The following is a 132,375-nucleotide window of genomic DNA, read 5'->3' as shown; positions in this document are numbered from 1 at the left end:
TTTATCCTATTTTCAAAAAAAAAAAGAATATTCTCTTTCCATATATAACAAGTATAGTAATGTTAAGAGAACAAAGAAACCCTTTGATTGGAAAACAGAATACAGGTTCATACAAAACTCTAGCTAACGTAACTATGAGAAAACCTGGAGATGACAACAAGTGTAAATTGGAATATTTCGTGCATAAAATATATTTTCTCGTGGCCATCGTTTGCTACCCTGCGAAGGTCTGAAGCATCCTTGCTTGCATTCATTGATGGTTACATAATGAAAAGCTGCGGTTCTTACTTTTTCTATAATCACATATTTATTTAGAGAAATCATTCAACATCTTTTTTAATTGCATAATTAATTAACATGTTTTATAGCGTATTCGCCAAGTAGTAGTAAATGCCTCTTAATTACTATTAACATTAATTCTGCTTTTGCCTCATTATACTATCACAATCATTAAAGTCTATTAAATATGTTTGTAAACATTTCGGTATTTCTAATTGTTCAATCATTTGTTGTAAACTTGACTTCATTATTGTTGCGCGATAAGGATTTGAGAATTGAACGGTGGTGCTGGAGATGCTATGAAATTTATCCATTAATTTGTTGCGTATACAGTTTCGTGTTAACATTTGTAGCGATAAAGGTCGAGTGCATAGAAAACGTAATTCTCGCTCCAATTCGCATCTGGTATTGGTCCAATCGGGTGGTGGATTAAAGGTTTTATAAAATGGACACTGAAAGCCCATACAAACTAACAGAACAAATTGAAATGTTTAGAGTTCGCTTAGACGATAAGGAAAATAATTTGAAAACTTACTTGTCAATTTTAAAAATTCTTTACAACCCGCGGGCAAAGTAGTTCTCAGGTAATTTACTGCACTATGGCAGATTTGTTTCAGATTCGCTCCCTCCTTTAATAAAAATTCGGCTATGTCCAGTTTATTAAGCGTAATAGCTTTAGTTAAAACACTGTTACAATTCGGTTCGCAGCATACGACAAAAAGAGAGTGCTTTGTTTTTGGAGGCTTTAAGATAGTGCCATCGCTGTAGGCTAGTAAGACACGTGCTACGTTCTTGAAATCCTTCACAGTTTCTATGAATTGTATGGCCAATAGGAAATTATCCGTTAAACGTAACAAATCTAAAACAGGAGGTCCGCTTATCCAAGCTAAGTTAAGCATATGTTGTAACATTTCATATTTGTGTGTTACCACAGCTAATGAAACAGGCTCAAAACCATCTTGATTACGAACAAATAAACCATTCAAATGTGAGTCACGATCTAACAAAAGCTGTAACATTTCTGGCATATTGTTTGCTATGCAATAGTGCAGTAAATAATGAGGATTAATGCGACGCGCACCTTGCTCAAGTAAAGAAGAAGCTAAAGATATGTTATTTTGCACAACTGCGTAATATAAAGCGGTATAGCCTTCGTTATCTTGTAAATTAAGCCGTGCTCCACGCTGTATAAGCTCCTTTGCTATATCATGTTGTTCGTGAGCTATCGCAGACATTAGATATGTTTGGGCATTGTCGTTCGTTTCGTTGATGTGTACCCGTTCAGTTTGAAGCATTATTTTGGCGACTTTTGGACAACGATTTCTTAAAGCTAAGTGCAATGGAGCATCACCCGTATTGAACGTTTTACTGTTCACATTGGCTCCGAATTTTAATAACAGCCTGGTCACTTCACTATATTCACATCCGACATGCAATGGAGTATATCCTTTGGAATCTGTTGTATTCACTGCGGCGCCATGTTCTAACAAGAGGCGGACACATTCCAAATGACCGCAAGCAGCTGCATAATGCAAAGGTGTCATTGACATTGCGTCCATCGTATGTGGATCTTGCTTTTTACCAGAAGTCCGTCCACCGCAGTAGTTTTCCATCCGACCAACTATAGAGCCAGTACTTTCGAACGTTTTAGCGTAATAATAATATAATGAAGTGAACTCTTCCATATGCTCATCGTTGCCGTTCAACGATTCATTATCAGAGTCTGCAATGAATTCATCTTCCCACTCTAAGCAATCCATGCCGTCCGGGGTTATGTCAAGTTCAATTTCACTTGAACTGGAACGATCTTGAAAATAAAAGGAACCATTGTCAAATGATTAACTTTTTTAAATAAATGCTTTTATAAAGCGTCTAGAAATTTCAAGTTTTCTTATTGATTTTCCCTTTTTTTTTTTTGTCAAAGCTTACTTGCTTTGAATATGTCCAAATCCGGTTCTTCGCATGATTGTATTAATAATTCCAATATTTCAACATCGCCCACTAAAGCCGCTGTGCCCACCGCTGTACGACCACAAGTTAATGATATATTAGAAGCTTCGGCACCCTGCATTAGACAAGACAATGTATCATCATAATTGCCACTATGAATAGCAGTTAATAAACGTTCGTTTAGATCGTAAGCACTTATATATGAATGCATTTCGTTTATGTGTTATTTAATAAAAAGCTTAAAAAATATTATTTTATGCAAAATTAAAAGAAAAAACTCAATTTTAATCTTTGTCGCACGCAGTAATTGAGATGCTCTATTTCGGCATAATCACGTATTCCTCATTGCGCATACGTTCTTAAGTACGTACGAAAACAATCAACATCAACAATTTGTATATATACTTTAACGAAGTGGGCTAACGGTTGCAAGAAATGCAACTCTACAATCGCTTACATCTTTGCAAGTTCAGCTTTGCATATGTATTATTTTTTTGAGAAATATTAAGTTTCTTTGAAATAAGCCCTTGAAAAACATGGCTTATATTGGTAATTTGTATAACTTCAATGCTTATATGAGATAAGATATAAAACCGGGGCAGTATTGCCCACATTCCTTTATAGGTATTTCGTACATCTTCTTGACAAGTGAAACTAAGTGAAAAACAAACTTCTATTTTTTTTTTGTACGATCCATCACTCAGGGGATGTAATGCGATGACGGTAGGAAAGAAGTAAGGAAAGAGAAAGAGCTAGGAGTGGCTGAGTGCGCATTCGGTAAATATTACGCGTTACCGGCTGAGCATTCAATATAACTACAACCAAGGTATACTTACCGCATGAAGATTTTAACATGCAAACACAGATCTGGTAGTCGCAATTATTACTCGGTAGAAACGATTTAAAATAAGTCTCCGAAATATTTTGCGCCCATCAGTTACTCAACTAAAAACGAAAATGAAATTTATATAGACAAACAAACCCATGATTTTTATTTATAAACCTAATATAAGACCGTTAAAGATGAATAGTGCGTAATCAAACCTGCTTTTGAGAAGATGGAGTTTTACTAAGTAGCACTAGCATTAACTTCATAACTAAATAATTTTTGAAAGTCTCAAGATAATAAAAGTTCCAATAAGCTTACTTTTTTAGAGCTTTTTCCTCTCGGGGGGGGGGGGGCCCCCCTTCCCTTCCCCGACTAATACTAAATCAGCCTCTGCAGCCTATGTTTTGTCATTTAACTCTTCCTAAATCTCTTCAAAAGACCAAGTCACCTGGTAAAAAAAAATTACAACAATTATACGTAATTACATAAAACTCAAGAAATAAACAAGAAAAAATAAAAGAGTACAAATATTGGCAGTATGTCCATTCTGTCGTATTATAAAGGAAGCCCAACATCTTAAGATAGAGCCCGTACCTTATATATCGCTTCGATTCAATTTCATTTCAATGTCGACTCAATACCAATTCCTAAAAGAGAAATTTTACATATATTGTGTATTTGCAAAAATTTTGATCAGCAACTTTTTCAGGTAAAGAAGATAAAAAAACATGAAATACCAGCGCAAGTAACAATGATTTTTTGCGGAGAATTGTGCGAGAAAAATTGCTCTACTAGTGGGGTGCGATTTCAACTTGAGTTATTATCGAAATATAAAATTTCTAAAAATAATTATAGCCAAGAGCATTTGACGAAAAAAATGGGAGAATTAATTAATTGAAATGGAAATAAAACAAAATCCACATTCAGAAAATAAGCGGACTAGGAAGAAGATAAGTGAAGAATTCAAAAATTTAATAAAAACAACTAGCCTAGGATATAAAAGTGAAAAATTAAAAGTAGTAAGGTCCCGCTTTTAAATTTATTATCATTCTTATCATTATCATTCTATCGATAAATCCTTCGCCTATCCACGCACCGCAGTCAATCTTACCATGGTATCCAAAAGCATTCAGTAGCTTCATAGCACACTCAAAAGAAAAACAGCTCATTCCACGTCGAAATCAAAAAGACGGAAGAAGTATTGGCTCTCAATGGACAATACTTTCATTGACTTATAAATTTTTACTAAATAAGCATGAAAGATAAGTCAAACTAGTCACTTTAAATACTGTCTTCCTTGAGAACCCTTTTCTGTGAACATTACTCCAGAGTAATGTTCACCAGGTACAAACGCCATACCCGATGAAAATAATGCTAGATATTTTCACGTGATTGTTACGGGACCCGCTGATTCACCCTTCGAGGGCGGCGTTTTCAAACTGGAACTGGATTATTGGATTGTTCAATTTCAGGGCCGAAAGCACTTTTCATTACCAAAATCTATCATCCTAACATATGTTTGGATGTACTTAAGAAGAAATGGAGTCCAGATTTGCAAATATGTACCGTTTTATTATCGATTCAAGCTTTATTAAGTGGTTCGCCGCTAACTTACATAAATTATGATCAATACATATTTACTGTTTTTTTTAATTTTAATAATAATGGCGCTATTATTGTTAACCCAAATTGAAATACGCCGTTAATGACTCAAATGAAGTGAAGTGAGTTATTAGTACCATGATTAAAAATATTTAGATAAATCGAGAAGGAAATAGAGAGAGAGAGAGAGCGAAAGAGGAAATAAGAGAGATTGGTAAAGAATATTTTTTAAAAGAGATGGCTGATTTTACATACAATGTAATGAATAATGATTAGTGTTACTGAAATATACGAGAGAAGAGAGAGTGCCACATTGCAATTTCGTTGGTATTGGAGGTTGATGTAATTGTATTCTCGTGCGAATGTAATAACAAAAAATAGAAAGAATGGAGGAAATTATTTAACCAAAATCATCTACTTCCAAAGCTCTAGTCATTTGAATATCAATGAAAACGACGCGAAATGTACATATCCACAACAACAACATGTCGTAATGCAAACCTCTTGTAGTTTCCTTTCTTTAGCTCTACGCAATTATATATATTGCACTCAAGTATCAGCTGATTGTCGTTCAGACTCGTTGTATTGCTTGATTTCTTTATCATTTAGCCTCATTTTGTTAATTTTTTTCCTTATCATTCTTAACAATTGAAAGTGGTTAAACCAAGATGGCAAACAGTTCTAAAAAGGAAGAAGTGGATAATACTATTAATCATGTGCAGTTTGATGGTTTAGTAAGTAGTAAACAAAAAGCAACCTTAATTATGCAAGTAATATAAAAGAAAGAAATTTGCTGATTTAATCAAAGCCATGTATGCACATTTAAATATTTAGCTGATCGCAAATTATAATTATCATGGTCTCGCTCAACTTTCAATTTCGTACGATTTCAAAGGTTGCATAAGGTCATCAAAGGAAGACGTATAATAAATTTATCTTTCGTTTGCAAAATCTAAATATCCGTCCACTTTTGTATCTGTTGCTCAAAAGCCCACAGAGAAGTCTATATAATATATGTAGAAGTTAATATAATATATATGTGTCCTCAGTTAATCACTGTAAAATAAACTACAGACTAAACACTGATCATGCCTGCAGTAGAAATCATAACTAGTACTTATTAATGTCCACCAAAATTTCCCCACATAGCCGTCGCAAAATATTTTGCGATTTCTATACATTTTCTTGGGATGGTGGATGCGCGAAATACTACTCGAGCGGAACGTAAGACTCATATATTTAAATTTATGCCATAGGCGGTTATGAAAATCATTAAGCACTGTCATGAGGAGAGTACCACCATGAACGTGGCCCAAGGCGCTTTACTGGGTTTAGTGGTGGATAAATGCCTGGAGATCACTAATTGTTTTCCTTTCCCAAAGAGCGATGATGAAACTATGGATGAAGAGATGTATCAGTTAACTATGATGCGTCGCTTGCGAAGAGTAAATGTAGATCACTTCCACGTGGGTTGGTATCAAAGCTCACATGTTGGAGACTTTCTGTCGATGGCTTTGCTTGAATCGCAATATCATTACCAAACGAGCATTGAAGAATCGGTTGTAGTTATCTACGATACGCAGAAGTCGGCCCGTGGTTTCTTGTGTTTGAAAGCTTATCGTCTGTCCCCTCAAGCCATACAAATGTATAAAGACGATGATTTTACTCCGGAGGCTTTACGCAAGTTAAAGGTGGGTTACGAGAAATTGTTTGTGGAAATACCCATAACCATTAAAAATTCACTATTAACCAATATTATGATGAGTGAATTATGTGAATTATCGAGAGAAGAGCAGGGACATAATTTTCTAGACTTGGCTACGGCCACCGTATTGGAAAATCATATGCGTGGTCTAATTGAACGTGTCGATGAATTATATCAAGACGCGGTACGTTATAATAAGTATCAACAGGTCGTTTTTAAACAAGAAACCGTAAGTTATAATTCCTGTATATCTTTCTGATATTTCGCAGATATTTACCTTATTATTTTGGCTAATTAATTTTAGGAAAAGCATCGCACTTTGGCTAAACAAGCTGCTGAAAATGCTGCGCGTCTTGCCAAAGACGAAAGTCCTATACCGGAAGAAGAAGTGCTAAAACAATTTCGATCTATACCAGCGCCGGCTCGACTTACCGCTACTATAACATCTGGACAAATAAATACCTATTCTCAGCACATGTCACAGTACTGCTCGCAAGCGCTGGCGAAATTGCTTGTTAGCCAAGCTTTGCAACACGCCAAAGAAGTCAAGCAAAACAAATAGTGCAAAGTCCTAAAACAAAACCGTATACACATCGTAACATTAGCTGTTTTAAAAATGTAAAATTGTTGAACTACTAAGCGCATAAAGCGCTACAAATTTATTTTGTGTTTAAACCAAATAAAGTTATATTTAAATAAGCCTAACGAGGCAAGGGCTTCTTGTACATTATATTGTTGTTGTCGCGAAATTATGCACAGAATAATGTTTTTTATAATAAAATTTTTTTATGGGCGCAAATCCTTAAATCATTTTTATATTTATGGCGCATGTTTTAGCCAATAGTCTAATAGCCAAAAACTTATTACAGAATTCTTGATTCTTAAAAAACCTTCTTTACTATTTCACTAATCTCCCGCCGCACATTCACAAACGGAATAACAAATCATTGGCGTCAACTGATGCTGCAACCATAATCAATCATTTGTAGCACAAGAAATCTCTTGCAAGCAAAATAATATTGTATTTCCATGGAATTATTGTTAGTCTCCCACATTATATGACTTCCCTTGGTAAAACATTGAAAATTATTATTTAAATTACGCTATTTGCTTTTATTGCTTACATGCAAATTTAAAAACCTAAGCCATGGATTATTATAAAAGAAAACAGAGAAAAGCAAACTAATGGAAAACAAAAATAATTAGTTAAAATAAATTTATTTCGCCAATTTCTTCTTTTTCTTTAGTAAGGAAATGAGTTTTTTTTTTTTTGCAACGTCTTACTTACTTAACCCGCTTTTGAAGTTAAAGAAACATATTTACTTTATAATTACTTTTATTTATGGTTGCTATCTGCTAATGCCTTGACTTTTCTAATTAGTTCATCGATATCAAACTCTTCGGGTATATTTATGTTTTTCAATTTCTCATTAAGAGTTTTCATATTGCTTTCCACCTGTAATTTTTCGCGTTCCATTGCAGATTCCGAAACCAGTCTCCTATTAGTAGCCTCAATAAATTTTTCTAGTAAAGCACATTCCGACTGATTTTTTTCCAAATCTGATTCTTGCTTTTCAATTTCGTTTTCCAATCTCTTCACGAATGTATCATATTCAATGTGCTCCCTCTTTTTCTCATAATAAAACGACTTTAAATTGGATAAACGTAAATCATATAAATTAGTGCACTGCTGCAGATCCACATATTCATTCAAGAGAATTTGTGTATCATCATCAAGATCGGTCAAATCTAAACCGACAATTTTTAACTGTGATTCGTAATGTTCCCTCAATTTCTTCAATTGGTTGATCTCCCCATCTAATTGTGCAACATCCATTTTATCCGCTCAACACAATGACTACCATGTATGTCAGAGGTCTTCATCTTGCTGCTCATAAATATATTTTATAGGTCTTGTTCTTGCTGCTCATATGTTTGACGAAAGTGAAGTCAAGTTGCAAATATTAATTCTGTAAGAAATTCGTATACTCTTTATTTTACGTTAAAAACGAAACTTAACCTCCACAACTTAAAAACCAGCTCATCACTTCATTTAACAGAACTCTGTTAATAGTTGAACAAAACTCTGTTAAATTTAATTAATTTTTCTAAATTGATATAAAATTTTGTTTTTTTATTGAATTCCTTTGTCCTAATCTTATGCCACGTTTTTACATTTTCGCCCCCTTTTTAACGTACCTTAACAACTCTGTTTTTACGCGTTCCCACTTCTGAACCTCGCGGCATTTTAATGCTAGTTCTGAGTAAGATGTATGCCATTTTTTTCTTCAATTGTTTATCCGAATTCCACACGAAGTGTGACAAATACACTACATTTTTTTTTTTTGCAAGACTAGGCAGCATTTAACAGTTAAGCGTCATACTAGTAACAATTCTTTTTTATGTCCACAAATATAAAACAGTTCAGTCGAATTTATTCTGTGGCTTGGTTTTACGTTTGTTTGCATTAGCAAAAGAATACATATAAGTTTACAAACGCACAATGTCGGATGATGAATTCGCTGTTTGTCCTTACAATAACGCACATCGGGTCTTGAGAATTCGAATGCCTTCTCACATCATAAAGTGCCGGAAAAATTATAAAGGTCCGCAATTGGAGCAGTGCGCCTATAATGCAACCCATTTAGTTCCAGCAGGTACAATGAGACAACATTTAGAAAGTTGCATGGATCGCCATAGTTTTAATAAATCTCAATACATGAAAATTGCTGAGACACACAGAAATAACGGCTTTTAGTTTAGTTTAGTTAACCGTACTAATCGATGAAAGTAACAGACATATTTGTGAACATTTACGTTTAATGCAAAATGATTTACATTTTTATAAAATTGACATCGTTCAGCCATATATACATATGCAATATATATATATATATGCAAGTGATTATTTGCTTTTTTATACTTTATAAATAAATACTTTGGTTATGATTTAATGCTTATGTACATAATGCAAAAATTATTTGAAAAAGAAATGAATTATAAATAAAAACATAGGTATAACTTACATCTTAGTTTATAAAATATCGTTTGGTTATAATATTAAACACTAAACTATGTCCATTTCCAAGTCGCTGTCACCTTCGGATTCTAATAATTTTCTATTATCATATGCAAGTGTCGTTATTAACTCACTTCGTTTTTGCGTGGACCTTAGTTTACCCGTGTTTACTACTGGACTTTGTGAATACAAATAGATGGCAAATGATACTACGGCGATGGCTAAAGCTGTATTTATATAAATCGGTATATTAAATAGAAAATAACACAATATTGCAGTGAATAATAATTCCAAGGCGCTCGCAAATGATTTAAGTATTGAATTCATGTATTTTAAAAAGAAACTAGTTACCAAACCAATTGCGGCATTATTCACTACAATTATCAACACTTTAAAGCGAAATATAGCTTCTAAATTATTTAATGTAAAGGCGGCAAGTAGCTGGCCTTGTAAAAGTAATATGAAAACATTGCAGGCTATCGAATCTACGTACATAAAAACATTCTGTACAAATATGTTCACTTCGACGCCCTTATCCTTAAGTAAATATTCGTTGTAAACGCCAGCCAGGCAAGAAAATATGATTTGACCCAAAATTAACAGAGCACTAAAATTAAGAGAAAAACCGCTTATATTTTTGTTCGCCATCCTTGAATTTACGCTATTGTTTGTAGAGAGTAGCGATTGCGGCTGGGCGGCCAAGATTCCACTATCATCGTTAACATTAGTGAGGAACGAGTTGAAATTCAACTCTTTTAACATACAACCGATTGTAAGAAGTACCAATGACAGCCACTGCCTTCGACTTAAATAGTTTTTAAAAATAATCTGTAAATTGCAAAAGAAACAAAAATGTAGTAAATTATTAAACGAATAAGCTACAACTTTATAGCGACTATAAAATGCCTGCCTTAGAATTAATACTGACCTGAAATAGCAATCCGGTGATTACAACTCTTAGTTGTAATAATAAATAATATGTAGTTGGATCGAACGTCGCTAAATTGACAAAGGACAAATTGTTGTATAAGCAATAGAGGAATGCTGGCACACAGTAGAGCAACATAACATTGGAATCTTTTCGCATATCGGCAAGTAATGAAGTTAAATGATGCCTACATATAAAAATAAAAGCTGAATCATCTAGAGCAAACCTTTATATTAAACTTACTCTTTACAATACAACGTTATAGATATGAATAGCTTCAAAATTTCCGTTAGAAGAACCACTGTGACTGTATTGTAGCTATAAGAGTTATTTTGTTCTTGAGAAGCAGTAACAAAGATGCCTGAAAAATTATATTTTTTTAAAATTTCATTAATAAAGTAACATATGCATCCATTCATATATCAAACTGAGCCCATAATCAGATCAAACCTTTCAGAACAAAATGAACGTATTGAACTTACCTTGTCCTATAAATAAAGACATGTAGAGTATGAATATCATAAGTGTAGTTTTCGTAGGAAATAATTCTCGCCATATTATGCTCATTGCGAATTACTTTCGTGTGATAAATTTTCCGATGAATTGAATTTGTCGTTTAATACTAAAGGGCACGAAGTACGTTTTCAATCACATCACATTCAATATTTCAGGTTCTTGTTGCTATTGATAATAACATTTACTTTTTGTATCACTTAATATTTTCAAATGTTTTCTTTATCGTGTTTTTATTTTTTTTTCTTAGTAGTTATATATATATGAAGCAAGTTTCTCCGGAACTAATGTTTGTGCTTTTCTGTTGGCCATTGTTATCATTGCATATTTTGCAAAATACATAAATAAGCTTTAAAAAAATTTACTGGAAATTAAATTGCTTGAATTTTATATAGTATTCGAGACTTCTCTTAGTGTGGTGTTTTCTTAAGTAACTTATTGATTTATATTTTTTTTCATTATTGTATCCTCTTATGCAAATAAGCAGCTTTTTGATAAACTCGTAGCATTATTTTACAAAAACTTTTTCCATAATTGTGGCTTGAATGACTTCTATTTATCTTTAAAGTCGGTCGTTTATAGGCGTTGAATAAAAATATTTATTGAACCTTTGTATTCAGTATTAGTCTGTTGCGAGAATATTGTTAAGAGCAACCAATCAGCTGATAAGAGAAAACAGTGCCGTCAACTCAAAGCAAAAATTACTCAATTAACGACAAGCTCCTCTTTTTCCAATTTTCAAATTTTATTTATTCAATATCCTGCATATCAGTGTACAAATGTGTTATTTGCTACCTTTATTGTGTAGATATTTGTTTCGAAGGCTTTTAAAAAAATTTGCGTGACTTATATTACAAAAATATTTAATAAAAACTTATACAACTGCTTTTTAAAAAGATGGAAAGTGCCCCTAGTTCAATTTTTTGCAGGTGTTATAAAACAATATTACTTAAGAAAATTTTAGCCAATAGAAAGTTCAGTTTACAAATATTAATCTTTTTGCAAAATTAATTAGCATTGAAAACATTTAGCAGTTGAGTTTATTAATCCGCAACCCAAATACCCGAACAAAGCCGGCTTTAAATAAAAAGCGCATTCTCCAATGGAACTGTTTAGTGGAGGTAAATAGTAAAGGCAATGAAAAATTTTTTTTAATGGATTTGTATGATGCCGGATTCCATAAGTTTCATTATTTTATTAGCGATAGCTGGATTTTGTAAGTGCCTGGAAAACGATGTAAAAATCGAAGAGAATAAATGACCATCTTAAATTGATAATACTGCGTAAAACTTACTCTTTTACAGCATTTGGATCGTTTTGCATTTGTTCCAAAATTAAGCGCATAGCAGGATCCTTAAGTATTTGCTGTACCTCAGGATCATTCATAGCGTTCTTTAATACCTCCTGAGGATTACGGTGGAAATTTAGGGAGCACTGGCGGTAGCCTTCTAAAGCCTCAGCATTGCTGGGATCCAATTCCAACGCTTTTTGATAAGCTGTCATTGCCTGAGAAGTTTTTTGCATGCCTTGCAGTATTTTTCCCTTGCGTATGTAACCCTTAATAAATTTATCATCTAAATTTATGCACATTTCGCAGTCTTTTAAGCCCAAATCGAATGCAGCCAACTTCGTGTAACAGGCCGCTCGGTTACTGTAAAGCTTCGGATCATCAGGGTTACGTTTAATTGCTTCACTGTAATGTTTAATGGCAGTACTGTAATCACCCTTTTTGAACAAATCGTTGCCTCTTTCTTTCTCTTCTTCTGCTTTAACTGGATCTATATAAGCTTTCCTTTCCAATTCTTTAATTTTCGATTCGACCTCGCTCAGTGACGTTTTTACCTCCGGGGTACGATGCTCTGACATAGCTTTCTCATAGTATACTTTTGCCTGTTGATAATCTTCCATTTTACGATAACAATTGCCAATACGAGCAAAAGCTTTACCAATCAATTTGAAATCAGCTCGGTTTTCTCGACCAATCTCGATACCTTTTTCACACATTTTAATACATTCATCGTATTGCTTACGTTCAAAGTAAACTGCCGCAATGTTATTGTAGAACGTTATGTCTGTAGGATCATATTCCATGGCTTTAGTATAATGACCGAGAGCGTTATCGAAATCCTTCTTTTTGTAAGCTGCATTACCAGCTTCTTTTTCTTTTTTAGCCAAATATTTTTGACGCTCTTCCTCCGACATTTCATTGAGGTTGGGCTCGGCCGGCTTGGGTGCCTTTTTTTCTTGGGGTTTTGGAGCAGAAGAGCTTGCAAAACGTTGCGAACGTGGCGGATCTATGTCCATAGGCATCGGTCCACCCTGCTGTTGCATAAACTGTAAAACAGTATTAGTAATTTCTTGACGCCCCTGCAGTAAAATTGCGTTTTTTGGATCACACTTAAGACCTAGAATAAATAGAGATTCGATTTAATAACAGACATTCGACGAAATTTTGCCGACTTCTGCTTTTTCAAGGACCAACAATAACAAATAATTTTGTAATATATCAGAATCAATAAATGTAAGGTTATGTATGAGTGTTGGTAACAATAAGCTTATTTTTACCTTCATTGTAAGCTTCAAAGGCTTTTCTATAATCGTGTAAGCCAGCGGCAGCAGCACCTTTGCGTGAATAACCTTTTGCCCATGTGGGATTGAGAGCAATTGTCTTCTCTGCATCTTCTAATGCTTCGGAAAATTTGCCGGCCTTCGCGTAAGCAGCTGAACGGTTACTGAATAAAACGTGATTCTTATCATCTAATAGAATGGCTTCCGTATACGCTTCTATAGCTTCCTCATACTTTTCAGCATTTAAGGCCTGATTTCCTTTTTCTTTAAGTTCATTTACCTGAAGAAACAGTGATATTTCAATTAATAATTCTTCGATTCCTTTATCTCGGATTATGTTTTTACCCTTTCCATTTTTTATAATGATTTGATATTTTGCCAGTTAGTCAGCACGTTTTCAATAAATCTCAATTCAATTTTTATACTCCTTCTTTTCCACTACAAACTCTTTTGCGTCAATGCGAATATATCATAAAACATGATTGGATTCTAATTTTTTCTAGAAATTCTACGGTGTTATCAATGCAGTGCTTTTAAAAGCGTCAATTTTTTTAAAACGAACTGCAACATGTGTTCTTTTTTTATGCAGGAAAGTTCTTTAAAAACGTGTTTTAAATTTAAGTTGAATATAAAATGAATTTTTCTCAACAAACTGAGATTGTGAACCGGGAGGATGACAGTGGAATAGTGAAGCAATTACATAGTTTATATGTTTGTTAATTAAATAACTGATATTATTTGCGATTGGCATCATTCAACGGAATAAATTGTGAAGAGTGCTGCCATGTTTGATTGAAGCATATATTATCAAAGATAAAGTACGTTCAAGTTTTCTGTACAAAATGTAATCAACAAGCTGTGTGCGGCGGACATTAAAAGAAGAAGAGGGAAACTAAGAAAATTATTTGTAGTCTGCGATTTTATTATTAAGAAATTCAAAAAAACTCCGGAAATTGTCAGTCATTGACGTTTGTTTTCACTTCAATCACTTTTTTTAAATAGGTTATTTTACATTTGTTAATTCATCGCAAGATTAAAATTTTTTTGAAGCTGCGAAAAGTTCGCTTGCAATATGGCTGAATATTTAGCGTCCATTTTTGGCACCGAAAAAGATAAGTATGTATTAGAGAATGCGTGCGGTGTTTTTCTTTTGGGAATTAATACAATCTTTTTTTTAGAGTAAATTGTTCATTTTATTTTAAAATTGGTGCTTGCCGTCATGGTGATCGCTGCTCGCGTATTCACAACAAGCCGACATTTTCCCAAACCGTGTTGCTGCAGAATTTGTATGTTAACCCTCAGAATTCGGCAAAATCAGCTGATGGCTCTCATCTGGTGGCCAATGTTTCCGATGAAGAAATGCAGGAACATTACGATAATTTTTTCGAAGATGTATTCGTAGAATGCGAGGATAAATATGGAGAAATTGAAGAAATGAACGTATGCGATAATTTGGGCGATCATTTAGTAGGTAATGTGTATATCAAGTTTCGCCATGAGGCCGACGCCGAAAAGGCGGCAAACGACTTGAACAACCGCTGGTTTGGAGGACGCCCGGTGTATTCGGAACTGTCGCCAGTTACTGATTTTCGTGAGGCCTGTTGTCGCCAATACGAAATGGGTGAATGCACTCGTTCGGGCTTCTGCAATTTTATGCATTTGAAACCGATATCTCGAGAATTAAGAAGGTAAACTAAGTAAGATAAGATAAGACATCTGAGATATTTATTGTGCGTTTTCAGGTACTTATATTCTCGCAGACGGCGCTCTCGTTCTCGATCCAGATCGCCTAGGCGTCGAAGATCTCGCTCCCGCGAACGTCGTCGTTCACGCAGTCGCGATCGGCAGTCAGACAGTCGTAAGGGACGTTACTAAAATTGCTACAATTAAGATCCCTTTCCAAATGGCCCTTCGAATTCGTTTTAAAAAAATGATTTTTTTATAATTATAATAATGGCAACCGATTTCTGTTCAATTTACTTATCAATTTAGGAATTTAGTATTTTAATTTCGTAAAAATATATTACAGATTTATTACATCAGAAATTATACACTTTCATTTGGATTTTGTTCAGCTTCGCGTTCTGCGCGCTTCAACTGTTTAGTTAGATCGATTTGTTTCTGCAGAGTATATGTATTTTCCAGTTTACGTCTTTGCTGTCTTTCGATGTCGCGCAAAACACCCTCATGTAGATTTTCTCTTTAGTATGAAAGAATTCAATATAAGGAACAATTTCTTAAAGAGTATTAGATTCTCTTACTGATCTGTTGCCTGTTTCAAATGTACATATCCGATTATACATGCGGTTGTTATAATAGAAACTGTCAACGTTAATTTCGAAGTCAAAGACATTGTTTGGAACACTATTTTTACTTAATGTTTTCTCCAAAAAGGGGGATGTTTAACAATAACTGCAATCAGCTGCTTTTGATTTTTTTCGAGGAATCAACGCAATCACTTGCAACTGACGACCGTAAATTAGCTTGATATTGAGGGCTAGCAAACAAGCAATTAAAATTGTGTGACGATTTAAGGAATAATTCTAAAAGAATTCTAAAATAGAATACGGACAATTTCAATTGAAACCATAAAATATTAAATTTTTCCGTTATTTGAAAGGTGTATAATTTTATGGTGAATATTAGTTATTGGCTGCAGCTTAAGTGACCCTCGCAGCGCAGTCAAATTGTGATTGACAGCGTTTTCCTCGCCAATTCCAGGTTATTCAAAAAAACCGGTAAATTAGCTCAAATAGATAGAAGTTGATTCTATTAACCAATTCGTTTGGATCGAATGGATTACGAAAAAGTCTAAAGAAATTTGAAGGCAAATATTATGTCTTTTTTATTGTGATATAAAACATATTTTACATATATAACAGGGAGTTCTTACATGTGAACATAGCATCGCGATTATTAAGTAAATAGACAAAAGCAAGTAAAAATTTTACTGTCCGATAAGATCGACCATTAGGTATTTTTAATTTATTTTCCCTACTCCTTACATGGAAGCCTTTATATCAAAGGGGAATCAAAATAAAATAATATACAATGTTTGCGCGTGTCCTTACAGAAATATTAGAGTAATTAATATTCATCGTCATTATACGTACAACTAGGAAAACTCTTAAAAGTTTTCTTCAAGATTTTCAAAATAATAATAATACCAAAGAGTATCTGAACATTTTTTTTTATAAAAAAGAGATAACAAAAATTTCTTCAAGTCTAATTTAAAGTAAGGGCTTACTGCCTAGCTAACAGGAGGCCCGACGGTCCATAATAATGAGTCCTGAACTCTTCTGTGGCGTACTAAGAAGCCATGTTAATAGGCTGATATTGTACAGGAAAAATCGGATTGCCATTGGAAGGAATATGCACGACAACAATAATTTATAAAATCTACCGGTATGGTACATAAGCTACTGAAACTAAGAAGAAGCGACCTACATTCGGTCTCAGAGTCATAATTGCCTCAAGTACCACCTGAAAAACATTGATATGCTCGATTCATACAGATTCTTCCTGGGAACGAGTGAGACGCTCCGTTCTATTCTAGCGAATGTGAGGCCATCTGCAGAATCACACACCGTGTGTTTGGCGAGCATCAAAGAAGATGGTGGGATTCATACGAATCCTTAAATGGAGGCCTAGAGCCAATACCATATATCTTCTAGGTCGCGATACGGATTGCCCACGCAATTAATAATAACAATTCAAATAAGTTTTTTTTTTTTTTTTTTAAACAAAGAAATGTTTACATCGAGTGGTATGAGAGCGGTGCGTCTGTCTGCGTTTGCTTTGAATTGTTAGCCAAAGTTTGTCCACCTCGACTTTAAAAGGTATGAGCCTTACCGCTCGACGGTCTGTTGATTTTCACACTGTTCACTTGTCCCTTCTAACTTTCACTCTAAAAATCGATTCATAAGAAATATAAGCTTCGGGTTTAAATGCTTTGCAAATTGTTAAGCGGTGTTCTGAAGGTAAGCAAAAGTATTGCAAATATTAAAGATAGCTTTTAACCTATCTTAAGCTATCACAGCACATTTAAAAGCAAACCGAATTGAAGGAAAATGCTAAATGATGAATCGTTGAAACGGTTAATTTCGTATCATACGAATACAAATAGGTAAGTAAATACGAACACATACGAATATAAATAGGTAAGTAAATTAAAAGCATAATAATGTGATAAGATTACATCGCACGCTATATAACGTACGATGATGTGTACCTTAAATGAGTTTTTGCGAAACTTTACCCCTTAAATATCATTTAATACGTTCTACTGATTCCAGATTTGCTTTTGTTCAGATGTATAATTACAAAAAGGTCCTCAAATAAGATTTGTCATTGTTAATAACTTGAAAAAACTTTAGCCCACGTAACCTAAATGTTTGCGTAGTAGTGCAGTGCATCGTATGGATTAAAAATGTTTATGGAATGACGTTAAGAAAAATACTTATTCCGGAATGTGTTGTTGAGTAAATGCGGCCAATTGACATGCGCAGTTGTTTATGGATTTTTCCCATATTCGTTTTTTGAATATATATATATATATATATATATATATATATAGATTTAAACATATAGCCCTTTTAAAGTGAGGAGAGTATACGGTGTGAGGTGGTTTATAAGAAGTCCTAGCATTGGAATATAAATAAAAGTCACAAGCATTTCATCGTAATTCTTGACGCTTACAAACATGTAAACATTAAGCACTACGTTTATTCAAAAGTACGTAGTTATATAGATACGTAGACAGATATAGAGACATGTATATATATATATATATATATATATGTATATGTATATAACATGAGTAATAAGCGTACATGCTGCGAGAGTATCGAAATTTCATTGCCTGTTCGCAACTTACAGTAGTAGTTTAAAGCTAAAATTGTGCGGTTCGTTTATTTATCATTCAGATTTGTTCCGAATCAACACTTAAAGAGAAGAGTAGGGGTGAATACCCATTGACGGGGACATATTAATTACAAAGAAAAAGAATAAAAAAAAACAAAAAAAAACAGCAAAAAAACATCGATATCTTTGATTAAGAAAATTTTTTGTGTAACATCTTACAAACAAAAGCGGTTTTATATATACGTATGTGTAAATAGATTTGTGTTCAAATGTCCTTTTTGCATTCAAACATTTATTCTATGAACAAAATATTCCGATTAGTTTTTGTTTTTATTATAATTCCTCTTCTGTCTAAGCTTCGTCAGAATGTGTAAATTATTTTAGTTTAGGTTACGGTTGAATAATTTCCATACTTACTACCAAGGTAGGTGGTAAGCAAGATTTCTCCAATCGTTGTAGTCGGCTTTTCGCGTTTTCAAAATCATACAAGTTAAAATAAAATATTGCATTATGGCATAAAAATTGTTGATTGACTTGTACGGATAAAGTTTGAATATGTGCATCATGCGCTCAGAAAGCTAATCAAAGAGACGGATATACTGAAAATGTCAATATATTATTGCTCATCCTATACCATTTCTATAAAGGCGCATGAAATTCGTCTTAAAACGCATAAAGCTTTCTTAATTGTATTGTTTATTTATTTATTTATTTTTTTTTTTTTGCATTTTTTGCATTTCTTGATTTTCATTATACAAAATCCAAATTGTCTCAAATTTCAGTCGATTGGAGGAAAAAAAGTCATGAAAAATCGCTTTTACACCCATCACAGAATGGTGAGCGGTGTATTCATTTTGTCAGAGACTGTACAAAGTATATATATTCTTGATTAGTATCAAATTATAAATCGGTGTCCGTGCGTCCGTCTTTTATATATATTTTCTTTGACGTGAAAATGAAATTATGGATTTAAAATTCGGCGACCATTGATATTGAAAATGAACCCAGGGAGTCGAAGGGCACGCCTATAGTACAACGTAAAAACAGGACATGTGTAGTTTTCAAAAGGAATAAAAACTGAATTTTTTGCCCATTATTTATCGAGTACAGTAAGTAAATCTACATTCTGTGTGCGATGTTGTAGCGCCTGCACAAAAATAGGCAAAATTGACCACGTCAGTACAGTCTTATTCAATCTTATCAAAATTCAATTTTTTTTCAATATTCCGGCACAGAAGCAAGCTTGAAAAACCCCACATTAAATTTTATATTAAATTTTATATAAATTTTTAGCTCCAGTTACAGATTTGGAATACACCTAAGTATGTTCGTCTGTTCGTCTGCGCAACTATAAAGAGCCCCGTTCGTAAAAAATAGAAAAAGGATTTGAAAACGAATGAAATTCTTCAAAGGATATGCCTATAACGCTCACAGGCCTAGGCAAGAAAAACAATGAACATCCAAGCGTTCGGTGTCTTTCGTTCGTTTCTCATAACAACTACACGTTAGAAATAGTTTTTCTACAAAAAAAAAAACAGCCATGCCCACCCAATACTACGGAGTATTCAAATTTATATATATTTTTTTCTATCTTTCACAGGATTTATGATGCGTATAAAAGATTCGCGATCAAATATAATTTTCTTACTTGCCTTTTTTGTTTTCGTTTACTTCACATAACAAAGGGAGAATATTTGAATTGCAAAATGTTTACTACGCGTTGAAGTATGCTTTGAAGAATCTAAAAAGAATTCTATGTAGGACAGCATGAACAGTGTAATTCACTTAGCTTTGTCTTGTTGTCTGTCGATTGCATTATTGAGAGCGAAATAAGACCATCTAATATTTGTTTAGAAGAACAAACCTTACTTGAAATTTGTTCTAATCACTTTCATTAGGTTAAGTTCGAAAAGTCATATAATCTGACCGCTCGTTTGTCCACAATTACCTATAGAATATTTCGCAGTATTTGCCTTTCTTAGAAATTATGTATCGAAAATTCCTCACAACTACTGAAAATTCGCTTTTTTTTGTAACCTAATATTTGCTAGAAGCTAATGATGTGCATTACTATATATATGCGACTCGAAACATGTACAATTCTGATCTTGTTCCCTTTAAAGTAGGATGTATTAGCTTTCTTATCCCGGTTGCAATGCTTAGTAGGCAAAAGCTACCCTATAAATAAAGTAATAACGCTAGGATAGAGAGCTCAATGGACTGCGTCTTTCCATTCGTCGTTAGGAATTTCATAGTCGCCCATTAAATAAAACGACGTTAAAAAAAAACATTCCAAACTTTTCGATGCCGAAGAGGGTAACTGGAGCGCCCAAAAATAAGCAAAAAATAGCAATCGCTCAGATGATAGGTGGTACGCGAGGATATATTAAGTTGATGCAGATGTTTGCAAATTCCCATGGACTGACCCGCCTTTGATTCAGGATCACTTTCTAAATCGACCTGAGCCTGGCTGTCTGTGCGTCCGTCGTGCATGCTTGTCTTCAATCTGCAAATGGCAATTTTTAAGATATTGTGACATGTTGTGGCCCAAGGACAAATGCTATTGAAAATAGTTCGAAACGAACCGTTTTCTTGACTATTCCCCATATAAACCCCTATTTTGAAAAGTCGTTAAGTGAGCAGCTGTATTAACCAAAGTGGTGTAGGGTATTTAATGATAGACCATGACCCATTATAGTGCTTTTACTTTTGTCAATTCCTTTCCCTCTTAGCTCATTTTCATGGCTACGCTTCACATTTCAGAATGAAGACAAGGATTCTGAATAATACTCTATTGTTTTTTTACATCCAATAGAAATTTTTAAATAGAATCCTTTTTTATATTTATTGCGTACTCTCGTTTTGTGTGATATCTGTCAGTTCTCTTTTCATGAAATCTTTACTAAATTTTTGATTTGCATTGATGCAAAGGAAGGCGAACAATGATTTTCAACTTTATACCGGATGGTTGTCACAGAATAATCATGCGGTAGGTGATTAATGCAAATTTCCCGGATAGTTCCTGATAACGAATAATAGTAGTTGGCGTAATTATGGTAAATAAAAATGATTGAGGGAATGGGAGCGATTGGCGATTATTATGCTTAAATACATTTTAAAAAAATAATCGTCAAAACGAGCGTAGCAAAGAGTAAGAGACATGAACATTTGCAAATGAAGAGGGCAATGACATCGTCAGTCGGTTATCATTTCTTCTGTTGTCCAAAGCCACTATAACTGCTTTTTCTTCCAATATTGTTTATAAAATATCTATAAAAGTTGGGAAGTGTGCACAATCTTATCAAGAAGTACCAGGTATTATTGGATTCAATGGCCTTTAATTTGAATAAAAAGTAAATTTTTATACCATGCTCTTCGTTTAACATTGCATTGAGACTAGGCTGCAAATGGTGTCTTTAAAAACGCTAAAAGTAGACCTTGGTTAAACTTTTGCCTGTTAAATGTAAAACCAATAAAGTATTTTTATTCAGCACCAAATTCTAAATCGATGTAAGATATCGGTCTGTCTGTCTACTTTTCTGCGAAATGTCCGCGGTAAAGATTTCCCTGGGGACAAAAACGATGCTAGGTGCTTCAATTGGAAGTACTTATGTTTGCAGTTTGGTATTGAAGTTGGGCAAAATCGGCCGAAATATGCACCCATTGTACAACTCAACTTCAGAAAAAATCGGTTTTTTCTTCGTTATCTATAAGCCACAACAGGCCCAACGACAAATACTGGCAATTGCATTCTATGGATGGTGCTGCAGCAAAATAAAAAGAAATCGTCCACGCCTACTCAATATTATAGTATATTAAAAATTCACCCTTTTGCCCGAAAGAAGCTTCAAAAAGCTTACAAATATAGACAGTTTATATATTATTACTACTACTAGACATAATTGTCAGTCCGTCTGTCATCCATCTGTTAATTGCTGTTGTATAAATGTAGTCATAGCCGTAACAATGGGGATATTTGCTTCAGCCCCCCGGCATAAATTTCCACTTTTATTCTAAAGAAATGGAAAAAACCATCCACGCCATACTTTATAAAATATGGATGTTTAGCTTTTTTCTTTTTTAGATTAACTGAGCCGAATATAATTTTCTTATGTGTGTTTTGTAAGAAGTTCAATTTTTTGGTTTTAAGAAATGTTGGTTTGAAAGAAATTTCGCTACTTTTTTCTTCCTCTTTCCCGACATTCCCGATTTAACTCATCACATTCAGCTTTGCGTAATATGTTTACTGTATTCTTCTTCTTTCACGATAATAATGAAAATATTCATAAAAAATTTTAATTTTTATCATTTTGTGAAACCATTCAATCTGTTCAGCTCCCCGCCGTGAATGAAAATATAAATTTCTCTGGCCCGTCGATGATGAAAAAAGTTACCCACCCCTGATTTAAGAAAAGTTTTTCTTCGTAAGTTTTCGTCGACTTGTTTCAATAATTTTTTCAAGAGGAAAGAATTTCATTGAACAAGGATGTCTATAAAATTAGGTCAATAATATATTAAGTAGCAAACTATCGAATTTTTAAACTTACTTCATGCGCTTATATTGTCATAACCCGAAGTATATATATATATATCGTCGGCGAATCTTTATTTAGAAGACAACAAAGTTATAAATTGAGGTTAAGTTTTTAGCATGTCTTCGCTTTTTATAGATTGGTGCTGCTTTTTAATGCATTTAATGAGCACAAATCGTGGAGAAGTAATACGCATGCAAACAAGGTTGCAAGCGTCTCGTATGTGAGCCAGTTGATACTGAAAGTGTTAACCTTATCTATATTTGAATTATATTTTGACAATTCGAAGAGTTTAAGTTCAGGACTTATCATAAGTGGATATTTTCATATAAAATAAACGAGAACGTTTCCCTCACTGACCTTAAAGTGTTGACTTTAATCGCATATAATTATCGATAGACGAATCAGCAAAATGACAAAAGTGGAATTATATAAATCGCGTATATTTGTTACCACTATACATCTGCTGGCTCTTGGACAATTCGTTTATGCCTTGTATTTTCGAAAATGGGATAAACAAAAGAGTTATCGTTTAAAAAACGCAGCTATTCAACATATGGTAGCGGATACCTGGGAAAAGAAATTACATTTTCTAACCTATTGGTGTTTGGTAAGTAAGCCATATAAATATAAATTCTTTATTATTATTATTATTATTATTATTAATTTCAACAGAGAAATAAATTCTAAGATTAAATTCTTAAAAGCAACTAGCATCTAAGGCTATCGGCTTTTATTAAAAACTCTACCGCACTTGAGATTCGAATCCACGACTATTGACTTGCTAGTCGAGATTCCTCGCCTTCGGCTACTCAGGCAGATAAAAAATTCTTTAAATTAACCTTTCGTCTGAGAAATTATTGCATTGCATATACACATATATATATATCTTAAACTATTGAAAAGAAAGATTGACGGCCGTTACCTCAAAGTTATTCACATAACAACTTTTCGAAATAAGGTGCTATAGGGAAATGCACGAAAAGGTATTCGGATCCGAATCATTTTTAATAGCATTCGTCCTTCAGCCAAAATGTGTCAGTGTACCGCATTTCATCAAAATATATTGATAATTGCTGCCTGTAGATGGACGGACAAGCTTAGAATTACTACTTTCTGAAATGCGAGTTTACCTCAAATCCTTTTGGTTATTGCTCACATAATACAGTTTTGTACCACACCACGAATATTCACTTGCACAGGCAATGTCTTGAACAAATCGTCATAATTATGCCCTATATTTTGACAATTATATACAATTTTAAATACAGAAATTGATTCCTAAATAGAGCGGAAATGCTTTAATGTGCGAACATACGTTATTTGGCATTTTGCTATACACACATACACATTGATAACACTTCATATGTAAATAAACTCATGAAAGACATTAAATACAGCTTTCATCCTCATCGAGAATAAATAAAAAACACTCTATACGGTCCTACAGTTATTGTAAATGTTTAGCAAATCCAGTATGCTCTCGATGATAGGTGTAGTAAGAAAGTTACAGTGTGTCGCTATAGAAAGCCTATAATCTAGAGCAAATATGGAGAAATTATAAAACATTTTAATAATTAGAGGGCGTGCCAATGCCGTTTGACACCACCGTCAAGTTACTGAGACATCACGAATGAATCGATCGACATGGTCTCTTGTAATTATGTTCTGCTTCTTTTGCAATTCAGCAAATTAACAGCAACTAAATAAGATTCAATATGAACACGACATTCTTTGTTAGAACTGAAGGATCGGGTATAATTATTTTGTTCAAATGTTTGCAATAAGTAGGAGCGGGCTTTGGCAACCCCTTAAAGTCTATATATTTTTGATCAGGTCAACTTGTTAATTTATTTGAGTATGTAGGTCTGGCCACCTGCTCATCCCAAAAATATCTGCCGTAAACATTCTTCCATTCCTAAAAATACATATATTTAGTTTGGGGAAAAAGAAATCCATTATTTTTTCGGTAGATGGCTGCACTGATAGATTTCTCGTAAAGTATCGATCAAACAATTTCAGATTTATGCTCGTTGGAAAGGTGACATTTCGCAGTAAAAAAATTCTTTTGCTGTTTTTTGTTTGGTGCATTCAGTTGTGAGTTACAGCGTGTTAAAAATGGGAGTGGACAAAGAGAAAATTCGGTACATTTTACAGTTTTTCTTTGACAAAGGCGAAAATGCAAGCCAGGCGGCTAAAATTGTGAATGGTGTTTATGGTTCCGATACTGTAACAGCCAATTATGTGCAATTTTGGTTTCGTACATTCCGTTCAGGAATTTTTGATGTTAAAGATGCACCTCGCACAGGTAGGCCGGTCATCGAAAATGTCGATAAAATCGGAGAAATGATCGAAGTTGACCGGCATGTTAGCAGTCGTAACATCGCCCAGGAGCTAAAAATCGACCATAAAACAGTTTTAAACCATTTACACAAAGCTTGATTCAAAAAGAAGCTCGATGTTTGGGTGCCACACCAATTAACAGAAAAAAACATGATGGATCGAATTTCCATCTGCGAAGCCTTGGCCTTGGAATGAGATAGACCCATTTCTTAAACGGATGGTGACTCGAGATGAGAAATGGATCACATACGATAACCCTGTGCGAAAACGATCGTGGTCAAAGAGCGGTGAAGCACCTCAAACGGTGTCAAACCAGGCCTAACGGCCAGGAAGGTTTTGTTATGCATTTGGTGGGACTGGAAAGGGATTATTTATTATGAGTTGCTTCCATACGGCCAAACGCTAAATTCTGATGTCTACTATCAACAACTGGCACGTTTGAAGATAGCGATTGACCAGAAACGGCCAGAATTGGCCAACAGGGGAGGTGTCGTGTTCCACCAGGACAACGCTAGGCCACACACATCTACAGTGACTCGCCAGAAACTTCGGGAGCTTGGTTGGCAAGTTTTAATGCATCCGCCATACAGTCCGGACTTGGCAACAAGCGATTATCATCTTTTTCTTGCATTGCAAAATTTCTTTAATGATAAAAAATTGGGATCTAGGGAGGATTGTGAAAATCGACTACTAGAGTTTTTTGCAAATAGAGACCAGGACTTCCAACAAATCATACAACAAAACGGTGCATATTTGACCCAAATCGGACAATCCGAAGCATGTTAAATAAAGTCCTGAAGTTCATATAAAAATAATGGATTTCTTTTTCCCCAAACTAATATTTTTTTGAAATTTCGCAGAAATCTTCCTGCACTTAGGTTGGCATTAAGAAATAGATCAAATGGTACGAAGGACATAATTATTCACCTAATATGCACGCAATATAAATTTCTAGGTACATTCTGTAAAAAATAAAACAATGAGTCTCGCCCATACACTTTTATAGAGTATGGATACATATTTGTTAATTCTTTTCTTTTTTTTTTTAGCATTTTTTAAAAGATTCTTAATTGTTGGCATATATATGTATATAATTAACGTGGAATAATGCAAATATTTCGTAGACCTTTTTTCCGCGTGTAATAAAATTGCTGGAAAAATGTGGGTGAAAAATGCTCTTAATTGTCATAAGATGATTAATATTTTGTAAAATTTATATATGTATGATCGCAATGCGAACAATTAGTTACATTGTGATCTTTACAGATACATTTTTGTGATATATTTATTGTTATTTTTTTAATCATATGAAATATTTTTTGTGCAAAATTCTTCTTCTTAATGTTTTCGTTTTGTTTTTATTAACACAAAAATATTTGTATTTATGTTTTGTTCGCACCATTAATGGTCAAAAGGAATGGGGCTACATATGTCAGAATTCGTGCATATGCGTACGCGCGCGAGTAATGAGTTTCTTTTCATGAATACATACATATATTATATGAAATGAAATTCTGAAATATTGAAGAGAAAAATATTCTTTTAATAAAAGATTTCACCTTAATGTGGATTCTTTTATCAAGTCTTTCTTTAATCGTATGTAAACACTTGAAAATATTACATTAACAATAGCTATCTTAATCACTTGATCCAATTATATCTTTGTCCTTGAGATAACCTTTTGAAATATTACCAACAATTTTTGTCTCAATAAGTCTTATACAATAACAAGTTGCAGCTTTTAATTGGGACGTTCTTTGTTCTACTACAACCTTAATATACTTTTACAGCTAACAAGATAATGACACTTTTTGCCCTGTTATGGATTAGGTTGTACGACCGAGATCTAGAAGAAAGTTTTCATATTTACTGGCAAAAACTAAAGCAGTAAAAACTCGTCAATGGAGACAAAGCGTTTAGAATTTATTAAGAGGAAGAGCGACTTCTTGCCAGATAAGGCATATTTTTAATTAGCCGACAAAATATGGGAGTGATTGACTTGGAATATTTGATATGTCCCCCGGAAAGCTCGATCTTTCCCCTTCGGATTATAATTTTTTTTAGTCTCTCCAACCCTTTATTAATGCTATTAAGTCCACTTGAGAAGAGGCTTGTTACCGTCACCCGTTTTACGGTGGTGGAACAATAGTTTTATCAGAAAACAAGTAAGACCCACTTTCATCCTAAAATATTATCCGTTTGGCATATAAGATTTAGTATTTCATCACTATCCTTATAATCGATGATAGTCCAAAAAATAGACCTATCCGATTCAAATTTGATACAGCTAAGTCTTATGTCAAATTGTTGTTACGAATCAAATTTTTAAAAAATACCAAAAATTGAACATTTTTGCCAAATAAATATTTATTTCTTATTAGAACATGGACAGATATGAGATGGACAGATGGATAGACAAGGTATCCTAAAAGACGAGTCTACTTCAATTCCTTCTGTGTTTTGTATATATCCGCACAAGCAGAATAGACCGTGTATCACATAACCCCATGAAAATGACCAGCATTGCATATATGATAATTTACAAAGATAAAGAATAAAACGCCCCAAATAATAATTAATTTATTGATTTCAAATTTAGTTGCAAGGAAAGCTTTGAAGAGTTCACTTCATAATGTTCGACTTAAATATATTCTTCTTCGCCATTATACATATGTCAATAACTTTTTCGACTGGCACTAAGTGGTTAATCGATAATCCCGGATTTTATGATAGTAAAAGTTGGTTAAATGATTATCTTCCTTGTGCCCGAGAAACAGTAGTATTTCCAGAAAAGTATCCAGGTGTATTGCCGTTACCGGAACTTGTTGAAGTTGGCGGTTTTGTATTGCCCGCAGATGGTGCCATACTTTTGAATAGAGAGTCTACCATAGTACTAAAAGGGGAATCAAAGAAAAGACCCTGCGATAGAGGCAAAGCTTATATACGCTCGCCCAATGTACACAAATGGTTTAATCCAACAACTTGGCGCAGCATTGACGAGAAGAAAGGAAATAAGGCGATACCGACTTTAGAAAAGATACCTTGCAATAATGAATCTGTTGTTATACAAAGTAAAGGACCTTTGGCTTTTGATTTGGAAAATGTACCTTATCTAAGAATGGGTCAATTAAGTTTTGCTGGGTCTTTGCTGTCTAAGGATTATGTTAGGCAGTTACTGTATACCAATCTCGGTGAGCTATTGTTTCGTAATCAGGCGGGCGTACGAGTGGAATACTATTATAATGACGTTTGTGGCTGTCATAGAGATTATAATCATTTTTTGGAGCCTGTTTGTCATAACGTCATGAAATCATGTGAGAAACCCCATTGTCAAGTTTCAATTGTGCCATTGGGCAGTTGCTGCAGTATATGCGGCTCCCTGCTAAGTTTCAAGGTGGGTAATTGCGACAGTAAAAGATTGCACACGCTCCAAACTATACTGGAGAGAGCCGCAAAGGAACAAAATCTGCAAAACGATTTAGACTATCACGTGAATTATTACAGTTCAAAAGACTATGGCATCTACTTGCAAGCGATTATAGTCGATCGGAAGAATTATAATGAGAAAAGTGTCAATTTTGTGAAGAGCCTTAACAGTAGCGTTAATTGGATAAAGAAGTTAAATTTACAATCATTGGCCAATTACAAATTACAATATTCGGGACGTCCGTATAATCCAGATATAACATTCGGTTCGGTTATTTTAATTATACTATGCGTGATGTTGTGCGCCATAGTTGCTTTAATAATATTTGCTCATTATGTACCACATCACCGATATTTGTTATATATACCGCAATGGATGTACGATCCAAGGCGATGGGTGGCCTATAATTGGAGAGGTTTATTACATCGATCTAATTTTATGTTTGCACGTTTCGACAATGCTAGAAGTAGTGCACGGGATGTAACGGCGGGCGCCGGTACTCGTATGCCAGTAGTGATGGGTTATGATGCCGAAAATGATAGCATTAGAGAAAGAGCTTTCGATAATCCCATGTTCAGTGAAGAGCCCGCTGTTTTAGCTAAGAAACCAGTAGGGAAGAAAAATGAAGAGCACTTACCCACGGAAAGTGTTGCGAGCCTGAGTGATAAGAATCGGAGTAAGAAAGATGAACAAGAATTAACTGAAATTAAGTTAATATCATCCTCAGAGGGAGAGGATACAGAAGAAGAAACCATGGAATGAAAAACATTACCTTTTCATGGCTGCATGCTGAAATAAGGCAATAATTCGAACGCACACATAGTGCAATAATTATATGAAAAAGTAATAGCAATGAAAAGTAAATATTTTCAGCAATTGTCTAATTTTAAAAATTATTCCAAGATGTAATGCAACATATTTTCTCAGTTTTATTGAATTATTCACCGCATGAATGCATAAATAATGAATTTCCATCGCATACGTACATTGTTTTATTTTGGGAGTAAAATTAAATAAACACAAATCAATTGAGATTGATTTACTATTCAGTGCTCGCTCGCACTTGTATACTTATCAGCACAGTAAAACCAATGCAATTGAAACGTGCACATATTTCTTTTTACGATTTAAGAGTAAATAACATTTTTCATAAAAAAAGTATATATTGATTTTTCTTTACATTATTAGGTTATTAATCCATTAAAAAAAAACATATACTTGATGAGTGTGCGTAGACAAATTCAATACATGCAAGTATTTTGTGTAAACATACATAATACAATCTGAGAATGCGAGAATGCAACTATTCTTTTGGATACTATTATTTAATTTGTTATCCTATCAACATAACAAAGCTTCGATCACCGGCTGTCTTAACTTGAAGCATCGGAATATCAAAATATTCTTTTAAATCTTGACGTTTCAATATGTGGATCGACATAGCTAGAAATATGATTTTTTCCAAGTTGCTCGTTGGACTAGATTTATTTTGAAGTCACGAAAATGCAAGGCTTATCTTGTATTGCCCACGAGTATAGCAACTTTCAATAAAAAGGCGAAAGCAGCAATTTTATCACTTTCTAAAAAAATATTATTATAAACGTATTTCAAGTATTGAGAATGCGTACTTTTGTATGCTAGTGTAGGCAAGTGCATAAAAAATAGCTTTGTCATTGCGTGCGAACGTGACAATTAAACAAGAATAGAAAGGTTTAAATCTATTGTTTGTAACCATTTATAAACGCTCTTTACTAATGCTTTAAAGAACGTACTTTGCCTCAATTAAAAAGTTAATTTAAAGGGAACGAAAAGAGAGAAAACCAGAGGTTAACAAAATGTAAGAGATAAGAATTTGAGAATGCATATAAAATTGCAAGTTCTTATGCATTGCATAGAGGACGTTTTAATTTATATAGATGACACCAATAATTGCATAAGCTAAACATCATATATGAGAAACATATATAATCTTTTAGCATACTTTAAGAATAATCTCCTATTAATGTCAATTTCCCATATGTAAAGAAGTATATGAGCCGAAAGCCATATTTTTTTTAATACTAGCCTCCCAAAATAAGTCTATGCTGATATTAAGAAATTTCCTTCCTTCTGTGTATATCTTATTGCTCATTTTATACAAAAACGGCATGCGATACAATTTAAATGTTAAAAATTTCTCCTATTTCTAAAAATATGGCAACACCGGGCATCATTTATTTTATTATGAAAAGAGCAAACGTTTGCTGATTCTCATTTTATCTGCAGCACTCTCTCGAAATAAAACCCACTTATCAGAAATGATTTGACAACTTAGAGAAAAATTGCACGCTTTCATAACAACAAAACATTCGTGGGCACGCGTTTTCTATGTAAATTTCTGACTGGAGAAAGTGAAATAATTTGCAAATCTTCAATTTAAAAATTGTCTAGTGAGCTTGAAAGATGACGAAATTATCAGCTGAGCCGGTTTATAAGGCCATTCTTGGGTCACTATGTATTTTAATGCATTTCGTGGCAGCAGTGCAATTTTGGTATGCCATTTACTTTGATCACGTCTTCGTTGTTTTCCCAGTCGCATCATCTTTTGGTGGCAAATTTAAATTCCTAACATTTCTGGATGCGGTAGGTAAAAATAATATGACTCAAGCATTTATAATTTAAAAGCACAAGTGGCAATTAACTTAATCTAAAGAAAAACCAAGTAAGGGAATTATGTTCAATCATGAACGAATTCTTTATACCCATCAGCGTTATCCTAAAAAAGGGGAAAGAGGTGGGCGAAAGTTGCTTCTATGCGTTATAGAAGTTTTGGAAAAAAAGGAAATTATTACACTATAAAATTGAGTGGGTGAGTTAAATTTTTTCCGTTTTTGCAGAGGTGCTACAGTATCGTTCGTAGAATATATAGTTCATGTATTACCATAGGGCTTCTTTTTGGCTGATTTGGCTCATTTTCAATACCAACCTGTGTGCAAGAACTACCTGCCAAATTTAAAGTCAACAACTACATTTTTGTCGTCAAGAAAATCTTTACAATGCACGTTACACAGATAGATAAACGGACAGACGGAGACGCTTAAATCGATTCAGAATTTGATGCTGATCAAGAATATATTTAGTTTGTGGGATCTTTAAGGCTCCCCCCCCTCTTAATTGCGGCACACACTACTAAGTTTGCGTGGATGTATAAAACACCCAGAAGGACATGAGATAGTCGCTGTGTGAACCGATTTAACTTTGTCTTGGGTTTAACCTATAGATCGCACCGTTTGAGATATTTTGATGAAATTCGCTGCGATTACATGTTTTGGGCCAAAGGCAAACACTATTGAGAACGGGTCGTGTCGTAAAAGCTTTTCGACTACTTTCGTCTAAATCTATATTAAAAAGTCGTTATACGAAAGCCTGCATTTGCGAAGTGGTATAGGATATTCAATGATAAGCCGTGACCTACTATATACAATTTTTATTTGTTTTATAACAAGTTTAAAAGAAAGAAAAAGTCAAAGACTTTTATGCAATAAAGACTATACTTTAAGAGTAGATGTTACGATAAGGTTTATTTAGCTAGAAAAACAAAAGACAATAAAGCGAGTCAATTCCACAAGATTGGGCTTTCATTTGCTGTGTTAAAAAGGTCAAAGAAGTTATCATAGAAACTGAAAAGACTGAAAGACCCACTAATATCATTAAGTTTGTGACATTTGAAATTGAGGCGTTCATTCTCATTGTAAACTTTACATATATGATTTGATTTAATGGCAACTGAAGCGATTATTTGTTATGCTCCGCAATATCTATTTTCGCATTGAGCAATAACTCGCTAAAAAGCATTACTTACTTGAACTATAGACGTAGAAATTCGTATTTCTTTCTTCAAAAGAGTGAATATTTACCGATTCTCTTCTCATTTTTAGCTTTCGCTCAGGGCTAGACATTATAAATGGCATTTGATAGATAGATTCGACGATTTAAACAATTGTACGCTTTGATCAGTTAATGACAGCAAAATTCACTGGCTCTGCTTATTAGACAAAAAAAAAAAGAAACTTTTTATTATAGAAAGTGAAATAAGTATACTTTAATTTTGAATATTACGAAAATGACAAAATCTTCTACAGATCCGGTTTATAAGAGCGGTTATGGATCATATCGCATTTTAATGCATTCCGTTGCAGCTGCGCAATTTTTTTACGGCATATATTATTTCCAATATTTTGTTACTCTTCCAGACGCGACTTTTGCTGGCAAATTTCAATTTCTAACATTTCTGGATGCGGTAGGTAACATGGCACAAGCATATATAATTTCATAAAAAAGTGGCAATTAACTTAATCTTATCGCATAATTCAAGAAAATTAATTAATTATTAATAACGGACACCAGAAAGAATTTATCAGTACATTTTATAAATTTTAACGTATATATTAGAGAAGATGAAAGATTAAAGAACACTTTTTTCCTCTTGTGAGATGCAGATTGTGTTTGAAAGAGAATGTTAGACTTTAGTCTAAGGTATTGCCAGATTTTATCAAAAATTAATTAAAAATATACTTTTACGCCTTTTCGTAAACAATGCCGGCGTACGACTGTTTGAATTGCATATGAATTGCATAACGGTACACCTAGTTAGAGTTTAAAAAGGCTACGAAAGTTTTTATATTACGAGTTATAAGATATTATAAACTATGAATTATAAGATATTGTCATGTATGAATTTGATACATACCTATGGACATTGTGGTTTTTAATAGCCAGAAGTGCATACAAAATGTTTTTTTAGCTTGTGAATTCGCCAGGCCGATCTTTAATTTGTAAACAATTTCATATGTTTTCTTTTGAATTCCAGTCCTATATTCTTAATATTACAAAAGAAAAGAGTGCGTACTTGCAAGCACTCATTAATTTTAGGATGAACTTTAACGCAAGAAATGATGCTTGACTTGGGCCGGTATCCCCTTTTATTAGGAAAATAATGTTATCTTTTGAGCTTCTGATAGCTTCTACTCTTTTAAAATAATTTTGCTTTAATTAAAGGTTGTAACTGTATTCTTACACCATTATATACGCCTTTGCAAACTAATCTTAAAAGAAAATTTATGCATATATTATATTATCTATTCTATTATCCGGGGATGGAAGGCATATTTCTCATTGATCCAGCCCACTTAATTTCAACATCTAAAAAAGATATTTTTTAAAGAATTAACTTTTTTTATTAGGGCTACCCATTTTTCATTTCAACTAATTATAAAGTTTTTCTTTTGTAGACTCATTATATAGTTCCTCTCACTCAATTGGTAGGCCTCTAGTTTTGTTTCTATTCAGCCAAAGGTTGCTATATTATATATATATATATATTGGAGTATTGGAGTGTTACAATTCTATCATTAATGCAATTTGTTATTGGCTTCAATCAGTAACTATCGTATAATTCTACTTCAAAGTTAATAAAGAAATAGATTTCAAAAACCAGTCCTACTATTCTAAACAAACCAAAAACAAAGAAAAAATCCGCGCAAAAGACGTGGATTTATCCTTGACAAAAATTGATAAATTCGTTGCACTTATTTTATTATTTGATTTTTAGATAATACAAGCCGTGTACTTTACCATTGCCTTAATTAACGATTTTGTGGGCACCAATGAAGTCTCACCTAAACGATTACCACGTATACGAAAGTTAAAGGACTACATGATGGCTGCCTTTGCTTTTCCTCTCGCCTTAAACGTTGGCATTACTTTCTGGTCTATATATGCCATTGATCGGGAGCTGATATTACCGAAAGCCTTGGATGCCGTATTCCCCAGGTATATTTATCTATTAATGTATATGATTACAATTTCGTTGTGCTTATAATTTGCTTTTAAAGCTGGCTGAATCATATCATGCACACTAATATTGCGGTATTTATGATTTTGGAAATGTTCACTTCATTTCGTGCCTACCCAACACGAGGCGATGGTATGGCGGGACTCAGCATATTCCTCTTGGGCTATCTAATATGGCTGCATGTTGTTAAGTATTACTCAGGCCTCTGGGTATACCCTTTTTTGGAGGTGTTATCGCTTCCTCAGCGTCTTTTATTTTTTATTGGCTCATTAGCTATTAATTGGTGTCTCTACGTGCTTGGCGAAACTATGAACAACATGATTTGGTCTAAGGAACTTAAAATGGCTCAACGTAAAACGAATTAAATGTTTTTTTTTGTTCTGTTGACTAACAATTTTTATATCATTGTAATCTTTGGAAGTTTTGTGTAAGAGCGTATAATACACCTCAGAGCAAAAACGAAAGAATTCTTATGATATTGTTAGAAATTATTTAAAAAATATTGCAAAAATTAAAGGAAAACGCCAAAAAAAAGCAAAAAGAATTTTCAAGCATTCTCTTTATGTTCTGAATTTCATAGTAGATTTTTTCTTTACGCGATTTTGTTAAGGACATTTATTGTTGTAATTTTTTAATTTAAATATTTAAGTAAAATAGGAGCTAAATTAAGTACACATTGTCATATCAAATATCAAAGCACTTTAATTAAAGTTTTTCCACCCAAACAATTTTCACAATTGTTAAAAATATTAAAATAAAAAAGAAAAAACTAATTGCGTTTCCTTGATTACAAACATATGTATGGAGTAAGTACACCAGTAATTGCGCGAAGCCATGAGAACAATGAGATAGAGTTTACAAGTCCAGGTTGACAAAAAACTATATATATATAACCTAAGTGCTTACATACGATCAAATTCAAATGTAAAGATTCTCTGGTAACGATTTAAAAACATACTGTTGTGTTGGCCGACATAGGTGTCAAACGAAAATAATGCAATAGTTTAGTAGCTTTTCACTTTTGCTTATTCCAAATTTTAATTAGAAAATCGATTTTAAAAATTACGGTGTCGTATAGCCATCAGAATGTCACAGCAATTGATATTTCATGCATTTGCATTGGTACAAACGGCTTTCACACTTTTCTATGATTTGTGCATTGTAAAATACCCTGTTACCCCTTACAATTGGCATCACCCCTTGGGCGGGAATATGAAATTTTTAACCACTCAAAATATGGTAAGTCGGTTAAGGATATATATTCATTTTCCTTACTTAATTTCCATCCTTTCAGCTCATACAGACACTATATTACATTATAGCGCTCTTGAATGATGTGATTGGCACAAATGCTATGGAGAAGAATTTACCTCAAATTCGTTTAATTCGAGATCATTACTTTGCCAGTTTAGCATTTCCCTTAGCCGTGTATGTTACTTATCAATATTGGAGTTTGTATTACATGGGAGGTGGATGGGTATCTCCGCCCGTCTTTAACTCCGTCGTGCCAAAGTAAGTTTCATTTTTAATTAAAACCTTGAACCGGTTGACATATTATAATAATATTTTTAAATGGCTTAACCTAGCCTATATTATAATGCTATTCTTTCTTATTTTTAGATGGCTGAACCTAGCCGAGCATGCAAATGTCAGCATATTGATTTTTTTCGACATATTCTTCTGTGCACGTAGATATCCTAATCGCTTAACAAGTTTACTCATTCTGTACAGTTATGTGTGGGCCTACGTAGCTTGGCTCTATTACGTAAAAGAAAAGGCTGGGTTCTGGGTTTACCATATTTTAACTGATATGACGAAAAAACAACGACGAAACACTTTTGCTGTTATTCTAGTCAAAATTTTGTTCATCTACATACAAGGTGAACTGATAAACAACACCGTTTGGGGAAGGCAAATATTTTGTTTACAAATCACCAATGACTCTCAATGCGATAAGTGTACACAAGCATGACTAATCAACTGTACTGTCTCCTGTACGGTAGAAAAATACATACCACAAAAATAGTTTCGCGATGCAAAGAAAAAAAAAAAAAAACGATAATCCGTCTAGCATTTTAAGCGGCATCTGATTCTGAAGTGAAAAAGCGAACGCTATATTTTACGCAGATATAAAATTTAAGTGCACATGAGATTGTAAAAATTGAAGCTAACCGGGAAGAAGTCTAGGTACAAAGTAAAAGAGGTGAGTTGACATTTAAAACAGTTCCTACTGAACTGAGAATATTAAGGTGGTGTTCCCTCTTCTTTCAGTTGCAGAATTTGTTCAAAGTAAGAATGAACGTGCACAAAATGGGAGCGACAGAAAGCAAGTACCGAAAATAACAGGTTGTAGTAAATGAAAGAGGACGTCTCAATAAGGACTAAACATGAAGCAATTTTTAAAAAAGAGCAACCTCGCCTTGATTCTAATTTGAAATAAAAATAATAAAATAATAAAAATCGAAAGAAAAATATATCAAAGTTGAAAAGAAAATATTGAACTTCCGGGAATGAAAATCAATCTCATTGATTTACATCTGACGCTTTTGGGACAAATACGTTACCTCTTTCATTAGGCTTTTAAAAAATGAGCATTGTAAAAATTCTAGCTGTTGGTAGTTAATCTTAAGTATTCATTCTTAATAGCTTAATAGCTCCACCAGGAGCGGCGAACAATTTGAGGTTAGAATTTTCATTGACCGCATTTCGTATGGAATGTTCTTCGCTTATTTCAAAATTTCTTGGCAAGAGTGACTAAGTAGTAGTACTAGTAGTAGTATTACACGCATTCTAAATTGGTGTGCAAAAATTTGGAAATGTTGAACTTACTGCATGACTGCTGATTTTGCTTGGAAACGTTATATGATCAAAAGTGCCCTTGCAATAATCAAAACATAAATTTATCGCGTCAAGGTTGTAGGAAGTGTTTAGTTGGGCGTTGGGTAACTCCACCAAGACAAAATCAGCAAAAAAGAGGCAATGCAAAAGAGACTAATGCATAAACTTTTCTACCAAAGGATCTGAATCGTTGGTCTCATGGTTAATAACAATAATAATTATTGAAAGTAGTTCACAGTATGTGAGAATTTGGTCTAGGTTCTCCTTATTAGCTCTGCAATACTTTTAACGCATGTTATGATTTCGTTTTTCATAAATCCTTTACCTCTGAATACATAGTGAAGAAAAAAACAAACAATTGCATATTTAGGTAGAATTCTTAGTTAAGGCACATAGTAATTATTAAGTAAATTAATACATTTAACATAAGTGTGCGTTCTTTGATTTTGGATTTTGATACCAAATTTAACGCGAATAATACAATAATATAAATGCGATTCAAATGTATGTACAATTGTGGACAAAACAGTCTTTTGGTTATAAGTGTACAAGATATCAAAATTGACACATATTGAACATCGAACACGTTAGAACATTAATGGTTACGGTATAAATGTAAAAATGTTTTAAAAAAATATTTAAAAATTACTTTTATATGTATATATATAAATGTATATATGGTTAATTCTATGAGTATTCTTATTTGTGTACTTTGTTATTAAAATCGAATAAAAAAAAATAATAATAATAAAGTAGAAAATTATGGCCTTGTTTAGGTATGTAAACTACAAACGGATCATCTGCTCATTTGGAAGGAAGTAATAACATTTTTAACTTTTCCGATTCACTAAGGATGACAATTGTTTCTTTAGGCTTGTGTTTAAGCAACGTGTGCTTTTCGTTGTTTTTCTCCTTTTCGAATTTTATATGATTTTTCCTTTCTTTATCATAATTCTCCTTATCCTCATCATCATCATTATCTGAAATGTTACCAATTCCATAAGTATTCGTTTGTATTCCCACATCACAGCTTAGTTTGCTAGTTCGGGAGTTAGGTTTATCGGTTGATAAATTCGAGTAGGACGAATTAAGCATAACATCGAGAGGTAAATTTAGTTCCGAATACGATTGACTCATATTAATACTGTCACCATTGGCACCGTAACTGAGATGACGTGGTAAATTCAAATTCAAGTCGGACATTTTCAATAAAGCTTTGTCATCGTTAACTTTCAATAAAGTTTTATATTTACTAACGTGGCGTTGACGTCTGAGGTTGCGTTTCTTAGTGTAGGAACAAGCTGCATTAGATGGAGATTTTCGCGATTGTTTGCTACGCACAGAATTCCGAGAAATTCTCTGATTTGAATGCTCATCAGATTTTTGCAATTCTATTGATTCCCCGACTGTCGTGGGTTTTTTGTGTAGATTATTTGCTTCGGCTTCATAAATTTCCTCAATTTGTAGAGCTTCATTAGATCTATTGGCATCTGTTTCTGTTTCGTGCTTGAGCATAACATCAAAGCAGGAGTCCTGCATTTTAAACGCTGAATGGGAACTTTCGCCATCCGAAGAAGACTCTAAAGTACGTTTTTGCAGAAGGGGTAAGATCCATTGACTATTTTGGGTCAGAAACTCATCAATGTCTGTGGTATCTAAGAATGAAAAGTGTGCGAATAAAGTTCTTCATATTTTTTAACACGCAAATAAACCACTTACTGGTATTTCCAGGCCTGCGTTTACTGTTACCTCTGCCATGCCGTTTGGTGCTGCTTTTGGTAAATACTCCGACTTTCTGACTAGTACTCGGGTAAATAGTTTTTTTTAACGCTATTACCTGTGATTCCACGGAAGTGCTACTTTCGCGACGACCTCGGGTTTTGCGTTCCGAAGTGGCTACAAAATCTTTTCGTTTTTGATTACGTTTGCTAATATTCGATGAACGTTTGCTATGATGGTGGTGACCACTTTGACGTGTGCTTGTACGAGCGGCTACTTTGGTTTTCATTTCAGCTATTTTCACCGATACCTGTGAGTCTACGGAATTTCTTCTTGATTCCACCGAAACATGACGTACACTGAAGCTGATTTCTGAATCTAAGGAACTTTTCCGTGGTCCTTGACTCGAGCTATTGTTAGCCAGCGTTAAAGCCATACGTCTTTTAACGCATTTCGGCAAATAATTAGCCCATGTTGAACTGATTTCCACCGTCTCCGATGACTTAATATCATAAGCGTCGAAGTTTAAACCCACTGGATCAGTATAGGTATTACAGAGAGTTATAGAAAGCCTTCCCTTATCTTCGAGTTCTTTCCGTTTCGCCCAAGTTTGTGCTATAACCTTATGTTTGGGCATTTTAACTTCCCCTTGAACAGTTTTGCCGCACTTTTTACGTATCCAGTGCTTCCAAGTATCCAACGACGATGACCTCCAACACCAGATAGACATGGTTATACCCGAACCGAACAAACATAGTAAATTTAATTGTAAAACCGAAAAGCTAGGCCGCTTTTCAATTTTACACTGAATATGTTCGCTGAAGGGAGAGAAAATGCGGCAGCTAAATGGAATCAATGCATGATTTTTACTTGTTTTTTGGACAATATCACTTTATGCTTACATAATATACTCGTTGAGACTTTCTGACCATTCTTGCGAATAACGAAATTCATAAGCGTGACAAGCTACGGCTACGAAGATGAAAATTAATGTGAATGTGGCGCACAATCCCATTCTTACAATTATATCGTGAATTTTATTACTGGCTAGTGTTGAATTAATACCATTTGCAAATTGTTTTAAAGCAGATAACATAATCATGCCGCGTATTATGAAGTAACTGCCCACCAAAATTACTGCTACTAATGGACCCAAGAGTAGCCCAGCACGTGTGGCGTGATTGTGATAGCCAACAAAACATATGCCTACCGTACTATTTCCGTCTACTTCACTTAAAGCTAGTGTGGTTATTGTTAGGACAAGAGGCAAAGACCATGCAACTAGGTGAAAGCAGGATCCCTTCTTATCTATTCGTTCTTGAAAGTTACCTACCGCTCGCAAATGCCAAGCGTAGGTAAGAAAGACAAACCAAACCATCGCAGCTATAAGCGAGTAATAAATTACTACAAAAATAATCACGCAAGACAGATTTTGTCCGGCAGTAGGTTCCGAATGACGTAAAGTTCCGTCTTTGCGGCAAACAATATCCTCACGTGATCCTGGATAGAATTGAGCCAACCATCTGAAGATTTATGAAGATAAGCAGTGGATGACAAGGATTCATAAATATTTAGCTTACCCACAACAAACAATCATGAAACATAAATTAATATAAAATACTATTTGAGCTGGATATTTACTGGCGTTTCCCCATTCAATGAAAAAAGTTGTAACGACGAAGAGATTGGCCAAGAAGCATAATGTTGCAACCCAACTTATTAATTTGTGTATTTGACGGTGTTCATCCTCAGTATATAAAGGGTCATTGCATCGTACACCACAACCTTCTATTAAGGGATAATAACTAGCGCTCGATTCGGCGGTTACTAGAGGATCTAAACATTCGCCCGTTAAGTTGAATTTTATTTCACGTACATCATTGATGCATTTTGAAGGGAAATGTGTCTCATTGCAGCGCAAAAATTCGGGAAAGTAGGGAGTGTTATACAAGATACGACAAGGTTCCAAAGTTATGCGGCACATTTCCAGGGAAGGTAAGTAAACCATATCTTCACCATTTATTTGTTCACATTTCGGAACAAAAACAGCGCATAGAAAAGGCTGCAAGGACACAAAAACAAATGTAAAATTATTCCTGAAATCGCTTTATCGTTCAAGTGAATACCTGTATAACTGCCCAGCATTTTGGTACGTGTTTTAACGCTTCAAATTTCCTTAAGTGTTCTTCAACATCCTTCTGATCGTCAAATGTGGTCAAATCCAGACTAGTATATTCGTATGGAATCTTAGCACCCAAACATGTAGAAAAACTTAATTTTTCACAACTGCCATGGCGTACACATTTCACATGCTGCATGCCCAGACCACGCCCATCCAACCAGTGTTTATCCTCTTTAGCTTTCTTGCCACCATACAAGCGATAATTGATGCTTCCATTAATGCGTTCAATATGATGAGTTTCCAAATTCGGGGTCAACATGTTCATAACCGAAGAAGTCGCTGCACCATCTAAACGCCGATCTGCGTTAGCTTTGGCAATAAATATAAATATTAAAGCCATCTTAAATGCTTCCAAAGGCGAGTTTATTAGCGAACTCTTGCTGTAAAGGAATGAAATGTTACATTAGATTTATGTGAGAAATATCTTGTAAATATCATAACAAACTTTTCATTGGGCATTTTGCCGCATTAGCTTCTTGCTTAAATTTCCAAATTGTTCTAAATATCTTTATTTATGCTTCTTGTCTGAGGTTGTTAACAGTGTTAAGTAAAACAAATTAAAAATCTTAATAACTACTTTAATTAAAAAAAAAAAAAGAATAGAAATATTTAAAATAAAATTAAACTTTTTATAAATGTTTATAAAACTTTAATAACTTGAAAGAGAGAAGAAAACTAAAGACAGTCAAATAATGTGTATATGCCTCAGCGTCGTAAAATTTCGTAGATCTCGTAGACGCACAATAAGCACAATTTAGTAAAATATGACGAATTAGTACTAACCCAATTAGCAAAACGCACTAGTACTATTGCGAACAGCGAAATTCATATATTTTCCTTGGTATATTCTCGCCTTGCTCGTTAAAATTTAAATTTAGCAGTTTACCTATTCACAATGTAATTATAAATAATAGAATTTGTAGAGAGACAGGTGAAAATGTTGACAATAAAAATTGTAGCGATTTTTTTTTTTAAATTCTTTTATTCAGCAAATCTAAAGACCTAAAGACATTGAGTGTATAAACAGGCTAATTTAATAAAGTTCGAAATTATTATTGTTATTAATTTAGCCCGAGGATGAATTCTGCGACTGAAGTCTTAAAGCAGCAGCTTGATCACGGGGACTTTTGCCGACGGCTTTGCAATTTAGCAGAGAGTGTTAGGTTCGTTCTGCAAATTAGCATGACTATCTATTACGTAAGCATATATATATATTGTTGCCATTTTCAAAAAAGTGTTTGGTAAATTAATGTTAAAGTTGAGTGCCAGAAAACCATTTAACGTAATTTCTTTTGTTTATTTTAATGTAAAATTCGAATGATCGGTTATGGGAATTAATTTCTGCTATCTGCACATTATAAAAATATTTAATCGATCTCTTTCAATGAATGTGGCTTCTTCGTTCATTTATCGATCTATCTTTCGTCTGCTTATTGAATATTATTAAAATGCTGACGGCCGTACAAATTAGACAGAAAGCCAAAATTCGATCAATACAATACAATGAAAGTGAAACTCGATCGTTCGGATATCGAACTGAAATTTAGCACAAACATGTACTAAGATCACATAAAACTTCAGGGTAAAAATTGGTGCAAAAATAAAAAAAATATGAAATTTACAATCCATAACAGACATTATTCTGAAGTTTTCTATAAAAATATTGCGTTCGTCTAATAGGCGAGAGATATGCGTTGCAAATTTATGTATTGTTTTGACGCATCAAAGATATGTCCTATAGCTTTCGTTCTTCCTGTACTCAAAAAGATTTTAACTATTCACAGGATTACACGGTAAAGTAATGTGGATATGCTCAATGAAATGTGCAAAGTGTCAGGTTATCGTTGAAACCGTCAAGACAATAATTGATTTAATTTCAACTTAGCTTTCTAGCTTATATGAAACTTTAGGTACTATAATAACGATTTTCAACGATAACTTTTTTCATACAATTCATTAGGCCCTGTTTCGATGGCTTATGCATTGTGATCGACTTTAGATAGTTGGGTTTTAGGAATAAATCTGCAATGTCTTTGAAACCCAAATTATCATTTTCTTTTTTTCTAAAAGGTAAGTTTCCACATTCGTATAGTATGCTAAAGTATTATTTTTAACGAATTTTGCATCGAGAATGGAGGACTGCAAATTTTTTTTCTTATAACGATTCTTCTTAAATGGTGTGCAATGGTCGGAAAGATAATCCGTTTCAAAAGGACGCTTTCTTGGACTAAAACACGTCAGTTTACCAAATCTCATCAAAATATCGCAAATGTTGCGGCCTTTAAGAGGGTAACCCAGGTTTGATTCGGAAAGTAGTTCTGAATCAATTGGTATAATAAAATAGTTGGTCTATCCGAAGTCCTTCTGGATGTTCTACATTCATAAAAAATGGATGTGATACATTCATAAAAAACTTAATGTGCCCTTGCATCACTGTTGCTGTAAGATATAACCTAAACATATTGAAAGGGGAACGAGATTTATTCAAAGTTCAAAATAAGATCGAAGGTGTCTACAGACATTTTCGTGAAAAACTTGCAATGTAATGCAAATATTAGTCTGCAGTTTGTCACGAATATTTATCAAAGACTATCAAGAGTGTAGGTTAGTAATGGTCCCTGTCGGTCATGAATGAGTGCGGCTGCAAATGTTCCTCCAAATTCATTTTTCCCTTCGATTTTTATAAAATATATTTAACCCTATCGCAAAATTGGTTGTTACTAAGGTAACATGACACATAACAATAAACTTGGTTATTGAGTATGTTGAACGGTGACCTGCTGTACAAAGTCGTCACAGAAAGTTGTTCTTTTGTTAAATATTGTTATTAATGGCGGTGACAATAAGTAGTAGTAGTGATTACATCTTGTTCGAACAATAGAAATAAACGAAACGGAATTCTTGGCAGATAATTTTTACAATAGTTATACATATATATATATATATATATACTCGCTAGCAATCATCGCATTCATCATGAATTTTTATGATGAGGAGATAACAATAAGTGGTGCCGATGTAAAGCCTCCAAGCAATGCGAAAGTAATGTCTCTAAATGTAGGCGCAAGCGGTAATCAACGCATGATGTCTGCCGGCAGGCAAAGAACAATGGTAAGCTAAGTTAAATGAACTATGATTTCGGACGAGAGAGAGAGAGAAAAAGTAGTGAATAACATAAATAATTGTAAAGTTTCATGGAAATTCTACTGACGATGATGGCTTACTGCAAGGTATTATTGACCATGATGACGATGACATTGATGATGATGATGATGACGATGATGATGATGATGATGACGAAGAGGACGATAATGAGTTGGAATTGAATAGACAACCGCAACGTAATTTATTAAAGCAACAATCTGTGGATATACCTAAACGTAGTGCTTTGAAATATTCTCAAGCACGTCCTGCCAGCCGTACTAGGACTAAACTGGTTAAAAATAATATTGAGCTTTCTGATACTGATTCCGAAGGAGCTCAAATTAGCAAAAGGCCGGATTCTAATCAAAAAAACTCAACAAAAACCAATGATCAGTTTAGTATCATGCCAGAGCAATGGGAAAATTTATCCTTACCGCAAGAGTTTAAAGATTTATTTTCTTATATTTTAAAGTACACACCGCAATATATCGATACACCCTATCTACTTCAACCATTCATACCGGAATATGTACCAGCGATTGGCGATGTGGATGCTTTTTTAAAAGTTAACGTACCGTCGCTTTTGAAACCGGAACGCGCCAATGAGTTGCAAGATCATTTGCAAAAATTGGGCTTGAATTTTCTCGATGAGCCCTCAGGTAACCAGAGTGAGCCAAGTTTATTGAGAATGAAGTTAAGATCCGTACTTAGCGGTAGTGGCGTTAATTCACGCAGCGCATCGGCCTCTATAGTGCCGATAGCTAAAGCCAGTAGAGATATCGATCGATGGATAGCCGAAGTGGAGCAAGTACACATGTCACAGTCTATTTATGACGCTCAGCCACGCAAGGATATCGATCATATGATAATGAATTGGCCGCGATCATATGCGAACGCTGGCGATGCTATAAAAGATGCCTATCAACGTTGTTTAGCTGAGCAGATTTCTCTAACCGATTACATAAGCATTTTATGCCATGAACTAGACATTGAAGGTTCACTTGAGTCACAAGCTGATTACTTGCTCAGTGTGCAGACCTTGTTTGCTATTTACTTGGCTGCCAATCAAGCCTGGGAATAATGCGAGTTTTTATAACATGCGATATTTAACGGATAGTTAACCCTTTTTGCAATATATTCATCTAATTGCTATCGTGTGCATGTTTCAATGAAGATCGAGAGTTTTTTAAGGGATTAAGGCTGGTTTTGAGTTAAAAGTTTTCGAAGTGAGTCTGTAATGTAGAAAAACTTACTTACTAATTATGGTTAATAAAATCGAACAATATATTTAATGCATTCATAAAAGAGATTTGAAGTTTGTAGGCTATATGATGATTATCTGTTACTGGTGTTCTGTATTATTTTTCCTTCATATAATGCTTTGTTATAGCAGGCAGGAGGTCCGCAAACAAGTTAATCACATTCTGTAATAAAATTTTTAGTAAACTTGGGAAGCATCATTTAAGAGTTTATTAAAAGAATGGGAAATAAAATCTTTAGAAGAAGAGCAATGAAATTCTTTTGTCTATAGTGCATAAAAGATTTTCATCTGCATAAGCCTTGGGATTACCGAGTAAATAAATTTGACTTGATTAAACTTTCGAGCTCCAAAAAGAAGAATCCTTTATAAAGCATATAATATATCGCGCAGCTAAACATGCAGGTCGTTCTGACGAATATCTGGGCAACAATTTTTCAAAAATATTTTCACAGGATTTAAAGTCATAAACGAAAATATGAAATAGCTCTCGGTCGTCTTCGAAGTTGCGTTCGCTTCTTCTGAATTTTGAGCGGCCACGTACACAGATCATACCCATATTTTAATCTTGGGCCGGGAATCTTTTTGCAAATTTATAGTTTTCTATCTTTATTTTTGCGATTGCCGCGATTCCGCAAAGATTATGGGGTACTTGGATACCTTGGGTAGAAATAGGAATATATCATCACATAGCATCTCAAAGGCTAGACCATGTAGATGAAAACTGGTTACAGGTATTCAATCATACAAAAAAGCACCCACCAAGAAATTTTCGAACTTCATATACGTTTTCTTGAGAGCTCAAAAGTTGAAGATGAATAGAAGTGGCTCCTTGGTAGGACTAGTGTTAAATTCTACTAGTACGCTTGCACAAAAATGACGTTAAGTAGTACCAAAGGTGATAGCACCAGCATTAAACGTAACACGAGGAATTAATTGCAAAGGCAATTATTTATTTACTTATTTATTTATTATTATTTACTATTATATTCATTGTTAGTTTGGGCGGACGTATGTAACATCTAGGACGGCTTAAGATAGGCCCTTTTTTTATTATACCGATCTCAATCGATTCATTTTCTAAATCGATCTAAGACTGTCTGTCTGTCTGTCCATGTAAGTGTTTTATTTGTTAATTTCAAATGCATTGGCAAATCGATTAGAAGAATTTCTAGATCGAAAATCCTGATCCTAATGAATATTTGGTTGAAATCTCTTAGATATATCTCTACTGGATCGTAATTAGGCTTCGTTTCTCTTATCGGATAATGCATCGAAACCACCCACTCTTATCGTATATATTTACATCAAATTTTAGATATTATTGTCAAATATTATTTAAAGTTTTCTTGTCTTTCTAACGTAGCTTCAATGATTTAGATTTTTTGCAAACTTGCAAACTATCTCAATAAAGCGGGTAACGTTTCTTATGCAATATGTAGTGACTTATTAACTTCAATACTACCCACGCAGAGTATTTTTTTTCCATTTTCAAAAAACTCGGACGTATGTATTTGATTTAAAAAATGTTTTTTTTTTTTGACATCTTGATATATATGCAAGTCTTTATAGATGGACAGCCAAAATATGTTGATCGTTTAGAATTTGATGAAATAACAAATGAGTAAAACAAATATGACCAAATAAATAAAGCAATTTGTGTTTTCGCTCTTTCAACTATATAAGTAATGAATAAGAAGCATAAACTTGCACGAAAGAGGACAAGAAGTTTCTCTTTATATACTAAAGTATCTGGATAAAAAATGTAAACAAAAGCAACTACTGAATGCTGGCAGAGATAGGAGAGAGAATATCTGCTCAACGCAACAGTACTGCTAATATGAAAATGTAAACAATTGTTAAAAAAGCGATAATTTTCAATCAAGTAGGGACAGCGGCAACTTCCTAATGTACATGGACGATATAAAACTACATCACCCCCCACCAAAGATAACCCACGCAGAGTAGTAAGAATGATTATATGAATTCAGCGCAGGATCTGGGATGAACTTTGGATGCGAGAAGTGTAAGGCAGTAAACATTAGATGCGGAAAAATCTGCAAAGATAAAGGCTCACTTTGTTTCGACACCGGTAATACAATGGAAAGTTTGAAAAATGAAGCAAGCTACAAATATCTGGCCTTTGTTCATTTGGGTTGTACTGGTGCAAGCAATGAAGGAAAAAATTAGATCGGCATTTGAAAAAACATTAGTCACGATATTTAAAGCCAAGCTCAATCCAAAATGCAAACGTAAAGCTATCAATACTTGGGTTAAACCCCTTCTTTTTCAGAATAGTGAAATGGAGCGGCACGGACGTAGATCAAGCGAACAAGACAATAGGAACCACCATATAAAAGTACAAAGACCGAATTAATCTACCGCGCTAACTACGTGGTCGTAGGCTGGTGTACATACCGAGCTTGCAGGATGTCGGGATGAGAAAACTTCTAGCCGTGGGCTGAGAAATGTTGAACTTCACAATAAGAATAATGAAATGAAAAATTTCTTAAGGAGTGGGTACGATAACGGCTGATAATTTAAAAACCATGCATAAATTCTTAGTCCTGTTTATAAATGCTACTACTTATATACATCAACACTCACAAATATTTTTAGTAAAAGAAATGCAATGACAAGATTAATACTCGCGAAATGAGTTTTAGATCGCAACACGAGAGAAAGGAAAAATTTACAGCATTTTGCTAACTGCGGGCAGGTGAGATTTACTGCCGTTGATTAATAGGAAAAATTTTGAAGCGATTTTGCAATTATTGTTACTTTTATTATTTTGCATTGTAGGATAGGATAAGAAGAGAGAAGATTAATTTCATAAAACGAAACAAAATTAATTGAGAAGACAAATTAAAATAAAGTCAAGTTTAAATTAAATAAGAATATTTAACTGAAGTTAAAGTCTAAAAAGTCTTTTTTTTTTTTAAATAATTATTTGAATGCAATGCTATGCAGTTTATAAGCATAGCATAAAAAGCGCTAAAGTCGCATTACTGCAAAGAGCATTCACGATGTGTTCGTTAGTAGAAAATATTTACTTACTATTTAGTGCTTCGTGGGATTAGGTGTTTTCGCGGACTCTAATTTTAATATTTAAATGCTTGCTATGAAAAACGGTGTTAAAAAAATGCAAAACAAATAACGAAAAATTCGTAATTAATTTAAAAAAAAAAAAATATTAAAAAAAAAAGTTTCAAAAATTTGTTTATAAATAATTAAATCATATTTTATAATGGTTTAAAAAAAACAAAAAAAAAAAAAAATTTGAACTCAAATTTCCGTAAACGGTTGGGGTTGTAAAGCAATCAAAGCAATAAAATATTACTGTGTAAACGACGTACTGCGAATCCAAGATAAACATTTTATAGATCACCTACTTGAGCAATTGTTGTAATGTATTAAAACTTTTTTTTTCTTTATTAAACGCTTTGCACTTAAAACGTTTTAATGAGTTTTTTTCGTTTATAACTTTACAAACATTTTACTTCAACAACTATTTGTCGTTTAGTACGGTAACTGAAGTTTAAATCCGTCAAAGGTAAGTTGGTTTAACACGTTCGATATCAATGCAAAGTGTGAATATGTTTGCGTTTATTATTGTTTTTTAAATTTATTTTTTTAAAAAAGAATTAAAACTTAATAATCAAACGATTATTTAAAGAATCGGTAGGTAAATCAAATCAAATATTTCAGTTGTCTTCTTAAAACTTTTAAGATAAGATATTTTCTAATTTTTAAATATATTTATATCCGCTGAGTTCGTAACGATTTATTTAAATAACAAAATGTATTTTTATATCCCATTACCGTTTAGGGCATAAGGCAATTTGTTTATTCTTATTCAGTTTTATTGCCCTTAAGGTATCTTTAATATTTTACATAAATAGAAATTTTCCGTTTTTTTTTTTTTTTTTCTGGTGAAATGTAAGATTTTATTCTAAATCGTGATTACGCTTGCTTGAGTAGTTTCTGCGATAGCAGAAATATCGTATTTCAAGATTATTTATAAGCGAATGATTTTCCAAGTGATATAAATATCAGTTTCACTGCATATTTATTTATTTATAATAAATAAAGCATTAATTTTATCACATTCCTCAAAAGACCCTGAAGAATCCAATACACTTTACGTAAACGCTGATAAGATTACAGTCCCAGCATAAAACATACAAGTTAATCGAGAGAGTATAGATAGTATTCAATAAGTATTAATGAACCTATTTATAAATAATTCTTTTACCAACTTTTTTCCTATGAAATATATGAAGATAAGTAAAGATAAATAATAAAAAATTTGTATAACGAAGCGCTTAGCATCGAAGTTTAAAATTAAAGTTTAGACACGTGGCATTCTCTCACTTACAGAGATTCGCACTTTATGAGGAGTACGTACAACTGCCAGTCGAGTTATGTGTGTATGACGAATATATATATCCGTTATGATCCGTCGATCCGTCCTTATCGTTATCGTTTATCATTATTAGGGCATGCTTGCCTTGCTAAAGTCATTCCGTCAAGTCGTCTCGTTACAACCTAATTTCATATTACACTTATTCTAGGTCTGACGGAAGTTGACACTATCAACTAATTAAATCCGCCCTGTAATCGCATTCTTCTTATATTTCTTATACTATTGCGTTACAGTCACGGAAACGTTCTTTACCATATGAGTCGAGGTAAATTTGTTAATAGGACGCTCAAATGCTCCATGACGTATATTAGGAAAGAAATCTTGCAAATTCGCGAATTTTGATTAAAAAATATGCAAAATAGTGCATTTTCACAAGATGTATTGCACAAGGAAGTGTTTGTATTTGTTGCCTCATAGTAGGTAAACCTTCTTTATCAATCGTGGGCGTGCTGGCTGCAGTGCATCCTCTTGCAAATTTATTCTGCCGCTGTACATTCAAGCAGCGTGCGTTAATTTAGCGTTCCGAATAACAGGCGAAAGGTACATTGACGAAGTTTAAATAATTCAAGGATTTACGGAGTCCATAATATATAGTTCTCTTTGCTGTAAATGGAGAGCCTCCATTAACTTTTATTATACTATATGGATACATTGAAAATTTGGAATCAAATTTATCATAATTTGTTTGTTTATATTACAGACATTTTCATATATTACAGCAATTAAATCTCTACATGGAATTAAACACATTTTCTGTCTTGCAAAAGTCAGTTTAAAAAACATGTCACACGTATAGGCTGGCAGGCAGGTTTTCAACATATTTAATCAGCTTTTTCAAATCTTTCTAAATAAACAAATAAATTTGAGTAAATTAATTGTTTTTACCTTCAACGAGTTGAAGTGCGGCTACCACAAAACCTTCTATCGAATGAAAAAAGAAAAGAAGAAAAAAAATTGAAGTTCTTTTATAATTTGAAAAATCGCATATTAGTGGTCCGCGGGCTTTTATATAATAAATCTAATGGTGCACATTTTTGGAAGGTTGCCAACTTCAGTTGCGGTCGTACCGAAGATATTTGAATATTTAAATACACTAACTAGCAAGAGCATATGTGTAGGTAACCGTTACCTTTATTACGAAGGTTATCGTACTACGTGATGAAACTATCTAATATATACGCGTATATGCGTGCGTAGGTGAATATATGTAAATGTAAATATCCAAATAATTTAAGTAACGCTATTGATCATTAAAAGTAATTAAAGCAAAGATTTGACTTAGTTAAGTTCGCTCGTCCGTCGTCAAGTGTATGTCGGAAAGTTTGCGGCCAGAAATTAGTAGCTGAAGACATCATTGCCATAGTCCGAAAATAGTAAAATTGTAATTTATGCAAGAAATTTGTTTCAAATACATTGCAAATATTTCGCAAGGCGATCTAATGATGAAGACCAATGTGAAAATGATGGATACATTATTGTTCAATATAAACTGGTTTGAGTTGGCATCTCACTCGATAGTCTCACTCCAAGACGAATGTTATTTCTCCGACCTTTTGCCTTATCATCAATGTCGTTCATCGAAGGGGCACACTTGTCCCACATATAAATTATTTAGAGTTTTCCTTATTAATAGATTGTATAAAAAAGCTCAAAAACGCCGTTGGGATAAAGTCTTGTTTTGTCCAGTCGATTAGGTAATTCACGTTGATTAAATACGTACACGCTTTGCGAGCATTTAACGATTTTATTCCCTAGAGTCGTCAAAACCGTCCTTTTAAATTTTCAATATGATCAATAACTCCGCGGACGTCTCCTAACTAAAGAAAGAGAAAGATATAAGGGAGGTGATGGCCGGAAGCGTTAAGCCTTTGCCGGCTGAGCATTTACTAAACTTACGACTAAAGTGGAATCCTGGTAGAGTTAAAGATAGAGTTTGAGGTGTGAGCCCACGAGCACTGACCTGCAGTTCGCGGTTTTTACTTCAAGACAGCTACAAAATCTAATCTAATGTATAGCATAACACCCCCGTAGTTGGATGCGATACGCATGGGATTCAAAATAATTCAAAATTGTTTTGCTTTTTAAGCTTATCGCTCTGTCTGTATGGCTTTTTCATGTTGCGCAGATTTTACTTGATACAAAAGTTACTTGTATCACGTTTGGACCACATAGGTAAGTTTTGCAGGTTACCCCACGCCATGGGAGGGTTACCATGTAAAGTAATCCTTTCTATGGCAATGAAGCTAAGTGTCTTTGAAAGTATGTGAAGACAACTACGACCTTCGACAAGAAAAAGTCAATTTTACTACTTTTAGTTATGCATTCGCTCACTTTTAATCTTGGGTTCGCTCTTATATGAGATAACCCATGATAAGTGCATCTTTAAATGGGGAGAATTTAGCTTTATGATATTAATATACTTGTGTATGGTCTTTGTAAGTAAATAAATAGTTGCAATCGGCAAAGTGATGTAGGGTGTTTAATAGTTGGCCTTGCTCAACTATAAAGTTCTTACTTGTTTTCACTCGGAGAGTTTACTAGAAGGAAATAGAGCGGACACGGCTAAAATCAATTTGTTGATAACAAAAATAGGAGAATCACCTCACAAGTCCAATAAAACAGAACATTAAACGTTTTCCCGTTCCTTTCTATCTTACACTTTTATTATTATTTTTTTTTAAAGTCATTTAATGCTTTATATTGTTAAAGTTTCTTCATTTCAAGTATGTAGGTATTACGTAAGTGACTGTTAGTAGTTAGTTTTGTGGAAGATTGACATTTACGCGGGTTAAGCTCTTTCTCTCGCGGAACTATTCATCTTTTATGTGTTTTAGTGACTGTGTGTAATTATAGGCATAGAAATGTTTTTCGAAAACCTGTTTATCTGTTTATCTGTCTATTTTTTATGTTTTTTTTTTTTTTTTTTTTTTTTTACTACTTTACTTTTTTACATTCTCGGAATATATATCGCCAACGAGCACAAATGTATTTTATCATTACAAAAATACTATTCTAGTTACTGCGGTATTGTTAATGGGAATATTTAATAAGTACGTTGTACGGTTTTTTGTAACGGCTTCAAATTACAAGTTTACTTTATATATATATACATATATATATATATATATAGTTAGTTAGTTGTTCAACTTGAATGTTAAGCTAAAATAAAGCTCACAATCTAAATAAATTCGATTTTAAAGGATCAAATTCTCATACTTAAAAAAAAAGAGAAAAAGAAGTGGATTGAACAACTGGTACCTCAAAGCATTGCTTGCAGTTCAAGTTCTTCTTCTACATGTGTGCGCGTATAGTATAACATATAAAATAATTGTCTATTAAATTTCCAATAGAATACTTGTTTGCGACATAATTGTATTAATAATTATTTATCTATCGAGCAGTTGGATTTTTATGGCTTTTCTTATTCGGAATTTTCTTTCCTCACAATGAGATATTTGAAAAAAATTTCTTTGGTTTTATTAAGAAGCCAGAAGACAACCCGAAATATTGCTGTTCACCGCAAAACGCGAATAGATAAACGCAGATTTTTTGAAAGGCGGTAGACGTCATTGTAAATTTGTCAAAAAATCGATTTCTCTTTTCGAATTGACTGGACCTTCTAGAATACATGGAAAATGTTTTCTTTGAAATTTCAGCGATTTCCGAAATTAGGACTTAATGCCTTACCAGGTGGCCGTTAGTTGTTAACTGGTGTCTTGATAGAGTATTTACATTGAGTTAAAAGTCCTTCCGTACAAGAGTATGTTAACTGAGCTTTAGTACTTGTATGAAAAGGATATAACGAAAGACATTGTTGTGTGCAATTTTAATGACAGATCAAGAAAGCCGAATGAACTTTGAGAGAGGCTGCAGGTATAGGAATGCAGATTAAATGATTACGTTTGCTTTACATCAAGTTTGGAACAATTATAAAGATTTTTCCAGGTCGCAGTGCTGTCAGTTTTTAATATTAGGCCTTTTCCGGAAGGTGGTATTGATGCATACGGGCAACATTCTGTCCCGGAAATTTCGATGTCAAAAATGCGCTTCGCAGTCACCGAAAAAGTCGATGAAATTTTGCAACTGAAAAGTGCAAAATGGAGACCGAAATCGCGGAAACTTTTCAATATGACCTAATATTTTTTCAAAATAATATTTTTTTCTAATACTTAAAGATATACTTAAGAACCTTCCCAAAATATTACTGTCCTCCTACTTTTCCTTTCATCCAAAAAACATTACCAAAAGAACTCATTTTTTACAATGTATTCTCCCATTCATCAGCTAAGGATAGCGAGGAATAGAGTACAAAGACTTAATTATGACTTATACCTTAGCGGGGGTGAAATGACAATCAGAGTTAGCTGGGAAAAGATAATAAATGCAAATGCTGTTATGAATAATTCATCTTAGACATTGATTTAAAAGTTAGTAAAAAGTTTAGGAAAAGATTACCATCAGACCCATCCAGCCTATTAATAGGTCATATAAATAAAATAACAACAAAAAAAAAAACATAAATTTTTAAAATTCTTCTAATGTCTATACATTTACTCGTAATGTGGGGAAGTGGGAGTAAGATTTGTTCTAAGATGAATAGAAATTGTTTCTTTGTTAAGAGTTACTTATGCATTGATCAAGTTGTTGTACACTTTTCCCGGGCATGATAAACTAATTAAGCAGAAAATGAAATTTCTTAGGAAATTGTGAGTGTTAATTAAGTTTTTAAGTGTTTTTATAAGTATTTTGTGTTAAACACTTTATGGTTATGTGTGCACGTGCGGTTCGCAGCATTTAGGTAAGTAACCGCAAAACATTTTTGAAAATAAAAAAAACCAATGTTAATGCACTTACATTATAAGTATGTCTGTGTTATTGTTATTCCTTTTTTCGGTTGCGAAAGAGTAAAAGTTCATATAAAAATTTTAATTGTAGTAGAGTGTATAATACTTGTGATTGCTTAAAGAGATTTGAAAATCAATTCGGTTTCAATTGGGTTGAATGAATCCATTGATGAATTTCGAGAAACGTTTCCATGTATATACCACTGTTGATTAAAATAATAAATTTGACTGCTTTTAACAGCGTGTAGATGTTAGTATTATGTTATGTTAGGTTAATTGATTTCTTGTTTTATTCGTTTTTCTTTATTAGTAATACATTTTGGTTTACTGTGGTTCTGGTGGAGATACTCAACCTCCTAACTCAAACCCAACATAGTTAACACACTACTCAATAACGTCGTAGGATGTTATACAGATTTATGGTATCTGCTGACGAATTCTTATCATTTTTGTGTAACGCTAATCTACACACAAACTGTGTCAAAATTTCATGGCATTCTGGCCATTCATTTACAATTTACGCTTGCTCTAGTGACGCTACTTTGTCAATCTTCAAAACAATGGAAAAGTCTTAATTTCTCAACAATACGGATCGCAACGAATTTTGGAGGAGTAAAAGATGAGTGAGTGAGTGACGGCTAAAGAAATAAAGTTATCACTGTTGTATTTTGTATATATTTATATATGTACGTATGTACGCATCACTTAAGGGATGTCTCTTATACCCGTGACACGACGATCGTCAAAAAGTGGAGAAAGAGAGAAAGAGATAGGCAGTGAGTAGTCACAGTCTAGTGCATACATGCTCAATCAGTAATTTTCCGACTCATCATAGCCGCGGCCCAATGTGTTCAAACTGCGCTGAGAAAATTTGAACCCGCAAACATCGACTTGGTGGTCGCCCCATTTACCCACTCGACCGTACGGTACTTCTGGAATTTTTTAATACCTAGCAGCACCTTAAAGACCAATCTCCGTCGTAGGGAGAAGGATGCCATAGGTAAAACAGTTCCGTGATTCAAAGTATATATATATGTGAATTGGCAGCTCTTTAGCTTACATGTACGCTTAAGCTTGGCTTTCATTTAGTAAATATGCTTTTAAGCAACGCCGGCTCGCGCGCCAATAACTCCGATTGCTGTGATTTAAGTTGAAAATCAAAAGTTTCCAGCGACACATATATTCTTGCACAGAAATGCTCAATATATATATATATACATATATATAGGAGTTCTTAAAACATTTTTGCTACTACAAAAAATTCATTTACGGGAGCGACGATTGCATAATCGAAGAAGCATCCCGAACACAGAAATGCATAAGCTCACGTATCGAATTCATTATCTAGTTACGATATATAACTTAATTAAAATGCGGTTTGTTTTTTGAGCACTTGGCTTGAAATTAACTTTTAGTAAAATATTTGTGATTACAAATTTTCTATTGTTTATTCTTATCGATTATTGTGTGGGAACATGTTTGATACGTGAGAAGGAGAGATATATGGAAATATTGTTCATTCTTATAGATTGTCATGTAGGACTTTATTTTATAAGAAGTTTGATTATTTAAATAATGAATCAAACTTTCATAGATGTTCAATTGCAAAGAGTCCACTTTGATCGGCCTGTAAGTAAAAAGAAAATTGAATAAAATTTTCCTTAACTTGTATTTTAAATGAATTCTTTGAATTCGGTGCTGGTCACAATAGCATTATGAAGCTCTGTGAAGCTCTTTGTATCATTTACTTACTTTCTCAACTAGAAAAGGTTTTCACTTATAAACTCAAGATTCGCAATAAAGTGAATAAAATTTTCGTACTTTTGTTCTTATCTTGCAAAAGGAATGATAAAGTTAATATACATCAAATAAAAATGATTGCACATAAAAGAAAATATAAATATAAACTGAAAGGAAATAAATTGATCTGTAATAAATGGTCGAGAAAAATCAACCAAGCAACTGCGTATTATTTGGTTTCTTGAAATTTTGTTGATGAACAGAATAAAAATGAGGAAGAATCGTGAATAAAGGATTTCTGACACGACTGTTGAAGCTTAATAAAATTTTCTTTAGCATAATATTTCAGTAAACCATTTGGGCAATTCCCTTTAAGAGCATGTGCAGTCGTTTAGCGTTCATGCATCCAGAATGAGTAACGTAATAACAACTAAGAAAATTTATGCGTTCGAGAGAAGCAATCAATTTTGAAAAGCAGTGAAGAAAGTTAAATACCTTAGAAAAGGGATAAAAAAGGGACGTCTATGTAAAATAATTCACTTAAGACCTTGTAAAGTCAATAAGAAAATTTGCAACAAAAAAAAAGAAGAAGCAAACTCCAAAATATGTGCGTCCCTCGCATAAATTTGTTTTACAAAATCAAATAGCTTCACTAACACTCAAGGAAACGGGCGCTTACTTATATTAACACTTTAATTTTCTTTGGATTTTCATTATTATACACATATAACAGTATTCGACGTAAGGAGGTTTATTTGATTTACTAAATGTTTGCAATGAAGAAAAGGAAAAGAATTCACATTGTAGCTCTTGTAAATTGTAAGTGCTTTCGTTCAAGGTGAATACCGGAATCGAACGGAAACTCCGACTCTACTCTATTCGAAGCGATATCCTCTCAGGGTTGCATTGCATTGAAATTCCTGGACGTGCCTCCATTTTGCTGCATGCTTGGTATTTTGGAATACCGAGCCTTATTGTTATGGCTAGACTGTTTAGTAAGTACAGCGACCGGGACTTTGCTACTAATAGCTAACACTATATGGTGAAAAATAATGCGGAAGGATGACATGCCCTTTAGTATGAATGCTCGGTAAGAAAACTGTTGGAGCTTTTCTTTGGCAAACACTTACGCCGCGTTACTCTAAACTGGTCAGCTGCAGTCCGCGATGTCATTTAGTCTATTGGATAAGTTAGAAGTCAACAGCTGAGAGACATTAGTCTGTAACTTTCCAGCACAAGTTCAGGTAACGCGCGCTGACTTTTTGGAAGGGTTAGACATTTCAAGCAACAAAATTCCGTTCGGGTAATGAACCTTCTTCACCCCGATCCTAGTCGCTTCATAGATCTATTAAACCAATCAATATAAGTTGTCTTCCTGAGGGTAAACCTTTAAAGACATACTAATACTAATACTTTTATCTAAAGAAGTCGCAGCTCAGCAAATGTACGCAAAGGAAGAAAAATGGTTTCTTAGAAAATTCGGTAACGACTAAGAGAGATGTTCAAGGTAAAAAGTAACAAAAATTTGAAAAACATGTACAGTTAATATTAAATATCCTTCGTAAAATTATATATAGCCTGAATAAGAAATTTTGAAATTTATAGGTGCCAGAGAGAAACAAATAAAAAAAATATGATTCTTAAAGAAATTTAGTTTCGCATCCTTCCTAACTAAGAATTAAGTTGATGCACATAGGAAACTTTAGACGGGATTTTTCACAAGGGTCTTGTCCGTCCATCCGTCCATCCGTCCTTATCGGATTTCCTTATAAAATGTTTTTGTTACGAATATTTACTCGCCGTTATAACGTATTTTAGAAAACATTTTTGCCAAATTGTTTCATTACAACCTATAGTTAATGCGTACGCATATGAGTATACGAGTATATCGCTAAAAAGGTCGACACAGTTGGCTGATGAAGAGTGCTTTCTTGAGCATGATGCAAATTGAAATTGCTTCGCCTTTAACAGAATCATATTGAAGGAAGTAATCCATTACGAAGGCACTTTCTTCAAAAAAGAAAGTCATTTTGCTAAACGATAATATTTGAGATAATTTTCTAAACCAGTGTCAATAAACGTTTTACATTCCACTGAAAACATTTTGAAAGTAAAGGGAAATTTTTCCATTTCCTAAAATCGTTGCTGTACTTACACACGCAATATATTAATTGATTGCGTGTATAAGCCGTACCAACCGCTGCATACCATTCTCTACTCAACAAACAAATTTCAACTATCGACTATCAAGAAGCAAAAGCAGTTAGCAAAAGTCGATCAGAGAGAGTTTACTGAACGGTTTAGATTTCTACTTCAATGAAATTGTCTAACACGTCCTACGATGAACAGAATTATAAGTAAATTTTTCTTTTTCTTTGATTGTCTATAGAATTTGATAGCTAATACGCCTAATTTCACTGATTAAGACTGCGTTCATATCATATTTTATGTGCAGCAATAAAAATGTGGAATTATTTATCACCTCAAGACGCCGCCACTGCTAGTTTCTTAATAGCAAATGATATCAATGAATGTGCGGTAACCTGGAATTTCTTGTTTACCAAAAGATAAAGTACACTTACTGACTTACCACACTGAAGGGAGCAGCGATATGAAAGAAGTTCCTTGTTGCAGTTTAATCAATTGAAAACACAAACAGTACAGAGTTTTTTCCTTGGTAGTAGTTACACTATTAGCAAACTAGTGAAACGTTGAGTAATTGTAGGACATTAAGATTCGTTAAGGAAAAGCAATTACTTTCTAACGAGGACAAACACTACAATCACACAAAATTTATTAGCTCATCACAAGATTGCACCTTAAAGGAAAACTAAGTATATCCCAAAACCAAAACCAATTTATTTCTTGCAAGAGATTGAAAAAAAAAAGTAAATAAAAGCCGTACCCAAGTGACCATTTATTATTGGTTCAATATATTGGCATCTGATAAAACGTTCAAATAATGTTGCGTGCAATTGCTTTCGATTTACCTGGTGTGTGGTTACATGTTAGAGCACGAAGTATAAGCGCAAAAATTTATTGAAAAAATTGAAATTATTTACAGACTTAGAAGTAGAGATTTCTTCAATTCACAAGTCTTCAGTTTACTGGGCGCAAGATCGACTTGTTCGACTTGTTTCTTTCAAGACTCAAGATTCAACTCATTCACTTGCTTTGCTTACACATCTTTCCCAAAAGGATGCAGGGAGTACTGCTCTCGCCTCTGATGCTATTGTTAATCCGCCTCATCTTTTTATTCGCTAGCATAAAGAACTTTTCTCAAACCTTAGAGGCATAAATCGCTTTCATTTCATCTCTTTGGCGGGTAAGCATCGATAGCCTTGACCTGCTTTTACTGTTAATACTATTATTCGCATTTACTTAAAGCAAAGAAATAAATTCTACGATTATCGCCTTTTTTTTTAAAAAGACAGACTAGATTGCTAGTCATTTGCCTATGATAACACAGGGTTACCTCATTCGCAAAATCGTCGCCTGACTTGCTTAATATTGCGGGAAACTTCTCTTTGGATAGAAGTTTTCAAGCAATTTTTATGCAGATTTCTTCCGTTTAATACGTAAAAACACTATAGTGGTGCATCACGGCCCATCATTAATTATCCTTCACCAACTTCCTTATTACAGTTGTTTACATAATTAGTTTTCCAAATTAAGTATTACATGGGACACGCTTCTCTACCAAAATTCATCAAAATATCTCAAAGGTTGTGACCTGTACTTGTGTTGAGCACAAATACAGAAGACTCACCTCTTGTTATATAGGAAATTTGGACCAAGTAGGTGTATTTTTTGAATCCGGCCACTGAACTGAGGCCACCCATAAAATTTTTCGTATTTTATCAAGAAAATAAATGAAAAATTGTACTACGTAAAGTGGAGTCGCATATATATAGTGAGTTTGGCTTCATATAGGATTAACGATTCTACGCGGATCCGATATTGCCACTGATATATGAATGACAGACTCAATGATGTTAGTAATTAGATGGACACTTTGCATTGTATAAACACGAACAGGACAATTTCTTCTCCAATATTTTTGAGAAACGTGCAGCAATTTTATTGACATGGTCCGCAATGATTCAACAATAAGTCATCAGAAGCTCTTGAGCCACTTACGCAAAATACTAGTCATGAAATTAATGGAATAGTGGAATGGATGAATATGGAGGGAGAAGTTTTATAAGGACACTTTTTTTTTATAAACTAAGAAGGACATATGTGTGGACTTCCTCTATGATATACACTTGTCAGGACCGTGTAAACTTTGTGTTCAAATATATCGTTTTTATCTTCCATAAGGCCGTGCGAACGCGAAGTAGGGTGGTAACGCTTTACACGAGCCACACAAGATTTGACATATATACGAATTTTTGTTCCTTCCAATTTATTCCACTTCATTTGCTTTCCTCTCGTAGCCGCCACTTTTCTCCTCTCTCTCACTTTTTCCATTATTCGTTGTCTCCTTCGTCCTTCTTATTATTTTTGGCTATTTTCGTGAGTTTTTTTTTTTCCTATTTAATGTAAGTTTTGCTTTGTTGAGATAAATCGCTTCTGATTGCAAAGAAATTTGCTACGACGATTAGTATACAGAGAGACCAGAGAAAGAACTTTTTTAAAAACTTTTCTTTACAAAATTTTAAGATATATTTTAAAGGTGGTACTGTGATTGTGTACCTATGTGCATGTACGTGTGTGCATTTGCTAAGGGCTTTTAGTAAATTTCGTTGATGTAAAAATATATTACAACAATACTCGTCTAACTTTAGTTAGTTAATATAGCAGAATATCGCACACTTTTCTCAACAATTATATTTCCTGACACAAACATACCCACACAATTAGTCATAACTTACTAAAGCCCTAGGCACGAAATGTAAATTGAAATTTCTAGGAAAGACGTTTAAAAAAAAAAAATGTACATCTCTCATATAAGTTAATTGCCTTACAACACGTTGGGTAAATACCCGAGCTCGCTCTCTTAAATAATAAAACGAGAATAATAACGCAGTTTAGTTGCAACACGAATATGATGAGAATTGTTGATTTATTGTGTAAAGCAATCACGTTTTATGAGGGAGCAAAGTGTACAAAAGAATTTTTATATCTAACGTTGAGCGAAGTGGGAATACAAATTCCGTAATGTCACTTGTACATCACTCACTACTACATGCATACATCTTATATATTCGGTTAGTTAAAAACATTGGAAAACGAAAAATGTCTGAAATAATTCGAAAACTTCTACACAAGTTGTTGGGTCCAAAAGATAGTATAATTTTGAACCTTGAGTTGATAAAGGCGTAATATCGTTTAGATTGCCGCCGCGTCGGGTAGATGAAAGTAGGTCTTACTGAGCCGTAGCGAGAGTGTCAGAGTGTCAGTACTCAGCTGGCAAAGGTATGACACTTGATACAACCCTTTATCTTTCCCGACTTTTTTTTTTTTTTTTTTTGACCATCACCGAGTTACATGAATTGCATAGGTGATATTGCCTGCGCAATTGTTAACCAGTTATATAAATATATACTTTGATCAAAAATCTGCCGCCCTATAAAAGGTATCAAACTGAAATTTGATGCGAATATTTATCAAAGTCATCCATCTAATTCAGGCTGACAATGATTTTTGTTTTGTTGTCTTATTAATCATTTTTTTTTTTTTTTATTTATTTATTATACAAACCATGTATGCCATCAACTGAAATATGAAATGTTAGCGCACAACCAAATTGCCATAAAAACTCGTCAAGAAAATAATTTGATTTGAAACTTAATTTATTTGACAAATGTTGATCGACAGGAGAACAACATAAGATACTTTTGAAAGGCATTGCAAAAAATAATAAAAATAAAGGAAAGCAAGCAAGAACACTGTAACGTTTGTAAGGTCACAATTTTAAAAATACTTTTTGAATTGTTGTTGTTCTTACAAAGGTTGCCTTTACAATCTTGGGTTTAAAATTAACTCTTGTAATTAAAGCTTTCTGGACCAGTTGAATACAAAGCTTAGTTAAAAATGTTGGTTTTTTAAACTATTAGTTAAGAAGAATCTTGTTAAACGATTGTTTATTTAATTTTAGGATAGAATTTAAAAATGAAAATTTCAATGTACTATGCACTTGTATGTATGTATATAATTATATCCAGCTGTGACCGATTTTGCCAATTTTCCTATGTAAACCCAACCATGAAACCTATATGGAAATAATATTCAATTCTCAAGGGCGGTAGTGTGTTCAATAAGGCCGATAGCCTTGGATGCTAGTGCTTTAAGACTTTACACATATTTGGTTCACTTAATTTTCATACCAAGTTAGAGCCGCCTGAGTGGCAAAGTATGCAAAGATTGTCGACTAACAACACAGTAGTCGTGGGTTCAAATCTCAAGGGTGGTGGGATTTTCAATCGATAGCCTTGGATGCTAGTTCTTTAATATTTTAGTCTTTGAATTTATTTCTCTCCATTAGAAAAATTTGATGATGATATGAGTAATTAGCGCAAAATGCAAGTGTTTAGCTTTTGAAAACAAAACTATTCTCAGTAGGTGTGTGTGTCTCTTCGGTAAACTAATTTCAGCGATTTCAACGATTTCGTTGAATTTGTAGCCGGGAAAATGTTTACCTTAGCCATTTACAAAGATGGACATACAGACGGACGCGCCACGCCATGAACGATTCAATATTTAATATTGTTTAAGAATATTTGCTCCATTTGGGTTTTGTGAATTATCCTTGTGGGTGTTGCAAACGTTTGGCTAAATTAATATATGCCATACTTCCGAGCTTTAGGTATAAAAAAGTTTCTTTTAGCATATTTTTTACCTTTGCTCGCAATTAGAGTGTAGTAATCCGAGAGTTAAATAAACTGAAAATTTCTTTGACATATTTTTTTTTTTTCTAAAATTTATGTGTGAGAAAACATACAAGTGTACATGGAAAGAAAAAGCTATATAAATAAATAATAGCTCATCGAAAAATAGGTATTAATGTCGACGACTATGTGTTATGTGGCAACTTTCGTAAAGGACATTTAACGCATGAATGGTTTTTTAATTCTTTTGAATTCAATTTGAAACTAATGTGTTTGTTGCAACTTCTTTTTCCCCCCCGAGCGGTTCATACGCATTTTCCTTACAATTTATGAAAACGAAATGTTCATCAAAAAGTAAACGCCTCTTACTGTAAATTTCTTGCCTAAGCGATGGCTGCCACATTAGTTAAGATGATTAGAACATTACATGAAAATGTAAATTTGGCTAGACAGAGTCATTTAACAGTTGAAAGATGTCTTTATATTCGTAACGAAGAACATACAGATAAAGATCCACGATGCCCAATGGCTTATTAAACACCAGGCGAAGGCAAAAACAAACTTTGCTCTTTAAATCTTAGATCTCTAATCATATATGTTTTTAATTACGGGTTAAGACGCTACAAAAGATGTTGATTGATTTGATTTAAATATTTGTAAAAAAAATTAGAAGCGGTGGAGAAGAAGGATTTGACTGCAAATAAGAGACCGGGTACAAGTCTTTACCTCCTTATCATGATCAATGGAAAAGCATTTAAAAATTTATATGATTTGCTCTAATGATAGCGAAATTGTTATATGTTCAATGTTTTAATCGAATTGTTCTAGATGAAGGGGTAGTGTATTCTCTACTTTTATCGATGTTTATTAGTTGTATTCGCTGGGCAGACAGAGAATGACAGAGGGATTGTCTTTGATAGTGAGAAGGAGAGATAGAAATAGAGATAGATAGATAGAGTGAGAGAATGAGAAAGGCTGGAAAGAGGGGACAAAGGAAAGAAGCAAGGAAGGTAGAGAGGTTCATAGCGAGAGAGAGAGAGAGAGAAAGAGTGGGCGATAAATATCAGGATAAAGGTGGAAAGATTTCCTGAACTACATCATCCTACCAAGTCTGCTTTTGTGTAATTAATTCTTCAAAAAAAATTTGCGACCGATTGATTTTTTGATGCGACTTATTTATGCGGTAATCGGAAAGCCTAGATTGAAACTGACCATAGACGATGCTGATGGTGAATGCATTGAATCATTGCTGCTACTTATATAGGTCATAAAAGAAATTTAACTAATAGCCGTAGCAATATTAAAAAGGCTTCGCAAGTCGTAAGGCATTTGTTATGTGTTGTTTTCGTGGCTTAAGAGTCTTGTTTTATTACAAAATGCATTTTGCACAGTTTTATTGAAACTACTGCTCGGGAAGAATTATAATAAGATAACCAAGGCTTCATTTTCTTTTATTATTCAAACTTTATCGGTTATAATGCCGGAGTGTGCAAGTGAAGCAATCTTGAGTTTTGTTTTGTGCGGCAAATGGATAAAAATGTTATGAATTAGTTTGCTTGCAATGAAAATTACTAAATAGAGCTCAAAAGAGTTCCATATTTATATATTCAATTTACTAGATTCCACTCTTAGTCACACAAACTGCTATTTACAGTTAATTGATGCTACGCTTACTGTTAAAGCTAAAAAATATGAAAGTAAAACTTGTCTTATTGGGTATCCCGGGTGCTCTGGCTTACTTTTATATCTATTACCAAGAATGCAGCTTGAAGAAGCAATGATTATATACTTTTCGTCTGTTTCAAGTTACTTTAGATGTTTGCCTTAGTTTAGATGTTTTTAATATGTATAAATATATATATATAGATATAAGCCACCGTTGTAAAGATTATAAAAACTCTCAATTAACTTTTATTTTATGTTTTCACATACACAGTTTCTAAAGCATTAATTTATGCTTCTTTCAAGTTTGCTCGGCATTTCAGCCAAGTGCATTAACTTTTGACTTATGTTCATTTAATTCTCTTTAACTTTTGTATTGCACGCTCTAACGCCTTTAGATGACGATCTTTTCTTTTGCATATCTTGTGTCTGTTATCGTGTATAATATTATTGTAAAAAAATTCTATGTTATTAGTCATCATTCGAACTATCGTTGTCAGTGTTTGTTTATTACTTCAACCGAAAACAAATAAAACGATAATAGTTTCAATAAAAAAGCGGTAAGAAAAAAGAAATTCAATATTGAAAAATATTTTCATTCCTTTATTTATTCATAGCCAAATGATTAGAATATGTTTTTCTTTTTCTTTATCACTGCGCTCCGAAGTACTTGCCTGGCTACCAATCTTTCCCTTTGGCCTTTGGTAAAGCTTCATAAATTTAGGTAGGAACAAAGCTGAAGTAAAAAGTCTTCAGGTCAATAAGTAATTCCTAAAGATCTTAAGATGATTATGACTATGGAGGAAGGACTAAAAGTCGGATGAGCGTTAGTAGCTGTTTTTTTTTTAAATATAAATTAAACGGTTAGTCTAGTCGCTTCGAAAAAGTAAAATGTTTTATATCATATTATGTTCACCAGGCACTTCCGTGATATACGTGTTTTGGTTCAAGGAAGGGTCCTGCTCAAAATTGTTTGAATCGGACCACTTTTTCGAGCACGTCTCACCGCATTTTGAAAAGTAATTGTATGAATAACTCCACTAAGCAAAGATGGGCCGTGTCCTACTATAGCAAAACACTATTGAAACATGTTGAAAGATTAGGATAGCTCTAGTGCGTTACTCGTTCTTTTAACATTCGTTTGCTTCCCGCTTCTGCGCTTACAGTTAAGTGCACTAAGTATCTGAAAATATTAGCTACATGTGTGGGACTAGTTTACAAGTGCCGATGTTCAGTAAACACGATCGTAATTTCAACAAGTTATTCGATGACAATTTTAAGATCGAAAGATTTTTCACTCTATAGTAAGAAAAATGTCTCCTTTATCGGTAGCTATACACTTCTCTATCATTACAGCGAGTCGATAGATGAAAGTTATAGAGTTTACTTGATGGGGAGGGCTATAAGCCGGCTCTTGGTTTTTTCGTACCTTGGACAACCACCTGTCATAGGATTTATTTTCGCAGCAGTCTTGCTTCGTTTTCTAATTGACATCTGACGTGTTTGTCTTTAGCTTTTTATTGACACAACCAAATCTTATTTAACTATAACAAATGCTTCATTCTTTGGGAATGATGTGTTTGCTATTAAGTGAAAGAAATCTTCAAAAAAAATTTCCATACAATGCAATGAAAAAATCATTTTGGAAAAAAAAATTTTTTTTTCTGAATAAAAAAATTTATATTCTCTTGCGCCTTTCATTAGCTTAATACAATCTTATCTCACATAATAAACATCTGGCTTACACTTGCAATATGTTTTTGTGCTTTTTTACGCATTCGTTCACCGGAAGACATGTGGGCGCATTACTCGTTCCTTCGCATAATAATATTCTCTCCCAGAGATTTTTTCATAGTTGTTATAGCAATTAAACAAGGAAACGCCAATACTATATGAGAAATAAAACTAAAATGAAAGTCTTCCACAAAAACAAAGGCGTAAAAAGAGAGTACAAAAAAATTGCTTAGTAAAACAATTTTAAAGCATTTTTTTCTTTTATATTTCTCATCCCAGATTGTTATAAATGCTTTAGAGCTTGATTCTAGGTTACACAACTACTCTCTTTTAATGCTAAATACATCTTTGTAGTAAGTGTATAATCCAATTTTCTCAACCATCTACTCTAGCATAATACTATGCATATATCCAATAATCGCTTCGGTACAAAGGAGAAAGAGAGAAGCGACAAAAACGTAATAAGAATAAATAAAAAAATTTATTTATCTTAGGTCGAATTTCGAATACCAATCACATTTACAAAATTAATATAAATCGCAATCTGATCGATAGTCTCAGCAGATAATTTCATTAAAATGTTTGCTCTGTTGTAGAAGATTTTTTCATAACTTCCTAATAGCTAAACTCCTTGGTCTTGGGGAATCGCACGAAAGCGACTAGACTGAAGTGTAAATGGTAAACTGGTCAAGAAAAGGATTATGAAGATTAGTATTTCTCCATAAATTGTAGATATGCAGAAGTAAATAGTTAAATGGAAAAGGTAGGCAGGCAGACGTCAAAAATATATAAATTGCTATTTTTTTTTTTTTTTTTTTTTTTTTTTTTTTTTTTGCTAAAAGGAAATTAGGTCATAACATGATTCATGAGAACCTATAAGAATATTTTACAAAAAACTAAGGCAACAAGGCAAAGAAAATAATGGTAAGAATTTTAGTCAATAAAAAAAACTTGGGAAAACTAGTTAAAAGAAAAAAAACTAAAAAAATAAAACCAAAAAGTGCCAAAGCATAAAATAGCCCATAGACGACTGTTCATAAGTAGCTTACGTTTTATTAAGAGTATTTTTTAGAACATGCTTTTCTTTTTTTTTTTTTTTTTTTTTAACTAGCCTAAAAAAATAATAGAACAGAGTGAAAGAAAGAAAGCATATTTTTATTATTGTGTACCATATATTAAAAAAGAAGAAAAAAAAAGAAGCTTTTTAAGCCATAGAAATTCAAGTTCATTAAGTTCATGAAAAAAATGCAAAAATGCCGTTTCTTTCTTTTGTAACAGTCGCAGCACTCAATTCAATCCATAAAAGAAAATTGCATATATTATGGAAATCTGTTCATAAGCTATGCCCTTTCGTAAATTTTCTGTTTCCCTGGTCGCTCGCTGAGAATTTAATCGCTTTGCTTTTTATAAAACAATCGTACAAAAATTGAAAAATTAACATAAATACATATGCGCGCGTATATTATATACGTAGCTTTCTTTCATAACTATTTCAATAACATTGCTGTTAATGAAAAAGGAAAATAAAATAAAAAAGCAAAAAAAAAAAAAATTTGGCTGTTGAAACGAATCATAGGCACTTGATGTGTTTACTCATGGCGAGTTATTCGAGGCCCGCGATCCCTTTGTACTTGCAGCTTTGTTTTCTTATTTTTACTTATCACGACTATTCGTAACCAAGCGTAATATGAGTGGTCCGATTCCAGCCATTTTTCTTCCAAACCAAAACACATGGATTGACATAAGATAATAAGGTGGGCGACGAACGGACGGACGGATGGACAGACGGTTAGACAATCTTAGACCGATATAGTTTATTAAAGTAGGGAGTAGAAGGTTTCGCTAGAATTTACTCGCTAAAGAGGTATCGAAAGGCCCCTCGAAAGTTTCAGTAATTGATTTTACCCGAAAACGTTTAATTGATTTCCGTAATGCTTAAACTGTAAGTATGTATGTTTTCATTGGCGCTTATAAATTAATCTGTTGGAGATATGTTAGTTTTTCCTTCAACAAAAATCATCAAAATCCTTAGAAAAGCTAGTGAATGAGAAGGATTGATTATATTGTTAACATATCGATTCCTGATATTGGTCATGTAAGCAGAAAACCTGTTGCAAAGTTATAATATTTAAAAAAAAAAAACCTGGCGTCGATAGTTTTTAGCATTTCGCGAAAGTTATTAAAAAATATCAGAGAGAGGGACGGACATAGTTAATTCTGTTGAAAAAGTCGCGTTTTTTTTTTTTTTAACATGTATTTAGGACTTCATTTTTCAATGCATCAAATGGAATAAGAAAGTTAATATATCTCCCCTTTCTAGTGTCCAAGCACCGGATTCCTATTGTCATATATTTGTAAAGGTCTGCAGTATTGGATAAGATAAAATATTTTAATGTTGGTTTTGTAATGTGCTATCTCATCAGCGTTCGTTTACACTTCATTGCCTGGTGCATTGTAATTGATAGTGTTTAATAATTTTATTGTTATTTACGCAAAGTTGTTGTTTCGTTTTATATGATTTCACTTACAGCAAAAGAATGAACAATTCAGTGTTAAAGTTTATTCTATAATGAATCTGAAAAACAAATAATTAAAATTCAAAAATTCCGATATTAGTTTGTATTGAAGAACAATTTTGTATGACACAATTTATTACACACACTAATTATTTTTAGAGAAATAAAAACTTTAAATTGAAAAGGACGATTAATTCACGCAGAAAATGTTTATGATGCTTGTGGACACTTGTGCATGTGACTGTAATTTCGCGAGAATAACTTTCGTGTTCTTATTTTCATTCAGTCAGCGAGAAATCAAGAGGCATGCAATTACCGACATTATATGCCACAAACACAAGGTTTTTAAAACCTTCAATTTTCTCGATTACCGTTCTTGCATACGCACGGAATTAGAACCGTTGTAAAGAAAATTGTAGAAGGCTGTGATCAAATCTTTTACAGTCACCACAAAAAAAAAATAAAAAATAAGTAACCAAATTTTTATACTTTATAATATTGAGTAGGCGTGGCTGATTTTTTCCATCTGTGCAACATTTACCTGTAAATTGCTATCATTCATCTATTGTAGTTTATGAGCAGGGTCAACAAGATAAATATGATGTCAGTCTATATTGCACAGTAGGCATGTCCTTGCCCCATTTTGCCATAGCAGTGAGTTTGCATGTACTTTCAATGTTCCTGACAAACTTGAATGCGAAATCTTCTTTTTTGCGGTCGAAAGAATATTTACTATCAATATTATTCGTATGGGCAGATGGACATACTTGGGTAAATTTCGAATTCGATATGAAAACTTATGTACTTCATGTGGTCCTTGAAGTCTCCTTCTGACATAGTCTCCTTTTGACAAAAAAGTGAAAACTCAATGATATGTGGTGGTCAGGTGGATACAGGGTCAGGGTGAATCCATTCACAGAAAATACGTGAAAATATCCTGTCGCTGTGTCTGCGGTGCTTTAGTAGAAATCAACAAGAACTGTTTTTCTTGATTGTCAAAGTAGATGGGTTCTTAGCTCATGTTATACTGTAGGCGGGTCCTTCGATCGTCGCCAATTCCAACCAGTCTGCAAGATGTTCCTCTTGCTAAACTTGAAGCAAATATTTTTTAATTCTTACGATCAATGTTTACCTGAGACATTACATAGTTGGACATGAGGGACATGATTAGATCGATTCAGATTTTGATGCTGCTCAACAATAGATATACTTTAGGAAATTTATGTAAGGGACTCTGAAGCCTCCTCTTAGGTATTACAAACATTTTCATAAAACGCAAACACCGCAATGCCTCGATAACGGGTGCAAAAGATAAAATTGCAGGTTATGGTTCTCATTATACCGCTAGCGTAGTCTTGAAGCTTGGAAGCAGAAAAAGTTTGTCATTGAAATCATCGCAAAACAAATAAGAAAGTCATATTTGCCTTAGAAAGAACGTCTAGCGCGATCAACTTCCAATTGAACCGATATATACGCTGCTCTCTTACTGGATTCTAGATCAATATCAGCTGTCAGCGGAAAGCAATGCTACAATATGTAATATTTAATATCATCTAAAAATTAACGGCATGATACTAGCAAAGTAAGTAAACCTTTGCATAAGTTTAACATAGTCAGCGCTATTGTGTTCTCTCGCGAAGTTAAGCATTCCTATCAGTTCCCGGCACTTATTCAATAAACTGCAATATTGCAGTTTAAACGTTCGAAGTGTATCACCTAAACTGCGCGCGTGTGTATCTTATTGCAGTATCTTATATGCGATATAATTTCTTTGCTTCTCAACTCACAGCTATAGGGTAAGACATTTATGCTTCCTATTACGCCGGACAGGGCAACAATTTATTAGAAAAATAAAAAACGCAAAAAAAGGGGTAAGTATAGCAAGATTTTTTACGAGTTAAATTTTTTTATGTCTTTGTTTTTTTTCTCATTCTCATTCTCGTTCTCGGTTCTCTTTTAATTTTTTTGTTTTTTTTCTGTGTTTCAGTGAACTTGAACAGCATCGTAAAAGCTTCAGCTTTATGATTCATTTATTCAGTCAAGCTGTAAATAAGAAAAAAAAAAAAAAAAAAAAACAAGAGAGAAAAGTAATTGAATTTTATTGCGCATTGCAAACAAATTTCTATAAACATTTAATGAATTTTTCGTATTATTAATATATTTGTAAGTTCATTGTTGCTTCCTTGTATAAAATTTTTCAATCGATATGGCGTTGAAAAAAATAATAAAATTTTATTTGTGCAAAAAGATTTATAATTCAGAAACACATCCATAGACGAGCGAAAAAATAAAAATATAATTGTTTGGTTGTAATGATTGTTTAATTAGAAAACTGCCGGCAATAAAACAAAAACAAAAAAAAAGAGAACAAGTTGTTCTATACTGATTGCGCAGCACGCCACTAACTTTCATATGCAAATTGAATGTATCTAACAGTTAACAATTTTACCTAAACGATATCGTTTAAACAGAGTACATGAGTAATTAAAGCTTTCTGGTCTATGCTGCAATTCGAAGCATTCAAAAAATTCAATGAACTTATCTATCACGCAGAACGCGGAAGTGAACGAGTATGGAAAACTGTTTTTGCTTAGTTCAAGGGGGAACTGCATCATTATTGTTTGCTTTTCTGCAAAGGCGTTAAAATTTTTGTGGCAACTAATAGCAGATGAAGATCGATAATCGTGAGATTAAGCAACTTGCAGTAAACAAAGCAGTTGAAGCTTGCCGCAATTGATTAAAAGAATGATGGCTTTCTTCTATTATAGCAATAAATAAAAAATAAGATCGTACCAGCCCTTGGTGATCTAGTAATAACTGAGAAAGCTTGGCTAAGCAGTTCTAAAACATTTGCTATGCAGCTCGCGCTTTTGCCCGTTCGATTACCGTCCGTTTTGCTCCCTGGAAAGCTCCATTGATAGCGAGATGTTTTTCAACGAAAACTCCTCGAAGGAGGAGTTATGAAGCTTTCTGAGAAGTGAATAATATTGATCCTTACTTAAAGTAACATTCAGTTTGAATAAAGGGAAACTGAATAAGAAAAACAAACGATAAAAATTCTCTTAATAATTTTTCCCCAAACTATTTTATTATTCACAAGACGAAAGCACAAATCATGGTTTGCTATTACGAACAGTTTGACGACGAAAACTCCACAACAAACAAGATCAGTTAGCCTCTCACCAATCAGTAGCTTGAAAGTCAAAAACACTACGCCTTCTCTTTACATACTTTGTATGAATGTTTATTTCTTTGCCAACTCTTAAGGACACCTTAACCATAATCGAATCAATTTTTTTTATAACGGATCATACCGCGCTGTGACTTTCAATCATTCAGACGAATTACGAGAATAATTAATATGTTTTTATTTGAAATTTAATTTCATTTATATATTATCTAAACAAACTATGCATCAAAGTAGTTATGTAATGATTATATACTTTTTGGAAACGCAATGCATAGTAATTAAAAATAACTAAAATTTAAAGTTCAAACGTGACTCAATGATATATTGTGATCCGAGGGTTAACCAATCCCTTTCAAATCAACTGAGGGCATTAGCTCTACTAAGCGATAACAATTAAAAACAAAAAAACATATTTTTGTTTATCAAATAAAGGTGAAACCCACAGTGAAGTAATTCACAGCTGAAACTCAAAACCATTCATAAAAATGGTAAAATAAAACATTGATAAGTTTACGAAGGTTTACCATACCGATCACCCGCATAATTCTGGTATTTTTATACACTTAACCGGGTAGTGAAGGTACATTTGTTTTGTCAAAAGGTTTGCAGCACCAGCAGAAGGACGCCTTATTATCAAATTTTGAATTCTAAATCGATCAAAGCCCTTCTATGTAATTATTGTGGCTAACGTTCTGCTGCTAATAAGATTAATAAAAGCATTGAAAGCTTTTGGTATTGAAAATAGGTCCTATCGGTCAAGGGATGCGCCTACGATACAACATGAGTTAGAAACATTTCGGTTTGTCACTCGCAAACTCTACCACATACAAAGATAACAATTTTCACATATATTCCAAAGAACTTTTGCGAAAAAAATCCAAATTTCATTCTCTTCGGGATTTTAATTTTTTTTTTTTTTTTGAGGTAACTTGGAAGATTCGGCTACAAGTAAATGTAATTTTCTTACTTGTTTTATTTACGATAGGCTTGATATTGGAATGTTTACCTTTCATTTCACGTATCTGTGCGAAACTAACTCATCTTTCATATAATGGCGGATATGTTAGTTGATGGTTTAAGATAATTTTTGTATAAAATTAAGATAAGCGTTTATTGTACATGACTAAAGACAAAAGTTAACGCCAGCATTGGGTAACTTTTAGTAAAATTTTTAATCGATTTAATGAAAAAATCTGGTGTCAATAATGAGCGCTTCCAATCGCTTTAATCGCTCTACCATACTTACGGTATACACGAAATATTTTCCTTAAAACATAACGTGTCCAATAAATAATTGCGAGAACGTTATACGTAATTATGTGCATGTTATTGACAGCAATAATATGAAATTTTCAGCTAATCTCTGCTAAATATGTGGACATATCGCGTCTACATTCAAATTTAATCTTTTGATCTATGCTAAGTGAAGCCGAGCATTACTTTTCGATTGGAAAATTCGTTGCCATAAGAGGAGAAAAGACCCACTCACTCTAGGTCTAGGGTCTGTTTGTCGGTCTGATCACAAATATTCATTCCTTATTGGTTTCGTTCAGCGTATTTCTGCAAACGAAATGATAAAATTAATATACTGTGGCTAGTGGTACTCGTAAGAACTTCAAATCCGTTGCACATAATGCTTTTATGTGGTAAACGACATGAAGGGTTGCTTTTTGTATAATAAATACCAATAAATTGAATCCATTATTACGTTTGCATGCCCATGAAGGATGCTTTAAACGTTTTATAAAATGTACATTCGAAAGTGAATAAACTTTATCTCAGTGATTCTTAATCTGTTAATTGAAACCAATACGAACAATATACAAGAAGAAATAATTTCCTAAGCAATAGAAAATAAGGCAGAGTGTTTAAAGCTACTTTGCACATTCCTCAAATGAAGATAGATTAGATCAGCCTAAAAATGGGTTAATTCGGAAAGGAATACGGTAGGCACCGCGATATGGTGGATTAGTTCTTTCATAATAACACCAGCGATATCGGTGTCAAATAAAAGAACTTACGAGAGGAGAATACGAAAAGCACAGTGGCGGGTGTGCGAGATTCGCTCCTCGTCGAATATCACCTCCTTACTTGGTTTTTTGCAGACTACTCATGTAGTAATAAAAATTTCTTGGTGAATACCTTAGAAATGTATTAAAAAAAGTTCTTATAACGTATTTTTTTTAATTTTTTTTTTTTTTTTTTTTAAATACGACCATTCACTCAAAAGATGTCCCCTATACGTAGGACACGTAGGTTTGGTGGTCCAGAAGAAGTGGGAAAAAGAACGAAGGGACAGAGTTTGGCCGTAGGTTAAGCATTTAAAGAATGTTTCCTAAATGTGTAGCGCGGTGATCAGAAAGAAGTAAAGGATGGGATAAAGGACGGGAGTGTCCGTAGTCTAGTGAAGGACCAAGTACTCATTATAATTACGACCAACTAAGATAAAACTGCACTGAGATTTGAACCTGCGAACACCGACATTTTGGGTTTGAAGAAGACTGAATAAGACAATCTAACTCTTGAAAGACCTGTCCTTACACAATCTTACATTGCACTGCTCTTGCTATTGTAAAGTTTAAAAAGGAGGGTATTTTTCAAACTCTCCCCTAAAAAGTAATTATTGTGTAAAACAACCACAATATACATATTTTGCGATAATGACATCACAATGTCATCATCGTCTTCATCAACACCATCAATTTTTCGGCACGACAATGAAAGTTATATTGGGCTTAAGGCGATGCCAAATATTTCGATCAATAAATTTTCTTAAGTGATTTCCTCTTGAAAATTGTCTATCTTTCTTGATCTCTTCATACACTGAAGGCAAAAATTATAATGAAAGCTACTCTCTTTTTGGCAAAACTTATTGGGATAGTTGGTCTTGCTACTATTTTGGGGAAGCTATATGCTTTGATTTTCGCAGACTCGTCAAAATTTCCAAAACTTAAGACCATTTTGTAGACGAGCGGACATGTGGTTCATCTTAAAATTTCTTAAATTAATTGATCATTTGCTTGATCGAGCTATAAGTAAGTCCAGGTTCATTACAGAAATAGCCTTGGAGAATTTTTCACCCAGAGCCAAAGTAGGGCATTGCGATATATGATCGAATATGCATTAGCAAAATTATTTGTTTTAATTTGACTACATTTTAGCATCACATTATGATAATATTTTTAATGTTTTAATTTCAGGTTATCTACAATACAATAAACATCAATATTCGAATAATTATCAGAAGGGTAAGTATAACAAGGCTGCACTGCTAGTGTTTAAGTCGAGTTTAGAAAAATGTAAAGCGTGAAAACTGGTTAAAATATTTTAATTGGATGGATAATCAACGGCAAAAGTGGGTTAATCTAGGCTTCTGTTTTGGCTATTTTAATAGGTCGCAGATAAGCGGATAAACGATATCCGCAAACAACAAAGCATTTTCCAGTTTTTATAAGAACGTGATGGAAAAAGGCGCTCTGACCTGCTTTGATGGGCAGGAGAGAATGTGTTAAGATGGAACAATTTAGATATGAATGAAATTGAAAAATACATTTGCATTTGTTTACGTAGAGAACGCGACTATTTTTTCGATTGAGTTTTTAAATTTCACGAACATTGCGGCCCACCCAATATATTAAGGAGAAGAGAAGCAAGTCAGCAATCTGAGTGCAACAACATTTATTTTATAAAAAAAACATAACTTTTACATTAAAGTATTGCAATCGTTTTTATAGATAATACTTACGCTAGCATAATTTATTTCATTTAGGTCAATATTGATATTAATAATAAAAAGTATTGCTTTAAGTAGATAGTTAAAAAAAAAAAGTGCAAAGTGTGCATGTATATGAATGAATACAAAAATTATGATATATTAAGTTATGTATCACAGATGTCTCTGAGGGTTTAACGTGGGTACACTACCGTGAAGGTTTAACCCCATGGTAGTTATGTATCACAGATGTCTCTAGGTGCTGCCGTGAAGGCTTAAACCCACGGTGCACAACTCTCGAACAACAACTAACATAATTGTGCTGATAATTGTCGTAGAAGAAAGGGCAACAATACGCTATAAAGCGGTATAAGTCGATTTCTAAGCATCAGACTACTTATTTTTTCTCTGAGCCGTGCTTCCATTCCTATAACAAGCCTTGTTGTGTTCACTTAAACCGCATTTTGAAAAAAGATCTCGTAATCTTATTGGCAAGTATTTATAACATTAGCTTTGCATGTCCACAATTCTTCTTATACATGAGCATGAAGTTCTCGTTCCTTTTTATATAATTTAGTTATGTTTATTTTGTTTTGTTGTTGTTTTCCTTCCTTTTTTAACAAGTATTAATTGAAATTAATTATAATAAAAAAATTAAAAAAATTGAGTTGAGTTAATCATTTAATGTCGCAAAAGGCAACTTCTGCTTGTAATTAAAATTAAAAAAAAATAAATAAATAAAAAATTTCGATTTTGAGGTCAGGGAATGCTGTTTATTCATTTGCATACACAATTAAAACCTTTAACCCGAAGAATCGTCATTGCGTGTCTTGATCGAAACTTTAACTAACTTAAACCTATTAAAGCCGGCTTTACTTAAATTCACATTTAAAACCATGAATACCATGAATAATAAACAAAAACAACTATTAAGTAGTTTACACTTAATACACTTTTTCATTCTTTTTTTTTTTTTTTCGCTTTTTGTATTCATTGCAGCTTTCGACAATACTGCTTTTACTGTCAGGTGATTATAATTATGTAAAAAAACCCTCCAACATTTTTTTAATGAATGAATTATAAATGTAGAATGAAAAATTATTAATAAAAGAGCATTAAACAACACTTTACTTCACACTAAACACACACTGAAATACGTAGTGTAACTATTTTAAATTGTTATGAGATCATGCTTGTTAATTGTAACCTTTAAGGCATTTTCGGTTTTACTAAGTTTTATTTGTGTGGCGACGATTTTAAATGCGATGAACAATTTCTAGAAAAAAAAAATTTTTGCATTGTTTTCTTTCTTTTTTTTTTTTTAATATTTTTACCAACAGGTAAAATTCCGCTAAAGTGAAGGAATTCTTACCTCATTTTTCACATAAGGAATCTTATGCCCGGCAAACTGTACCAAAATATTTGCCACATTTTTGTTTGTTGATTTCTTTAAAGTTTCATAGAGTTTAAAACTGGTTCTGGCAACTAGTTCGTTAAACTTACCTTTATTTATTTATTTATTTTTATTTTTTATTTTTTTTATATACATAAATGGACCAGTTAAGATTATTTCTTCTTTTTTTTTTTATAGTTGTCTTTGTAAGTTTTTTCACTCTTCGCTCAGAAGCATCAGAGATAGAGAGAAAAGAATATGACGCGTGTAAATTATATGAGGAGACGGTAACAAAATAAAAATTTTTGATATATGTTATGTACTACATATGAATTTTATATATTAATTATTTTGCACGTCAAAGTTGAATATAATACTGACAGTGCTTGCTTTCCTATTGTTTACATTGCAGTTCATATTACTTATTTCATATGATGAACGAAATATAAAGACAGATAGAATTTGTAAATTTCAAGATAAATTAGAATTTGTTTGCTCAATTTGTCATCGTTATTGGATTGCATTGAAGTAAGATAAAGCTGCTTGCGAAAGGAAAGTACCTAACAATAACAGTAATTGTATGATATTAAATGAAAAAAGTATAGCCAAGATATCGAAGTAGTTTTTGCTTATGTCATTCTGTTCATTGATAAGGAGTAATTTCGTTTTGAGTAAGCAGATTCGATTAATTCGTGTCCATATCACTCAGGAAGTGTCCTCATCTCGTGTAACACGGTGACGGTTAGAAAGATATGAGGACTTGGAAAGAAGTTGAGAGGTAGTGGCCTACAGCCTCTAGTGCAATTTAAAGGCAAAACTTACCTCGAGTTCATAAGCAAAATTTCTACATATACGTACACAGAAAATAAGCGTGTGAGGTGTGGAAGCTTTAGATGAGTCAGGTAGAAAAAATTTAACTCGAAGAACATCTGGATCTAAGCAAAAGTAATAGTAATAAAGCGAGTACAGAGCACTTTTATTGCAACTCTGGGCAGATTCAAGGCCTATTTAACACCACACTTCGAGTTTAACACTTGTCGAATAAATTCAAGCAGACGAAACCCCTCAACTTATGAGTTACGCCCAAGCGACAGCTTACGCTTCCCAATCCCACTGTCCCACCTGGTTTAGAGGGCCTTTGTCAAAGCTGGACGACCAGATATGGGAGATTGTTTATGGTCCAAATTATCCTCTCTGGGCAATGCGAGGTCAATCCAACACTTATAATTATTTGGCGTCCACGCGATATGAGCGTCCACCACGATATTTCCAAAGGGCCGTAGACAACGCCCAGATACTCAGCCGCTGGCACTTCGATCTTCGGTACGCTTCGAGAAATGCTTATGACTATTGTTTGAGCATGCGACTTATCCGGTAGGGCATCCTGACCCCTATATTGCATAGTTGGGATTATAACGCTCTTGGATTGATAGCGCAACGTGAGTTTGCACTCGTGAGTCGCTCTTGCATTGATAAAGAGCAATGGGAAATGGGTTATATACGAAAGTAATATGAGAAAAGGATTTTAGCCCAAGTTAAAGAAAATGGCATAGACAGAGATAAAGGCCGGAATGATCCCACCTAAATAGTAGTAGAATTGGAACGGAACGGTAAACAGAAAGGGGTACTATGGGCTGCTCCAACGTAATCGGACGGTTACTTCCATGCCTTAAAGATAATACGACTAGAATTAATCAATGCTAGATTACGCACATTTCCCGGCTATTAAGTATTGATACATTCATTCTACGCAACTCTTCTAATGATGAAAACCGGATTTTTAAAGAGGCTTTCTTGCATCATTTATTCGGTTCTTCTGCCAGAAATTGCAGAAATTCTCCAATTGGCGTACATGTATCTCGTTTAGTAACATGAATTTAAAATTGAAAGAAGAATTTATTTACGTTTTGCTGAAAAAACTCCATAAACGCAATATAAGAAACCAACAATCAATCTAAACAAAAATATTGTTTAACAAAGCAAATTATTAGAATAAAAAAAAACAAGGGAAAAAATATTAAGAATGATAGTTGATTTTTTCTACACATATATATAAAAAAAAAAAAAGACCGCAGCAACGAAGGGAACCCCACCCAAATAGCATTTAATAAAAACAGAAGAAAAAAGAACAACAATATTATGAGAAAATCCCATAATAAATAAATTAAACGCACCTTAAATTTTGCTAAAACATAAACATATGCATAAACCTGTCGATCTGTGCAAACTTTTCAAGAAAATAACATTAAATTGCATGCTGTCAGTAAAAGCAAAAACAAGGACAATATTTCCTTTCAGTTCGCCTCTTTGCCATAATAAATCGAAGTAAATTGCATTTATTAACGAAATGGAAAAAAGCTGCTGATTTATGGATTCAATGCTGATTCAATTTATTGGCACTGACAACAACAAATCATTTTCACATGTAACAAAAATGTCGCCTTTGGCAACATAAGCATCTTCTTCTTCGCCGTCTTCTTTCGCTTTTGAGAGTAAAAGGTGAAAGGATCCCATTTTCATTTTTTCTTTTTATATTTCGAATCATTTGATGTTTTTTAGCAAGAAAAGAAAAAAAAAAAAAATGAGAAACATTTTTGAAGAGATAAACATTTACATTATATTTACATTTCATGTCGAGCCCAGCCGTGAAATGTTTTTCAATGTAGAAAGAAAATATCATTTTAAATCCTGAACAGTGGTTAGGACTACGTGAGATTTTTCATTGTGACGAAAACGTGCTCAAGTCGCAAATAATTTCGCATTAAAGTAAACAAAAAAATGCAAAATATTTTGAAGCTTTTAAATATTTCCTCCCCACTTCCCTCTTAGCGTAATACGCGTACCTGTTCAACATCGTCATAATTTTTAAAACGCAACAATAGCGTTAGCATAACAGGTTTGATATCAAGCAAGTTAGATTCTATTAAAGGAAATAAAAATATTAAAAAAACAATTATGATAAAATTTGACATGAAGCGAATTTTTTTTTGCTGTCCGTCACGTTTGCTTTCGCAGCGACTTGATACTAAAAAATATATTGTGTCAAAGACTTATATGGAAAGAGGGAACGTAACTTGCTATGTAAGCGACCTAATCACGTCTAACACATCAGATAAGGTGCTATTATAAAACATGCGATCAACTTCGTAACATAATAAAGGGATTATTCCAGAGCTAGTTTTTCTATTTTATACTTTCGCGAATCTTTTGAGAATGCAATGAAGGCCTACTTATTATATAATGAGAAGGTTGTTCTACAGAACGCAAAGTTTTTGGATTTTATATTTTCGCGATAGCCGAGTAATAACATAGATTTTACGATTTCATGCCCTCGCAAATCGTTTGAGAATACAGCGATAGCCGTTTTTTTGGCACGAGAGTAGAAATTAAAAACTTAAGGTTAAGTTCAGGCAAGTGCCACTACTAGAGAAAGGTTGCAGATTACCATCAAATCTCATATCACCACATCAAACTTTTAAAGCAGATGGCGAAGCAATTTGGGACTAGAAAAAATTTTTGCGTGTTCCCTTATATGGGAGCTCGCAGTCCCAAATCGGATGTATGACGGGTAGCTTGTTTCTAAGCTCTGTTCCTTGAAGACCTAAGCTTCCTTTTCTCCTGTTCAAGCTAGTAGGTCTCAACCAATTGTAATACAGTTTTCTGCAGTAAGTCTTATAATATCCACTGCAACATAATATTGGAAAATGGGAATTTTATCTCTCTGTAGTGATGCAATTTATGCATAGGAAGCCTAAATTTCATGTGCTTTCAAATCGCGTTGACATTTCTTCATAGCGTTCACGATTACTTTGCTAACGATTTGCTTGTATAATTGTCGGCATTTGCCGTCTGGAACTTCATAAACTGGAAAAACCTTGAAATTTAGAGCATAGAAATTTAGTCCATTTCCCATGGAAGCCAGTAACCAGGACGTGGATCTTCCATTCATCAAAAATATTTATGTAAGAGTCGCCGCCTTATTGCAACAAAACTATTCATGATGACCTGAAATTTCTCATAATCCAAAATATAAGCCAACGCATTTTTTTGTAATACCTTCTCCTGGGCGAATATAATCTTGTAAGAAATTCGAATGGGCGTCGTATGCAGCATCTTCTAGTTAGCAATTAATTTCTTTCTAATCTATTAAGAAAATCTGTAGATATCTTTTCAATCTTTGAAAACTGATTGTCTGCATATATACCGTGTGTAACATTCCACCCACTTGTTACAATACGTTCTAATGGCCATAGTGCGAGCAACATCAAGGAGATGTCACAAGTTATAAGACATTGTTTTACCTGTGATTGCTGGGACTTAATGACCCTGTTTTACAATTAAGCTGATATTGGAGCATTTTCTTACTAAAATTAAAACGAAATCAAAATAAGCCTAACAAGAATGCACATGCTTTTGTTCCATGTCTACAGACCGATCACAAGGCCAGAATATATCCCTCAAGTGTTGCAAAGGAAATGCCAAAACTATCTAACCTCATTTTGTAGAGTTTCGCACATTAATATTTAAAAATAAAATTCAAAAGAAAAGAAAAAAACAAATCTTTGATTATTATTAATTATAATGTGCATATGATGATGTGTGCATATCTCACGTTAAATTTTTATTGTTTATTATAAAAAAAAAAGGAAATATTAATTTCTTTAATGTTAGTATGAAATCATGGGAACATTTATTTTTGTTTTTCTTTTAAAAATGATTTCATCGTTCAATCGATTGTTATGAACGTTATATCGCAAGAAGGGGCTGTACTAGATATATCCTTTGATTGGTAACATTTCGAAATGTACAGCAGAGACAGTGTAAATTATCTGTATATTCTTAGTGATCGAACGATTTTGATTCAGTTCAATTCTTGTTTTTCGTGACTGTTTTTTGTCTATCCACATCGACAACCGATAAAAAGCCGCAAAAATCGAGAAAGATATTAAATTATCAATTGCGTGACAGCCCTGTATTTACCAGAAAGATTATGAGATCTTTAAACACAAACTTCAACCATTCCAGAAGGGGGGTCAACAAAAGTCCACTTGTATTCATTTAGGGCATTTGTGCATCGCTAGTCCTAGGCAATGAGGCGCTACTTTATTTATTAATCAAAAATAATATGTTATTTAAATGTCAGTTGCTTGCGAAACAAAATACAGCCAACTCTTCTTTTACATGTTTTTTTTTTTATTTTTTATTTTGAAATAATGCGGTTCATCAATAAGAATAAATAAATATTTTTACACGACTTTTTGCACGGCTCTCTAAAGGGTGTATCTATCGTGTACAAAAAGAGTTCGGTGTACTTATAATTGTTATGTGTTTTTTGTAATCCTCTTCGTCTTGCATGAAAATATTATTAATAATCATTTAAAAATACATTTTTAATAAATAGTCTTACTACAAAGCACTGCAAAGCAACATTGACTATTGAAATGGAAATTTTTGAAAAATTTTGCGATTTAAAACCAAGTAAATGATGGGAGACCTTGTTACTGTAAGCCTAAGGCAATTTGAATGTTATTACATCTGCGATGAGGAGATGGTGATCGATTTGTTATGACATTGTGTTGGCTGCACCCATAAATCCGCATCGATTGTTGACATTTTCGACGTATTTGTCTGCTTGCTCTTCCACTTGGGATTTGTTGCTACTAATCATTGCAGATATCTATTCGAATAGGACTTCGAATAGGACTTTATTTTTTTTCAAGAGAGATTAAGCCGCCTGAGTGGCCGAAGGTAAGGAATCTCGACTAGCAAGTCAATGGTCGATAGGCTTAGATGCTAGTGCCTTAAGAGTTTAGTCTTAGAATTTATTTCTCTGGCGAAATTGATAATAATACTTTCAAGATCATAACTTACTCTTAAAACAGGTAAATGATAATAGCTTCAATAGGAACATGGATGTAATTCTCAGACAAACACTATTAATAATCAAAAACCATTGTTAAATCAACGCAGAGTAACCTAACCGCCGCAAATACACAGGACCATGTAAAATCGAACGAAAACGATCAATGTAAAGACCGCATGAAGGTCCATATAAAGTTGTTCAAAAGAACGGGAACAATTTTAAGTTGGATATCGATAGTGGGGTAGACAAGTAGAAGCGGAAAAGAAGAGTTTCATTTAATTTATTAAATATTGATACTTCTCAGGATGGGGACTGCTGTTGGTACACCATGTTCTTTGTACTTTATGACATTTTATTTCAAAATTAAAAAGTTCGATTAGTTATTTGTTATTTTTCTTGTTTAAAATTTACTGAAAGTTCAATTCAGTTCAATTTTATATTTTAGTAAATAAAGGTTTTTGTTTTAAAAGCATTTTATAATTTTGTGCTGTTACTATAACAAGTTGCAATAGCAATTTGAAAAAATATTTAAAATGTTTGGAGGCTATCTAAGATTCTTTTCCAAGCAAGCATAAATTTTTTACTTGGGATACCCTACAGACAGACCTACCTTTTATCATACCGTGATTCTGGAATCGAACTAAGAAAAAAAGAAATTGATTCAGACTCGATTTAAGCTTGTCTGCCCCTCTGTCCGTCTTGTACTATTTTGTCCTTTTTGGACATTTTAATGAAATGTGGTAAAAATCAAAGAAAATAGAAATTGAATTGATGAAATAAATCATGATAATTATATGCAGTATAGATATCACATTTATTCGAGTTCAAGATTGACTGACGATTAAGATATTGACACTTAACACACACAATACCCAACCGTACGATTTCTTACAATGTATTTTGAGGCAATTTGACAGAAGGTCATAGATAATTGAGCAAACTCAATATCGTATTTGCGTGCTCTGTCATATTTACATATCGTTTCGCGGTCAAATGTTTCAATATAGATTATGTTCGCCTTGTAATTTTTAAATGGGCGAATATTTAAGAGCAAGTTCAACGTGGTGATTAAAAAATTATTGCATTTTTAGGAAACAAACATCTTTCAACAATAATCAAAGCAAAAAGAAAATGTTTATCGAACCGCTTGAAATGTTTACGAAGATATTTCAACAAATTTTCCAATTTTCAATTTTTAAAATTAAATTTTGCCATAAAAACCACAGACCAGCAACAGCAGCAAGCAACAGCAGCAAGCTCAAGTACGTGCAATTTAACCAGGTTTGGGAATTTTTCTGCAGAAAATGAAAATTGCAATTCTCCAACAGAAAATATTGACTAAGCTAATAAAATGACAGACTTTAAGGCAGACATTATCAACTACATACATACGTACATATTATATATATATATATATATATATAAACACATGTATACATGCATATATACACGGCATGCAAACACACATAGAGCACATAGCAACAGATTACACGGGCCGGTGAGGTAAGAGTTGTTTTGTTAAGACGCCTGTACTTACTTACGTATAGCGCGAGTTGATTGCCAGCAGTAAAAATGCAGCATTTACTGAATGTTTAACACAAAAAAAAAAAAAAAAAAAAAAAAAAAAAAAAAAAGAAAGAAAAACAAATTGTTATATGAAAAGTGAATTGTTGTAGAGTGAACGACAACAATAACAATGTGCATACATACATACATACACATCATAACCATCAAGCAATTTATGTAAGTAAATTAATAAAAATCCATATATGTTTTCGTAAGACAGCATAGAAATTATTAACTTACATATCAATTTTATTTAGTAAGTTGTTGACATGAATGGCTTTTGGGGTTTTAATGCAATGACATGTCGCAGCGTTTAAGGTGGCATTTTCTTGTCATTAAGACTTTGTTAGACAATCTTTCAATTTTGTTTTGTTAATTGAATATATCTCCTCATGAACATGCATACCAATACACATTGCATCGAGCGCATATATACGTGAAGATATCTGTTATTATTTTTATTTCCAGAGGTTTTTCTTTAATTTGTCTTTTTTTTTTTTTGGGGGTTTTTTGTTTTTTCGATGAATTGAAAGCAAGAGTGAATGTGAATGGCAGGTTCGTGTAAAATAAATTTGTTCAATCAAGAAATATTAACTTGTTGTTAACTTTCGTTTTTGAAAGCCTAACAGGGATTTTGATCAAAAACCAAAACATAATCGTGCACACGTTGTTGGCTTGTAAACAAAAAAAAAAAAAAACAAGAAAAAAATGATTTGTCTTCATAGGTACATTTATATGTATATAAGCCACCGGCCAGTAAGTGGCGGGACCGTCACAAACACTTGTCCACATTATTTTTAGAAAGTCTCACATCTTAAGCGATAGTTATCTAAATATGTTATCATTTCGATTACTTCTTTCGATTATTTCTTTATGAGCTACGATGATATAAGTGAGATTGTTTTTGTTATTTTTAAAGCAGGGGAAAAATTCAATATCAACATTGGTTTGAATGGTATTTTAGCAACTCTTCTTTATCCAATGCAATAGTTTGTTGTTCGGAGTTTGCTGATTGTAAACGAAATCTGGCGGGTACAAACTTTGGCTGAACGTAGTTCGCCCAAGTTGGTTGACTTCACTCCTGATCTTAAATGGAATACGGACTTACGCGTTTGCTTTCAGCGAAGCAACCACCGCACTGTGTTGCTGATGCCGAAATTGCATGTTTTGCGATTCGAATTGTTGTTCCATCTCTCCTTCTCCTGATCTGGCCACCAGCAACTTGAGCAGCTCATTGCGGAAACTGAAGGATCTTTTGTGTTTTGATAAGTCCTTCTAAAAAAAAACATGAAAGTATTGGAGTAATGTCGCACTGATTGTTTCTCCCTTGAGGAGGACTTTATTCAGAAATATAGAAAAACGGTGCCAAAAAAATGGTTTTATTACATAGTCCCGAGACTTATTGATTGACATATTAAATGTACGTAATTTAATTTAGTTTTATGTTTGCAAATGCATGTACTTTCAGCCAAGAGTAAAAGTACAGGAAGTAAAATGTGTATAAGCAAACAAATCCTACTAGAGGTTTGAGAAAAAATGTTAAGTAAAATACAATCAATATAAAAAATATTCAATGAAACAGATGCATATATCAACAAGCAGAAACATTGTACCGAAACACGGCCCACCATTAAATACCCTACACCATTTCGTTTAATGCAATTACTTTAGCGTTTTAAAAAATAAGTTGTAAGGAAGTGGACGAAAAAGTCATCTCTTCCGAACCTCAAAAACTGTGACCTGTAGGTTAAACACAAGAAAACAAGACAGACCGACGGACAAGAGAGTTTAGATTGATTGGTATAATCAAAGGTGAGTGTTGCGTAAATCAGCACAAACTTAATATACCATTGCATCTCTAGGGGTGTAGGATATGAACAAAAGAAAAGAAAGAAATTACGGTTAGCTTAATAAACGCAATCCAACAAAAAGGAACTAAAACTATGCCAATAATCGAATAAAAATAAAAAAGGAGTTCGAGGCTAAGTCGTGCGGAAACTCAAATCAACACCTAGTAAAGGATTAGCAGGTAGAATAAAGAAAACTCCATAGGCATTTTGGAAAAGTTTGAAGAAACGGGTCTTGTCATTCTAGACGGGGACTTTAGAGTAATGGAAAATATACTGTCAAGCGTAACGATTCTTATTATAGTAGTCTTCTGCAAAGGCTTCAGAGCTCTGGCTGCGGTGTTGCCTTCCATTAATATATCCCAAAAATAATATAAATATTTTAAATAGTTGAGTATTACTATTACACCATCCTGTCTTCCAATTCAAAAAGAAAAAACTTGCCACGGAAGGTCCTCTTTCTAGGCAGTTACAGTGGCTCTTTATCCCTCGATTGAAGTCATGCTTACGTCTGTTTAGTTGCCAAGTTTCAGTTTTCTATGTTGGCTACCGCGATACGTCCAATGACACGAACTTGCAATTAAACTGATTTAAAATCTGATCAAGTATATATATATTTTCTGGTCTATCTGATGAATGTTTTTGGCTTCTACTAATGGAAGAGCAAATTTTATTTATACTTATCCTTCTACATTCGTGTTGGATTCAAAAACAACGTTAAAGAAAGAAATTATTTTTTGATTTGTTTTTTGATTTTGAGCAAGATCGAAGAGTATGTAGTGGAAGTGGGAAGTCACGATTCCCTGTGCAATAATAAAGTCATAGTATGACGGTTCTCTTTAAGCTAATGCTGGTTGAGAGGAGTCAGGCTAGATCTTCTAGAAAAGCTCTATGTGTCGTCTAAGGGCCAAATTGCATAAGAAGGGCCGGGAAACGGTTTGGGGTTATTTAGCAAGTGTCTTAACCTAGCGCAGCAACTTAATATTCAGCAAAATTTCAAGCATCTCTACCTGAGTGTTCCCATTTCTATTTTCCATATTCGTGTACTGCAAGTCCGGATAGTTTAAATGGTATAGAAGAAATTTGTTTTCCATGCAAATACTGAATCATGGTTGTAGGACAAGCTTTCTATGTTGTCAATTACATCTTGTTTGGAATTTATTTATTTATTTATTTAGTTTTTTTCTTTTCAATCTTAATGCTTGTTAGACCCACTGACCAACTCAAAGTTTACAATTTTTTCAGTTAAATTTCACTTTTTTTTTTTTCTCTGGATGTTGTGCGTATTTAAAATTTTTTCCATTTGATTCAATGGAATTTTCATGTCGGTTTGTTTGTATGTTCATGTAACAACTGCATTGAAAGATATATATCCAAACACTTATTTAGGAGAAAAAAAAAAGTCTTTTATTGATTTTATAAAATTTTAATATTAAAAAAGAAAGAAGAGAGAAGAGAAGAAAACAACGATGAGGTACTATTTGAACAAGTTTAACTGGATAAAAGTATTCGAGTGATTTTTGTTTTCATTTTTCTAAAGATTATCTTTTTACGCGTACATGCTCAAGCCGGACAGTTGTAAATAAAAACATCATTTGTTGACTAAGCATTTTATTAATGCGCCAAAAAGTTTCGAAAATCTATTGAAATAAAACCATCGAAATTATGTGTAAACGCTATTTAAGCGCAAACTATATTTAACTAACATGACATTAAAATCTGTAAACATATTTTTTACACTGACTTTTTAAAATTGCTGCAAATTGTAAAATTTTTGCAAGAATTTTATTGCGGCATCTTTTCTTGAAGCAATAAAGAAAGAAACAAGTAAGAGTTTTATATTGGACTAGCGTTGAATCTTGTATACCAGCCATCATTCATTTTATCAATATCATCGAGCCTGAGTTATTAATATTTTGATTTCAAATATTCAGTATAAGGAAGGTGATGTCTGTGAATGTTATAGATTGGTTTCTATTGATAAAACGCAGCAAATATATATATCTACTCTTTTATTCTGGGACGTGCCCGCTTTTGCTTCCGTGATGCAAATGTGATCTTGTATATGTTTTTCTATGAGATCGCGCCAATTGGACGGGTAAGTTTTGTGACTCATCATTCCTCGCTTAATTAAGAATATTAGGTTATAAAAATTGCTACGATCCCTTCGTACGCACGCTCATAATACCGAAGAAACTAAAGCAACCGGCGAAACCGTCCGCAATTTTGTGATGCTTTTGTCTATAACTTTGTGCTGTGTGTGTGTGAATGTGCTCCTAAAAAACACCTATACGTCAGGACAATCTACGCGTACGTTGCAAAAATTTTCGCTTAATGAACGACGACATTTTATTTCTAATTTATATCCAAATTGTTCCCATTCATTTTCCATTTAATCTAACTCAGAGTCGATCGGATTTTACTCTTACGCTTAATTGCCGACGTGTTGGTAGACCGATTGGAACCGTTGCTGGACTGGACATGAAGGTGATTCTAGTCAGCATCTGGATCACAGGTTTTTGAAAATATCCTCACGCGATCGAATGTTATAAACGAAAATATGAAAAAATGCTCCACGTCTTTGCAGATTGTTTTAGTTTCTTCTGCACTGCGGACGTCTCTGAGCACAAAACGCACTCATTTTTTAAGCTTACATTCCTAATCAATCAAGGAATATCCACGCCAAATTTAAGTTTCCTATCTTCATTTTTGCGACTGTGACGATGCATAAAATTTACCCCACAAATTGACGAGTTTCCGTAAATCTAGTGTTAAGGAATTTTAAAAGCTTTACTGGGCGTGGGCGATTTTTCAATTTTTGAATATAAATAAAATAGATTTGGAAAATTTCAGCTTTATGAACAATCAGTAAAAGACTTGCAGATTTTTTTTAGAGAAACGGAGCAGCTTTGAGTTTATATTGTACTGTGGGTCTGCCCTTTGACCGATTTGATCTGCGTGCAAAAACTTCCAATATTTACGGCACATTTGATGTCGATACCTGCGATTAACAGAGCGTCAACAACGCACACACGTACGAGATCTTTGTTTTATATAAAAGACTTGCAAAAAAAAGAATTGTAAAAATCTATCGTTATGAACTATATTTACTAAGGTTGGACTCACGCCAAATTTTCGCTCCATATTCCTACAACGGGCGGTTTAATCACCCTAATACTCTTTCTTACAATCGATCTGTTGGTCTGTACGTTCCCGCGTTTGTCTGTCCTTGGACAGAATAATAATCAAGTATTTGTAACTTACAAAATGTACCTTCGAGACAATCACGACTGTCTGCTCACTTGGCTTCTTGAAAATTAACAAAATGGCTTGGAATTTTTATTCTCTGAAACTAATTCATAGGACTTTGTGGGAAAATTCTTAAAGGTCGTAGAGCGTAAGGTCGTAGAGACAATTACGGCGCAAAAAACATATTTTGTCGATTCGATACATATCCACTAGGTTGGGCTGCGATCATTACCTGTCCCTTTCTCCTTCTTCACTTCTTCCGAACCAGCGCCGTGTTATACATATGTAGAGGGTGACTTCCCCTGAGCAATTCGTGTACATATATGTTATCGTGATATCGTTAAATTAGCCGATTCTAATGCCTCCATCGTAGGGCCCAACAAGACGTTCTATCATTCTGACATTCAGTCTCTAGCTTTAAAACTAGTTTGCTTGAATATGATGATGTCTACATAGAAAATTTGATTGTTTACACAATCGTTAATTCATAAGGAAACAGCATTTTGTTCGATGTCCACGAACAGTATTTTGAAATTTTCCATTTTGATAGATATGAAGACATATATATGTATGTATATAAGTCACCTTTGATTTTGCAGTTTAAGCATTTCAAAGCGCAATATTTGTCATAATAAAATTTAAATATTCTGTGATTAGTGGATGTAAGAAACATTTTATTGGTAATAAACGTTTACATAACGCTTTTCGATAATTCATTTTCTTGCGATTATTGTTAATTAATAATATAAAAAAAAAAAACTCTCTATGAATATCTTTGTAACGAAATATTTAATACGATTTGTGTTATATGCAAACTCAGAAAACTTGTTTATAAACGTGCTAAAGTTTATTTATATACGTTAACTTATCCGTTATATAATCGACAGATAGACAGATAGAAACCTGATTCATTATTAAAATTATGAAATGAAGAAAAAAAAAGTAAATAAAAATAAACCAAAGCATAAAATTGCAAGTTAATTACATTTGATTATGTTTCGTATCATTCTACCATGAAGGAGGGGGGTGGGTGGTGATCTAAACATAAAAAAAAAAAAAACAAAAAAAGCAACTCAGTTGCGATACTATCTTGAACTAAAAAGGAATAGCACACTTGCAGTTGTTCAAAAATTATTTATATATTACGCAGAAGAAGGGGTTAAAGTTTCACTAAATGCCAATGATATTAAATGTAAGCGAACAACAACAACAAGAAGAACAATAAACAATTTTCATCTATTTTCAATGCGATTCAGATATGGATTATTTGCAACAACAAACTACTTTTCAACTGATTTTTTTTCTGTTTTTTTTGTTTTTAATATTGCATAGTCATAACAATGCGATATAAAACGATATGTGCCTAGATGTTGCTTTGTTTAAATATTTATGAGATATTTTGTGTTTTGTGTAAACATAAGCAAGTAACTAAATCGGTTTGATATTGTTAGTATCTATATATATATATATATATATATAGCATACACACATGATACGCATGTTTACATATAATGTTCTGTTTATCGAATCATATGTTTATGGCTTATGTTTTAATAAAATGAAACGAATAGCGTATCGCTACGATACGTGAATTCAATTTTATAATTTTACAATAGAGCTAGAAAATGGCCTAAAGGCCAAGTTTGCGGCAAAAAGTTGTATTAAGCTTATGTGGATGTATGTAGGATCCACAAAAACTTGAGATAAGCTCACCTTTTTTATTATGTGGATCGATTAAGGAAATGATTTTGCTTGTTACTCCGTCTGTCCCTCCTATTTTCTTATGTTCGACCCAAAAGCCTCCAGTGTTGAGATTTTTTAATAAAATTTGGCATACCGACGTGTTTTGACGCAAGAACGAAGGATGTTGAAAATGATTCGGATCGGATCATTTTCTCGACCTCTTCCCATACAATACCTCTCTTTGAAAAGTTGCTATATGGGTAACCGTACTGAATGAAGTGGCGTAGGCTATTTAATGACGGGCCGGGTGATTTACTCGGGTCTTGTTTTCCGGTTTTATATCTTTTTTGAAAAACATTTTTTGTCAACTCATGACACTCGTGCTGCCCATGCCTAAAATCGGTGCACTTTTTAAAATAATTTATTTATAGCTAGTGGGAAGTCATCATACGGTATTTTATTCTCCAAATATAAATAAATTATTATAATAAATTTTATAGCAAAATATCGATAAGTTGCTAAGAAAAGTAATTTAAAATGTGTTTGGAATCCAATACTCAATACTTAAGATCGTATAAAAGCAAAGAAAAATATCAGAAAACACATGATGTGTTTAGAAAAACCGCAAGATAGATTTAAATGATAAAAATGTAAAAGCTGCGAACAAAAAGTAAAATTCTTCCGATCTATTTGCATATGGAGAGCTTTTGTGGAAATTCGATAAAAATTCACATCAAATTTGTGATATCTTCTGCCGGGCGGCAGATTTTTGCTCACTATATATATTATAACATATGACCAGTCACTCAGGATTGTCCTGTGTACGTGTACTGTGGAGAAGGAGATAAGGAAATGTGTGATGATGGCCGCAGTCTAGTAAGTAGTGTTATGCCTTTACTAAAATTACAACTCGTTGTAGCTACGACTATATATGATACTGAGAGTTAAATTCGTGAACACCGATGTGGTACTCTTGTCTTGTCGCAGCTATTGCTTTTGGAGAAATATTGCGCAAACTTAGTTCGTTATCGAACGAGGTCTCAGGTCAAAACCTGTGAGCAAACTTGCCTGTCTTGAGAGTCTATTAAAACCCATGTTTACGACCTACAATAAGTCAAGGTGCAGGCAGATCTTTGACGTCCGTTGTAAGTGGACGTTTGCGCTTGACTTAATTTGGAGGACAATGCAGCCAAGAATTTTTTAAAAAACGACTAATTCTGCTAATGCTACCAATAAAATGCGATCATCCTAATTGCAAGCTAGAACCATGACTCTATTGCATGCTAAGGAATTTTTTAAATTTCTATAGCAAACCTTCTTTCTGCTTATACAATGTAGGATTTCATGAATGTGTTTTCAGCCCATTCTTGATTTCCAAATAAATATCGAAATTTCTTTTCATTTGAAAAATCTTGACATTTTACATGGATCGCATATTTACATATAAAACCTATCCTTCCTACCTTTTTCCGCTTTCTATAAGTACTGTTTTAAAGCTGGTTGGTTAATCTATCACCAATAACCACAGTATCACAGTAACCATAACACGTCATATGTCATACGTCTTGTAACAGTAATTGAAATTCATTTTTAGTTTATCCAATTTGTTAAGTCGCTAAATCAATAGTTCAAATCAGTACTACATTTTTTTATTGTTGAAAACTTAATAAAAATGTAATTACATCGAGCACTTGATACCGATAATTGGTGACAATAAAAGATTGCAATATTTATTGAAGTTTAGCTTTCTTTCTCTCGATGGTGAAAATAAACTAATTATAAAAACGAGCAACTAATGTGTCTGTCGCATATATGTGTTATTAGATGAGAATTTAATGGTTTCCATGTAAAGTAGAATCCCCTATAAGACGGTGGACACGTTCCGTATTATATGAAATTGCGTCGTGCGACGTAGGTTATTTAGGTTCGTAGGTTATATAAATACATGAGTCACTCCGGTTGTCTTCCTTATTACATCAAATGTGATTAATTTTAAGACACTACATGGCATAAGCTTTTGTGGCCGTTGAAACGGGAAAATATTTCTTTTCTAAGCGAGAGAGAAAGAGAGAAAAGGAGAGAGAGAGAGAGAGAGAGAGAGAGAGAGGAGATGGTTATAAAAATTTGCTAACATATAATTTCCGGACAGTTGCAATTTTTCTGCGCTATTATAAGAACACGTGCTCCACAGGGGTCTTCTCTACTTTTAGTAACAGACAAGAAATAGATTGCAGTCATAATTAGAATATCCAGTATTTAAGGATAAACCTTTAGATAAACTTTACGTCATCTTCTCGTAATTTTTTAGTTTCTCGTTATCTAAAAAATATGGCAAAGTTTTGAACTGATCCTAATCAAATTTGTTTGGTGAAAGTTTGAATGGCCAGTGACTACTGGCATTAAGAAACTAGATTATATATCATCTATGTATATAGTATATGCGTTTGCATGATAAATGAAATCAAAAAAAAAGAAAAAAAAAGAAAAAGGGAAATATTTTTTGAAATCACAATGTTGGCCATTAATGGCTGTTCCAACAGGTCATTAAACGTTTACCTTTTATTTAGTTTGAAAAGAAATTTCGTGATCGATCAGTCAACTGATTCACGACAGTATGGCTAATTATTAGTAATGCTTCAATAACACAAATAATAAATAATATATATGTAAACATTATGTGAATTACTCATTAAATCGATTGCAGTCATTTCATATTATCTGATAATATTGTTGTCCATAATTTTATTTCTCTAGCTTTCATTATTAATAAAACTAAGCACTTTCTTTAAAATGCTAAAGATCATCGCATGCTCTTGGCGTGGGGGTCAAAGTCTTCAAACTTTCTAATATTTAATGAAAAATTTTTACTTTTCATTTGCCAAAAAGGAAAAAAGTAAAAAAAATCAGAAAATTATGAACTTTCTCATTCACACAAACAATTTTACATGTGTATGTATATATATATATATGTCCACTTGTTTATAAAAAGCGAAAAATAACGAAAAAAAAATTCTTTTTTATTGGTCAGTTGATAAACAGCCAAAAAAAAAAAAAAAAAAACCAGAAAAAAAAAATATTTAAAAAAAAGAATTAAAACAAGATGCTCTTAAGCGCCAGTTTCCGCAATTGGAGTGAATCTCTGCCCATAAGTATGTTTTTTATTTCCTTTCTCAGTTCATGTTTCTACTCGCTGAGAGAGTTAATGATATGCGAACTGTGCGGTACCAAACATGAGCATAAAGTGTATATGTGTTTTCAGAAAGTCTTAAACTTTGGAAAAAAACCAGTTTTGAAGATTATAAAAAATTTTTTTTATGCTCAACCAGAAAAAAGTGGAGGTATATTATTTACGCCGTTTCATTTGTAACAGGCAGAAACATGCAGCTGAGATTAAATTGGAAGGTTTTGAGCCCATACCTGTTGTTCGTAGGTGCCTATCCTAGATCGCAGAAATTGACCCGTAACTTTGAAATTTGCCACGTATAGATTTTAAAGTCATTTGGGTAGATAGGTCAAAACCTGATTGATCTCCGCACTTGAAACACCTTCCAAAGAGAATATTTTGGATAGGTCTAGTAGTGATGGAACTCCGCATACGAAATCTCTTCGCAACTCAATTCTGCAGAACCGTCTTAGATTCGCTAAAACCTGCACTTGAAATCCTTTCGAAAGTCAATTCTGTAGGTAGGACCAATACTAAGGGAACTCTGCATATGAAATCGTTTCGCAACTCAATTCTGTAGAAAGGTCTTAAATTGACTGAAACCTGCACTTGAAATCCTTTCGAAAGTCAATTCTGTAGGTAGGTCCAATACTAGCTTAACACTGCACTTCGAACCCCGTCAAAAGTTAATTCTGTAGATAGGTCTAATACTAAGGGAACTCTGCATATGAAATCTCTTCGAAACTCAATCCTGTAGATAGTTTTTAGATTGGCTAAAATCCATACTTGAAATCTTCTCGAAAGTCAATTCTGTAGGTAGGTCCAATACTGATTGAACTCTGTTACATTGATTCGTCAAAAGCAATCCTAAATCTGCATGCCATCCTACGAACTTATTGGGTCTTGTGTTATTAGATCTTGAAGTGTGGAGACAACATGAAGCCTTAAGCGGCCACACTTTCAATTATGAAAGCTCGCCTTACATTGCCAGCATCCATTGTTCGTTCTTAATCGACCAGGTTTTCTACATGCTTCCACTTAAGCCAGCAATTCTCGACTTATGAATTCGTATTGTACTTAACAAACAGTTATTACCCCCTTTATTCAAATATCACACTTTCATGCCGTATTCGTTTTACATTGACAGAGGAGCTTTTTCTATACATGAGCCAAAAGGTATGTATAGTATCGGAAAGAAAGAAATTTAAATATCATTTTAGACTTCGCAATACCCGCCATGATCGAGAGAATAATATTTTCTGTTCAAAGACCTTCTCTCTCTATTCCACTGTCTACTGTCGCCCTACGCGTTATATAGTATATATCCCGCAAGAAATTGCAATATTTCTCCGTTTTGGAAATATGAAGGCACATCGTATAATAAATTCCTCAACACGATATGAAAAATATATCAAATTTATTTTCAAAATCAAATATTTGAAATCGAGTTTTGAATCAATAATAAAATTATCGAATTCAATATTTGCAACAATGCAATCCATGCCGGATCTGCCAATGCCATGTATAATATTTTCTCAACAATTTTTTCTAAAATGAATGACTCATATATACAGTCATTTATACTCAGGGTATAATATAATAGAACATCGCTGACATGCTTGTTAACGTGTTTCATTCATTTATTTGGTAACCTAATTAAGAGAGTATTAAAGAAAAAAAAAATTCATATTCTCTCAACTTTGCCATTTCATGTCAATTGTCATGATAGGCATTTACATCTGAAGGCTTCTTTTTTTATCTTTTCCAATGCATTGTCTTTTTTGTTTATAAATTTTTTTTCTTTTTTTTTCACGCTGCTAACCAACGTTGAACTGGGGATTCTATGAAAAATGCTTTTAAAAATTGTTGAACAATTAATTAAAATAAGTGAAGTTATTGTCGACTTTCGGGGTCCTATCGTTGGTGGGGAAGAATGAGCGTACTAATTAAAGCAACATTTGCTTGCTAGATCTCTTACCGCCAATTAAATACCAGCTTCGTTAATCAAGTTGCTTGTGGTTGTAATTCTCAAAAAAAAAAAAAAAAAAAAAATAGAATGCATTTCGTTGGTCCATAGGGTAAGGGGGAGATGTTTTCGTACATTCGCCGTTAACGCTCTTATTGTCTTTTAGATTCTGTTTTCTTCTTTAAGAACTCCTAACATATATAGTTGCAGGAAGAGAAAGGCCTGAATCCATTTACTCGCCCTTACGGGCCAAAAAAAAAGTATGAGCATTTAATACTTAGCTTCGAAGATATTCAACGACGTTACCGTGCATTCCATCTCCATTTATAATATATCCAAACAAAAGGAGGGATTTTATCTTGATCCTCTTACTTACCATCCAATGTTTCAGACTATTCTTTAGGTAGAGCTTGAAAACATTCAACGTTATCACTGTCCATTGTTCTGTTTGCTTGCCATATGCCCAAATAGAAGCAACAGAGACTCTGCATTGTATCAAATGCACTTGAGCAGCCGCTTGCTATGCTCCTAATAAAATGCCTAGGAATTTTAATGCATTTCCTTAAGATTCGGTGGGAACTAAGTATGCAAAAAACTTTTGAGCAAAAGATCTTGCAGAAAGATAAACCAAGCAAACCGAATACTAAACTTTGCATGTCTTTCCATTGCATATTATGTTTGTAAGGAAATGTATTGTATGATAAAATTTTCTTCCCAGGTTTGACGGTTATTGTCTATAAAACATAAAAGCTTACAGTACGGAGCTATTGTGGTGAAGAACGATGGTCGCAGTAACGTGGATACTTCATTTACTTGTTGATGTGTTAAGAAAATATGCGCAACATGAGAAAATGTATTATTTCTTATCGTATATTCTTCTTGTGCGTCTATTTATTCTAAGCTCGTAGCGAATATAAGAAGAAAGGATTTGTTTGACTCGGTTAACATCGTATTTGAGGCTTAATATTTTTGCTTATACCGTTTATACATTGGTAGGAATGTCACTATGCTTAACACAGGTTTCGAACTCACATCGATTACTGTTCAAACAATTTTTAATTTGGCTTTTGTTAGTTTCTTTCTAAGCTCATAGCTAACTGCTTGCTTGTTTCCTTGGATTTGTTCGAATCATTAAAGGTCGTGTTTCATGCTTAATTTTCACGCTTTTTCTATACTTTACGAGGAGTATTCAGCTAATCGTCAGATTTAATAAAGGTGCCTGACTATCATCGATTATTTTTGAAACTATTTCTAACTTGAGTTTGAACACGCTTTGTACTCTTTCTTATGTCGACTATACGTCAACATTTTATTTCTTACCCTAACTCTTATGTCAACATGGAGTCGACATTATATTATTTGAGTACATTAATTAAAGAATGATAAAGATAGATAAAAAAAGAAAGAAGAAAATCATCAGGATTGCCAAGGGCTAAGGTTCCCTGTTTGAAAGAGTTATGGAAAAATTTTGAAAGTTTTTTTTATCTCCATTTTTTTGTGATGAACAAGAAAAGTATTTGCTATAGCGAACGGTTTAATACATTTGCATTAATGTAGTAACGACTGTGGGCGTCAAATACGTTTTCTATGTGTGTGAACTTTGAAAGGTATTGTCTTTGTTTTGACATATTTAGAAATTTACCACTGAACTTTAATTTTATCATCTATTCGCATTAATGCTATGAAATTTTTTTATATATTCGAAAAATTAATTTTTTAAATATTCATAATAAGACAATGTGCTTTTGCAATTCCATGCTTTAAGGAGTCTATTAAAAATTCTTTGTAACAGTTTATGAGTGTATGTATAATATAATTAACCTAGCAATCGTTTTTAGTGTGCACCTTCAGCATATGCATTGATAAATATCTCACAGTACTTTGGAAGTTCAGACACAAGAATGGTTGGAAATTTTAAGAAAATTAACAGATCATATAGCAAGTTACGCCCTGAAAGTGTAGTAAAGCCTTTGGAAAGTGTACGGCAGTCAAAGTTCACTTTTAACCAGTATATAAGTTTCCCAGTTGTATTTGAACAAGATGAACACAAAACATGAGTTGAATGGATTTCTGTTGATTGCAGATGTTGCTACATTTTCATGAATGGTGCTGATGTGGATGGGCGCTGAATTGCCACTGTCACATGATTAATGTACGCGACATGATAGAAACTTTTGTAAAAAAAAAATTTTTGTTGTTATTTATTTTTTTTTTTTTATGTTTTATTTATTTATTTTTTTTGGTTTGGTTTTTTTGCTTTTGTTTTCGTGGATAACTAACGAAAAGTGAACGGAAACCTTTTGGAGTGTTAGTGTATAGTTTTTTATGCTGGGAAATGACAAGCAATTCCGAGATAATGGTTGCATTGGTAGTAGTTTAGTGGCTGCAATGCTCATCCATGTCTCTATGCATCGCTGCTCGGCTTATATATATATATATATATATGTGGAAATTTGCAACTGAAGAAGAGATGATGAGCGCTATTGTTGTTGATGGTTTTTACTATAGTTTCCTTTTATGCACATATATTGGTGGGTGCTTGCATCATAATCGCAGTGAGCTCGATAAGAATTTAAGATTCAAAGTGCATGCCTGAAACTAAAATTTATGTAAGCAATGTTCATTACATTTGTGACTGTGCGTAGTTTATTTATTTATATGCATTTATGTATGCATGCAAGCATGAGAATGCATATGAATTTGTGTGGTGCAGTTTTATGAGAGACTTTATTTTATCGTAATTCTCCAAGTGTTCGAGTGTTGAGGGTTATTTTAACAATAGGGTCATGTGCTTGCTATTTTCCTTTACGCTGTGCTTCTTTTAATCGCATGTTATCTTTGGTTATATGGCAAGCGACAGCTTTTGTAGGTTGCTGGGTGGTGGGTGTAGCCATTTCACGGTATAACAATAACATACAACTAACATCTTGAATTTATTTAAGAGTTTGGCCTATGGCCTTATTATTATTGTTGTTATTGTCGTTGAATGCTTTGTTTACGATTTTTAGGTCACACATACTCAAATTGCTAATAACTGTAACTAATATCGCAACTAGGCTGTAAAAAAGAAATTTCTTTTACTTTACAAAATTTCCTCAAATCCATTTCTTTAATTTACATCATTAAATATGTAAATAAATCAATCCTATTAAACTTTTAGATATTTTCTTTATGTAAAAATATATATATATAAAAAAAAAAATAATAATAAATAAATAAAATTTGAAATCGTGCTGTGCTTAAATACGTCTAAGAAATTTTCTCTGTTTATGTGTATCTTTTTTCTTTTTTATATCATTTTTGTAAACAAAAATGTTTTTTGGTTTAAATGCCATGTTTAGGAAGCGTATTGTTATAGCTGTTGTTAGTGCTCAAATAGATTTTCTCTCACCATTCTTTGTGCCTGCAAACATCCATGACACAATTTAAAAGTTTTAGCTTTCATGCAACATTTGTTGATATGAATGGCTTCGTCTCTATGCAGCTGTGTGCTGTTAATAAATTTTTATTTATGTTAACATTTTACGTCATGGGCATGTATACATATATACATATATATGTGTACTATAAACTTTCGGTACAATTGTCATTATTATTTGGTTGTTGCTCTTAGTGCGGTATTGCTTATATATTCATAGGTGTTGCAGCGAAAAATGGAAGCATGCCTGTTATGTCTACGAGTACGTAACAATGACATTGGTATTTGTCCTTTGAGACATTCCCTTTCGACTATTCCGATTTAGCATAGGATTAAGAAACTGCGTGCGTTCCTATGCCTGTGAATTGAAAGAAGATCCGCAAATAAATAAGTGTATTTTCTCTTTCTCTATCACATTGCTCCCATTATTCTTCTTTCGACTTCTTCGTTCGCTTTACTGTTACTTCAGCTTGTTTGCACAGCACATTTAAGTATAATACAAACTTGTGGTTTATCGGCTGCCTGCCGGACATTCTAACCACTACACGGCGCGGTAGTCAATTTTTTGAGCCGATTTAATCATGTCTGCTGCGTGCCTCTGTGGCTGCGGTTTCATCATGTCATTAGCGCGTGATAAGTCAGAGACTTTTGGTAAAGTAAATGTATTTGTAGTTCGGTATTTTGTGTCGCTTAGGTCTTTAGTGTCTAATCTGTTCACCTGCGTACGTTAACATTATCGAGCGGAAAGTTGGTTTTGGTCACTTTGTAAACATTAAGGCCGGTCGTTCACTACCATCTCATTGTTGATGTGATGGGTTCGCCATGTTCACATCAACGAGAATATCGCATCTTATTTTTCTGCCTTTTCAGCATTTTATAAAACGTTTTGTTTATTTTCCTATAGTTGATGTGGTAAGACTTCAAAATCTATTTAGTTTAGTTTACATTTTCAGCTGGATACTAGAGAAGTTTTATAAATTTTTTTAGATTCTTGTTTATACGTTAACGTAAAGAATGGGCTATTGCGAAGCCTTAAACAAAACAAACATTTTCCCTTGTGTTCCGCGGATCTAAAATAATAATAAAACTCCAACTTATAGCTTTTAATTTCAAATTATATATGGGTACGCCATATATAAGAAAGAGACCGTATTATGGGGTCGTTAAAATTTATTTCATTAAATAACAATCAAACTTAACCTCATAGTTTTACAATTGAACCATTCATGATCCGTAAACCAGATGTGAGTATAATTTATGTATATACATATACACACAAGTATATAATAATATAATAATATATATATGTAATGAGATAATAATCCTTAAAAATAATAATAAATTTTTCACATTGCCATAGCAAATCAAATTTTTTCTTATAAACGACAAGTATTGACATGCGGATAAGAAAGTTCTCTGATCAATTAGTAGAAAATTAACCTTTTCAAAATATTTGTAAAAGTCAAATAAATATTTAAAGATAAATCTTTAAAAAATGCTGAGCAATTAGCTTTTAGTAATTGTCACTTATAGCGTACAGAAAAGCGCTTAGTGATAGGGATAAGCTTTTTTGTTTCTCTGTTAAACTGTCTTGCAATACACTCAATTGTTCAATTATTCAATAAAGTAACAAACGAAAACATTATAGCGGGATATATAGTGGGAAGTGATCAAAAAAGTGGTCTGATCCCAAGCTTTCGTCTTTGAGCCAAAACACATCTGTTTACCAAATCTTATTAAAATATCACAAAAATTGCTGCCCCCAGGTTGAACACAAGAAAAGAAGCCAGGTGGACATATGGACATGCTGACACATAAGCTTAGATAAATTAAAAAAATGATTCTAAATCAATCGATATAATAAAAGTTGCGTCTATCTTAAGTTCTTTTTCCGCACAAACTTAATATACCCTGGCGCCACAAGTGATATGGGGTATAAAAAACAGCTTTAATCATGCACTTCACCTGATTTGATCATTTCCTTCTCGCCTATTTCATTCTCTCGATTCAAATTACTCCCAAAGATAGGAATATAAGTAACTTATTCAAGGCGAATATAATGATGAATCTTTGTCTATAAGTTTTTTAGCTGGTTATATGCTCGGGCATTTGAGCATTATCTGAATGACATTTCTTTAACACTTCCAACTTGTGCTAAAAGTGCAATGACTTCACGTGGTTTATCAAGAACACTTTACCCTATCTGAGGATTCTCTTATGTCTATCATGGGCCGACTTTATGTTGTTTCATTTGTTCAAAAGTTGCTGGAGTTGGAGCTTTCCAGGTAACAGAAATTGATACAAAGAATTATTTTTTCCAACAATTTATGAAAAGCGGAACATTTATCAACTTGAACGGAAACATTACATGGATACGCTGGACCTGCTGGAAAAAGTAAACTTCAAGGCAAAAAAAAAAGAAGTAATTTTTGCAAAAGTTTACAAATGCTGACGAGAATTTGTTCAAATTTGTCAAAGTTAATGACTTTTTATATAATGATTAATTGTATACGAAATATATGTACGTGATGTCCTTTAAAAGAGTTAGTTTAGTTATACATAACGAGTCATGAGTTTTTCCGCATTCTCTGCTTATTATTTTTATCATTTAAGCGCATTTTCCATATCATGCCTGCTGAAATTTTCCGGCAGTTTTTAAAAGGCCATAAATAATAATGATTACAAAGAGGACATCATTTTGCGTGTACTATTCAATGATAATTAACATAATTTAATGAAATAAATATAAAAATTTTTCCCTTATCTATAAATGGAAAAACACATGCAGTCATTATTAACGTTTAAAATATTATATAAAAATATCAGAATTAATGAATAATTTCCGAAAAGTAAAATGAATTTATTATGCCTTTCAATTATTTTACGATAATTTATAAAATAGAAGCAAAACTGTATTTAAGTATGCATTTGAAAATTAAGGCGAACAAATAAGGTGAGCAAATATTACGTGCAGTTGAGGTCTACAATAAGTTAATTAATTAAAAAAAAATTTGTTATCATTTTAAACTAAGTTGTGGATATTATTAATCTCCAGGTAATATATATACATAAATTGTCGAGATTTGCGTTTGCTCATAATCTTATGCAAACGCATGCATTCAGCCTTTAATTGTCCGTTCTCTTCATCTGCAGAGTATATGTGTATACGAAATGTCAAAATTTGTATTCTGCCACAATTTTGTATAAACGCAAATATTCTACGTTTGGGGTTTTCATTTTCATTACGGAATTTGTGCTTTGTTACTTTCATCATACATTTTACATATATCTTACGTATTGTGATGCACAAATTCTTAACTGTTAAATCGATCAGATCCTTGCTTTCCCTTTTGTTCTTCTCGCTCATGAATTATGCAATCAGTCAGCCTCTAATTGGCTGTCGAAGTATAAAGCATATCGGGATAATTTCAAGGAAATCATGCGTTTTGTCCATTAACTACGAATTTGGCAGTGCATCTCCGTTGTCTATTTGTTTCACTTTGACTGAGAAGTAAATTTCATGTCAGGCATAAGACTAAACTATTATTATTATTATTAATTTCGCCAAAGAAATAAATTCTAAGAGTACTCTTACAGCACTAGCATCCATCAGCTTTAATTAAAAACTCTACCGTACTTGAGATTCGAACCCACGACCATTAGATTGCTAGTCAAAATTTCTCGCCTTCGGCCACTCGGGCGAATTAAGATTAAAGTAAAGAGTTAACATAGGTTTATTTTTTGTTTTAATTTTTGAAAACCTTAAAAAATCGGTTACAAGTGAAACATGTTGGGCTTATTAGCCGGTAGATACACAGCATTCGACTCTTTCGGTATGCGAAGGCTCCAAAATTCAAAGTTAATGGTTGTCGTAGACGGTGGTTATGGTGGAATAGCGGTCTTAGAATAATAAAATCTATTATAGTTTAATACGAAGAAGAAGACAAAAAACCAATAATGATATAATAAATGTCGTTTTCTTGGCTCACTGTAATATGACAATCATGATTAGGAACTTAATGAATATTTTTCGCCTTAATGCCCGGAGGTGACATCTGATGCTTTTAAAACTCGTATCCAACCTTGCGGCAATTCAATCCTTGTTGGAAATTAATTTCAACGTAGGCGGGAACACATTGCTCACATGTACTAACACATGTAACACTAAGTACCTTACACTCTTATATAAGCCGAGTTTTGATTTCTGTTATCTCAAGCTAATGCATAATAATTGCAAAGTCTTTCGTTGGTTTTATGTTTTTCGATCAGAAATGCTTTTCTGCGACAGTTTAGTAGAAGTACTGCGAAGTGTGTTCAGCATTAAGAAGTAATGGATGATATATCAGACACACACGCCAAAGCAAGATCTATTGTAAGACCAACTAAACTAACGGGCGTCGCAGACACGTCAGCATAGTTTCGAATTGCAAGAAAGAGAGAGCCGGATGTCTAAAACAATCAAGAACAAGATGGCTCACAAAAACGAAAGATGCTTTTTCGCCTTTTTGGTGTTAGCATTCCCCACCTTGCCTGATCTTAGTTGAAATCAGATGGTTTTTAATTCAGATATTCATAACCTATCACTAGTCGCTGTCTGCTTAATTCTAACTTAACAATATTTTGATTTACTTAACCCAATCTTAGCCCTAGTACCTCGCACCCATATGAAGGCAAAACGAGAGCATGGCTTTATGGCTCGTCATACTAATCTAGCCCACTAACGCCATCCGTTGTTTCGTTTCTGGCATTTTATGGGGGGCTTAACATTTCGCTTTTGCGCGTAATGAGAAAGTAGAAAAACCTTGGGGCGCGCTATAAAAAATTTTGGTAAAATGTCTAGAACAAGAGACTATAAGATTAAGTATAAAACTAAATTTATTTAATATCTTTCGTGCATTCGCTTTTTCTGTGGCGGTTTAGAAATAATAATTCTTTTCATTTCTTTCCATCCGTTTCAGATTTTAATTAAAACTCGAATAAAATGGTAAGTTGCTTAATTAAAAATGCTTTTTATTCCCGGTTTTTTCTTCTCGTCTTATTTTAATTAGAAATTCAAAATTAACTGCATGCATTTGAGAGATCGTATACTGAAGTGTTAGCTTCTCTTGACCAAATGTAACACATTTTTCCACTTTATTTGCAATTCAAAGAGAAATTTTCTTCTTTTTTTTTTTTTTTTTTTTGTTGCTTAATCGTATTATCCTTCTGCCAACTTCATTTACATGGAGAATATGACACAGTGTACTTATATACGTATCTGCAATAGGACTAACATTAACGTATAACCTAAAGGGAAACTTGTTGTAAAGAAAGAACGAGGGAGCCGCAAAGAGGGAGAAATGAAGAGATACAACGAGAAATAGCAACAAACCTTTCGTCATCCTCGAGCCACCACAGGCAATTACCTGTAGAGGCAGAGAAGAGATTTCTATTGCTAACTATTGTCTAAAGGGAAGTAGGTCAGAAAAGCATCCTTTACCTACATACATATATATATATATATATATATATCTATACATACATAGACATACGTAAATGGCAACATTTTCAGTTTATTGTTTTGTGAATACTGAAATGAAAATTATAAGTTAAGCACTTTTCAAGCGTTTTATGCACGCCTGCAGCATTTTTTCATTTTTAGCACAGTAATTGTCATTGTCTCGTTTCGCTGAGAAAATATTCCATAAAATTGTAAATAAGCAAAAGTAAATAATTGATTGGAAAAATTCGCAGCATTTATTATACTCCATGTCACGTGTGTCGCGTAGCGCATCTTAATTTTGTGCGGATCTACGTAACACTTCAGGACAAGAACTTCAAATAGACTCACCTTTCTTATTATATCGATCGAATTGGAATTATATTCCAAGTTAATACGTAGGTCTGATACAAGTCGCAATTTGTGAAATTTTTTGACAAAATTTGGTCCACTGGTGCGTTCTTGCCCAAGAAAGTTAGAAAGTCTGTCCTAATGTTTATCTTAAACTCTACTCTTAAGAATCCAATCTATGCGGCCGTTATTTCAGTGCAGCTCAAACCTATAAACAAGAGCCAACACCTTTGAACGCGAATTGGATAGAAACCCGCTGCCGTGTGGAGCTTTTCATAGAAAAGTACGCTTCCCCATAACAAGGCGGTCGAACATGTAGCAGTTTGAAGCGAAATCGTTCCAGGATAGCGCTTTGGCATCCAAACATCATGTAGTGTGCCTAGACTTCATGGATTCATGTTTGAAGCCCGTTTCCGTACATGGACAAAAGGAACCTTTTGTATGGCAACGAAGTCTTGTTTGTCTGGAAAAGTTGTTCTTGAGAAAGAAAATCAATTTTACCACATTTGGAGCAGGTGCAGGCTTCAACGATTCCTACGAAGAGTAAGCATTCGCATTGCATCAAGCTATGGTTTTAGTATTTTACGATGAAAATTAGTGAAGTGTCGCAAAGCGTTCAATGGTTGGCTTAGCCCAACTGCTATTTTTACTTGTTTCACTAGGTTTTTCACTATGCATATTAATATTTATAGCAAATATTTGCATTATTGAACTTTATATTCAATATCAATGTTTTAATTTTATTAAAAGATACAACAATTAAAATTTTATTGAAAACTAAATTGAAAGCTCTCGTTTTAAAGAAAATTTTTTAAATGCAATTAATTGAATCGAAAAAATTGTGGAAATAGAGCAGTAGTCCTCATCATAAAACGACAGGGGAAAGCGTCTGCAGCAATTGCTGGTTAAAAACGAATATTATAGAATGCAGGTTCGCGAAATACTTCTTACGAACATTTTATATTTACTTTGTAATGAGCCTTCAACTACCTTGGGGGTTCGCTCAAAAACTCCAAAGTATTTTGGCTGAACGGAGAGTAGGAAGTGTTGAAATCACAGCACAAGCAATCCATCCCCAACCTTACCGCATTGCATGCCACATTTCCATTGCAAAGGTGAACTAGTTTTAACCGACTAGCATGGGGAAATTCAAATTTATGCCACTTTTATATGTTGAATCCAATACCAAAGCTTCCAAGCATTTAGCGGTCTTTTGTCTATTCAAATTGCAAGAGCTTTACAGTCCATTTCCAGGACTTTATAATCCATCCACGGTCCCTAGGTGCTAGTTAGCGGTTTTCTTCAGGATTTTCATGCTTTAGAACCCAGTTGGGGTCCGCATAACAAATACGCGCAAAGCATTAAATTGTAATCGAGCGTGTTAAGTAAATGGACTGCACTTAAATGAATACAACGCTAAATTTAGCTGAATGCAGCGCTGCACCTGCTGTGATGCACTTACCAGTGTGCAGTGCTGCACTTAGCCGGATGCAGCCCTGCACTTAAATAAACGCAGCGCTGCACATAACGAATTTGCTGCACGTAGCTGGATGCAGCGCTGCACATAGCGAATTTGCTGCACTTAGCTGAATGCAGGACTGCACCTAGCGATTGTGCTTGAGAAAATAATATCGTAAAGTGTTCTAACGGTTACTCTTAAGTCGATATGTGAATATCTGTGGTAGCTGGTTTAGGAAATTTAAGGAGAGGACTTGGCCCACCATAGTTTTTTTACTCATGTAAAAAATAGAGTCAACAGTTCAAGCTGCTAATGCGCGTCCGACTTCAGTTCAAGAATTTTCTTCTCTGCCTTAATAGATAAATTAGGACATTATTAGCACTAGGTGATAACGTCACTAACATCTCAACAATGTGTCTTTTTTATGCCACAATCCAGCACGCTCCGGGCAAGCTATTATTAATTAAAGATTAATAAATATCACAAGCAGTTTATGGAAAACTAACTGACGTATCTACTTATGGGAACTGCCAACTAACTATATCTATGTCTATGAAAATGTAAAAATGCTATAATTTTGCTTTCAATTTTCTCATTAACGGTCTTACGGATAAATTGAAAAATGCGCATTCATTTGTATGCTGTAAGCTAACCTTAAATGTTGTTTATGTAACTAATTGCTTAGCTGTTTATTATTATCTTTGCTTTTTTTTTCAGTTAATGTAATGCAATTTTTTTAATGAATTAACTTTTTTTTATCATATTCAACATTTTCTCCAGTTATGTCACATTCTGCGCGAGATTAGTTTCATATAAATAATAAAAAAAAAAAAAAACAAAAAAAACCTAAAATACTTATATAAAATTTAAGAAATCGCATAACTTTTAAATTTGATGAGCGGAATGGATTAAAAAAAAGCTGTTAGATAAAAGAAAATCATGACAAATGTGTCGGTAAGAGAAACGATAGACGACCAAAAGAAAAAAGAAAATGTCTGTAAATATTTATTGCATAAATTCATTGCCTAATTAATGGTAATTGGTGCAAATGCTTTTGAAAGGCTGGAAATCATCCATTTAAAGTATTTTCACGCTTTACTTCTTACGAATTACGAAAGAGAGCTTAAGTTCGATATTTGTTTGTTGTCATATGTGACCAAAACTTGTTTGCACTTGACTTAAAAAGTATATTTCGTCTACTCGCATCCCATCACCATACTACAATTTAAGTATATATAATGTATGCATATTTAAACTTAAAAATTGTTTATAAATTTATACTCACGACTGAAGGTTGACTTGTGTATATATATATATCTCATTTCATTTGCATTTTTATGTTTGTGTAAATTTCGGAAGAGAAACAACTTAAGCGTAAATATATTTATGATTCCAAGCATGCAGATGTGCGCTCGGCTTTTCTTTGCTAGAATTTGAACGCTACGCTACGCTAGAATTTTAACGCTACAACTACCGCGTGGGTCAAATTGACTTTTCGTAACTTTTAAGCTTCAAAAAAACGATTGTTCTTTTTTATACCCATCACCCAAGGATGAGGGGAATATTCATTTTCTCAAAACGTTTGCAACGTCCAAAAGGAAACTTCAAAGAAACTTCTGAATCGAATTAAACATGCTCGTCTGTCTGTCTGTCCATCTGCCCGTTTATGTAATGTGTAATATGCAATTTTATTTTCAACATGTTCATAACATGTAAAAACAAGCTGCAAAGACTCCATATAATATACATATACTCGAATGTCCGTCCGTTCGTCTGTCCATCAGTTCGACTGCCCAACCATGTATGGAAGCATGGAAATTTGGTTCTTTTGCCTTCTTTCGTCGTTTTACGATAACGGTGATGGATCACACTCAGTTTTTAACCTTGATTTTTCAATCGATCAAGATTTTAGGTTGCTATCTTCATTTTTCCTATCATGGCGACACGAGTCATATTTTCCCTTTTTGGTGAAAACTGTTTTATTCACAAGGTCGATAGTGACCAGCTGAAGCATTTTATGCATCTACAGTGTAACAGTTCAATTGCCAGGAAAGGCAAAAAAAAAAAATCGTAAAACAGTTAATATTTCAAAATATTATAGGCAATAACTTACGTTCAGATATTGGGGCATTAGGCATAAGTTCGGCGAAACAAAATTTCAGCCTCAAAGAACAGCTTCATAGCTTTCACTTCTAATGTACATTTCAAAGCAAACACTTGAGCTGAAGGAGATGAGCTCCCAAAATATGTTTCAAAATCATCTTAACTCTCATGTATACTTGTTCGAGCCGAATATAAATTTACTTGAAATTCCGTGTCAGACATCTGACAAAATGATCTTTAATTTGAATGAAATTAACTCTTAAATATTTATTACTGAAAAAGAAAAATTAATTTTCAAATATTTGATTTTATTTTTGCAGTAATTTTTTTAATTTAATTTTAAATCCTTTCTTAGCTCTTATGCAAGCTAGCCTCTTATAGTCTACTTTCAAACTTGCAGAATCAGTTGACTCCAGTTGATAGTTTAAGAAAAGTTTAACTAATATTAACTTTATTACTAATTTAATTAAATGCTGAGCTGCAAAAGAACCATTTAATTAGTTAAGTATGTAAAATAAATTATGAAAATAAAAAAAACTTACCCACACAGATTTGTGCACCAAAACCGAAACCAATAAATACTTCAGCCTTTTCACCGCTTTTATTCTCCGCAAAACGTTGTGGCTTATAGCTAAAGGGATTAACGTAATATTTCTCATCATGTTGTATAGCCATTAAGGGTATAATCATAGTGTCGCCATCTCGCATAGTCAGTTTTGTTCCGGGTAATTTAAAATCCTTGCAACATTGTCGTTCAATTAATGGAACTGAAGGATATTTACGTGTAGTCTCTACAAAGATACTTAAATTGAAATACTTACTTATACGTTAAAATTTAGCAAAATATTTATGTGTGTACATTACCTTGTATACATAAATCCATAAATTTGAGTTTTTGTAAATTTTCATAATTTACACAAATGTTGTTGCAATTGGTTTTTGTTAACTCAAATGCTTCAAGCTCTTGCATAATCTTTTGCCGTATGTCGTCATCTTTTAAAATTTCATATAAAGTGAATGTGGCTGTGACGGCCATACTTTCATAGCCCATGTCAAACAGGTGTTCAACGATCCGTGTCAGTTTAGAGAGGGAAAGAAATTTCTCTTTAATTCCATAATCTTTTTTAAGACACCAAGTGAACTTTTCATTATATTCAATATTGTCTCCATTACGTAACTTTAATAACATTTGCAAAATATCCTTACGTATTAGGCCACTTTGCTCACGTTGTTGCACGTTTTCATTAAGCATTTCACGTAAGGTTATCGACGAATTTTGCCGTAAAAAGCTACAAAAATAGTATGCATATGGTTTATATATATAATATACACAATATGCATACATATATAATTTTTTACTACATGAATGTATGTATATACGCACACACACATACATACATAAATGTGTAAAATATTATTTGACATATTGATAACTTGAGGGATTAGGGTTCATGATAAGTATAGGTTTAATCCTTTCACTACCGCCGTGTATATGTAAATCATTTTTGTACTCCAAGGTAAGATAGGGCCCTTTACAAGACGGGGTAATAATTTATTCATATTTTCCTGCTTAGATCTTTATTACAATTATTATTATTATTACTAATTTAGCCAGAGAAATCAATTCTAAAACTAAAGTCTTAAGCTACTAGCATCTAAGACTACCTACCGGCTTCATAAAAAAGCTAGGGCTTATATCTGCACTGTTCCAACAGTTAAATCGATTGCTTAGCAATGGAGAGTTAAGTGAAGGCAAGTTAGAACGACTACTTAGGGCACTGATCAACATTTCGGTACAGAATATTTCATTAATTTAGTCAGTGTCTTCCCTAATGGTTCATAGATTAACGTGACGTTCCAGTTTAAAGTTTCTGTCTAGTACGTCTAGACTCATAAAAGGTTTTAAGGAAAAAAGCCGAGTAGCGTAGTTTCTCTTGATTTATTCTCCTCAATGGCCAAATTACTTTTTAAAAGTTAGTTACCTAAGTCGAGTTCGTGTGAAAGGAACTAAAATTTCTTACCTTCCATAGTTTTTTACATTAATCACTAACCCCAAAGTGCCGAGAGGTCATGTAATGAAGTCACGCCCCATTCATGGGTATAACACATTGTCTGTAATCCTGAAAATTTAGAAGACTGTATAGGGACTTTCAACTAGCTATGTTTTCGTAGGTTTTCCTTCCCGCTCTAATCTAAACTCATATGAATGTATTTATTATTCCAAGCACTATTTTTAACACTTACAAATTATATGCTCTTGTATTGCGAAGCTTTTCATTGACATATTGCTTAAAAACATTATCAGTTTGTTTAAAATGATCAATCTCTGATCCATAGATTAAATTTGCTAAAACATTTATAACAAATCTGAAAAAACAGAAAAACAAAAAAAAAAAACAAAACAAAACAAAAAAATAAATAAATGAATTTCAATAAACAAGATCACCGTCTCTTACGTGCTTATTAAATATTGTGCATCCACCTCAACGACCTTATCATCTTGACGCCATTGATCATTCAGATAATTTAATAAATTGTTGGCAACTTTCTCAATATGTGGCAACATACCTTCCAGCTGATTCTTACAAAATATCGGTGATAATTTCTCTAATAAATTGTATTTGCGATAATTACGTGAATAATCCCACTTTGTGTTTGCGAAATGATGGGCGCTCGCCGTTTTCATTATAGAATTAGCAAGGGATAAATCTCTTACTAAAAGGCATGGTTTCAGCCGACAATAAATGCCAATAAAAGGTTGCGAACGAAAACGCCGATAATCGGCATTAATTGCTTTAACGTATTGCAACTCGCGACGGATAATTTGTTTAAAAAAATCCAAATAAAGAACGGTTTTCTCTTGGGGAAAACGTCTACGTTTCCAGTAGCTGAACACATGATGCACCGCAAGCAATATTAACGTATAACAAATTATGTGCACGAGCAACCACATCTTCGGTTTAAATCTGTTTTGGAACTAAATTTAGATTAAAGCAAAGCTAAAACATTGCCCGACATTTGAGCACGTCATTATGATCGAAAGGAATAATAGCATAAATCGAAATATCAAAAACTTGAAAGTATTACGCTACCAAAAAGAGAAACAAACCAAAGTAAATAAATAAATAAATGCATAAACAAAAAGGCGGAATTAAACAAAAATTTAATCTTCATGCGAAAAGGCTTGAATCACAGTTTAAGAGAGAAAGGTTTTATTTTTATTACGTGATATTAAGTTACAAACTTAAAAATTGTTTCTTCATAGAAACTACTTATACTGTTTTGCCTTTTAAATTTCGGTTGAAACATTATCTTCATATTATGACAAAAAAAAAAAAAACAAAAAAAACCAAAACAAAAGTAAGCTCTCACATTGTCTTAATCGTCTAGCATCTATCTCATGCTAAATACTTGCACTTATGTGTCGCCCATGTTTTAGACGCTCGTCGTCTGCAATGTTCATTTTTTTTTTTTTAATTTTTTCTGCTTAATGAGGTTTTTACCTATGCTCCAACTTTTTTTTATTATTTTTATTATTTCTTCAGCTGAGAACACTTTGCTTTGATATATGTAAATACAAGTAACGTTAATCTAACGTATTGCAAATGTAGGGGTCAAATTTAAGTGCCGTGAGGGAGAGAGGGAAGTAACGGGTTATATGTGGTAAACCGAGCTGAAGAGCTGAATCTTAAGTGAATTTTCAAAATATTTCATCATCGGCGCTAAGAAAGGGAACCGAACTTCACATTACCGGACTAATTAGGTTTGTTAACCTAAGGTTAGGGTACCAAAGCATTATACTAATAGCGTAGGATTTGATAGTATAGGGTTAAGAAGTGGAGCGAATGAAGTGATTACTTCTACGTTTAGGTAACTTTGAGGTTGTGGTGCGATTTTATAAACTATTTCAGCGCTTCATTCTTTTTATTTCCTTCTAAAACACTAAGGGAAGTTCATCCTTGCTCGAAAATTCTCTGTTATAATGCGGAAATGTTGAAGCTTTTGATTGCACACACGACAAAGTGGGTATCATGCTTATGCCAAGTAGTTGTGGTACTAAGCAAAATTTTTATACGTTACGCTAACAAAGGGCACATAATAGGAGCGAACAGTTCGAGGAGTTGTAAGTCCAAAACAAAATGCAGTGAAAATAACCTCAATAGAAGTAAACGGGAATGGACCGCTTTGCATGTCTGTTATTCTCACTTAACCGTTTTTATCCTTAGCTTATTACTTTTGCTTACCATTACCTCTATAATTAATTTGAAAAAAAAAAATGCTTTCAATGAAACAAAATATCGGAATATGACACAGTCAGCCATTGCTGCCAGAGTAGAACTGTCATTTTGCTTTGTATAAACGTTAATTTTTTTCGCAATTTTTTTATAAATATTTTATACTTATTTTTACGTTTTAACAAAGCCACCGGTAGTTTCAAAACAGACAGTGTTTTTATTTTTAAACAATCTCTTTTTATTTACACCTTTGGTGTATTTGCATACCCACTACTGCACGGAACTGATAATTATTTCTCATGGCATTTTACTCTTATATTTAATTTTAGCTTGACGATGTGCTAAAACAGATTTAATAGGGTTCGCATGTTTCTCAATCCAAAGTTAAAAAAGAAAAGATCGCTTATCAGCTAATATCGATTAAAAGCGAGCGAGTACTTGTGTAACACTCTCTTGCAAACTCTTTAAAATAATTGTTTATCGTAATTTTCTTTATGTCTTTAATTATATTATGTGAAGTCTCTTATTGACTCGAAAGAAATCACCATAGCTCGTGGTATATAATTAATTTGATCAGAAAACTACATTTTAAAACCAAAAACTTAGCATCTAAGGCTTCCGGTTTTATTAAACACTTCAGATTTGAACCTATGACCGGTGAGGTATTAGTCGAGATCCGTTGCCAACTCGGTCCCCGAGGAGGATTACTAACGCATTATTCCACCAATTACTTGAAAAAGTATTTATAGATTGTGCTGATTCGATCTTTGAAAATTGATCATCAATAGACAAGTAAGAACACCGTAATGGGTCACGACCCCCCATTAATTACTCTATACAATCATGTATTGGTGCATAGAACGACTTTCCAAAATAAGCTGTTATATGGGTAGCAGTCGCAAGAGTGATTCGATTGGAAGCATTTTCAATAGGTTGCGTCCTTGGGCAAAAACCCGTCGGTATACCAAACTTCAACAATTTACATCAGAAATTGTGACCTGTAGGTTGACCAAAAGAAGACGATACGGACAGACGGCCAAACAGGCAGACAAGTTCCGACTCAGAAAATGATTCTGAATCGATTCGTATACAAAAAGGGTGGATCTATATCAAGTCCTTTCGCGTATTGCATACGTCTGCACAAGCTTAACGTACACTTATACGACCAGTTGTGTAGGGTATAAAAATAAAATATCAGAAAGATATATAAAGAAAGAAAAACGTGTACTGCTTAGTATTCCTAAAAAGAGAAAACATTTAGTTCGAGCTCATTCTTAAGAAGTGAAACAATATGTAAAATTTCACTTTCAATGATCAATGAATAAATTCCACAAAAATATTAATTGAAATGAAAGAAAACTTTTCCAAAATCCATTTATAAACCATTTGAAGATCATATATGTCTTTAAGTATTAAACAGAATCTTAAATAGAGAGAAATAAATTTATATCAATATTTAATATCCAAGTTAATGTTACAGTGGCATAATTTATTGTATTTAAGAAACAAAAATGAAAGGTTAAAAACGGACATTTTGATATGTTAAACAAAAAATATATATAAAACAAAAAAAAAAAAAACAAACAAATTTTCATAGACTTTTAAATTAAAAATTAAATTTAAAGCAAAATAATATAAATGAAAACGTTTAATTTAAAAAACACAATTACGTCACAAATTTTGAAATACGGCGAAAGAAATTCTTTTGTTATGAAAATCATTATATAAATTACACTTAAAACTTTTTATGACTATTCTGGCGATCAGGATGTGAAGAGAAAGCCAAACCAAATTGATAAGCGGAAATATGACCAAAACAAGTATCGCCTGAAGAAGATTTTGATAAAAGGAAATCGTGAATTATAATCTATTGTTGTTGTTGCTGCAGGATAATAGCAACATTTAGTATGTATGTAGATGAATGTAATATAAATTTTCATTTTTGCGTAATAATTTCGTCTTGTTTTTCTTTCTTTTCGTATAAACTATGTTTTAGTTCTGCGTTAAATGTACACAATCCGCGTCCTGTATTAGCTGAGTTAATTTCTGTGAAAATGTTGGAATGTCCTTTGTTAGGCAAATTTCATCAATCAATTTCATGTTGATCGGTAAGCCAGCTTGGGCAACACTTTCCGGCATTTTTATATTATCGACCTGAGACAAATTAAACAAGGTATTCGCTAATAAGTCGAAGTGTAACGCTCCCTCTCCTTTGAAATGAGGCCAATAAATTATCCTTAAAAAACGGACGTTGATATAAACGGCAGCGATCATGCACACTTTGCAATGAATTTAATACAATGCGAACAATGTTTGGATCATTGCCGGAAATTAAAATCTGACCGTAAGCATTCATTATGGCCATGAAATGTTCAGGGTGTAAATTTTCGGTAGTACTAGTTATGGCACCATTGCTACCGTTCATAGCATTTTGAAACGAAGAAATTCCATTCGGTTGCACATAGAATTTATAAAAGTACTGCCATTTATAATTTAAAATACTATCAAAGAGATCGTAGACCGCACTCGTTATATCACCGCTATACTTTATATTGTCGTCTTGCTGCAGAAGGGGAATAATGTAGGCGAAGGTGAAATCTAATATGGATGGTATCATAGTCAACGAAGCATTGCCGGGATGCTTGGCAATTAATTGAAACATTTGCAAAATTTTTTCGATAACCGCTGCAGTACTTATACTCAATTGGTCCCTACTTTTTACTGTAATGAATAAGTTTATCATCTCTTTGATAAACTGTGTTCCTAACTGAGTTTGCAATGTATGTAATACGCTTGAACTGAAATCTGCTACTGATGTCGCTATAATGTTACTACTTTGGCCGAAAGTGTTGTAAATCATCAAAGCTTTAGTAATAATTGGCTTGAATGCAGTGGATAGTAAATCGTTGAAAGTGTTTGGAGAACTTTTGAAATATTCAATAACCAAACTGAATGTTGTTAGCAAATTTAACGACATTGATGATATTTTAGATTTTGCTATGATGGCACTGTTAATGGTATTTAAATCTAATTGTAGAAAACTTCGAGCTAGGCTATCTACATATTCGCGCAGCATTATCGAGCGATGTATTCGTAATCCTGTCCCCGTTCATCGACATTCTTCCAGGGCAATATCAAATAGCTTACAATACTAATGTATATACTAGCCTGTACCTGGCTTGATAAATGCGAGAGGCGAGGGCCCGACTGCATAATATTGATAATTGCTGGAAATTCTAAAAGGCTCTTCGGACGTATTACAGACGATATACATAATAATAGCTGACTGGCAGCCATTTGGATTATTGTGCAGCCTCGCAATAAATTATTGATTTGAGAAATGTTGGTCAACGCCTCGAAAATTGTCACGAGCTGCTTTCAAGATATTCGATAAAGGCAAAATACTTCGTATGGCCATTAAAACTTGGGCGTATCTATAAAATATAACCTAAATTAATAAATTTGAAAATGAGCTTGCCTACGATGTTTTGGAAGGGAAATTTACAAATAATCAAAATCAGTCTGGAATATTGATATTTATCCACATCGAAGACGGTTAATTTGTTGCTGATTAAAAATTTCAAGACAGTCCATAAATTTTCAGCGAATTCGTTTAGGTGGTAGTTAATTTCATTGCCTAATTCTGAATTATTGTTCTCCAGTAGCGGTATAATCCGTACAACTGCTTGGCATATGGTCGTGAAATCTCTTAAATTTTCCGGAAAGCTTTGCGATTTCATTTTTCGTAAAAAGTCAAACGTTTTACCGCAATCGACATCATTTTCCAGCGACCGTAAATACATATAAGGCCGCCCCCAATGGCTAAACACTAAAGCGAATACCTCGCTTGAACGTGGTTCAGCAATTAATGCAATGCATTCAATGCACTGCGTTATATACTGTTGCCATTCAGTTTGGGTATTATCTTCCATTAGCTCATTGTCTAACAACTCCAATTCAGTCTTATTATATTCGAATTGTGTGCGACGCATAATTTCAGGCACCAGCAGTTGCACAATCTCATAAAAGCGATTTAATTTATTTTGCGCACTTATGCCTTTAATGATAGGCGTCCATATTTCTAATTTCTCTGTAAAATCGTAGGCTCCGTTTCTGTGGATTGTCCAGCTGTACAAGGAATTTAGAAATGCTTCTAGAACCTCGAGATCGCCCAGCATTCTGGGCCAGTATTTAATGGCATACAAGCGTAACAATTCTCTAAATTTATCTGTGTACATTTCGTCGTGCTGTTTATTAGAGCTATGATATTGATCCAATAAGCCGTTCACGCCTGACATTGAAATGTTCGAGAATGATAAGGGCTTTTGCAAATACAGCAGTTCATTTAATACTGAAAGACCATTCAGAGAAATATCTTGACGATTGGAACGCCACTGTGACAAATCCAAAATGCTCATAAAAAAGTATTCCGAGAGCAGATCAGTATTCATCCAAGAAACCAAATGTTGCACACAAGATAAGAGTTCCAAAATGGAGTTACAGGAATGAAAGTATTGCTTACGATCTGTACTGACATCTTCACGACTGCTAACTACCTCCTCAGACGTTGTACGCAGTAAGCAAATGCCTAATGAAAAATTGGTTTTCGTAAGAGCTATGCAATGCGCCAAATAGTTTGGATCTTCGTCGGGAAATTGGCGTTTTCCCAATAAAGCTATTAACTGAGCGTAAGTGTCGCGCTGGCGTTTTGCTGATGCGCAAGCCAAGTTAGCATATGTGTGCCATAACGTTTCACGTAGAAGTGCCCTATCTGAGCTGCCCAATTGCATCCAACGGCGCGTTATGGTGTGATCCAAAGTAGACGTAGCAAAAAACCATAAAAAGTGATTCTGTTCAAAGGTCGTAGCATTGCTCACCGCACTAAGGCAGGTTTTCCAGGATTCCGATTGATTTTTAAATGCTAACAACTCAACCCCTATTTGGCGTTTACGCGCGTTAGGTGTGGTCGGTGTATAGAATTCATGTAACAACGACTCAACCACCGCAAACGGGGAAGACATTTCTGTTTCAGTGTTATCACCACCACCGGGAGCTACCAGAAAACTTGTCTTTTATGTATTTTAATATCGTTTCTTTCCCCTTTTCCTTTCTTTTCTGTTTTTCAATTTGAACCTCCACTAAAAAAAAAAATTGCGTTGGACAACAATTGTTATCTTTTTAAGTTTTCGGTCGCCCGATGCACACTTAACTTTCGCATTTGCTTAACAAATGTTAAGCTAATAAACAATTTGCAAGGTTTTTATTTCCTTAGTGAAATAAAGTAAATTTTAAATTTTATAAAAATCTTACAAAATATACGCTCTTTTCTAAATTTTTAATTTTATTAAAGAAACATAAAATAATGACAAACGAGAGTTTCGTTGTCAATAAAAATGAATCATCATCATGGATATCAATTACGAAAATTATGACTTTAACTAATGATTAACATTCATTCTGTTGTGTTATTTTAAATTTATGAAATTTATGAAATGTGGAAGAGTAAGAGTAAGTTTACAACATGTAAGCCATCATTACTTTAACTGAAAACTTTGTTAATTCTAAAGAAAATCTATTCCTCTTATTTAACTGCCATTCATACGTTCCATACATGTTGCTTGGTACCATTAAAATGCAATTTAAATTGCATGTAATTTCTAAAGCACATGCGTTTTATTATTTTTTATGTTTTGAATCTTTGAAGTAATTCCAGTAGTGCGTTGGAAAACGATTACGAATATTACAGGTATTTATGTTAATTAGTGGCACTTTCTCAGGCTAGGTTTGTCGGTTTCACATAAAATGAACAACAATCAAGTCATTGTCTTTACGGAAACTGTTAATTACATCATTTCTCAAGTGTAGTAATCTGAGCAGTAAAATTGTTAAAAAATTTAATTTGTTTTATTACAAAGTATTATAATAAGTGCAAGAGTTTTTAGATGGAAAAGAACAAAAACTTATAGGCCATTAAAACGTTAGTTATCTCGAATGGAATGCTTAGCTGATAAAGCTATTAAAGAATTAAATTTCAATTAAAATAAGATAAGATATGTATGTATATATATTTTTATCTATCACTCAAAAAAAAAAAACAAATTTTAAGCTGTGTTGATGTAAACGAGGCAAAGTGACAGTTGCAATCTTTTTTTGAAAGCAGGCCTTCGTCAAGCTATAATAAGCCAACTATGACTTTACTATGAAGCAATGTCCTGAGGAGAATTTGCAAGATATAGAGGACATAATCGGTTTACATTCTAAGCAGTTTGCTGATATCTTTTGTACTAATGCGCTGGAGTTGACGGCGTGGCGGCTAAGAGTTATGCGTGTGTTGACAGATTCTGCTAAGGTCATCAAGCAATCCTGTTCTGCCAGTATGTTTTGCAAATATCACTTTGCGTCGCTCAAATTTTTTTCTAGAGATAAACAAGCCACGCTCTTAACACATGGCAATTACATTCTTTTCGATAATCATGGCCATAGTTTCTTTTTATTAAAAAAATTTCACGATTTTTGTGACATATTTGAAGCTTACGGTAATTTTCCTATCGAAAGAAGTAAGCAGTTGAATGAATAAAATATTTTTCATCTATTGTTGCCAAAAATTTTATGATCTCACGGCATAACTATTTCTATTAGGAGAGGTTATGTGAACGATTCATTTAAATTTATTTAACGTTGAAGGATAAATCTGATTACCTGACATGCAAATGTAGCTTATGAAGTACCCTAGTCCTAATGGGACATAAAGTAAATAACCCTTCTCTACTTGTAGATAAGACTGCAGAGACTGACAAATTAATAAGATTCATAAGGAGGCAGTAGCAAGCTTTATTTTAGGTCTCTTTTTTAAGCTTCTTTTTTTTTAACTAGCTTTCCTCTCAACATGGCAAATTTCAATCGAAATGATTCCCTTGGCCTATGGAAGAAAATGATGTTTGTGGCCGTACTATTGATAGTAACGTTTCCCTATTATTGAGCTGATCTGTACTTAAAGGCTTTATTTAATTTATTCTGACGCAAGTTCAGATGTTTTCACTTAATTTTATAAACCAACTATTCATTCACTTTTTATTTATTTATTTATTTATTTTTTTGAATTGTGCTCTCTTGGCCCATCAATCAAATATTTTATGAAGGAAATAAATAAATGAATTATGGCGAATTACATTTCTTTTGAACTTGACTTTCTGATTTTTTTTGTTATTTTTTTTATATATATATTTTTTTTTTTGTTTGCTATAATTAAATGAAGGCTGGGTTTTTAAATTAAATTTAAAAAACGGTAGTGTATGAAAATGCGAAATAAATCAAACGCAATATGTAAATAACCAATTAAAAACATGACATCAGTCATCTTTATACTGATATTTTGTCGTTATTGATCATTATAATGCATACGATATGAGATAAGTTACCTTGAACATGAACAGCTTCGGATGCAAATATTTGTAGAGTATTAAATGCGTATATTCTATAAACAGCTTTATATCACGGAATTGTGTTTTTTTTTTTTTTTTTTTTTTTTTTTTTTTGGTCAATGAAAGAACCCGATAATTGCATTGATTTAATTGCAATTATCACTGAGGGAAAAGAATTACAATTTACCTTTTACTCTCTCATGCAAAATCGAAGGCATATGTCAATTGTAGTTTCGCCTACCTAATGCGAAGCCTTTCTCATCTTAATCTTCTTAAGCGGATTATAGTACAGCGTTCATTCGTCTGCACCTCGACCGTTAGCCTAGTCGGAAAGTCGGGAAACTTCGGCTAAAGGAATGTAAATTCTTAAGTAGCTTAGTGTGCGAGATCCCAAACTGAGAAAAGCCGAGGAGAAAATTTCTAAATATTACAGTCCATAGCTTCTAACATTTTGTTTAAATTATTTACTAAAGTTATCTTAAAGCACAGTTTTCAACATTCATATGTAACATTGAACGGATTATGGCAGGTGATCGATTGGACTGTGATTGCATTAAAAGAGAAAGTGAAAGGCATTACAAAAAATTATGAAGAACATAAGGAAGTTGGAGATAACAATGTTTTGAGTTGAATTCGATCGGTTTTCTCGATTCTCTCCTGTATGGTTTTTAATAGATTAACTAAGAAATTGTCTACTATGATCGCAATAAAACATGGAAAGATGTGACATGTTTGAAAATATTTTCACCACTTTTCGTTTATTTTGCACATCAGTTTGAAGTCATGTGTATATTACTAAATATTAGTAAAAATTAATCTATCAACAGCAAACATTACGATTGCTACCCTAATTATGAAATGGTGGATATAAAGCCAACGATTTTCGTTCGAAGTTTAGAAACCGTATATTTTTTTAAAATAAGAACAAGAAAGAAAACTAATTTTGAATTGTGTTGCCAAAGCAAGTACATACAGCAAAGGACAAAATATCAAATTGATTTTGGCGAAACAAGTTAATCAAATGCTGGCAACGACTGGACGACGTGAAGTCAATAGACAGATCAGACAAATCATTTGTTATCAGTCTGTGTCATCATTCCTAGCTGAAGGTTCATATACTACTGGTAGAAGCGTACGCGAAATTACAAAGCGCGTCTCTTCCATCTGTGACGCAACAGAGTTAATTGAAAGAGTAACTGGAAAATAACTGCGATTCCCAAGTTCTATGCGAATGTGCTGTGAAACAATAACAGCTTACTAGGCGTATACATAACTCATTGATTAATATTTCACTAATATATTGACGACTATTACGTGGCATTTTTATTTTTGTACCATTTGTGATACAAGGATACGTTAAGTTTGTCCAGATGTATGCAACATCCAGAAAGGCTTGCGATACACTTATGTTTTATTATATCGATCTAAACTTATCAGTCCGTCTGTCTTCTTCTTTCGTGTGTAACTCACAGATTGTTATTTTAGAGCTATTACGGTGAAGCGTCGACATGTCTTGGCCCAAGGATAAACGCTATTGAAATTGGTTCGAATCGGACCACTTTTCCATTGTTACCCATACAAAGCCTTATTGTGAATAGTCGTTATATCTGTATTAAACAAAGTGTTGTAGGGTCTTTAATGGTGGACATGGACCACTATAGTCTTTTCACTTGCTTTTTAAATATATTTTAATTGACAATATCTGGAATTCGCAGCGAAGATAGGAACAGAAGAGAGTAGTCTGCCTAATGCGAATATAAAGTGAATCGATATAGTCAGGATGTTGATGGGGCTAATTTTGTTACGGTTTGCAACAGAAAATCTAATACTAAAAATGAAGAAAAAAAAAAAAATAATTTCGATGTGGCGATAATTGGCGAACTTTGTTATTACTTGTTCGATCGTAAAAATTAAACGGACCTGATACCCAATAAAAACCCTTGCGAAAGTAAATTATTCTTACAAATGCATGCTTAATGCAATAAATAGAAATAGCGTGACTTGCTTTGTTGCTATTTTTGCTTTTTACTCATTTTAAGTAAAGTTTGCGATAATATTACAACAACACTTTCGCATGTTTTAAATACATTTTGCTATGAGTTTAATGTGAAGTTTTTTCAAGGTCTCTACTGAACTCTATCAGTGCAGTAAATTCGAGTTATTGGGTTGTCGCATATGCACTGACAATCTCTTTTTACTAAGTAAAGCTAATCTATTTTTTTGAATGCATTTAGGTTGTTAGGATTGTAAGCAATACGCGATTTGCATCTTTTAAATTTATTTCCGGAAGGAGAAGATACGAGTTAAGATTGTGAGAAGTTGTATAGATGAATAACCGGAGCAAATAGTCGAAAATGCCAAATACAAAGGTTTCTTCCTATGTCAAATGTTTTAAGTAGTAACCTTAACACGAGACGCTATTAGGTTTGTTAGTGGAGTCAGTGGGTCTGCCGGGAAAGTTGCCTTTTCTGATATATTCACCATTGCATTTTGTAAGTGACTAAGAAACAAATAAAATCGATAGTCAATAATTTTCAAAGCTGATAATATAAGTGAAAAACAGAAATAGGTAAAAAACCACGAATTAATAGTGTTCTACTTCATTTTCCCATCTTTTTGGCGATATAGCGATACTGTGTCCAATCATCGACTCATATTCCCACTTCTTCAGGATTTCGAAACCGCATGCCACCCAAGTGATATTGCGTAGATCTGGACAAGCGGTGATTAGAAGGCGCTACGTCTGGTAAGGCTGAGCTTCCCATGCTAGCTGCAACAGTGTATCGTTGACAACTTTGACAACTGAGCGTTGTCATGCAAGAGGATGAGCTTGCGTCTGTTAATCACTATTGCTGACCTTTTTGTCACACAGAACATCGTTCAATTTAATGATGAGTGGACGTCGGTAGATATCCACAGTAACATTTTCATTATTTAGCAGCTAGTAGTACACTGTACCTTTTTTGATCTTACCGTATCGACAGGAAAACTTTATGGCCATGAATATATCAGTTAAAAAAAGGCGTCTAACAAGTTAAATTTTACGATATTTTGTAATTTACTACGCAGTAGTAAAATGGTTTACCTACTTCATCATGGACAAAAGCTAATATCCTGCTATGATTAAACATTATTTTTCGCAAAGTAAAGCATAAAATGACATTAGACAAGAGCTCCTTGATATAAAACTTTTAATAAAAGATAGCTGAACTTGAAGCAGGAAGAAGAAAAACTCCTTTTAATTGCGATAACACATCATGCACTTCAAAAACCTTATTATCTGAATTTCGTCATTACCGACTAGTATTTCTCTGGGCATCCTAGAACAAGGTGTTTTGCATCGAATAAAGAATTCAAATGAAAACATATCCGAACTTTGAAGTTTCAATCGAAATGTCTCATCACTTGAAAGGCATGTGAGAAATTTAGAAATTTTTCGACCCAATGTCCCAGGCTAGAAGAACATTATTTTGATGTCTTACTCTATCGAAGAATTGTATTTTCCTAATTAGATGCCTCATCTATTTTAAACGCTAATATATCAAATTTTAGATTGATGTCTGCTATAACTTATTTTTAGTTTTTAGTAATAAAGTTTTGGGCGTTTTATGGTTATCCTAAGGTTGTCATCAAATGTGAGCGTATAAACTCCATTTTCAAGCTTCACTGGTGGTCGTAAGTTACGTACGTTCGCGCGTTTCATCTATTTGTCTATTCCCTTTTCAGCCCAACGATCTAAAAAAAAAGGTTAGACTTTTATACTCCTATCTAAATATCTGTTGAATTGATTTATAAAGTAAGATCTAAATTTTGCGAATTTGAAAATTTGAACAAGAAAGAAGGCTGTGGCTTCACCTACACGAATAAAAATGTTACATGACGAATGCAAAAATATCCGCATTCTTCGATGATGGGTAGATTAGTGTCAATATTACTATTAAATTCTTTGCAACCATAACAACTGTTATATCGATGAAAAGAGAATATAAGGACAAAATAAAATACTTTGTTATTTTTCTTGTTATAGTTCAATAAGGAAAAAAAGAAGAAAATGCTTATGACATGCTAGTGCATTACGGTTTATAACGATTTAATACAATTTCTAATCTGTGACAATTCCGACCCACTAGTGTGGGTCAAAACGTAAATCTTGATTATGTACAATCGCAACAGACATTTGAGGGATTAAATATGAAAAATATGTCTTGAATCTTATCTTATCTTTTTTTTTATCAATATTTTCTCATATTGTTCTGCGTACAATAGCCTGCCTTTCGATATGTTTGTATCAGGAGGAGAAAAGAAAAAATATTTAATGATGTCGTAAACATTCGTTATAAACAGTTTGCGCTCCTAACAACGTTGACCTTTTTTGTTGTCTCAGAAGAGCAGAATAAAAGTCATTGAAAGCATTATTTATATGGAATATCCCGCAGTACTGTTCATATAAACAGCGCCTTACTAAAACACGTGTCCTTGCCACTTGGCAATAATGTACAGAGTTAAAAAGGATCTAAGAGTGCTTGTGTCTATCGCAAAATCTTTGTTATTGGCCATTTGGTTTGTTGTAGTGCACATTGTATTAAGTCTATTCTGCTATCAGCCAGATGAGAATTTGAGCGTGTAATAAGTGAAAAACATATGGGGGCATCACGTGTATCGGTTATAAAAGCTTAGTTAAGTGTTTTTATTTCTTTATGTTAAAGTTTTCGCATAAAAGCTTTTAATATTTCCTCAGCTGTTATGTTATTAAATATTTTTTCAAATTCAATATGTTTTCTTTTCAACGCGTAGCAAATGAAATGTCAATTATTTTGTCTCAATTATTATCAATTAAATAAAGTAAACAGCGAATATGTCAAGAATTTCTGGCGACTTGCTTTTCTAATACGAGACAATGTCAATTGTAATTATTTGTTCAAGTTCAATACATTGAGAAATTTACAAATGTTTTCAAGGTCTCTTTAAATAAGTATTTATTTTTTCCAACAAACAGCAATATTGCATGTCTATTTAATTTCTCATATATATATATGTTTGTCATGTCCTTTTAATAAATTAAATTTTTTTCCCATTTATGTTTACTTGCAGATGCCGTTAATGCCACCCAGGCGACGTTTGGGTTCTGTTGGCGACTCGGCTCCACCCTCGGAATCGTCTGAAGGTACTTCGTCTTTAGATAATAATGAAATGATTGTTCACCCGGAATGGTCACAAGCGTCACAACATAACGCCACCACAGTAAATTCATTATTTTTGAATTCTGACGGCGATGCCGATACCCTAAGTACGGATACAGCCAGTAATACTAATTTATCTGACTATGAACGCGGTCAAGTGGAAAGTTTCTTCAGCGGTTTAGGTACCGAGATTTATGTAAGCTCTTCCTTGGCTAACTTGTACGAGGGCACTGGCAAAGAAGGTGATTGGCATTTAATTTTCACTGGTATACCGGTAATCTTACACGATAAGGGCAATGTCCGTTCAAGAGCTTTGGCTAAAGTAACATTGGTCTTAGCCGAAAGAGGCTCTTGTTTTGCTTTATGGTCGGACCGTATCGATAATCTCTCAAATTATCGTGTAGCTGGACCGTCATTTCATACGATGTGCTTATCTACAAACCATCAGCAAGTGATCGGTTTCAGTTACGATTCCACAGAATCGGCCCGAGAAATTTGGCAGCAAATGGAGCGTTTGATTAGCGATCCTGAAAATATAGCCTTATCGGTGCCGGGTCGGAAAAATCGCAAACAAAAGCGTGCTAAACCTGCACCCTTACCACCAAAGTCACAAATATCACATCCGTGCCAATTTCATCATGTCACAAGCGTGACCAAAGAGGACAGCAATCGTTATTATAGTATGCAAGCATTTGCACCGTTAGGTCAACGTTAAAGTAATTGCAGACAAAATATTCAAGCGGGAGACGAAAAGAAAATCAACATTGAGATGAAAAGTTGATTCAACTCAATTAAGCAGTAGGTTTAAAGCACATACATACATACATACTTATTCAGATACATACACAAAAGCATGAGGATGGTCCTTCAAACAGGCAATCATTGCAAAATATTTCGAATATAAATTAAATTCTAAAAAACCTTAAAATGCAGATATTAGTATAAGCTCTTTGTACACTTTCCCGAAGTCGGTAGCACTTTTTTATTTACATTTTTTTATTTCATTGTTTTATGTAAAATGTAAGGTAAAATGGCTTCTAACCTACGCTATAGTGATGAAAACAGTAGTGAATACAAACTAAAAGCTTAACTTAATTGTGAGTTCGAACAGAATACGAATGAAGTAAGAAATTAATGCAAGCGAATTAACAAAAAATGTATGATTTTCCAATTTTTGAAAACAACCGACGAATATAGTGTGCTAACCAACGTGATCCTGAATGGAAAGTGAAAAAATGTGATCTTTTGATAAAAATCTGAAAATTTTCAAATAAAATATTTCCACGTCCACCCACTAAAAGATTTTGGTATTAAATCGTCGCCCTTTAGTTTACGAGGCAACATTTCTTCAAATAATGAAGCCATGACTAGAAAAACGTTTCTATAGTTTGCAAATGTAAAGAGAGGGCTTGCCAGGGAAGAGCGAATAGTTTATTGTGAGTATGATAAAATAAACATAAAATGATCTTAAACAAGCATATAATTAAAACGAAAAGCTATACAAGCTTGCGTTCGAGTTTGGTTACCGAATTGCACACATATTAGAGCCATTCGCCGTCCAATCTTACATCTACTTCATGTATATGAATGTGTATTGCATTTGATTCTTGAATAGAGTTCATTTAACATTTCAAGGACCCATCCAATTTATTGACAACTTAAAAGAAAATTTATATTCAAAAATATTTATCTGTGATATACGTAAACAAAAATAAAAATAATTTTTTTATTTAATTTTAATTTAATAATAAATGGATACAAAATGAAAAGTAAATAAATAAAAATAATAAAAAAAAAATAGTATTAAGCAGAAATTTTTTTAACATTTGTAATTGATAAACTCTTTAAAATTTCTAACAAAAACATGTCATATTACATTACATTACATTACATTACATTACATTATTAAGAAACATTACGACTTTTGTAATATTACAACCAATGCATTCTTCTCCGCTCTCCATAAAAGTATAGTCACAATATTTGTAATATACGTAATGTAAACGTCGCATAAGAAAATACGATATTTGTAGATCGGCTAGCATTAGATTGCTATATAGCTAATATTGCATGAGTAATTCAATGACTTTTCACTCATTACGGATGCTTTTGTGTTTATTGCATTTTGCCGCCAATAATTCACATATGTTATGATTTCAGTTTATGGCGAGCTTCTCTCGTTTAATAGAAAATCGTATACAAAAAACTTGCACAGAACATATTCTCCTGTCCTTGGAATGTAATAAGAGAAAGTCCGTAATTTTCGAAAATCATAAAATATTAATAAAACACCGAAGAAATATATAGCAGAAAAACGAAAGGAAAATCGATTAAAAGCAATTGTTAAAAGAAACCTTGATAGAAAAGGTTTTCTTACCTTAAAGTGCATATAGGATAAGTTTGATGCTTTTTCATGAGGAAATCCTTGAAAGAGGAAAGATTTCATATAATTACTTTTTCTAATATAAAAATGTACAAATCATTTTTATTACAAAATTTTCTTTTAAAACTTGCGACAAGAACTTCAGAAATATCGAATAACAATCTGTTACTAATAAGTGTAGAAATACTAGAATCGCAAAAATGCTGCTTCTTTTGCACGAGTTTACTAATTTTATATGGTAAAGTAGTGTATTATAGTTATTGGGAATAAGTTATGAAAATCCCGTTTACCAGACATATATATGAATGTAAAAGCCACTACTTGAGAATCGTAAAAACCACTGTCTGGTAAGCGTACCTTGCTTGGGAGTAGTGAAAGTGACTTGTGTCTTTTTTTGATTCTTTGAAGAAAAAAACCTGGAAAGTCTCTTACCGATATCGAGTATCAGGGGTGCCCCACTCCTCGCTTTATCTGATTTCGTTGTTCTATCTGTGCCCGTGTCTCTAACACGCTACAACCTCTCAACTTAGCTATGATAAATTTACCTTCCTGTTATGGGACACATTTAACTTATGAAGGGTCTCATTTTATTAAGAGTGATACCCAGTATGAAAAGAAAAGCAACCAACTTGCGAAAGTAAATTGGGCTTTATTTTGAAGCTTAGACTTCGCAGTTATGTTCTCAAGAAAATATCGCCACAGCTTTCAACCGTAGTTGTTAATTACTCTGCCATTATTTACGTTATGTCTGTAATAGTTTGGCGTATGTTCCCTTGAAAGTGTTATAAAGTTTCTAGTTTATCGGCATAAAACTGAGCTTAAATGCAGCTACAAAAAAGAAATCCACGTGTATTAAATCGTATGACTGCGACGGCCTGTATAGACATACAGTGATGGCGGGCCGATTCTTTGGTAAACAAATCGTGAACACTGGCCATTGAGCTGCCATGTTGGTAAAATTTTTTAGTGATCGTCAGGAATCTCAAGTCGTAGAAATGGTGAAACTACAATTTATACTGGATATTTCCACCCCCTGGAAGTATAGGGAAAGTATACTTGAAACAATTTTAAAACGAATCGCTACAAAAAGAATTATAGTCAAGGAGTTTGGCAGAGGAAGTTAACATTAGACAGAAATTTTGTTGCGAATTGTATGGTTACCTTGATCTCTATGCCGTAGTTATCCTATCTTTGTTACGGGGTTTTTGACTTTTTCCTGAGGGAAAACCGTAGAGATCCGCTTACTCGACTGCTTAACAGTGGCCAGTAAGGACGTAATCTCTTTCCGTTACTATTGTAAACATTTGTAATAATCCGTTACCGTAATTTATTCATATGGGAAGTTCTAATATAGCGGTGAGAAAAAGCTTTACTTTCAATAAAATAAAATTCCTATGCTATGCGTTATTAGGAGCCGGGGCTTACTGGGAGGATATTTAGATGATAAAAAAAAAAATATATTCCTGAGGCACATTCGAAAATGGCACTGCGGCACACAGTGTGTAAATGGTTCAAATTTACTTAAAAAAAAAAAAAAGAAATCACATAATCTGTATGTGCACAGGTAGCAGGATTTTATATAAATATTGAATTCGGTGTGATTGGCAAGTACTTGTTAATATGTTTAAATTAACTTTTCAAACATATCCTACGCCGTTCTGTAGAGAATGCTGTTTTGTAGAGACACGCCAGTGGCTGCTACTGCAGAAGTCCAAGTTAATCATATTCAACATGGAAACGCGCCAAAATTTACAATCGAAACTAGAGCTATTCTTCAAGCCAGATATCTTTCTCGCGAAACTAAATGAAAGCTGGTTATAGCCACTCAGTTAGTCGGTCATAAAAGCTATCCGCAATCCTTTAAAGTTTAACAGTAACACTATTACATTACATATATTTTGTGTATCGGCTTCTTGGGAAATGATCGAGCAGACATTGCAGCCAAATCCACATCCTCTGCATCCCGCAAATGATCTGTTGGTTACTCTCGCTATATAAGTTTTCCATATGGGAAGCTGTAACATATCCTCGGCACCTTTAATTATGGGCAGCTTACTGGAGAAGTTTGACCTTCAAAAGTGTATTAGAAAAGAAGCAGAGAGAATATAGATGAAAAACAAGGTTAATGGTATCATCCACACCACTCGCATATTAAGGCTTATCACGTTCCATCCGTGTACACAGTCAACATCGAGAAAATCAAGATCAAAACAATGAATTCTTAAGAAACCTATCTCTCTACTTTAGGGTTGCAGACGAGGTCTTCCCATTGAACATATATTTGGCGAACGCCAATATTCGAAGACACATATCAACATATCGAGAAAATTCTTCGTTTTATTAAAGCGCCTCGACTAACCCTCCAGTATACCTATAAAAAAAAGGGGCCGCTATTCTTAGCTGCTTTTCTAATCCTAGAAATTATTTCTTTGATCGAAACATATTATACATAATAATAATAAAGATAATGTGAAAAATGCGAAGGGAAAAAATGAAAGTTGTTGATCTTATGCCGTGTGCCGTGTTTCGCGAGAAACCCTTTTACGGTTTCAATTGCCCGCATATAGCCATAGAATTATGCTCGAGAAATAAAATTTTGACGCGCCCACAATTGACTTCTTATGTCACATATGACTATTTAGAGGTTGTTTAAGCTCAAAAACAAGAAGAAGAATTTTCTGAAAAATTTGTTTTTGATGTTAACTTTTAACGTACTAAAAATAATTTTTTTTTTTATTGTTTTTAATATTAAAAGAATAATATTATTAAATGTTTTAAGATCTTATTCAATTTCTTTCGTTGAATTCACAGCAAAAGTTCTTTAAAAGAGTCATAATAATTTTTTTCTTTTTTTTTTTTTTTAATATACAAAAAATAAGTCAATTTATTAACTTAAGCTCTAAAGAATATAAAATAATATAACAGATTAATTTGTTAAGAGACAAAATATTCAATAACTACAATTTATTATACATTCAATTGTGCGAAAATCAAGCCAATATATATATATATATATACGTATATATACATAAGTAATTGTTAAAAATGTTTTGCATGTGTAAAAGAAAAAAAAAAATTATTTAAAAAAAATATTTCTAAAATATTGTATTACAAACACAAAAAAAAAAAAAAAAAAAAAAAAAAATAATAATAATAATAATATGAATTTATTTAACTATTGTCATATCTTAAGTTTATTGTAAGAAAATTAAAAAAAAAAAATAAAACTTTTCCGTCGTCAACTCATTTTCATTGTCCAATAAAATGTGTGCAAAAATTCGTTTTTATTATTTAATGTTAATTACAAGTACTGATATTAAACCCTTTCGATTTTTCCGCCGTCATCGTGGCGCATTGTAATCTTCATTAATTGGACAAACACATATATATATATATATATATATATATTTTTTTTTTTTTTTGTTTT

The 132,375-nt window shown here is 33.3% G+C and overlaps 15 protein-coding genes, 1 long non-coding RNA gene and 1 pseudogene across 22 annotated transcripts; 8 read left to right on the top strand and 9 right to left on the bottom strand.

The window, feature by feature from the left end:
• Nucleotides 1-346: 346 nt before the first annotated feature.
• Nucleotides 347-2,488, bottom strand: LOC119635319 (serine/threonine-protein phosphatase 6 regulatory ankyrin repeat subunit A). Its single transcript, XM_038030093.1, has 3 exons — nt 2,209-2,488; nt 815-2,086; nt 347-748 (listed from the first exon to the last, which is right to left on the bottom strand). The coding sequence occupies exons 1-3, from the start codon at nt 2,438-2,440 to the stop codon at nt 414-416; spliced, it is 1,839 nt and encodes a 612-aa protein (XP_037886021.1). The 5' UTR covers nt 2,441-2,488; the 3' UTR covers nt 347-413.
• Nucleotides 2,489-2,765: 277 nt separating this feature from the next.
• LOC119635463 lies at nt 2,766-5,064 on the top strand (annotated as a pseudogene).
• A 118-nt stretch (nt 5,065-5,182) lies between these two features.
• LOC119635280 (eukaryotic translation initiation factor 3 subunit H) lies at nt 5,183-7,088 on the top strand. Its single transcript, XM_038030013.1, has 3 exons — nt 5,183-5,394; nt 5,917-6,594; nt 6,670-7,088. The coding sequence occupies exons 1-3, from the start codon at nt 5,329-5,331 to the stop codon at nt 6,925-6,927; spliced, it is 1,002 nt and encodes a 333-aa protein (XP_037885941.1). The 5' UTR covers nt 5,183-5,328; the 3' UTR covers nt 6,928-7,088.
• Nucleotides 7,089-7,631: 543 nt separating this feature from the next.
• Nucleotides 7,632-8,573, bottom strand: LOC119635505. Its single transcript, XM_038030330.1, has one exon. The coding sequence runs from the start codon at nt 8,200-8,202 to the stop codon at nt 7,702-7,704; it is 501 nt and encodes a 166-aa protein (XP_037886258.1). The 5' UTR covers nt 8,203-8,573; the 3' UTR covers nt 7,632-7,701.
• A 547-nt stretch (nt 8,574-9,120) lies between these two features.
• On the bottom strand, nt 9,121-11,508 carry LOC119635380 (UDP-galactose transporter senju). The gene is made up of 4 exons (XM_038030180.1): nt 10,795-11,508; nt 10,556-10,673; nt 10,313-10,499; nt 9,121-10,212 (listed from the first exon to the last, which is right to left on the bottom strand). Exons 1-4 carry the CDS (start codon nt 10,877-10,879, stop codon nt 9,433-9,435), a joined length of 1,170 nt encoding a protein of 389 aa, XP_037886108.1. The 5' UTR covers nt 10,880-11,508; the 3' UTR covers nt 9,121-9,432.
• A 41-nt stretch (nt 11,509-11,549) lies between these two features.
• On the bottom strand, nt 11,550-13,900 carry LOC119635379 (stress-induced-phosphoprotein 1). Its single transcript, XM_038030179.1, has 4 exons — nt 13,739-13,900; nt 13,391-13,673; nt 12,120-13,230; nt 11,550-12,049 (listed from the first exon to the last, which is right to left on the bottom strand). Exons 1-4 carry the CDS (start codon nt 13,745-13,747, stop codon nt 11,977-11,979), a joined length of 1,476 nt encoding a protein of 491 aa, XP_037886107.1. The 5' UTR covers nt 13,748-13,900; the 3' UTR covers nt 11,550-11,976.
• A 343-nt stretch (nt 13,901-14,243) lies between these two features.
• LOC119635356 (splicing factor U2af 38 kDa subunit) lies at nt 14,244-15,371 on the top strand. Its single transcript, XM_038030150.1, has 3 exons — nt 14,244-14,509; nt 14,572-15,081; nt 15,136-15,371. Exons 1-3 carry the CDS (start codon nt 14,466-14,468, stop codon nt 15,266-15,268), a joined length of 687 nt encoding a protein of 228 aa, XP_037886078.1. The 5' UTR covers nt 14,244-14,465; the 3' UTR covers nt 15,269-15,371.
• Nucleotides 15,372-15,439: 68 nt separating this feature from the next.
• LOC119635357 (protein PET117 homolog, mitochondrial) lies at nt 15,440-15,752 on the bottom strand. The gene is made up of 2 exons (XM_038030151.1): nt 15,655-15,752; nt 15,440-15,593 (listed from the first exon to the last, which is right to left on the bottom strand). Exons 1-2 carry the CDS (start codon nt 15,744-15,746, stop codon nt 15,440-15,442), a joined length of 246 nt encoding a protein of 81 aa, XP_037886079.1. The 5' UTR covers nt 15,747-15,752.
• A 2,631-nt stretch (nt 15,753-18,383) lies between these two features.
• Nucleotides 18,384-35,143, top strand: LOC119635332 (androgen-induced gene 1 protein). 3 transcript variants are annotated; one of them, XM_038030106.1, is made up of 4 exons: nt 18,384-18,499; nt 22,927-23,398; nt 34,149-34,369; nt 34,432-35,138. In XM_038030106.1, exons 2-4 carry the CDS (start codon nt 23,201-23,203, stop codon nt 34,754-34,756), a joined length of 744 nt encoding a protein of 247 aa, XP_037886034.1. In that variant the 5' UTR covers nt 18,384-18,499; nt 22,927-23,200; the 3' UTR covers nt 34,757-35,138. The 3 variants fall into 3 exon arrangements, with proteins under 3 accessions (XP_037886034.1, XP_037886035.1, XP_037886036.1); XM_038030107.1 differs by lacking the exons at nt 18,384-18,499; nt 22,927-23,398 and adding an exon at nt 30,898-31,180 and having other exon boundaries at nt 34,432-35,143; XM_038030108.1 differs by lacking the exons at nt 18,384-18,499; nt 22,927-23,398 and adding an exon at nt 32,516-32,837.
• On the top strand, nt 27,764-29,362 carry LOC119635259 (protein amnionless). Its single transcript, XM_038029952.1, has one exon. The coding sequence runs from the start codon at nt 27,764-27,766 to the stop codon at nt 29,318-29,320; it is 1,557 nt and encodes a 518-aa protein (XP_037885880.1). The 3' UTR covers nt 29,321-29,362.
• Nucleotides 35,144-35,530: 387 nt separating the features above from the next.
• LOC119635448 (androgen-induced gene 1 protein-like) lies at nt 35,531-36,827 on the top strand. 2 transcript variants are annotated; one of them, XR_005247055.1, is made up of 3 exons: nt 35,531-35,903; nt 36,012-36,594; nt 36,663-36,827. XR_005247055.1 is itself a non-coding variant. In XM_038030257.1 (2 exons), the coding sequence occupies exons 1-2, from the start codon at nt 35,746-35,748 to the stop codon at nt 36,361-36,363; spliced, it is 510 nt and encodes a 169-aa protein (XP_037886185.1). In that variant the 5' UTR covers nt 35,531-35,745; the 3' UTR covers nt 36,364-36,667. The 2 variants fall into 2 exon arrangements, 1 of the variants encoding a protein (XP_037886185.1); XM_038030257.1 differs by having other exon boundaries at nt 36,012-36,667.
• Nucleotides 36,828-37,598: 771 nt separating this feature from the next.
• LOC119635447 (protein smoothened) lies at nt 37,599-41,655 on the bottom strand. The gene is made up of 6 exons (XM_038030256.1): nt 41,576-41,655; nt 41,075-41,510; nt 40,529-41,010; nt 39,851-40,471; nt 38,949-39,790; nt 37,599-38,884 (listed from the first exon to the last, which is right to left on the bottom strand). The coding sequence occupies exons 1-6, from the start codon at nt 41,587-41,589 to the stop codon at nt 38,034-38,036; spliced, it is 3,246 nt and encodes a 1,081-aa protein (XP_037886184.1). The 5' UTR covers nt 41,590-41,655; the 3' UTR covers nt 37,599-38,033.
• A 2,418-nt stretch (nt 41,656-44,073) lies between these two features.
• Nucleotides 44,074-45,355, top strand: LOC119635524 (intraflagellar transport protein 46 homolog). Its single transcript, XM_038030351.1, has 2 exons — nt 44,074-44,241; nt 44,321-45,355. Exons 1-2 carry the CDS (start codon nt 44,107-44,109, stop codon nt 45,353-45,355), a joined length of 1,170 nt encoding a protein of 389 aa, XP_037886279.1. The 5' UTR covers nt 44,074-44,106.
• Nucleotides 45,356-48,750: 3,395 nt separating this feature from the next.
• LOC119635264 lies at nt 48,751-128,297 on the top strand. 4 transcript variants are annotated; one of them, XM_038029966.1, is made up of 4 exons: nt 48,769-49,085; nt 75,678-75,725; nt 105,296-105,321; nt 126,477-128,297. In XM_038029966.1, exons 3-4 carry the CDS (start codon nt 105,319-105,321, stop codon nt 127,278-127,280), a joined length of 807 nt encoding a protein of 268 aa, XP_037885894.1. In that variant the 5' UTR covers nt 48,769-49,085; nt 75,678-75,725; nt 105,296-105,318; the 3' UTR covers nt 127,281-128,297. The 4 variants fall into 4 exon arrangements, 3 of the variants coding, with proteins under 3 accessions (XP_037885894.1, XP_037885895.1, XP_037885896.1); XR_005247041.1 differs by lacking the exons at nt 105,296-105,321; nt 126,477-128,297 and adding an exon at nt 77,189-77,245 and having other exon boundaries at nt 48,751-49,085; XM_038029967.1 differs by lacking the exon at nt 75,678-75,725.
• LOC119635266 lies at nt 68,259-71,236 on the bottom strand. Its single transcript, XR_005247042.1, has 2 exons — nt 70,880-71,236; nt 68,259-70,814 (listed from the first exon to the last, which is right to left on the bottom strand). It is a non-coding gene; the product is annotated as an uncharacterized LOC119635266 (long non-coding RNA).
• LOC119635263 (probable cytochrome P450 310a1) lies at nt 109,258-113,186 on the bottom strand. Its single transcript, XM_038029965.1, has 5 exons — nt 112,186-113,186; nt 111,974-112,096; nt 110,594-111,018; nt 110,272-110,520; nt 109,258-110,207 (listed from the first exon to the last, which is right to left on the bottom strand). Exons 1-5 carry the CDS (start codon nt 112,680-112,682, stop codon nt 110,038-110,040), a joined length of 1,464 nt encoding a protein of 487 aa, XP_037885893.1. The 5' UTR covers nt 112,683-113,186; the 3' UTR covers nt 109,258-110,037.
• LOC119635265 (exportin-6-like) lies at nt 115,670-119,414 on the bottom strand. The gene is given in 6 exon segments (XM_038029970.1): nt 115,670-116,176; nt 116,178-117,055; nt 117,058-117,337; nt 117,339-117,398; nt 117,470-117,498; nt 117,501-119,414. Coding segments are annotated over 6 exon segments (2,952 nt in total). The 5' UTR covers nt 118,986-119,414; the 3' UTR covers nt 115,670-115,956.
• Nucleotides 128,298-132,375: the final 4,078 nt, after the last annotated feature.

This window comes from Glossina fuscipes, unplaced genomic scaffold (assembly GCF_014805625.2).
Source record: "Glossina fuscipes isolate IAEA_lab_2018 unplaced genomic scaffold, Yale_Gfus_2 26, whole genome shotgun sequence".
In the NCBI taxonomy this organism is placed as follows: Eukaryota; Metazoa; Arthropoda; class Insecta; order Diptera; family Glossinidae; genus Glossina; species Glossina fuscipes.
Note: the sequence above shows the minus strand (reverse complement) of the source record. Positions and strands in the feature narration are given on the sequence as shown.

Coding starts and splice junctions, on each gene's coding strand:
- LOC119635379 (XM_038030179.1), bottom strand. Junction 13,231..13,390: donor CTTTGAAGCTTACAATGAAG/GTAAAAATAAGC, acceptor TATTTATTCTAG/GTCTTAAGTGTGATCCAAAA. Junction 12,050..12,119: donor GATCCAAATGCTGTAAAAGA/GTAAGTTTTACG, acceptor ATCGTTTTCCAG/GCACTTACAAAATCCAGCTA.
- LOC119635524 (XM_038030351.1), top strand. CDS start 44,107: ATGAATTTTTATGATGAGGAGATAACAATAAGTGGTGCCGATGTAAAG. Junction 44,242..44,320: donor CCGGCAGGCAAAGAACAATG/GTAAGCTAAGTT, acceptor ATAATTGTAAAG/TTTCATGGAAATTCTACTGA.
- LOC119635263 (XM_038029965.1), bottom strand. CDS start 112,682: ATGTGGTTGCTCGTGCACATAATTTGTTATACGTTAATATTGCTTGCG. Junction 112,097..112,185: donor GCACAATATTTAATAAGCAC/GTAAGAGACGGT, acceptor CTGTTTTTTCAG/ATTTGTTATAAATGTTTTAG. Junction 110,208..110,271: donor TGGTGCACAAATCTGTGTGG/GTAAGTTTTTTT, acceptor GTTCTTTTGCAG/CTCAGCATTTAATTAAATTA.
- LOC119635448 (XM_038030257.1), top strand. CDS start 35,746: ATGGAGAAGAATTTACCTCAAATTCGTTTAATTCGAGATCATTACTTT. Junction 35,904..36,011: donor TTTAACTCCGTCGTGCCAAA/GTAAGTTTCATT, acceptor TCTTATTTTTAG/ATGGCTGAACCTAGCCGAGC.
- LOC119635356 (XM_038030150.1), top strand. CDS start 14,466: ATGGCTGAATATTTAGCGTCCATTTTTGGCACCGAAAAAGATAA. Junction 14,510..14,571: donor TTTGGCACCGAAAAAGATAA/GTATGTATTAGA, acceptor TCTTTTTTTTAG/AGTAAATTGTTCATTTTATT. Junction 15,082..15,135: donor ATATCTCGAGAATTAAGAAG/GTAAACTAAGTA, acceptor GTGCGTTTTCAG/GTACTTATATTCTCGCAGAC.
- LOC119635357 (XM_038030151.1), bottom strand. CDS start 15,746: ATGTCTTTGACTTCGAAATTAACGTTGACAGTTTCTATTATAACAACC. Junction 15,594..15,654: donor TTGAAACAGGCAACAGATCA/GTAAGAGAATCT, acceptor TTCATACTAAAG/AGAAAATCTACATGAGGGTG.
- LOC119635380 (XM_038030180.1), bottom strand. CDS start 10,879: ATGAGCATAATATGGCGAGAATTATTTCCTACGAAAACTACACTTATG. Junction 10,674..10,794: donor GTCTTTATTTATAGGACAAG/GTAAGTTCAATA, acceptor ATAATTTTTCAG/GCATCTTTGTTACTGCTTCT. Junction 10,500..10,555: donor ATAACGTTGTATTGTAAAGA/GTAAGTTTAATA, acceptor TTTTATATGTAG/GCATCATTTAACTTCATTAC.
- LOC119635332 (XM_038030106.1), top strand. CDS start 23,201: ATGACAAAAGTGGAATTATATAAATCGCGTATATTTGTTACCACTATA. Junction 23,399..34,148: donor TTCTAACCTATTGGTGTTTG/GTAAGTAAGCCA, acceptor TTTGATTTTTAG/ATAATACAAGCCGTGTACTT. Junction 34,370..34,431: donor TTGGATGCCGTATTCCCCAG/GTATATTTATCT, acceptor TTGCTTTTAAAG/CTGGCTGAATCATATCATGC.
- LOC119635447 (XM_038030256.1), bottom strand. Junction 41,011..41,074: donor AATGCTGGGCAGTTATACAG/GTATTCACTTGA, acceptor GTGTCCTTGCAG/CCTTTTCTATGCGCTGTTTT. Junction 40,472..40,528: donor TTCATGATTGTTTGTTGTGG/GTAAGCTAAATA, acceptor ATAAATCTTCAG/ATGGTTGGCTCAATTCTATC.
- LOC119635319 (XM_038030093.1), bottom strand. CDS start 2,440: ATGCATTCATATATAAGTGCTTACGATCTAAACGAACGTTTATTAACT. Junction 2,087..2,208: donor TTTGGACATATTCAAAGCAA/GTAAGCTTTGAC, acceptor TTTATTTTCAAG/ATCGTTCCAGTTCAAGTGAA. Junction 749..814: donor AGAATTTTTAAAATTGACAA/GTAAGTTTTCAA, acceptor TTGTTCTGTTAG/TTTGTATGGGCTTTCAGTGT.
- LOC119635505 (XM_038030330.1), bottom strand. CDS start 8,202: ATGGATGTTGCACAATTAGATGGGGAGATCAACCAATTGAAGAAATTG.
- LOC119635280 (XM_038030013.1), top strand. CDS start 5,329: ATGGCAAACAGTTCTAAAAAGGAAGAAGTGGATAATACTATTAATCAT. Junction 5,395..5,916: donor ATGTGCAGTTTGATGGTTTA/GTAAGTAGTAAA, acceptor TTTATGCCATAG/GCGGTTATGAAAATCATTAA. Junction 6,595..6,669: donor TCGTTTTTAAACAAGAAACC/GTAAGTTATAAT, acceptor AATTAATTTTAG/GAAAAGCATCGCACTTTGGC.
- LOC119635259 (XM_038029952.1), top strand. CDS start 27,764: ATGTTCGACTTAAATATATTCTTCTTCGCCATTATACATATGTCAATA.